Consider the following 144,179-nt stretch of genomic DNA (forward strand, 5'->3'; position numbering starts at 1 on the left):
CATCAGTTGGTGGATACTCTTCTATAATACAAAAACTTCCTCATTTTACACATTTTGGCCAAAAAACCTCCCACATCAGCTCATGTAAACCTGTGTAAAATCATCTAAAATTTCCATGAGCTACAGTAACCATGCATATATACACGGTTACTGTAACTCGTCTATACATTATTATAATAATTTCTAATTTCGCTCGTTTTTTTCTCTCTCTTCTCCATCTGCACAACCAACACCCTCATCATCATCTGCTTCTTCCTTTGATACACACACTCCCACAGTCAAAATCAAAAATCAACCACAAAAATTAAAAATCAACCACAAAATCAACAACAAAATCACCCAGAAACACCACAAAACCAAACACACCCACACACGAACACACCAACGGAGATAGAAAGAGTGAATCGAAACTTGTGACAGATCGGCGTGCTTGGATCGGAGTGCTTGGATCGGCGTTCTTCTCGCCGTGCTTGGATCGGAGACAGAAAGAGTGGATCGGCGCTTGTGGCGGATCGGCGTGCTTAGATCGGAGTGCTTGGATCGGCGTTCTTCTCGCCGTGCTTGGATCAGAGTTCTTCTCGCCGTGCTTGGATCGGAGACAGAGAGAGTGGAACAGCGCTTGTGGCGGATCGGCGTGCTTGGATCAGAGTGCTTGGATCGGCGTTCTTCTCGGCGCCGTGCTCCCTGCTTGGATCGAAAGTTCAGAATGTTTGGAATAGAGAGGAGTGAAAATCTTGGAATAGAGAAGAGTTTCAGAGAAACTCTAGAACAGAGTCTCGTGAGTGGAGAGAGAGAGAGAGGCTCGTGAGTGGAGAGTGGAGAGAGAGGGTATGGAGAGATAGACCGAGAGGGAGAGACTGGGTATGGAGAGATAGAAGAGAGAGAGAAAGAAATCAGAAAATATGATAGAGAGAGAGAGAGAGAAAGCACATATAAAAACGGGTAATGGGTTAGGTGAGAAATAATAAAATAATTAAGAAAATTGATTATTTAAATAAGAGAGGTGATAGAATAGATGAACTGATGTGGGTGTTTTGTAAAAATGATAGTGTAAAATAGAAAAAGTAGGTTTTTGGTGTAAAATAGACGGAATCTTTTAGACGAGTTGATGTGAATGCTCTTACTATGTATATCAATGTCTAACACTCATTTCAGATGTGTGAAGCAAGCATGAAAATGTTCAATTGTAACTCACAAGGCTTGTTTCTATCTGCTCTTGACTAAAATAATTTATGAACCAAGTAGTTAATTACATTGTATGATTCCCAAAAAATTATCAAACGAGATTTGATAATTGAGCTCCGTCATTGTTGTATTAGGAGATGAAAAAGAATGGAATTAGGACTTCCATAAAGAAGTGCAAAAGGCTAGCTCACTTGATATGTCCATGAGAAACATCTTAAGCACACGCGCACACACACATGAGAAAAATCATAATCCTAGTACAATAAAGTTTTTTGAAATTACTGACTTTTAGTTCTTGGCTCTGTACAATTTGCCCCACTTACCATTTGATGGAAAGTGATGCTCCTCTTTTTCTTTTTTCTTTTTTCTTTTTTTCTTTTTTCCTGAGGATGTTAGGGCATGTTTCACAAGCATGCTAAAATTTAATAACTCAACTGGTAAAGTCTCTGATAGTCGAATAAGAGATTTGGGGTTCAATCCCCCGCCTACACCAAAAACTGATTGGTGTCTTGCTCTGATAATAAAGAGCTATCATCAAGAACGTACGTCATAGGTTGAAACTCTCTCTCTCAAAAAAAAAAAAAAAAAAAAAAAAGACCTTTATTGATGACCTTAGTTAACTTCTAAAGCTTTGCATAATCCTGAGTTGTTCCCCATTCTTGTTTACTAGGGCCACTTCTCATCTCAATTCTGGCTCCAAAATTAGAAATCTGCTTCTGCCTAAAGTTATTATTTACAACTAGTCGTAAATCCGCGTGTTGCGCGTGATAATTTTTTTATGGTAATCTCATTTTTTTTTTTTTTGCAATTTAGTCTAATTTAATAAGAATAATGTATTTCATAATCATGTTTTCATTTATTATAGGAACAATAAAAAATGTAATATATAGAATTTATATCATACCAAAATGGGAACAATACAATTTTTTTGGAATTCAAAGGCAATTTAGTGAACATGTTTATTTTTTAATAAAATTCATTTATAACATTTTGTGTATCATTAAAAAGTATATAAATTTTGGAAATTATTCTTTTAGTTTTAAACAAACTTTCTCAAACCCTATTTTTTCTACCCTTTAATTCAAAATTCCGAAAAACGTATCTAAAATATTAACAAAGCTTAACTGATAATGTACAAAAATCGTCAATGAGTTGATCTTCCAAACACGCAACGATAGGGTACCTGAAGAACAAAAAGGATGAAGAACCTACAAAGAACACCGGTGGTGTGCCAGCCAAAGACCCTCCGAATGTTAAGTCAGTGATAGAAGAATCTCTCAGAACTCAAGGATGCAAGAGTTGGGAGAAATTTCGCATACCTTAAGGAAAGGGAGGTTTGGTGCTTATATAATGGTGTATAGCTTGACAAAGATCCCATGAATGCAAGAGCTTTCCTTGTAGAGAAGATCTGGAGTTTAAGGTTCCAAGATCTTAGGGCTTCTCTTCCCATATAGGGAAGATACGAACGCGTAGTAGGGTCTTTGGATGCAGTGTGCAAGTTATTTCCATGTAGGGATACATGAGTGAGAAATACGTAAATATTTGTGGGACCCAGCAAGTTCAACCGTCAATGTGCCCATCCATTTGTTAGGATGATGAATCATCCGTCGGCTATCCAAACAATGTGCAAAACACCCATTGGGCACATACAAGAGCTACCTGATGGGTCTTTGATTGTGGTCCCATTGGGAGTGAAATCTACCCGGATGGGTCCACGTGTGCTGACAACCTTGACGGACGAAAATACCCCTATCATTAACAATGATTAACTGGACCAATTAGGAAAACAATTTGTTGTTGATAATCTATTGAGGTTATTTTCTTTGTAGAAATTACAAATTCATCCACCAAAAAAGATTATCAAATAAACAATTAGAATTAAGTTTCTATATATGCATAGTTGTAAAATAATAATAATGAAATATAATTGCAAAAGCTACAATATGTCATCATCCGATTATTTTCATTTGACTAACCTTTGCTTTTCATTGAATAAATGGCATTATAAATTACTTCTAATACAACTATTAAGAATACTTTCTCTACAAAAACTACAATTTTTTTCACCCAAAAAGATTAAAAAATAAACAAAATTTAGTAAAGTCTCATAATTTAACATTTAAATGGATCACTAAAAAAAATCAAATTCTAACTTGCAAAACAACTAATTATTAACCCAAATCAAATCAAACCAATGAGGTAAAGAAAAAAAGAACTTGTGATCAAGAATTGGAATACCAAAATAACTAAATATGCATAAAAGTCTATACAAATTATCAAAAAAAGAAACAAATGTGATGTGACAATTAAGTCAACAATAACAAAAAGAACCTTTAGTAGAAAATATACAAAAAGAAACTCCACATATTTGATATATTTTTCTTTGAATGAGATCTCAATTTCAGTGACGATTTCATTATTAGATATCTTACAATTGGAATCCTTAAAATAAGTGGTTGGACAAAAAAATCCACCAATAGAGGAACAAAATTGGAGAGAGAGAGTATTGACCTATTTTGTCGTGGACAACTTGGAAGGAATAAAGGAGAGGGGTGGAAATGAAATAGTAAAAAATTTATATAAAATTTAAGATGGAAGAGGAATGGTGGAAGTAGATGAAAGGTTTCACAAAACTGTAGAGTTTAAGAAGATATAAATGAGAAAATTTAAAATCTATAGAGAGAATCAAATGAATTTTTTTTTTTTTAAATGATTAGAGGAGATGAAAGATTGAATTAATAAGACAATAGTTGAAGAAAATGAAAAGTTGAAAGAAAAAAAAAAAAAGAAAAAAAAAAGATGTTAAAGATAGTAAATAAAATACTAATCGTAAAAACCGTGACTAAAAATAAGGAGATTACATACATGAGTTTAGTTGTATATTGCATATATAGCTTAGGCCTTGGACCCTGAGGTCAACTTTAATTCTCTTCCCACATACCCTCGGCTCTGTATATTCAATTATGACTCCCATGTGCGTGTATAACTCTTTTGGTGCTAAGTTTTAGAACTAAGTTAACCACGCAACGCAACACTACCTTATTTTAAAATGAACAATTGCCAAATGTGTTTTTCGTATTAGATTCAAATTTGTTATTCTCTCACTCATTCTACACATTACAAATATTGTCTATTTTAAAAAAAAAAAAAGGATTTATACAGCTATTTTTTATCTTTTTATCTCTATAAATATATCATTCTTTTTTTTTATTAATATTTTTTTAAGGTGAACTTTATTCTTCTAACTTCTATTGTAATGTGTTATATTTGCCTAATATACAACTCAACTTTATAAATTTCAAATTTATTATTCAAATTTCTCATCTCTTAAGGAATAATGAAATTATAATCTATATATATATATATATATATATATATATAAAACCGAAGCCTCTGCCGCTCCCACAATTTTCCACGTCAGCATTTTTTTTCTAATTTTTAAATCTGATTTATTTCTTTTAATTAAATATATAATATATATACCCTCCTTTCTCAATCCAAATAGTTTTCCCGATATAATTCTGAAACCAAACACAAAACGGCAAAACCTAGAGCAACAACACAAAACGGCCAAACCTAGAGCAATAGTGCAAGGGCAGAACGGCAGAACCTCTCCTTTCGACAAAACCAAACCCAGAACCTCTCCTTTAAACATTACTCACCAAACGCAGAACATCTTCACTCCCTCAAACACACACAGATCCAAGCTATTTTGCAGAAAGCTTGCAAGGGCATGACCATGGGAGCCAACGTTTTCAATCTTTGACCCAACCTCCATATCAGCGCATTCTATCTCGGTATCTCTCAATTAATCTATGAATAATCTCTTTTCCTATTCTCTTTAATTAGGTTTTTCTGTCAATTTAAGGATTTCTTCTTTAATTAGTTTTTTTTTTTTGTCAATTTAGGGATTTCAATTCCTATCCCCTTTTTCTCTCTATTCTTTTTTGTTGAAGTCAGGGAAACACTCATAGAATTGAAATTCGTTTTTATCACATCCTCGCTGCTTTCTTCGGCATCGTCTACTTCGTAGCTCTGGTACCTTTTTTTTTTTTAATTTTAAATTTCACCGCTTAGGTTTTTATTATTTATTTAAGAAGAATATTTAATTTTCAATTGGAATTTGGTAATTACGTAAAATTAATTATTATTATTATTATTATGTGGTTTAAGGTTCAATTAATTCGGATACAATTGAGAGTACCAGAATATAGATGGACCACGCAGAAGGTTTTCCACTTTCTCAATTTCGTTGTCAATGGAGGTTTGTATCTCATAATTAATTTCCTTTTATTATCATGGATTTGGTCATGGTGCTCTAATGCTCACAACTTTCATCAGTTTTTTTTCTTTTCTATCTCATTCACAGGTAAAACTTTTTTTTACTTGATAGAGGTTTGCTGTAGCCTGTATATGTTTCGAAACTTGTAATTATATACCTGAATTTATGAGTTTTCAATATATATATATATATATATATATATACACACACACCTGAATTATGATCAATATTCATAATAATGTTATATTTGGTCATTCTGATCTAGCTATGGTTATAATTTACGTTCGAACATCTATTAAATAATCATGAATTTTGCTTTTACATTTAAAAAATGACTTCTTTAGTAACGCAACTTCTACAGGTTTTGTAAGAAAGTGCAGATAGTATTGAAGAGCCTCCCAACCTTCAAAATCTGACACAAAGGAAGAAATTCTACAGGTTCATGTCTTTTTTGTTTTGGTCTGTCTCTGATTGTAAAATGTAGGAAGAAATTTTATGTTCTCAGTTGGGTTGTAGCTGTTGTTTTGTTTTATAGTAGAATTGTAGTGAAACTCCAGCAATTATTCTTTTTAAGCTATTCTAGCAGATGTTAAGCTTATTCTTTGACATACATGATGTTAAGTCTTTTGGAAAGCAAAAAATCAAAATTTGATGATTTCTGATGCATTCATTCATCTTATGCATTTAATTGTAGGAAAAAGAAACTGGATATCTAATTATTTCAAGAAACAACAAAGGATCCTTGAAGGTTGTTTGGGTATGCTCTCTTCTAAACACACATCAAATATATGGTTAGAAACATGAGAGAGTTTGAATGTTAATGTTTTGATTAGAAATTAGTGTTTTTTTTTTCATTTATTTTTGTAGATAAGCTTTGGTGATCAAATTTGTTTAGAAATCTGTAACTGTAAACAAATTTAATTAGGAGCTTTCAATGAATACCAAACAGCAACAGATTTAATTCTTTGTACATTCGTTTGCTGTTTTAAAGCAGATTTCATTCTTAATTTTTGTTCTTCCATTCACTTTTATTTAGATTTAATATTCCTGATTAATTTCTACTTTTTTATTGCCTTTCTCTTCAGTCTTTTCCTCCATTCGAATCAAGGTTAAAGGTATGGTATTCGTTTGCCTATGTACTAAATTTCTGAATTTTTTTTTAGTATAGGGTTAACTATTTGTCTATGTACATAAATAATATATATATATATATATATAAAATCCTATTGTAATTATTTATATATAAAAAAAGATTTACATCAAAATAACCTAAAAGAGGCAGTGTAATTTCTCAAAAAGGCCTGAGCATCTAACACTGAAAGCACAGTTGGTATCAAGGCCAATTTGTGCAATTCATTGTAGCCTAATTCACTAGGGAAGCTACCTAAATAGTGTGTGCTAGGTTGGATAATTGATTGATTGGTGTTATTGTTGCTTTCATATGCCTATTATATCTATAGCTGAATTCATAGATAGCTTACCTTCTTCCATTAAGAATTTTCCAATTTTGTTATTACAACTTGAGCTATGTATTTTTTGCTTGCTTATAGAAAAGGATATAAGTGCAATTTATGAAAGTTAGAATAACATTTTGTTATCATTTGTCTTTATTAAATGAAGATAGAAGAAAATTTGTTATATATATTTTTTAGTTTTTCATAGATACGTGTTTGTATATGAGTTTGTTTAATTTTATATTTCTGTCTAATTTATTGGTCTCTGTGAGCAAGATGGTTTTCCCTTTTTGGTGACTTTCATTAGCTTTACTTACACTAAGTGTTGTTTGTATTCCTGTTAATCAAATAGTTCGATGAAAGTGATAGATATAAGTGCAATTTATAAAAGTTAGAATAACAGTTTCTTATCATTTTTCTTTATTAAATGAAGATAGAAGAAAATTTGTTATATATTTTTGAGTTTTCATAGATACATGTTGGAAATGAGTTTGTTTAATTTTATATTTCTATCTAATTTATTGGTCATTGTGATGTTTCCAGCAAAATGGTTTTCCTTTTTTGGTAATTTTTATTGGCTTTACTTACACTAAGTGATGTGTAACATTGGTTACACATTTTTGGATTGGATGTTAGTTTTAGGATGTTGATTATAATGACAGAATTTTGTATAACCTTATACACATTCTTATGCAGTGACCACATGGCACTTTTTAAAGCCTTTGAAGGATAGAAGGATGCAAACCATAATGAAAGGAGTCCTGTCACTTTGCAAATGACAAAGGATATGAGAATGCAATTTGTAGATCTATTTAGCATTGACTTTGTAAACAAATTGATGAGTGCTAATGTAAGTTCTATAAGATTTTCAAATTTTAAAGCATTTGATTTGCTAAAATCTTATAGTTACTAAAAACTTTTCCGTGCATCGCACGGGTTAGCGACTAGTAATAATTAAAACTCATGACAAAATTACAATGTTATCTTAACCAAAATTAAAATGAAATCAAAGGAATAAAAAATAGACTTAATAATAATAATTTATTACTCAAACAATTGGTAAGAATATTCAAATTCATAGCCATGTAGATTGTGTTTTGATATAATTTCAAATTCTTTAAAAAAAAAAAAAATCTAAGTATTAACCAAAACCAAAATTCAATCGAAGTTATAAGAGGGAAAGAGAAGACTTTTCTGATGGGAAATAAAATAAAAATAAAAATAAAACACACACACACGCAATACCAAAACACATATTAAAAAAAAGGGAACCATCAACCTTAATTAGAGTTATAATGAAGAACAAGAATCCACCAAAAGAAAGGAGAGAGAGAGAGAGAGAGAGAGAGAGAGAGAGAGAGAGAGAGAGAGAGCTCACATTTTTGTGTGGGAAAAATATGGTTTGAATGGAAGAAATGATATCAAATTTATACATAATAAAATAGGGAGAAGAAGAGTCAAAATATAAGAAAGATAAAAGGATGAAGGAAGTGTAACAGTAAAGCATAAAGTAGTGGAAAGATAAAGAGGCAAAAAGGGAGGAGAAAAGTTGAAAGAAGTGTAACAATAGATGTGAACTAACAAGGAGAAAAAAAAGTTTTTTTTTTTTTTTTTGAGAATTGGAAGAAGAAAAGTTTAAAAAGAGAAAAGAAAAGATAAAAAATAAGTGGATGATGTGACTCAATTGAAACATAACAACAATAAATGCTTTGTTTTAGCTTTTTTATATATATATATATATATATATATATATATATATATATATATATATATTTATATATATATATTATCCTTTTATGTGGATTTGAAAATTACAGTTATTTGTCAATATGAACACTTCAGTTACCCAAAAATAGATGATGAGAGATCGATTGATCAAATTAATTTGATAAATCTAGTCGACGCTAAATACTTGCTTTTTAATTGTTAAAGTAAATGGAAAAAATATACGAAGAGAATCAAAAATTCAAGAGAAATACATGGTGTGGGGCCAGAGAACTTACGACCCGGCCCACTTTCCACTAGGGCTCGTGCCGAGGAGGGTAGTTGCCAATGATGAGTAGGAAAAAACCAAATAGCCTAGAGACGCAGCCGAGGATAACCCTGTCATCGGCATCCCAAGATTTCGAAGGGAAGAGTGACATGCCATTAAAGGCAGTCTCCAAAAGGCCCCCAAGAGAAGAGGCGAGTAGAATGGGACCCACGTGGGGGTACGGTGTGGAGGTGGTTCAAGGTAAATACGTCCCCTCCGCATTGAATACATCCACAAACGTCCTAACCATATTAATGAGAAAAGACGCCTGAACAGTGTGGTTTCGGTTATTGCAACTAATAAAAAGTAAGGGGAGGCGGCTGATGGGACAGATACTTGAATAGGCACCTGCCTGATCAATAGGAGGAGGGCCAGGATCAGCCAAGAAGGGCTATATAATGTGAAGACTGATGCGCCAAAAAGAGGCTGGGAAAAAAAGGCCAAGAACCAGAGCCTCCTAGACCGCCTCAGGGAGAAAGACTCCTTGAGCGAACACGGTTTAATTCTGTATGAACACCACGACTAACCACCGTCTGGTGACCAAGGCCTAGCCTTTCAAACCCACGCTCTACAAATGATATTGTTTGGGCCTTTTTACGTGCGAACCCAATATCATTTTGGGTCGTTACAAATTGAGTCCTTACAATTGGCGCTGTCTGTGGGAAGGCTTGTGTGTTGGCACAGGCGGTGGGTAGAGAAAGTCTCCCCGTCACTTCCAATGGCCTATCATAGTGCTCTAGCACAGAGTTCCATTAGGGGCTATGCTTTTTCATTAGGGGCTACGCTTCGAAACGTCAGTAGAGCGGATGGTTCTAGGGGCTTGGCCGAGGGGCTAATCTCCCCAAACCAATATCCCACATCTTGGCCGAGGGGCTAATCTCTACTTAAAAATCAAGTTTTTGACAGAACCAAGGTATTGCATGGTCCTCGGACTCAAACCTATGGGGAAACCAACTACTTAAAAATCAAGTTTTGGACAGAACCAAGGTATTGCATGGTCCTCGGACTCAAACCTATGGGGAAACCAATTAATTAAAAATTGAGTTTTGGACAGAACCAAGGTATTGCATGGTCTTCGGACTCAAACCTATGGGGAAACCAACTACTTAAAAACTGAATTTTGGACAGAACCAAGGTATTGCATGGTCCTCGGACTCAAACCTATAGGAAAACCAACTACTTAAAAACTGAGTTTTGGACAGAACCAAGGTATTGCATGGTCCTCGGACTCAAACTTATGGGGAAACCAACTACTTAAAGGAAATCTGGATACTAAGTTGGACCTAACAATACACGGGACATCTCGGATGATGCCTATATCTCCATTGAAGGAGGTTCAGACACGAGTTCAATGCCCTATAGGTGCAGGTAAGCTAACGTTCCGAAACATGATTCTAAATATATCGCATGCACAACCATTCATACATGTTAAGATAATTAGTTCAAAAATCTATAAACAATAGTAAGTATCGACGAGGGCAACTAACATGTAATCAAAAGGAAAGAGGAAGAAAAGAATTTCATATATGTGTTCAACAGGTTCAAACTACAAGCAAACTACAAAGTTTTCAAAATAAAAGAGAAACTAGTTAATCATTAAACTAAAAACAAATACGGAGGCTGGCCGGGGTTTCTACTTCTTCAATTCTGTGTCGGCCACATCCTGGGAAGGCAGAACAAGACCAGCTTCGATGCCCTGGAGGACAGTCCCTTCTGGGGAAGACTGAGCAGGATCGGTGTCGGTACTCTTGGGGACCTCAGCGAGGGGAATTGCCTGCAGGAGCTGGGCAAGTATGGCTGGCTCTTCGGCATCAGGGATCTGAGCGCTGACCATAGGCTCGGCATCCTCTTTGGGCACCTCGGGATCCATACTTTCAGGTGCTTCTATCACATCATGAAACTCTCCCCCTTTAAGCGACTCGCCAAGAGGGACGCTGATTTGTGCAGCTTCTTTCTAAGTAACCCCTGCCTCGTGTTGATCGCTCACAGCCTCGAAGCTGGCGGAGGTGGCCTCACGGATGGCTGAAGGGTAAAATATGCTCTCAGCCTTCCACAAATCAGACGAAGCATCCACCCCAACTCGCTTTAAGGCCTCTTCCCAAACCTGGGAGCAGTATAGCCTGCACACCCCGGGAATTTGGGCTTTAAGGGAGGCTTGGGTTTCAGCTATCCCCGTATTGTAACCCTCATCCTCGGCCTTGTCCCTAGCAGCTTCGGCCTTGTTTCTGGCAAACTCAGCCTCCTGCTAGGCCCTCACGGTTTCGTCCCGGGCATACTCCGCCACACCTTTAGCATTCTCTGCCGTGATCAGTCTTTTCTTCAAATCACTGATCTGCTCCTTGGCTATTTGCAACTGATCCTCGGCTTCGAGTAGACGTTTTGTCTGTTCCTCGGCCTGTTTTTGGGCGCCATCTAAACCCGCCGAGGCGCTATCCCTCTCTCGGATAGCCTCCTTTAAGGCATCCTTGGCCTTTGCGAGGTCGTCCTTGGAAGCTTTGAGAGTCCGCGCGGCATCTATGCGTTTGGAGCGTTCATTCTTAACGGCCTTACTCTGCTTGTTAACTTCCTCCTCCATCCTATAGGTGGCCTGGAAAGCCTGTCAAGTGAGATAAATACATCGTGAGTGACAGACCGGGAGCAAGAGTTAATAAATTTTTAGGTTTCAAGAGCCTTACCATGCCCAAGTACCTCTTCGTACTGAGGAAAACCTTCTGCATCCTCATTTTCTTCAACTCATCCACGTCGGTGGGAAGTAGCATGGTTCTCCCTAATGCGTCGGCCACATAACCGCCCTCGCCATCTCCAAGGTCCCTCATGGACGCGGTTTCCAGCAGTGGCCCCCCGTGGAGCATTGGGGCGGGAAGCCAGGCGCTTGGCGAGGATTGGGCTTCGATCCTCTTCCCCTTGCTTTGGGCAGATTGGGCTTCAGTCTCTTTACCCATGCTTTGGTGCCCAATCTTTAATTGTTTCACACGCAGGGCTTCATCCCTCTCCTTAGAAGATTGGGATTTTCCCCCGTCCATGACTTCCTTACCCTTGGGACTCCTCTTTCTCTTTGAGTTAGTGGGCTCCGGTCGGGGAGGCAGAGTTAATTGGGGAGGAGCAGGAAGTTTGGGGCGGGGAGATTGTGACTGCAACTTGGTAGAGGATGACCTGGTCTGGATGGTCTGGGGCTGAGGTGGTGGAGAGGGAGCACTAGACTACGGTGTTCCTTGCTCACCCTTCCCCGGTTGACCCTCGAGGAGGTCGAGTAAGCTGGTCGGGGGCTTTCTCTTAATTCCCATCTCGGCTCGGGAGGATGTACCCACTGACAATAGCTCCGCTTCGGACAAGTCTAGGTCCCCTAGATCGCCAGAAGGATCCTCGGATGGGTCGGCTTGATCAAATGCCCCAAAACCCTCCTCGAACGGATCCAAATTATCTTCGTCCTCCGCTGCGCGATGAAGAGCCCACCAATGGGATGCCCTCTGGGACAGGAGATCCTTCGGAGATCAAAAACCCTTGTTCAACTACTTTAATTTTTGGAAGCCAAGGACGGTTAGCGCTAATCACGTGCTTTGGGTCGGTAAACGACTTCTGAAGGGGAGCGTACCCTAAGATTTTGTGAGCGGCTCTAACTTGACCATCATTGTCATTTACAAAAACTGCCGCCTGAAGAACAGTCTCCAAGTCCACCCGATTAACTAGGTGAAAGTGCCGATGAAAGGCGTTGGGATCTGCAAGAAAAAGACATGCACATGGTTAGTAACCGAACCACATCAAATTAAAATGGTGCAAAGGATCAGCGCTCTTCCACTCTCTATACCCCACCTGGTTCTCCCTCCACCATTGGGCATGGAACGTCATCGTGCCATTCCCCAGATACAATAAGAAAGTCTTTGTTCAACCCTTTGCTGGAGTCGGGGAGGCATTGAATTAACCGAACCCTTTCGTCTCTGGTCTTCATATAATAGATTTTGCCCTTTAATTTTTGGAGATTGTTGTACCAATTCACGTCATGATGGGTTAGTCTTAGCCCCATTTTCTCATTTAGGGCATCCACACAACCCAGAATCCTAAACATATTGGCGGCACACTGGGTGGGAGCTAACCGGAAATGCCTAAGGTAATTCTTCGTTACTGGCCCCATGGGGATTCTCATACCCCCCTCTACGAAGGCGATAACAGGAATTACCACCTCGCCCGTATTTCTCAGAATATGTCACTCCCCCATCTTACAGTGCCTCAAACTCAAGTTGGGGGGAATTCTAAAATCGGCGATGAACTTTTCCATCGCCTCTTCGGTCTCAACCAATTTCCTCAGTCTCATTTTAACCATCTCTAAGAACTACTAAACAGACTCAACCAACTACGGGAAAAGAAAGGGAACAAGAGAAAAATAAACCCAGAAAAGAAAAAGCACGAGTTAATGGAGGCAGAGAACTTACAGAAAAGAGGAAATGTGTCTCGGACAGGCTTTTTGTACTGGAGATAGACTTGAATTTGGACGAAAGTTCAGATGAGCCCAAGGTATATGCACTAGAACTCTTAAGTGCAAAATTGAAGAGACAAATCAGTTCCAAAAATCATTTATGCCTCCCATCGAAAGTAACTGCACGAATTTTCTCGCCCATAAAGGCCAGGAAATCTTCACCGTTAGATCTCCATCACGCCGTTCAACGTGGGAAGCACAGAGCCGCCCGCATTTAATGAGGACACGTTTCACCTTCCAAATGCTCTAAGAACGTGTCTCGGGCAGGCGAAAAGTCTCGGGAACCGATAGGTGACAAGCATTGACAGACGTCTGATGTCATCAAAACCCTCCTATCCGTCCGAGGAGCCGGATAGCAGGATTTTGAAGGGTTTTTGTGGGGCCAGAGAACTTACGACCCGGCCTACTTTCCACTAGGGCCCAGGGCCCGTGCCGAGGAAGGTAGTTGCCGAGGACGAGTAGGAAAAGACCAAATAGCCTAGAGACGCAGCTGAGAATGACCCTGCCCTCGGCATCCCAAGATTTCGAAGGGAAGAGTGACATACCATCAAAGACAGTCTCCAAAAGGCCTCCAGGAGAAGAGGCGAGTAGAATGGGACCCACGTGGGGGTACGGTGTGGAGGTGGTTCAAGATAAATACGTCCCCTCCGCATTGAATGCGTCCACAAACGTCCTAACCATACTAATGAGAAAAGACGTCTGAACAGTGTGGTTTCGGTTATTGCAACTAACAAAAAGCAAGGGGAGACAGCTGATGGGACAGATACTTGAATAGGCACTTGCCTGATCAACAGGTGGAGGGTCAAGATCAGCCAAGAATGGCTATATAATGTGAAGACTAATGCGCCAAAAAGAGGCTGGGAAAAAAAGGTCAAGAACCAGAGCCTCCCAGACCGCCTCAAGGAGAAAGACTTCTCGAGCGAACACGGTTTAATTCTGTATGAACACCACGACTAACCACCGTCTGGTGACCAAGACCTAGCCTTTCAAACCCACGCTCTACAAATGATATTGTTTGGGTCTTTTTACGTGCGAACCCAATATCATTTTGGGTCGTTACAAATTGAGTCCTTACACATGGAATTAACGTGATTTGGTTTAATGGACTTATTACTTGCACTGCAAAAATGGATTAGGTTTTTTAATACAAGTAACATTAGGATTCTTATTTCTTAGTAGAAAAAACCTGAATAAGGATAATACAACATACTTTGGGCTTGACTAGATCATACAATGGGCTTGTACACGTCTATTTTTAGTCCACAACTTCTCTGCAATTATCAAACTTCGGCTAGTTAGCACCCAGTACTACTCAAGTACAAGCTCGTCACAACTCCAATTGGAAAATGCAAATTACCAAATACTAGAAAATATATGTTTGACTCCAATATCATGAGTACTTAAAATGAGGAAAGAAATTTATCAACCATCTGCAATCAAAGACAAAAGTTATTATAATAAAAATAGGGCAATGACAAACTCTCAATCTTTAGAGTCTGAATTATCAAACAACATGAATCACAAAAAATAATGGAATGTAGACCTAGATAGTAAAGAATGATATTGTATTTATGATATTTTTTCAGTCAAAAATTTACATCTTGTATGGTGAGTGAAATAATTGGAGGATAAGTAATTCAGCAGAAAAAGACTGTAAAATTTGTGTCTCAAAACCTGGCTGTGGACTCTGCAACTATACATTTGGAAAGATAAATTCACCTTCTGTGCCAAAGTTTAGTTCAATTGGGATGGAGCGGTGCCCTTAATTAGAGAGCTGGATGTCTGATTGTATTCAAGCCACCTCTCTGCTTTACTTCAAAGTTTAAAATTGCATCTATCAACCCACTACAAGTGTTCTCTCTTTCCATCTAAAATGCCTCATAAACTAGCCACTAACATTATCAGGTTCCTTGGAACGAGATGATTCGACTATTTCTGGAACTCGATCAAGCAAGCGGTCCATCTCCTCTGGAAATTCAGCCTTTGCTCGATTAGTTTTTCCTCCAACGACAACCATAGTTCCATCTTGTAAGGCCCAAATCTTTTGGATGTTCAAGGAAAAAAATATGGGAAAAGATGAGTATGTATTAAATTGGAATCATGGTTTCAATTATGGCAATATCAAACCAAAAATAGAATTATTAATAAAAAGAAAAACAGAAATTTTAACACATTGCACCCTTACAGTGTAAAAGTAATGATGCAAGAAATTCAATTTATTAATTTTGTTATTACCATTCTTAAGTCCAGAACCACATTCAAATTTTGATATATATTCTTAAGTAACAACACCAATCGATTTTTGGTGTAGGCGGGGTTCGAACCCCAAATCTCTTATTCGACGATAAAAGCCTTTATCGATTGAGTTAATTGGAACCCACTCAATTTATATATATGTAAATTGTAACTATAGCTAGATCAGTATGACCAAATACAACATTATTATGAACCTTTATAATTCAGGTATATAATTACTATTTTTGAAACATATACAGCCACCTCTATCATGTAAGAAGATGTTTTACCCGTGAATGAGATAGAAAACTGATGCAAGTTGTGAGCATTAGAGCACCAAATCCAGCATAAACAATTGGCACCCCAGGATCAGTCTGAGAAAAAACCATGTTTAGTTCCAACACATATACAAATAAGTAGTCAAAGAAAATCCTATATTGTTAGTATAGCAGTTAATTTGAGTCATCACCTTCAGGTCAAGGCCACTGCTGCCTATTGCATCTACGATAACAATTCTTGAACCATCTATGTCAATCGGGAGCTTAGAGCCAGGCCGTCGAACTCCAGAAAATTTTCCTTCCAGATCATATATGACAATTGATTGTAGATCACGAGCAAGCATTGATCTGAATCCAAATGAAAAAGGGAAAAGGATATTAGAATGAAGGGAAAATACTGAAAAGACAAAATACAGGGCTATATGGACAACATACTTTTTTCCCATAACCTAAAGAGAATGAGCATATATAATTGGAATACATATATCTTATATCGAGTGTGTGTAGTGGTGGAAAAATACATACATTCCTTTTACATTAGGCGATTCGGCATCTCCAACTGGTAAGAAAGTCCCAAAAAGCTTCTTGTCTCCATTGATCTTTATGGGTGCCATTGCCAGATTAAAAGGTCCTTCATCATCCTTAAGTATTTGCAGTGCTGAAAAACTCCAATCTGTCTGGTATATAGTGATTCCACCATACCTTAAAGGATCATTTACGCTAATTGTTTTCCTCATTATCTCCTTCCCATCAAGGTCAAAGAGCGAAAGATCAGTGTAAAACTGGGACACCTATAAATCCAAAGAAAGAACACAAAAAATGTCTAGCAATGAGTAAGAAAAGTGAGAGGGACCATCACTATAGAGATTACTAAAGGAACATATTTCAAATGAGCTATAGGGATCCCAATTGATGAGCTCATGAAGACTTACTCTCATCCATTGGATTAACGACTTAAGGAAGGGTCCCATTGAAAAATACAGTCAGAGAAAAAAAATGAATTTTTTCCAATAAAAATTTGACAGGAAGTGTTCAATCAAATTAAGAATTTGATGCAAAACTAATAAACTCGTAATAAGGTTTTTCCCCTTATGGTTTTTCACTGATGTCAATACAAAATCAACATCTACCTCTCCACTGTCATAGTAATCCATGTAGAATCTGTTAATATGAACCTCAGTATTGAAAGCATCAGTGGGAGTAGAGAGAAACCCAGTCGGGCCTAATACATCTCCAACAACAAAATTCAATCCCTGTGGAACTGTGACTGAACCTCTGAAGCTCCCAGCTGCACTAAGAGTTCCACCGGCCATTATGAGAAGCATTGCTAAATGTACTCCAATAGGGGCAAACCGACCAGCAAGCCCCTTAAAGGCATATAAAGATGGTCCTTTCAGGAATACCTACAGCAACCAAACAACAGATTGCACGCAGGACATCATTAGTAAAAACCACCATCATTTCATACCTTGAGCAGGTAAAATGCAAGCCTAGCCAAAAGAACAGGCATCAAATTTTGTTTTAAGTGTAGAAGAGGGATGAATGTATGGAAACAAAAACTTACACTACTTAATTTAAGGAAAAAAGAAACATACATGTGCACACATACACAAAATGAGAATGAGAAAGAAAATAAAGCAAGCAATAATAAGATTGTATGACCTCATATCCCGCTCCCATCAGAAGAACACCTAAATCTTGAACTGATGCTCTAGGTAAAGTGTCTGAATATTCCTGCTTGCGGATAGCCTCAGAAGAGTCTAAGAAATTCCATCTGCATATATAAATATCAACCAAGTTCTGTGATTGAAAGGTTTCTCCAACTCATTCTAAGCCAAAGAGGACCCAAATGTGAGAAAGCAAAATAATAAATAATAATAACAATCATTCAATTAGACCTTCTTGCGACCTTAACCAGGGGTATCTGTGTTGTGTAAGTGCAGGCCACGAGCGATGCACCCAGGAGAACTAATGTTCCAAGAAAAACGGGAGATGAGTACATGTGGTCAAACCCAAGGGTGAGAACCCATCTCCAAGTGAAAAATCCCAATACAGGATTGTCTTCAGGGTACTTTTGAAAATAGAAGTCTGGAGCTTCACCTTGATCAATGAAAGTACCTGTAGAAGCATCACATAAATACAAGACCAATTTCTAATTATAACACATCAGGGCAAAATTACAGACAATACTTTATGAAGCTAAAGCAGTTTGACAACATGGCTATCCCTTTATGTCGTAAAATCTCATCTCCTAGGTCCTTTTGTTGGAAATTAGAATTCACTGTCCAATTATTGAAGACCAAATCAAGTTATTAATTGCCAGAGAATATAATGGGATTGGTTAATAAATGAAGAAATTGTTTGCTATAGAATATCATGAGATTTATGCAATCAATACGCAATTCAAGTTTAAATTGACATTGTCATTTGTGTATACTCTTCATTATAAATAAGGATTCCATGGTAATGTATTATCAAGAAAAATTTATGAGAAAATGTAGCGTTTTGGACTCTTGTCCCGTGGATGTAGGCCACAAGGCCAAACCACGTAAACTATCATGTTTTCTCCCTTCTCTTTTCTTCCTCAAATCACAAATTTCTACACTTTTAAGACCTAGTGTCATAAACTTTGAACTCTATCAGTGGCAATTTTGTGTACAAGTAAAGAGTATGAAAGTTAATTTTTTGGAGTACTAAACCATGCCACTAACATTACACAATTATCAATCTATGTATTTAAAAAACAAAGAAAATCGAAACAATTTCTCAGCTTCTAACTAACACACACCCCAACTGTACCCAATTCCCAAAAAGAGAAAAGAACAAACACTAACACAACATACCAAGGGCCATTAGAGCAGCAACAGCGAACATTTCTCCAATAGCCAAAGGCAGATTAGACAAAACCCCCAGAACCTTTCTGGGGAACCTCTTCACCAACCTCATCAAATTACCTCCTGACTTTGCTTTAACCTCCCCATTTCCATTGCCTTCACCACCACCACCACCATCACCACCTTTCTCCGCCAGGGACGGTGCTGCCTCTGACAACACAATCTTCTTGGATATGTCCTTGTCCTTGTTCTTGATATCTTGAGGTGACTTCAGCTTGCAAGTAACTAAGTTGAATGAGAGAAACCTCGAACTGTGGAGACTGTGAGTTTTGGTACTGTATGGATTAATGAAATGGGGTTTGAAAGTGGAGTGAAGAAGATGGGAATTGAGGAAAAGGGTTTTTGTGGGACTCAGAGTTAGAGCCACCATTGTTAGAAATTATGGAACTTGTGGTCTCTCAGTTTCGGAACTGAGGTTTGAAGTGAAGTGTAACAACCATAGCTGTCTGTTACTTTATCCAAAACCAGATATTTTGTATATCTCGTGCAAAGGGCGGCGCTACGCTTCGTTTTATCAGTTGAGGTGGCTTTAGATATGAGATAATCTAATTACACAATTACTGTGACACAACTTTAATTTCTCACTGAGACTTTTTTTTTTATTTTGAGTTTAATATATTTTTTAATTTAAATTTATTTATTTAAAACTAAATTTTGTAAGGATGTGGTGTAAAACTCATATTTTACCCTTTCAATCTTAACACACCACATCATCTTATCACATATTTAAGAATAAGCACAATCATACCCAATTAATTCTAATACTCATATATAAATCCAACCAAATTGGAAATTTATTAAGATATTATTTGGTGTGGTAGGATGAATTGAATTTTAAGTAAAAAATGCCGATGTAGCAATTACTTATTGGATGATGTAAAACATGAGTTTTACACCACATCCTTACTAAATTCAAACTCTATTTTTTAAGGAAAAAAAAATTAGGAAAAAAGTTTCTCTAGTAGTTTTTTTTTTTTAATTTTGTTAAATTACAATTTTAACCCAATTTTTTATTTTTTAAGAATAAAAATTATCTAATTAGATTAGAGGTGTTTTTGACTTTTTTTAAGTCATAACTAATTTTCTGAATCCTCTTAATATATACAAATGACTCTAATGTAACAAATTGGAAGTAGTGACAAAAAAATTATTGATTCATGTGAAAATAACAGACAACTAGTTACAATATGATATATAAATAGTTGTGAAAAATGGAATGATAAATTTTATAGTCTTACAATAAGTCTTTAGATATAGGTACTAGTTCGTGTCTTTGGGAGATGCATTTTAAAATACAAGAAACCTAAAGCAATGGGCCTAAGTTAATTAGATTTATATTCTAACAACCTCTCTCAAATTTATGTTGGGTGAACGGAGTGCGACTTAAGTTTGGAAACCAATACATGAAAGCATTTCGGTGAAAGAGGTGTGAGGAATGGTTCCACAATGAGAGCTCAAATGTAAAAATGACTACAAAAATGAAATTAGAATGCAAAAATTACAACGCAATTTTACATTATACAAACCAAACAACCCAATGGAGAATCAAATTCAATTATATTACATGTCACCGGCAAAAACCTAGTAACTAACACTTCTTAATGTTTCTAATGTCTATAGAATTTAAATTATCCTTCTTTGAAATATGAGAGAATTACTAGTTGGTCTAATTTCCTTTGGGTCAAGTTGTTCAGGTCAAACATCAATAAAAAAAATAAAAAAAAAATTTTAAAAAAAAAAAGAAGAGAGAGAAATCACCACTGTAAAAAACAAAATCCCACTTTTTATTTCACGAAAAAAAAAAATCAAATGATTATTAAAAGTCTTGTTAACGAATGCAAAATATATCTGAAATAGTATCTAGACCAATAAATGCAAGCTAACTAATACAATAATTAACTTGTTCAAATTAAACCATTTAATCTTGGAGGTCGAATCAAGTAATATTGATCAGGATAACCAGCAAAAGTTGTGACATAATATGCTTTTTCACTACTATAAGATTTATCGCTCACAAAGCTACAAATATATGTACCTGAGATTATCAAGAAAATGCAAATTAGAGTAATCAATGTCATATAGCCAAGATTATTAGGAGGTGTGGCAGTTGGGGGTCTTGGGCCAATTGGGCGATTGGGAATGGACTTTTCAGAATTTGGGTACGTAGTCCAAATCTTTTGCTTCTTTTCCCCGTGATTCAATTCCATATAGAGGAACCAATCTGTATTCCTTGATGACTGCACGACAAACTGGGCATTCCCTGTATTTAGAGTAATATCGTAGCCAACTGTATAGACAAGACCAGCAATAGAGGTGTCCACACTCAACACTGAGTGACAATAGGTTCTTCAGCTAATTGCCAACAAATTTTGCAATAAAACAAACTGCTAGCAACTTCAGTGCAATCTTTTGAACAAGAGCAGGATTCAGCGGACCCAATATCCATATCCATTTTGGAATATCAAGTTCCTAGTTCCTACACGTATGTAAAATTAAGTGCAAATATGATTTATCAAGCGTAATAATACAGCTCTGGTTAAACGAGTACATTAAACATCAATTTTAGAAAACTTTTTTATGAGAAATTGAAAAAATTGTGAAAAAAGTTGGTCTCCTTTTCATTTTCTCATTAAAAAAAAAATTTTAATGATTTATAAATGGATACTCTAAAGACATGCGTTGGTAAAACCATGACAATATATATCAATTTTGGCTTTTAAAATTATATATATCAAGGCTAGCTACACCCTCAACAGTCAACACTTTAAAGTTCAAACAAAACAAAATAAATATACTACTTGATGAATAGGAGACCAATTTTCCAAAAGAAATCCTTTCTTTTTCTTTTTTTAATGAATATTGGCACCAGAAATCTTAGCATGGATGGATTCAATATTCTATTCAAATTCTATAGTTTGCAACAAAACACAATAAATATCATCATCATCATCATTATTATTATTATAATTATTATTATTATTCAAAACATGGAACCGAAAAAACAAATATTAAACATTAAAGAAACGTTATTTATGTTCCTCAACTATCTCTAAAAGAAGGAAAAATTTTATGAATTTAAAAAATATACATATTTAACAAAAAGAACTCAAAATGAAGAAAGAAATTTGATTCATAAAAAGACATACAAACGTATATTCATGTGTGCATAATATATTCGTAAGGTTGAGAGACCCAACGAGTATGATAATACCATAATAATGCCAGAAAGTTACTATGCTCACCCCCCTTTTACCCTATTTTATTATCGAAGAATTACATCATGAGTGTGTTTTACTAGAAATTAAACATTAGGGTCTTGTCCAAAAAAAGAAAGAAATTAAACCGTAGAGACCGACTAAGAAAAAAGAAACACACTAGGGAGCAACTAAGGCCATAATCTCATAAGACTAGGGCTTTTGAAATCGATTACAAAACACATAAATAGAGAGAAAGAATTGACAAACCTTGATAATCGCTTGGTGAGTTGGATGCACGAGTCTCTTTTGCTCTTTTTACAAATGAATAAAGAAATTTGGGAATTTCATTGTAATTGACTAAATCAGTATTATAATGAAATTAGTATTCTAGTAAATTAATGTTGATGACTCCCACTCTAAATCAATCTTTTATCCAAATGGGTGTTCTAGAAGATTTTAACAAGCCTACATAGCCAGTTAATTAAGTTATAACATGTCCGAGACTTCTACGTGACATTGATACAATTACGTGATTGCATCTAAAAATTGGTAAATGTTCTTTCACATACCCTTTTTTACCCAATATTTATAATGGATGCCCTTAATTATGTACGCATTTTTAAAAAAGAAAATTGATGTAAAAAGTTTATAAATTGTGTGAGAGTATGATTATTATTTTCGGATTTAGATTTCAAGCAATTATTATACGGTGAAATTATACCTTGTGTTTGTGAGATATAAAGTTTAAAAAGAAGCATACAAAGATGGCAAATAAGAGCTCAAGGATCACACTAAAGAATTTAATCCACAAAAATAGTGCACCATACTATAATACCAATTGTGAGATAAGCTTAATCCAATCTAGGTATTGATTTAGACCCCAAGTTTTAAATTACGACTTATACAATTTTAGATTAATCTAATAATTAGCACAAATTATAAGTGATTGACAACATAAGAATGCATAGCCAAATTAAAGCAAATAAAATGGACTACCCCAACAAAAGAATACATTTTTTATTCTAGTAGTTTGACTTGGAAACCGGTTGGGTTGGGTGATGGGACAGATTGGGTTTAGGTAAAAAAAAAAAAAAAAAAAGGTAATTTTAAATGGGTTGCAGGTAGGTCAAGTCAATTAAGTTATATGTTTTTTGAGAATGAATTAAGTTATATGTTGACTCGTATTTTGTCACATGCACGGAAAAAATATTAATAATAATATGACCATATTATCTTTGTCTTCATTTTAATACCAATGGAAGAACGAACAACAAATATTCAAACATGAAATTTAGATAATATATAAATTCTTAAGTTTATGTACCCTATAATTCACTAATGATAATATCAATTTATCATTATAAACAAAAGAATAAAAGAAAAATACTAAATGTCATGGACCATAAATAGATATCATCACCATAAATAGTAAATGTCATGGACCAATACTAAAAGGTTTTTTTTTTTTTTTTTAGGAGAAGGAGACCAACACTAAAAGCTAATTCATAAATAACTACGACTATAGGAATACTTAATAGATATCATGCTATTAAAGAGAGTTCAAAAGGCCAATTGTAATTCTCTTTCTACTAAGAGAACATCCAATTTTACATTTTTTTTTTTTTTTGAGAGAGAGTTTCAACTTATGGCATCCATTCCTGATAATAACTCTTTATTATCAGACCAAGATACCAATCAGTTTTGGTATTGACGGAGATTGAACGCCAGATCTCCTATATAACCATCAAAAATTTGACCAGTTGAGTTAACTGGAACCCACCTAATTTTACATATTACTTTCAAATAAAAATATATATAAGCATGTTTTTATAAAATCCTTTCTTTAAAAATGGGCCGTGTATGGATTGATTTTTTTTTCTATGAATCGAATACCGGTTAACAAGTTTGAGTCCAATTTTGCTAGGTCTAATTCTAAGAGAATAGTCAGCCACAATTCCAACTAAGCACTACTAGCAAACTCACACACTATTCGGTAAATTAGAAAAATTGATTGAAATGAATGAGATTGAGAATTAGTCCAGACAAATGAAAATTAGAAAAATTGAATGATGAAATAGAAATATGAAATTGAGAATTAGCATAGGCAAATGATATATATATATATATATATATATATTGGCAAGTCAATCAATAAAACTGTGACACATAACCTGAGAAGTAAAAAGTGAGCCTGAATAAACTTTATTCACCTATAATTCTATTTAATATCAAACATCAACGACAACGACGACAACAACAACAAAGAGAATCAATGCTCCCCAAAAAAAAAAAAAGCAATTTCCCACTCCTTATATCATGAAAAAATAAAATCAAAAAAATATTAAAGACTCATCTATTAATGCCTCCATCACCTGAGTAAGCAGACTTCCATTTAATGATACCAACCCCGTTGTACCATTACTGATCCCTAGGATATTGAAGTACCTTTCCTTTATACGTTGCCTATCTTCACAAAAACGTTGCCCCAAAATCCTTACTTCTGGCACCTTAGCAGGATCCCAAAAACCTTTTTTTTTCCTTAAACCTTGTACCACCATAGCACCAAGTGGGAGGAAAGGTGTTTCTATCCATCTTGGAGGTCGAATTTGGTAATAAAGAGGAGGATTACAAGAAGTACTTATGGCGGGGTACACTACTGTATTAGCATAAGACTTGTTCTTCACAAAGCCAATTATGAAAAAACCAATTAGAGTAGCCAATATTATATGGCCTAGCAATTCTATAAAAAAATATATTATATAGCCTAGACTATTAAGAAGTTCTGACATAAAACTCGTACTGTTAAGGTCCTCTTCATCCTCAGAAAAATCATCCTCATCCTCAGGAAAATAGTCTTCATTATTAGGAAGTGTGGCAGTTTGGGGTCTTGGGGCCATTGGGCGATTGGGAATGGACTTTTCAGAATTTGGGTCCAAATCTTTTGCATCTTCTCTCTCTGATTCAGTTCCATATAGAGGAACCAATTTGTCTTCCTCAATGATTGCTCGACAAACTGGGCATTCCTTGCATTTACTGAAAGATTTTAGCCAACTGCATAGACAAAACCAGCAAAAAAGGTGCCCACACTGAGTGACAACAGGGTCTTCAGCTAATTGCCAACAAATTTTGCAATTAAACAAACTGCTAGCATCTTCAGTGCAATTTTTTGAACAAGAACTGGATTCAGTGGCCTCAGTATCCATTTTTAATTAGGAATACCAAGTTCCTGCATATCATCATCATGTAATTAAGTGCAAATATTGTCAATTATCAGCCATAACAAAATATATATATATATATATATATATATATATATATATATCAATTCTGGCTTGTGAAAAATTATATATATCAGGGCTAGCTACACCCTAAACAGTCAACACTTTAAACATAACAAAATAAATATACTCCTAGATGAATAGGAGAACCAATTTGCCAAAAAGTCCTTTCTTTTTCTTTTTTAGTTAATATTGCCAACGGAAATCATAGCATGGGTGGATGCAATATTCTGTTCAAATTCTATAGTTTGTAACAAAGCACAATAAATAACATCATCATCATTATTATTATTACTATTATTCAAAACATTGAACCGAAAAAACAAATCAGAAAAAATAAAGATTTTTGTATTTAAATATTATTTATGTTCCTCAACTATCTCAAAAAGTAGGAAAATAATTATGAATTTAAAAAAGTATATATTTAACAAACAAACAAAAAACTAAAAGAAATTCAATTCATGAATCAACATACAAACATATATTTATGTGTGTATAATATGTTCATGGGGTTGAGTGACCTAGCTAATGGATATGGTACTACTATGGTAATGCTGGAAAGCTACTATAGTCGCCCTCTTCCACCTTTTTTTATCATCCAAAAAATATACTATCTGTGTGTTTTACTAGAAATTAAATGGTAAGGACTAGGGTCTTGTTAAGTAAAAAAAAAAAAATACTAGGAGCAACTAAGGACATAAGACATAATCTCAGAGTTTTGGGCTATTAATTAAGTACATAAGAGAGAGAATATTGACAAACCTTGATAATTGCTTGAGAATTGAAAAACCTTGATAATCACTTGGTGAGTTGGATGCACGTACGAGACTCGATCTTTTGCTTTCTTTAATTACAATGAAAAAACAAAATTGGCCTTTGGAGGATTATATATATCGGCAATTCCACCCTAAATTAATCTGTATTTTGATGAAATTAGTATTCTAGAACATTGTTTACTCTCACTCCAAATCACCTATTTTATCCAAATAGGTGTTGTAGTAGATTTTAACTAGCCTACTTAACTAGTTAAGTTACAACATGTCCAGGACTTCTAAGAATATCTAGGAATTCTACCTGAAGTTAATGCAATTATTACGTGCTTGCATCCAAAAATCGGTAAATAATGTTCTTTCACCACCTTTGCGAAAGTATGATTACTATTTTCGAATTTAGATCAAATTGTGAGATATAAAATTTAAAAAGGTAAAAAAAAATATATAAAATATAAAATAAATAAAAAAGTAAAGAATTGAAAGTTTAAAAAGTGAATTTTTAATTTTTACAATATTGCATGATGTAATAACCCTAATTATTACATGATATAAGACCTGTTATTTTCTCCATAATAAATTTTTTTTTTTAAGTTCAAATTTGCATTGATTCATACATGTGTATATATATATATATATATATATATATATATGCCCCACCAATCATTGAATCATATATCTTCCTTATCCTCCTCAAAACAAAAGAACCAAAACCCCCCATAATACGTTCGTTACATTATTTGCCTCTAAAACCCCAAAGCCAAAACACAATGCTTCACAAACCCTAACAAATCCCCTTCCTCTCCTCTATACCTCAAGCTCCATACATCCCACCATGACAACCTTCGCAACCTCAAAACCCTTAGAATCATTCACAAACCCAACAACAAGCTTCCATCCATCAACACTGACTCTAACACCATTGTGCATTGACAACGTCCTTCCCATGGTTGATTTCTTCAAATTAATCCAAGGGCTTTACAGAGCCTGACTTCCCAAGACTTGCTTACCTTTGCCCACAACTCTTCTCTACCAATTTTGACCCAACTGACTTCACCCAGTTTTTGTTTTCTTGGCCACTGAAGAATCACTCGAGTTCTGTCTCCAGCCAACTCTGGATTATCTAAGGCAGCTGGGGATGGAGAATTTGAGCTCGCCGAGTAATCTTAATGCGTATCTTTTGAACACGCGAGCTGAGAGGCTGAGGGGGAAGATTGGGTTCTTGAAGAGTATTGGTTTTTCTGAGGAGGCTGCAAGGGCTTGTTTTAGATTGCCTGTGATGTTTGGTTCTAGCATTGATAATAACATGTGGTCAAAGATTAAGTACTTGGTGGATAAGAGGAAGATAGGAGTGTGGAAGAATTGAAGTTTCCGCTGTATTTTGGGTTTAGTTTGGAGAAGTGAATAGTGCCAAGGCTTTTGCATTTGAAGGAAATGAATGTTCAGATTAATTCCATTGAATAGAATGATGTTGTGAAGTGACCAAAATTTTCATTTTATAACACTTGCATTTGAAGGAGAGGAATGTTCAAATTCCTAAATTTTTATTTTTGGTCATGTTTTTTTGGTGTCGTAGACATAGTTTAGTCTTTTTAAAGATTTTTGAGGTATTTTGATCATTTTACTAATATTAGGGTATATATTTTTGGCTTAATTTTAAAACCCTAAGCCTTTATTCAACACTCAACATTGAGAGGATCCCAATTCCAACCACACCACATATAACACCATCAAATATGTTAGATCTCGGACAGTAGCCAAGCAAACCCTAGCAACATTATCCACATTAGCAAAGAAGACATTGAGATCACAATGACAAAGATGTTATGTGTTTGGATTACGTTTCGTTTGTTGCGTTTGCGTTTGCGTTTTCCTTTTCTTTTCTTTTTTTTGGATGAACGCGTTTCAGCCTTTTAGGAGACAATATGCACTGTTCAGTGGGTCCCGTGCATTGTTCACAGGACCCACAAGTACTTTATTTAGAAGGAAAAAAAACATTAAAAATGGGTCTCACGGAACTATTCACATATTTAAAAATTATTTTACTATAGTATTTTAAGTTTTTAGCAAAATATACGGTATCCAAACGGACCCATGATGTGGTCATCGGTTCCTTCTCAACACTTCTTCTATGTTGTCACTTGTCATAGATTATACAAAAAATGATAATGACAAGAACTATATCCTTTGCATTTCTCAAATCTCCAACAAAAGGAGTTCTGGTGCTAATGCAAAGATCTTCATAAAAATGGAGAATTTCTTTTGGAGCTACACCAATCTAATTGAAGGAATTTTTCAGAAAGAGTAGATTTAAGGTGGACAAAGTTTCTTTTGTACATTTTGCCTAAAAACAAAACAACTAGTTTTTCACTTTTATTGAAAAAATTATTAAGTACTCCTAAAATATAGTGACATTAAGCTTTTTCTTCTCATATTTATAGTAGAGTTTTTTGAATAAATTCATAATGGAATCTACAATAAATATAAAAAGAATGAGCATCATGTCACTATACTTCTAGGGTACCAAATAATTACTCCCTTTATTTGATACCAACAAAGCAAACGTGCTCTTTTGGCTTAAAGAGTATGATGAGAGACTAAAGAGTTCTGGTTTATTTCTTAATAATAATGCTAAAAGGAATCCAAACCAATACTGAAGTTTTTGGTGGATCAAATAGAAGAGGTTTGCGACGGTCTTTATTCACTATGGTCAGATTTTTTTTTTTTTTTTTTGGGCTAAAGTTTTGGGATATATTTTTGGAGAATTCCTCTATAGCCAAACAAAGAATTTTAAAAATGATGGGGATGTAAATCCCATCATTTTAAAATTCTAAGTATTTAATTAATTCTTCATCCAAGCATACACTTAAGGAGCTTGTTATCAACAATTTGAAAATCACCCATAAAATCATGTAAAACATCATCACAAGCATGAGAATAATCATAAATAGAGTCAATAGAATCACAATATGCAAAAAAGCACATAAAACTTTATCCATGACAAATAAGAGGTTAAGGATCACACGAAGGAATTTAATCCACAAAACCAAGTCCACCAGCTAATCCAGCCTAAATATTGATTTACACCCCAAATTGTAAGTTACAACTTATTCAATTTTAGACTTATCTAACAATTTGCACCAAAGTATGAGTTATTAGTAAGTTGAAGGACTACTCCAAGAAATTAAAAACACAATAATGAGGATAATATCGGATGTGTTATCAAAGAGAAAATCCAAGAACGAGTTGAAAAACGGATCTCTCTACAGCAAACCATCCAAGTCTAGTGCTATCTATATACTCAAGCCCTCCAAGCTATCGTTATCAACCAATTTCACCGAGTCCTTTCTTCAATCTAGTTGTCAAATCTGCAATTGAGCTCCAATTATCCAATTACAGTTTCCAAGTCTCCTTGGCTGAATTGTTGTGGCTCCAATGGTTCCCTTGTCTTAAACAACACAAAATCTTTGAAGTATGTTTTGTGTGTGAAGGATTCAATCTCCGCTCAAAGTGTAAGGCTTAAAAAAGAGGGAGAAAGCAGAGAAAAAATGGGTATATACACTAGGGTTTTTCTTTACTATTTCACACGTCAATTCAGAATTTTTGGGAGTCAAATTTTGAGGAAAATGAGGCTTGAATAGATGGGTAAAAGGCTGGCATAGCAGGTAACAAATTTCCCATAGGTTCTAACACTTTCACTTGACAAAGTTGAAAAGCATTCTCTTTTTAACTTCAACTTGAACCCAATACAAAAATACAACTCATTCAAGAATTAAAATACAAATCAATTGATAAAAATTACATAGAAATTTTTCATGGAACTAGCCAACAATTTAAAGATACTAGTGTCTACATTCAAAGCAATCCAAATTAAAGACGACAATGAGGCAAGGCGGGATCAAAGGATAGGGTCTTCAAATTTGTCCTTCATGGTTTTTTCTTACCCCATCTTTGCCCCTTAAGGCCCCGCAAAACCCCATCACACCCCGTAAAACTCTACTTCTTATTAATTTACCCCACAATTATTACAAATTTTTTTAATAAAAACATGTTTCATTATAAAAATTTATTTGAAATCACAATTAAATTTATCTTATCAAATCAAACTAATTTCACCAAAAACTAAATAATATTATCTAAATGTTTAACAAAACAATATCACAATAAAAACAAAAATCTTATAGTATAACGCATAAGAAAATAATTCAAACTCCTAATACATAACAAAATAAAAATTATCTAGTTCTTCAAAAATAATTTCCACAGATAAAGTAAGTTAAAATTGATATATTTTGTTTAAATAGTAGAATTTTAGGTTATGAGAAAATTACAATTATAACCCTATCAACGTGGGGTAAGTGAGTCTAAAAAGTATAAACTCATTTCACCCCATCCTATGGTGTGAATTTAAAATTTCACTACATCTCTATCTTACCACCTTTGCAGAGTAGGAAAAACCCATGTAGGATGATGCGGAGAAGTGCGAGCCAAGCGAGGTGGGGCACAATTGTTATCCATAGTCCACACGAAAATGAGAAAACACAATATAAGAACTAATTGCACAATAACTGCAAAAGCTGTTCTGAGCATGGGCCTGGGCCTAAGCCTGGGTGCAAGAGGAGACGTGGCAGTCTCGGGGGCCAGCTGGGCGTTTGGGAATGGACTTTTGAGAATTTGGGTCCAAATCTTTTGCTTCTTTTCCCTCTGATCCAATTCCATTTAGAGGAACTAACTTGTATTCCTCAATGATAGCCTCACAAACTGGGCATCCCTGGAATTTCGTGTGAAAATGTAGCCATCTGTATAGACAAGGCCAGCAATATAGGAGGCCAGTAGGCCACACTGTGTGACAATGGGGTCTTTAGCTAATTGCCAGCAAATGTTGCAATTAAACAAATTGCTAGGTTTTTCTCTTTCAGTGCTATTTTTTGAACAAGAGCTGGACTCACTCTCAATATCCATATCCAATTAAGAATACCACCAAGTTCCTGCACATCATGTTAATATCAAATTACCAATTATCAAACATAACAATATCGATCCAATATGGCTAATGCAAAATTATATAACCGAGCTATAGGCTCCACAATGTAAACATAAAGATTAGGAATATATGAATGGCAGGATATATAGATATATTGAAGAAAAAAACTCAAAATCAGGCCAGAAATACGATTCACGAACGTACATATAGTACTATAGTGTACTATATATAATTAAGTGCATTTTCAAATGAAACACTGGGCCTATTCAGCCTAAAAAATACACTGTTGAATTTAATTGAATTGAAGAATACGTAAAAAAAAATAATAATAAAAAATAAAAAATAAAAAATAAAAGAGAGAGAGAGAGAGAGAGAGAGCAATAACTCATCTTTTGGAAAAAATTGAAGTTTGGATGACCATTTGTAATGGTCTAAGGAGAAATGTTAGTCATGTTTACACCATAGCCACTAGTCTATTCATCACAATTAAGATTCTTTATAGTTGTTTATAAATTTAGTATGTGGGACTTAGAAGAAATTTTTTATGAGAAAAAAAAAAAAAGCAATTAATTGTTTTGTCGGCTTTTTATTTTCACATGAAAGTGGTATCAAATTTTTTTTTTTAATTATTTTAATAATTGTCTTAAGGGCACCCAAGACCCTATACTATTATTATTCTATAAATTGAACGAAAAAGTCAGGAAAAATATTTTAAAATAAAAAAAAAAACTCGAAATTAAAATTTTTTAAAAATTGATTGATCAAATAGAAATATGAAATTGAGAATTAGTATAGGCAAATGATTTTTTTTTTTTTTTTTGGCAGGTCAATTAATAAAACTGTGACACATAACCTGAGAAGTACGTAAAAAGTGAGCCTGAATAAACTTTATTCAACTATAATTCTATTTAATATCCAACATCGACGACAACGACGATGACAACAACAACAAAGAGAATCAATGCTCCCCAAAAAAAAAAAAAAAAACAAATTCCCACTCCTTATATCATGAAAAAATAAAATCAAAAAAATATTAAAGACTCATCTATTAATGCCTCCATCACCTGAGTAAGCAGACTTCCATTTAATGATACCAACCCCGTTGTACCATTACTGATCCCTAGGATATTGAAGTACCTTTCCTTTATACGTTGCCTATCTTCACAAAAACGTTGCCCCAAAATCCTTACTTCTGGCACCATAGCAGGATCCCAAAAACCTTTTTTTTTCCTTAAACCTTGTACCACCATAGCACCAAGTGGGAGGAAATGTGTTTCTATCCATCTTGGAGGTCGAATTTGGTAATAAAGAGGAGGATTACAAGAAGTACTTATGGCGGGGTACACTTCTGTATTAGCATAAGACTTGTTCTTCACAAAGCTAATTATGAAAAAAACAATTAGAGTAGCCAATATTATATAGCGTAGCAATTCTATAAAAAAATATATTATATAGCCTAGACTATTAAGAAGTTCTGACATAAAACTCGCACTGTTAAGGTCCTCTTCATCCTCAGAAAAATCAGCCTCACCCTCAGGAAAATAGTCTTCATTATTAGGAAGTGTGGCAGTTTGGGGTCTTGGGGCAATTGGGCGATTGGGAATGGACTTTTCAGAATTTGGGTCCAAATCTTTTGCTTCTTTTCTCTCTGATTCAGTTCCATATAGAGGAACCAATTTGTCTTCCTCAATGATTGCTCGACAAACTGGGCATTCCTTGCATTTACTGAAAGATTTTAGCCAACTGCATAGACAAAACCAGCAGAAAAGGTGTCCACACAGAGTGACAACAGGGTCTTCAGCTAATTGCCAACAAATTTTGCAATTAAACAAACTGCTAGCATCTTCAGTGCAATTTTTTGAACAAGAGCTGGATTCAGTGGCCTCAGTATCCATTTTGAATTAGGAATACCAAGTTCCTGCATATCATCATCATGTAATTAAGTGCAAATATCGTCAATTATCAACCATAACAAAATATATATATATACATATATATATCAATTCTGGCTTGTGAAAAATTATATATATCAGGGCTAGCTACACCCTGAACGGTCAACACTTTAAACATAACAAAATAAATATACTCCTAGATGAATAGGAGAACCAATTTGCCAAAAAGAAGTCCTTTCTTTTTCTTTTTTAGTTAATATTGCCAACGGAAATCATAGCATGGGTGGATGCAATATTCTGTTCAAATTCTATAGTTTGTAACAAAGCACAATAAATAACATCATCATCATTATTATTATTACTATTAATCAAAACATTGAACCGAAAAAACAAATCATAAAAAATAAAGATTTTGTATTTAAATGTTATTTATGTTCCTCAACTATCTCAAAAAGTAGGAAAATAATTATGAATTTAAAAAAGTATATATTTAACAAACAAACAAAAAACTAAAAGAAATTCAATTCATGAATCAACATACAAACATATATTTATGTGTGTATAATATGTTCATGGGGTTGAGTGACCTAGCTAATGGATATGGTACTACTATGGTAATGCTGGAAAGCTACTATAGTCGCCCTCTTCCACCTTTTTTTATCATCCAAAAAATATACTATCTGTGTGTTTTACTAGAAATTAAATGGTAAGGACTAGGGTCTTGTTAAGTAAAAAAAAAAAAAAATACTAGGAGCAACTAAGGACATAAGACATAATCTCAGAATTTTGGGCTATTAATTAAGTACATAATAGAGAGAATATTGACAAACCTTGATAATTGCTTGAGAATTGAAAAACCTTGATAATCACTTGGTGAGTTGGATGCACGTACGAGACTCGATCTTTTGCTTTCTTTAATTACAATGAAAAAACAAAATTGGCCTTTGGAGGATTATATATATCGGCAATTCCACCCTAAATTAATCTGTATTTTGATGAAATTTGTATTCTAGTACATTGTTTACTCTCACTCCAAATCACCTATCTTATCCAAATAGGTGTTGTAGTAGATTTTAACTAGCCTACTTAACTAGTTAAGTTACAACATGTCCAGGACTTCTAAGAATATCTAGGAATTCTACCTGAAGTTAATGCAATTATTACGTGCTTGCATCCAAAAATCGGTAAATAATGTTCTTTCACCACCTTTGCGAAAGTATGATTACTATTTTCGAATTTAGATCAAATTGTGAGATATAAAATTTAAAAAGGTAAAAAAAAATATATAAAATATAAAATAAATAAAAAAGTAAAGAATTGAAAGTTTAAAAAGTGAATTTTTAATTTTTACAATATTGCATGATGTAATAACCCTAATTATTACATGATATAAGACCTGTTATTTTCTCCATAATAAATTTTTTTTTTTTTAAGTTCAAATTTGCACTGATTCATACATGTGTGTGTATATATATATATATATATATATATATGTCCCACCAATCATATATCTTCCTTATCCTCCTCAAAACAAAAGAACCAAAACCCCCCATAATACGTTCGTTACATTGTTTGCCTCTAAAACCCCAAAGCCAAAACACAATGCTTCACAAACCCTAACAAATCCCCTTCCTCTCCTCTATACCTCAAGCTCCATAAATCCCACCATGATAACCTTCGCAACCTCAAAACCCTTAGAATCATTCACAAACCCAACAACAAGCTTCCATCCATCAACATTGACTCTTACACCATTGTCCATTGACAACATCCTTCCCATGGTTGATTTCTTCAAATTAATCCAAGGGCTTTACAGAGCCTAACTTCCCAAGACTTGCTTACTGTTGGGCTTTGTGGAGCCTAGTTTTGTTTGATCCGATTCGACGACCCGACTCGCCCCAAATAATATTGCGTGGTTTTTAATGGGAGATTTATTGAGGCTTAGTCCATGGAGCGGAGGCTTGGGCCAATCCCCCAAGAAAATTTTTTTGGCCCATTTTGTATAATAGAAACCGACTTTGGTGATTAGGGTTTTTATTGTAGGTTGGTTGCCGTGTTTTTTGTGTGAGAGAGAAAATTGTAGCCGCACCTTGTATTTTTTCTTCTTTCCCTAATAATAGTGAAATCCCTGCAACTTCGTGGATATAGGCAAATTACCGAACCACGTAAAGACTATCTTGTGCATGTGATTGTTTTTCTTTGGCGTTTGTTTTCTCTATTTTTGTTTCTCACAGGTTGGGAATTTAGGTTAAATTCCCTACACTTACCTTTGCCCACAACTCTTCTCTACCAATTTTGACCCAATTGACTTCACCCCAGTTTTTGTTTTCTTGGCCACTGAAGAATCACTCGAGTTCTGTCTCCAGCCAACTCTAGATTATCTAAGGCAGCTGCAGTGTCGGCTCAAGGCCTAGGCCTAAGGCCCCACAACAAATAAAAAATTTCCCTATTAAAAAAAGGTCCCATCTTCCTTAGTAAAAGGCCCAAAATTTTATAAAAATATAACATTTTTTAAATAATTGGTACTTTTTTTTTAAGAGTGATGCTAAAAATACCACAAATTTTATTATAGATTTAACTGACATATCACCAATCACATAAAAAAGTAATTCAAACACAAATAAATTAAGTTGTTGAAATTCATCAATTACAGTCATAATCACATTTATTGTGAACATTTTGTAGTATTTTTAGTATTTTTATTTTTCATTTCTAACAAGGCTTTTAAAATAGGAGACCGATAAAAATTTAACCCAATTGAAACCCTAAGATGTTTCAAATAAAACACTGCAAATGTGATAAATCACCAATGATGACTAATCTCCTACTAAGCCACACACCAAATAATATCTATCTATCTCTTTCTCTTAAAAAGAATATATAAAATTAAAATTTAGATTATAACTGTATTTAATTATGCATAATCATATATCCAAATTAAAGTAAGTTCCTTTTGATTCAACTATAATATTCAATCTTCTATTTGAAATTAACCTTAGTTTAGCTAGTATTATTCATCAATTTCTATATTTACATCAAATTAGTCTTAATTTAATTAGTATTATATAATTTTATTTAATTAATGTTTACATATAAAAAGGCCCCATATAAAATTTTTGCCTTAGGCCCCAAATTTTGTTGGGCCGGCCCTGGCCAGCTAGGGATGGAGAATTTGAGCTCGCCGAGTAATCTTAATGTGTATCTTTTGAACACGCGAGCTGAGAGGCTGAGGGGGAAGATTGGGTTCTTGAAGAGTATTGGTTTTTCTGAGGAGGCTGCAAGGGCTTGTTTTAGATTGCCTGCGATGTTTGGTTCTAGCATTGATAATAATATGTGGTCAAAGATTAAGTACTTGGTGGATAAGAGGAAGACAGAAGTGTGGAAGAATTGAAGTTTCCGCTGTATTTTGGGTTTAGTTTGGAGAAGCAAATAGTGCCAAGGCATTTGCATTTGAAGGAAATGAATGTTCAGATTAATTCCATTGAATAGAATGATGTTGTGAAGCGACCAAAATTTTCATTTTATAACACTTGCATTTGAAGGAGAGGAATGTTCAAATTCCTAAATTTTTATTTTTGGTCATGTTTTTTTGGTGTCGAAGACATATTTTAGTCTTTTTAAAGATTTTTGAGGTATTTTGATTATTTTACTAATATTAGCGTATATATTTTTGGCTTAATTTTAAAACTCTAAGCCTTTATTCAACACTCAACATTGAGAGGATCCCAATTCCAACCACACCACATATAACACCATCAAATATGTTAAATCTCGGACAATAGCCAAGCAAACCCTAGCGACATTATCCACATTAGCAAAGAAGACATTGAGATCACAATGACAAAGCTGTTGTGCGTTTGGATTGCGTTTCGTTTGTTGCGTTTGCGTTTGCATTTTCCTTTTCTTTTCTTTTTTTTGGATGAACGCGTTTCAACCTTTTAGGAGACAATATGCACTGTTCAGTAGGTCCCGTGCATTGTTCACAAGACCCACAAGTATTTTATTCAAAAGAAAAAAAAAATTAAAAATGGGTCTCACGAAACTATTCACACATTCAAAAATTATTTTGCTACAGTATTTTCAGTTTTTAGCAAAATAAACGGTATCCAAACGAACCCATAATGTGGTCATCAGTTTCTTCTCAACACTTCTTTTATGTTGTCACTTGTCATAGATTATAGAAAAAATGATAATGACAAAAACTATATCCTTTGCATTTCTCAAATCTCCAACAAAAGGAGTTCTGGTGCTAATGCAAAGATCTTCATAAAAATGGAGATTTTTTTTTGGAGCTACACCAATCTAATTGAAAGAATTTTTCAGAAAGAGTAGATTTAAGGTGGACAAAGTTTCATTTGTACATTTTGTACATTATGCTTTTTCTTCTCATATTTATAATAGAGTTTTTTGAATAAATTTATAGTGGAATCTACAATAAATATAAATTCATGTCACTATACTACTAGGGTACCAAATAATTACTCCCTTTATTTGACACCAACAAAGCAAACGTGCTCTTTTGGCTTAAAGAGTATGATGAGAGACTAAAGAGTTCTGGTTTATTTCTTAATAATAATGCTAAAAGGAATCCAAACCAATACTGAAGTTTTTGGTGGATCAAATAGAAGAGGTTTGCGACGGTCTTTATTCACTATGGTCAGATTTTTTTTTTTTTTTTTTTTTTTTTGGGCTAAAGTTTTGGGATAGATTTTTGGGGAATTCCTCTATAGCCAAACAAAGAATTTTTAAAATGATGGGGATGTAAATCCTATCATTTTAAAATTCTAAGTATTTAATTAATTCTTCATCCAAACATACACTTAAGGAGCTTGTTATCAACAATTTTAAAATCACCCATAAAATCATGTAAAACATCATCACAAGCATGAGAATAATCATAAATAGAGTCAATAGAATCACAATATGCAAAAAAACACATAAAACTTTATCCATGACAAATAAGAGGTTAAGGATCACACGAAGGAATTTAATCCACAAAACTAAGTCCACCATGATTTAATTCAAATTGTGAGATAAACCTAATCCAGCCTAGATATTGATTTACACCCCAAATTGTAAGTTACAACTTATTCAATTTTAGACTTATCTAACAATTTGCACCAAAGTATAAGTTATTGGTAAGTTGAAGAACTACTCCAAGAAATTAAAAACACAATAATGAGGATAATATCGGATGTGTTATCAAAGAGAAAATCCAAAAACGAGTTGAAAAACGGATCTCTCTACAGCAAACCATCCAAGTCTAGTGCTATCTATATACTCAAGCCCTCCAAGCTATCACTATCAACCAATTTCACCGAGTCCTTTCTTCAATCTAGTTGTCAAATCTACAATTGAGCTCCAATTATCCAATTACAATTTCCAAGTCTCCTTGGCTGAATTGTTGTGGCTCCAATGGTTCCCTTGTCTTAAGCAACACAAAATCTTTGAAGTATGTTTTGTGTGTGAAGGATTCAATCTCCGCTCAAAGTGTAAGGCTTAAAAAGAGGGAGAAAGCAGAGAAAAATTGGGTATATACACTAGGGTTTTTCTTAACTATTTAACACTTCAATTCAGAATTTTTGGGAGTCAAATTTTGAGGAAAATGAGGCTTGAATAGATGGGTAAAAGGCTGGCATAGCAGGTAACAAATTTCCCATAGGTTATAACACTTTCACTTGACAAAGTTGAAAAGCATTCTCTTTTTAACTTCAACTTGAACCCAATACAAAAATACAACTCATTCAAGAATTAAAATACAAATCAATTGATTAAAAATTACATAGAAATTTGTCATGGAACTAGCCAACAATTTAAAGATACTAGTGTCTACATTCAAAGCAATCCAAATTAAAGACGACAATGGGGCAAAGCGAGATCGAAGGATGGGGTCTTCACATCTGTCCCGCATGGTTTTTTCTTACCCCATCTTTGCCCTTTAAGGCCCCGCAAAGCCCCACCCCACCCCGTAAAACTTTGCTTCTTATTAATTTACCCTACAATTATTACAAATTTTTTTCATAAAAACCTGTTTCATTATAAAAATTTATTTGAAATCACAATTAAATTTATCTTATCAAATCAGACTAATTTCACCAAAAACTAAATAATATTATCTAAGTGTTTAACAAAACAATATCACAATAAAAACAAAAATCTCATAGTATAATACATAACAAAATAATCCAAACTCCTAATACATAACAAAATAAAAATTATCTAGTTCTTCAAAAATAATTTCCACAAATAAAGTAAGTTAAAATTGATATATTTGTTTAAATAGTAGAATTTTATATTATAAGAAAATTACAATTATAACCCTATCAACGTGGGGTGAGTGGGTCTAAAAAATATAAACTCATCCCAACCCCGTCCTGTGGTGCGAGTTTAAAATTTCATTACATCTCTACCTCACCACCTTTGCAGAGTAGAAAAAGCCCATGCAGGATGATGCGGAGAAGTGCAGGCCAAGTGGGGTGGAGCACAATTGTTATCCATAGTTCACATGAATATGAGAAAACACAATATAAGAACTAATTGCACAATAACTGCAAAAGCTACTCTGAGCATTGGCCTGGGCCTAAGCCTGGGTGCAAGAGGAGACGTGGCAGTCTCGGGTCTTGGGCCAGCTGGGCGTTTGGGAATGGATTTTTGAGAATTTGGGTCCAAATCTTTTGCTTCTTTTCCCTCTGATCCAATTCCATATAGAGGAACTAACTTGTATTCCTCAATGATAGCCTCACAAACTGGGCATCCCTGGAATTTCGTGTGAAAATTTAGCCATCTGTATAGACAAGGCCAGCAATATAGGAGGCCACACTGTGTGACAAAGGGGTCTTTAGCTAATTGCCAGCAAATGTTGCAATTAAACAAATTGCTAGCTCTTTCTCTTTCAGTGCTATTTTTTGAACAAGAGCTGGACTCACTCTCAATACCCATATCCAATTAGGAATACCACCAAGTTCCTGCACATCATGTTAATATCAAATTACCAATTATCAAACATAACAATATCGATCCAATATGGCTAATGCAAAATTATATAACCGAGCTATAGGCTCCACAATGTAAACATAAAGATCAGGAATATATGAATGGCAGGATATATGAATATATTGAAGAAAAAAACTCAAAATCAAGCCAGAAATACGATTCACGAACGTACATACGGTACTATAGTGTACTATATATATATATATATATATATATAATTAAGTGCATTTTCAAATGAAACACTAGGGTCTATTCAGCCAAAAAGAAACACTGTTGAATTTAATTGAATTGAAGAATACGAAAAAAAAAAATTAGAGAGAGAAAGCAATAACTCATCTTTGGGAAAAAATTGAAGTTTGGATGACCATTTGTAATGGTCTAAGGAGAAGTATTAATCATGTTTGCACTATAGCCACTAATCTATTCATCACAATTAAGATTCTTTATAGTTGTTTATAAATTTAGTATGTGGGACTTAGAAGTTTTTTTATGAAAAAAGAAAAAAACAATTAATTGTTTTGACAGCTTTTCATTTTTCACATAAAACTGGTATCAAATTTTTTTAAAAATTATTTTAATAATTGCCTTAAGGGTACCCAGGACCCTATATTATTATTATTCTATACATTGAACGAAAAAGTCAAGAAAAATATTCTAAAAATACAAAAACTCGAAATGAAAAATTAAAAATTAAAAAAAAAAAATCATGATTGTGTATACAAATTATATTTATGTATGTATAATATATTTGTGGGGCTAGAACCAGTACCCCCACTTGTAAGTCCACACAGCGAGTTAGATAGGGTCTAAGACTTGTAGCCAAAAAAAAGGGGGGGATCTAAGGGTGTCTAAGAACATAATCTGATAGACTTAGCTTTTTCAATCAATCAATCAATATCTACATAAAAGCAAAGACTTTATGTGGGAAAACATGAAATTCTGTCAAGTGGCACATTGTATGACATTTTTTTTCATTTAGGCTTCCATCTCATTTAAATTTAGCATTTATGTCAAACTATTAAATAATGGCAAATGCATTTATTTCAATGTATTAATAAAATTCAAAGAATTAGTATACATTTATAACTTTACATGTTTTGAATTGATAGGATTTTTTTGAGTTGATAGAATTGATAGGATAGATCTAAAAAGTCATGAGAAATGTAAAAATCACTTTTCAATTTTCTATATAAGACTAACTTCAATATAGAATTGCAAGAGTCAGATTCAATGAATTGGGTAAATACTACTTGTCTCCACATTTGTCCAATATAAATCCTCAATTCCATTGGACTTAAAAATTAAAATTCCATAATATTCTCACAATATCTTTGTGTTTCCTTCTAAGAGGTATGTTAATTTTCAAAATATTACATTTGTCTTAAATATTTTGTTTAGATTTTATGTATACGTTTTTATTTATGTAGCATTGTAATTTATTTAGTCTTATTTTTTCATATTATGTGCCAATTTATATTTTTGGTTTTCTGTATGATGCGTATACTTGATAAGGATCTATTTTTGGCTACTTTTAGTTCAATTAAAATTTGGGGGTTAAATTGTGATATTATTGCATCCCTATGACATTATTTTTTCTGTTGTTGTATCATGAAATTCTAGAAGTTTTAATAACTAATTGATATATAAAATATAAATAATACAAGAAAGACACCTAGGAACCAACAGGTTTATAGATGACAATATGAACTATGATTTGGTAACATTTCTTGGTTGCATAAATTAGAAGAATTTTCCTCCTAATGTATTTAGTTTGAATTTTTAGTTTTAGTAGAAAACCTCATAAATTAAGTGTGACTAACAATAATAGCATTCATGAAATCAACGGATCATAAATAATTTCTTACAAAATTTATCAAAATGCAATATCATCTAGTTGATTACAAAAACACAGAGAGGAGAGAATTGACAAACCTTTTGATCAATCATTTGGTGGGGTTGAATGCGCGAGACATCTTTTGCTCTCTTTATAAAAATGCTGTCTTCGGTTGAAATTAGTCAAGGAATTCCATAATTTATAGCAGCCAAGTATTTTAATCAAATTAATATTGTAGTAGTGTGTTGACTCCCACTCCAAATCAGGATACTATTTTATCCAAATCAGTATCTTATGTTAATCAAATTAGTATTTTTGTACATTGTTCACTTTCACTCCAAAGCAGTATTCTATTTTATCCAAATCAGTATTCTATTTTATTCAAATTAGTATTCTAGTAAATTGCTGATTCCGACCCCCAAATCAGTATTGTAGTGTATTTTAACTGCGATGCTTAACCAGTTAAGTTACAACATATAACTTCTGAGAATTGTATTTGTATCTACAATTTTTTTTTTTTATGAGTTGTATCTACAACTTTTTACATTCTTTTAGAACATGAAAATTTGACTTAAAAAAAGTTTATGTTGTATGAGAATATGATAACTCTTATCTCCATTAAAAAATTAAAAATAAAATAATAATAAATAAAAAAACGTATTCAAATTTGCACTGACCATTGTTTCGAGTATGGCCCCACCAATCATCTTCCTTATCCTCCTCAAAACAGAAGGACAACCACAAAACACAAGTCCTTTCCTTTCCCCATAATACGTTCATTACATTTGCCTCTAAAACCCCAAAACACACACATACATACACAAATGACAAAACACAATGCTTCACACTCTCTCACTCCCAACCCCTTCTTGCTCCTCCATTCCTACCAAAACCTCAAAACCCAACAAAACCCCTTCATCTCCTCTATACATCAAGTTCCATACATCCCACCGTGACAACCTCCGCTACCTTAAAGCCCTTGGCATCATTCACAACAAGAAGCCCCCCTCAATCAACACAGACACTAACACCATCGACCATGTCCTTGCCACAGTTGAGTTCTTCAAATCCAAGGGCTTCACAGAGCCTGACTTCCCTAGACTCGCTTACCTTTGCCCACAACTCTTCACTACAAACTGTGACCCCACTGACTTCGCTCCAGTTTTTGATTTCTTGGCCACCAAGTTACCTGCCACCACCGAAGAATCACGCAGCTTAATCCTCCACTGCCCTCGCCTTCTCTTTTCAGATGTCGAGTTCTGTCTCCAGCCCACTCTGGATTATCTAAGGCAGCTGGGGATGGAGAATTTGAGCTCGCCAAGTAGTCTTAACGCGCATCTTTTGAACACGCGAGCTAATAAGCTGAGAGAGAAGATTGGGTTCTTGAGGAGCATTGGGTTTTCTCAGGAGGAGGCTGAAAGGGCTTGTGTTAGATTGCCCGCGATGTTTGGTTATAGTATTGATAATAACTTGTGGCCAAAGTTTAAGTATTTGGTGGATAAGATGGAAAGGAGTGTGGAGGAATTGAAGAAGTTTCCGCAGTATTTTGGGTTTAGTTTGGAGAAGCGGATAGTGCCGAGGCATTTGCATTTGAAGGAGAGGAATGTTCAGATTCCATTGAATAGAATGTTGTTATGGAGTGACCAAAAGTTTTATGCCAAGTGGAAATGAAATTTTGGCATGGTTCTTTATTATTCCTTTCTTTTGGGTTTGCTAAACTTATGGTCTGTGTTTTATTAACAAGAAAGGCTTTGCATGTAAATATGTATACCACACATTTTAACAAAGATTTAGTTTGTTATCTGTTGTATTCTAAAAAATTAGAAAGAAGAAAAGTTGTTTGTGGAACTTATGTTATATGGTTGACCAATTAGACAATTAGTGTACCCTTTAGGAAAGTTAAGTTATTACTCAAACTTTGATATTTCTGAGTAATACTACAAACATAAACTATTTTACAACATTTTTACAAACTGCCGATGTGGCTTTAGTAATTTTCAAATAATTATCGGTAAACATAAATGTGATGTTAGTAGTAGATCCATATTAGAACTAATAAGAATTTGCCACATCTAGTTTGTAAAAATATTGTAAAACAGTTAGTGACTCTTTCAATACTATTAAATTCATGAACAAGTAGAAAACGTAAAACGGAGCCTCAAGTGCTCTATCCCTCCCAATAACCTAGGTGCACCTTCTGCATATCTTTTTTCTTAAAAAATTACCAATGTACTGAGCAAGTTGGTGGTAGTGTCGAACTATAAAGCCCGTGTGGACATTTTATACTGCTTCATTCACTAAACTAACTTGCATAAACTATGCAAAATAATCTGCTAATCTATTTTTAATGAAGCAAATTCAATGCAGCAAGCAAAACAGTAAGTAAACACATTTAAGCTAGTGAAAATAGCCAAATACCACATTTTGGCAAAATTTGTGGCAAACTAGCACTGTTTCGAAAATATTTAGCAATCTACCACTTTTTTAGTACTCAAATTTCACAAAATCGAGTTCTAAATAATATTCGAGTTTCGTAAACTCAAGTTCCTAGGTGAGTCGCCAGTGTAACATTGCTAACCTGGAATACAAAGGCAATATGGTACTCGATATTATAAAAAGTGAGTACCTCTTTATAGTACTCGAGCATCACAAAGTCGAATACCTTGTTTTTCTTTTTTTTCCTACTTTTTGTTTCGTACAAAAATTTTGTGAACTAAGTACCTACAAAGTTTTTCTATGCTCTATTGTGTTAAGTGTAAAAAGAAACTGCAGATTTTTAGGCTTTTAGGTTCAATTCTGCACAAGTTACCAATATGTGGATTTGGGTGAATAGGAAAGGTCAAATAAACTAGGCTTGAGGCCTAACAAGTTCTCAAATATCATATGTGGTGTTGTCCTCGTCTCAAAAGAAAATTAATGGCAGCAGGTGGCAAAAAAAAGAAAAAGAAAAAAAAAGGGGGGGGGGGGGGTGAAAGAAAAGAAAAGAAGACCGTATAGAAGAAGATAAGTCTAAGATGGATCTTCAGGAAATTCTACAACAATGCCAGCCTTAAACCTTGTTAGGAAGTCAAATGCAAAATGGCCCCTAAGCCTAGTCTATTTGACCTTTCCTATTCACCCAAATCCACATTGGTAACTTGCGCAGAACTGAACCCAAAAGCCTAAAAATTTGTAGCTTCTTTTTACACTTAACGCAATAGAGCATAGAAAAAATATGTAGATACTTAGTTCACAAAAGTTTTGTACGAAGAAAAAAAAAAAAAAGTACTCAACTTTGTGAAGCTTGAGTACTATAAAGAGGTACTCAATTTTCATAATATCGAGTACCATATTGCCTTTTTAGTTACACAAATTCCACCAGGTCAGCAATGCCACACTGACGACTCCCCTAGGAACTCGAGTTTACGAAACTCGAGTACTATTTAGAACTCAATTTTGTGAAATTCAGGTACTAAAAAAGTAGAAGATTGTTAAATATTTCTGAAACAATGCTACTTTGCCACAAATTTTGCCAGAACGTGATATTTGGCTATTTTCACCTGTTTAAGCTTATATAACCGTGCTGAAAGACAGGTTACTCTATGGTGGTCGTAATCCTTTCGTGCTTAAATTTTAACCTACTAAAGGAAACATCAACTTTCCTACTACCCGTTACATCTTCCCTATGATTACATCTACAAAGAGAGCGCAACCACACATACATAAAGAACAGGCCATAGATATCCAGAAATGCCGGCCATTCAGCTACATTTTTTTTAATGGCAATTCAGCTACATTATCTATTTGAAAAACGTTCCATCAATGGTCAACAAATATGGTACAACTGGGGCCCCGGAACACAAGAAAAAACAATTGCTGCACCATTTGGCACCATAAAGAAATTCCTTGGGCCCAACACAAATTGTTAACTAAATTTTGACTTTCAAGTCTTTTTTTCTTTTTTCTTTTTTTTTACTAGCCCAAGAAAAAAAATATCCCTGTATCTTCATCGATCGAAGGATCCTTTTTGGCATGTTAGTATTCCACGTATGCACCCAGTAGACAGAGGCCCGGTTCTTCACTGTGATTTCTGTGAACTCTAAGGTCCAATCAACCTTCCAGAATGTTCATCTTCTATTTTAGATTCACTTCAAGCTGTCATTATTTATTCCAACCTGAGGAAAGAGGAAAATTAAGAATCATCAACATATACTAAACTCAACATAATAGGCTTTTAAGTTAAATCCCAAATTAGTTGGGGTTGGCCTCAAGAATTCCTCTCCGCCATTTTGATCTATATACGACCATCTTATTCATTCAATCATAGGCATATAGACCATGTATGACTCTGCGTACATATAGAGAGTAGTGTTATCGTAGGAAGCTTCCAACAAAATCCCCCAGAAATAGTTAAACAACTTAAGGCTCTAAGTTTCTTCCATCCCCATTCTATTATTGTACATTAAGTTGTTAAACAGAATGGCTTGCCAACACAGGGTGGGGGTGTATTGCATCTTATCATGTTCAGCTGACACTTTGATCAGTTGATGCAATTGATAATACATGTCTGCGTATGACAAAATCACAAAAAGCTAGAGACCATCATAAATTGCTAAGCATCACACTATTAGAGAAGATGAAATACAAGAAACCACATGGTGGAAGCTACCTAATAGATACCCATATGGGTAGAACTCACCCTTGAAAACCAGCTTGCAAGGGAAGGGTGCCCAAGAACTACACATGGTTAAGCTTACACTTAATCAATGTGGGACACTAGGATCATAACACTATCCAATGGAACTGTGTGTGTTCAGCATTTTTTGTGTGCTTGTATATCACACACATGCACATTAATGCATCTCCCAGTCAACTTACATGTGATATGCATTTCAATTTTTTTTTTAACACTAAAATAAAATTTTCATTTATAAAAAGAAAATGGGGCGAGGCCCAAGTACACTGGGAGTACACTACACCTATAGGACACTTAACAAAAATTTATATTAAAAAATAAAAGATAAAAGATAAAATAAACATGTCAACAAAGATTAAAAATAAATAAATTAAAAAAAGAAAAAAAAATTATAGGTAATAAGACTTTTATTGAAAGAACTGAACATCATGCTCACGATGAACACTCTGAACAAGCAACAAAGATACAAAATATCCAGAGAAAATTGTTTAGTTACCAGGGACTTGAGAGATTCAACTCTGTTTAGTTAACAGTTCAATGTCAGCCCCAACTTCAGCAATTTTGGTGTCTTTAGAGGCCTTTGCTGCTTTGGCAATGTCCTCAACATCAAGGTCCAAGGCAATTTTTCTCACAAGACCATCAAGCATCTGTATTATGAAACACAGCAATTAAATTACTAATTAATCCCATTGGCCAGTTCAAAGGTAAATTATTATACAAACACATATTTGATACCAAAAATTTATTTCACTGCAGTAAGTCTATGCTTCAGTTAAGTTTGTTGAGTCTTTCTCACTAAATTCCAAACCCTTACCCAGTTCGTGCTTAACATCATATCCAGCTTAATGAACCCATGACACCATATACAATATTATATTTTGCTTTACATTTCCTCTTGCATGCATACGAAACTTTGCTCAGGGCAATGGGTTTTTGTGTTTCCAAAAAAGGGCGTTATATTACCCAGATCTCACTACATATTAGTGTGCAACACTGAGCATCCTTGTTTCAAGCATGACACCAATATTTCACCAACAAATATGAGATGAAGAAAAGAGAAAAATAAATAAATAAAAAATCTTGGCCCACTCCTTCAGTGATTACATTTTATCTAACATAATGGTTAGGCTTGGACAGAAGATTTTTATAAAGCAGTGAGTGACCATCGATGGCCTATTTTTGTTAATTTTTTCACAATTGTTTTAGCATTCACAAAAAGAATTATGAAATGCCAGCACAAAACTTTGGTTTCAATGTACAGCTCAAGCTTCACTCAAAATTACAAGTTTGACCATTTTCAAGTGAGAAATATCAAATCATTTTCCCTCTGGACCAATCAATTCATATATAAAAAATATCTGTATTCCAAAAATGAAAGTATTCTGTTAAAAGTCTAAAAATTATATGGCCAAATCTCCAGTGAATTGACCTACTATTCAGCATAAACATAAACAGATCAATCAACAGATACGAGTGAACAAGACCAAAATAAAAAGATACCAGTGATCCAATGGCAACTAAAACACGGAATTTCGAATCAACTTCTAGATTTTCCTCTTCCACAATCTGTTAAAAGAAAAAAAAAAGTACTATGATGCATGAATACAAAGATTGACATTTCTTGAGAACTTCAAGAAACAATGTAATCCATCTAAAACAAAAGGCTAAGCATTTGGCTGGTAATGTAATCAAAACATACCACAAGAGCTGCTGAAAGAACTTGAGATTGACCTTCTTGATCCTTCTTTTCAATTAAAAGCACAGCATAACTGTCAAGCTCACCAGAGAACTAAATGTTAGGCAACTTGACTAACAAGGTAGTTTAAAAATATATGCCTAACTTCTAAAATATATGCCTAACTTCTACCTTCCTTTACTCTTTGAATGACTATAATACTACAATATGCATAAAAAAGACCACCTATGCCACTCGAACCAATAGGTCAAAAATGATTTGTGACAAAGGTGTTAAATGATCTACTCTATCAAAGGTGAGGGCTGTCCCACGTGGAGAAAAAATCCTCTCCTTTTACTCATGATCACACCTGCTTGACCCAATCATGACGTGAAAGGATGGGACCTTTTCAAAGTCAGACCAAGCTGGTTGAACAGAAAGAGAATCTGTAAATGATAGTGCAGTTTGTTTCCATAATTTTTGTAAGCGGATGGAAAAACACATAAATTCTCTCAATATTGAAAACTGGACTAACAAGATAATAAGTGGTTGTAGTGAAAAGTACAACGATAAGGAGATGACAATAAATTAACTGTGAAAACATAAATTCCAGGAATCACAAAACAAATTCTAAAGAGCCTTTGACCAACTCCACTTTTCACTGTTGCTCAAGAATCCACTAAAAGAAACACTATGCTGGCAAATTTACAGTAAAACAATTACTTACTTGAGTATTAAAGTGGAGTAAGACAACTGCAAATTCTTATTTGGAGATGAATAACAACTTGAAAACGCATCAAGAATCTGCAAAATCAGTTAAATAAATAAATACGAGAAGCAATTGAATATACGAACCGAAAACATGCTCAGTGTGACTAGCTGTGCAGTTATTGCCTTAACAATCATCCAAGTAAAAGGCCTGAAAAAAGGGAAATGTTTTCTCTAACTGACTTATCAAGTACCCATTACATTTCTACCCAACAAGAGATGTGTAACAAAATACTCCGGGGATTTTTTAAACTAAGCAAGTATATCTCTTTTTTTATAATAATAATAATGAAATTATCAAAGAAAAAATATTTGGAACATCAATATACAAGCTAGTATTCTTCTAGAAACAAGAAGGCTTAGTGAAGAAAAGGTCAAAGCCAGTTATAAAACATGAGATTTCCAATGTAATCCTGAGAAAGGTTCCAAGGGAACAATAAATTAGCACATAAAGTATAAAAAGCACAGGTAAAAACTATATAATGTAGAGCACATTAAGTGCTTGTCAGCAACAATGTTAATACCATATATCCATACCATATCTAATAGACACAGACACCAACACCCACCCACTGCACATAGAGAGCACACAGTGCTCAAAACCACATTCAAACTAAGGCCATTGCTTCGCACACATTATCAAACTCAGAAAATAACATTGAAGAAGCAAGTGCCAACCTCACTACGATGCTTTTGTAACCAGTTGTAGAAACATGAATTTTTGAATAGATTAGTTACAGCACGGATACTCGTTAAAAGGTTTGCAGGAATAGCTGGGTTTGTTGTGACTTTCTTGATTATTTCCGATAGTACACCTGTGTTGAGCACACAAGGTCAACAGTCAAGATAGAATTTGGTAAAAAACTATCCATAAAGAAAGAAGCATGCTCATAACAAAAGCTTTGCCTGTAAGCCTCAACAACCAGTTCATTTAAGAATTCAGGATTATAACTCTTTTAATATATATATATATATATATATATATATATAATTTGAGGATATTTCCTCATATGATGTAAGTAAATAGGAAATTAAAAATGATCAGATATATTTTCAGAAATAAAAAATATTTAGGTCTCATCTTTAACTTCAATACCATTTTCAGCTTCAACATGCTTGAGAAGTACGGTCGCCCCATCTGGGTGCAGGACAGTCATCCTCAAAATATCAATAACTGCAAATTGACAGTATAACATTAACCAAGTGAGCGAAACTATTTTCCTGGAACCGTAATGTTACTCATTTTTTTTAAAAGAAAAAAAGCATGATACTGTAAAATCACACTCCAATACAATCCAAGAATAAGTGAAAATCAAAGCATTCAGAATTTACATAAACAGCATATTCATTTATCAATAAAACTAAATAGTACCTACAGTTAGTGTGCCACAATTGCATGCGAGTACAGAACTCAGTATAGCATTGATGCAAGGAGCACAACCAAAGTTATTTTGAAATTTAGTATTCAGATTTTCATTTGTCTAAAGGGATTGGATTATTTCAAATTTTTCATTTTTTTTTATTTTGGATTCAGATAGGGATAAGATTTCAGATTATTTTTTAGTTGAGAGTTTTATGGGATGTAAACTTTTGTAATCCTAGAAGCACTATAAAAATGATAAAGGTGGTATTTTTTATATTATTGAATAAAATTTTCTTAGTGAGAAATTTCTTTATCTGCTTGTTGGTGATTCCAAGCAACCCCAAGGATGTGAAGCCTAAGGATTTCAAGCTGCTATAGGTGGTGAAGCCTAGACTGTCCTGCATCAAGCATAGAGCTCTGTAATATACAAATAAGTTTTGGCCCCAAGGGGACCTCTTTAATTCTTATACAAAAGTAAATTCCATGGCACTTCAAAGCTTAAATCTCATAAAATTGAAAAGATCTTTTTATTGATAAGTAACAGATGTTCTAAGAACAAAACAGGAATACCCATATACATCAGATAATTCAGGCATCAAATAATTCATTAAGAGAAATGTCGTCTCTGGGAGACATTAAGATATATTGGGAAAAGACTAAAACAGATCTAAGAAAACCTTTATTGGTAGGTAAATAAGAACCAGGGAACAGCCATTAATATCATTTAGAAAGCTCCTTACTAAGTTTTAAATTACAAATATGATACTAATGGGAATCTAGAATCCTATAATTTATGCAGAAGCCTGAGAATTTTGGCATGCTAACCTGGAAATATCATTGTCAGAGGCCATGAATTTAGCAATTTCAGTAACAAAGCTATATCAACATCTGCTAATTTGCTACTATGATAGTGTGACGTGTCCTTCAGAACTTTAATAATGGCACCAAGTCTGGAAAACTCAAGCTCTGTCAAAGATAAATTTTTATTTTCCTACAACAGATTGTCAATAAATCCAAGTTAATCAGGAGTTTACTTCGTGGTAGAGTAGAAATTAATCAGGAGCTCAGTCAAAGATAAGTTCTCCTTTTCCTGACAAAGTAGAATTTACTTTGTGATTTATCCTTCAAGATGAACATACCGAGTCAGAGAGTAGAGCATTGTTAAACTCTGTAATCTTTTTGAGGATCCCATCAAACTGTGCCACATCAAAAACAAGCACTCCTTTCTGGAAACAAAATGATAGACAAAGAATGACAAGTAAATGACAGGGTGAAAAGAGACACCAAAGTACTTGAGAGATGTAAAGAAGGAGCATGCATCTTTTAAAGTCACCCAATTGACGAACCCAACCAGCAATATATCAGATACACAAACAACGACCCCTATAGAGATATAGTCCTGGAATACAGAAATAGAATATCAAAATACACAGCCCAAAATGCTCAAGGGGGTAAAACTCGCCTCAAAACAGCCATAGAGCCCAATTACATGACATATCTACCAAACAACGAACAGCGAAAAAAATGTGTGAAAAAATGAAAACACAATCAGCACAGTGAGAAACTTCTATAGACAACCAAAAAAAAAAAAACCCCTCATAATTCCCTCGTACAACTGAGGATCAATACCAAAGAGAAAAGTTTCATAAAATACCAGAGGGTATAAATACAAGCATAACATTCTAACAGAAATACAATAAAAAGAGTAATGAACATATAATTATTTAAGAGGAAAATAAAAACCTAGAAGTAATTAAAAAATCAGTCTACAACTCTAAGTGAAGAGGTGTCAATCCCAACCATAATGGAGTAGAGCCATAATAGTCAAGTAGGGAAGCCAAAGAGCCTCTTTGGGCTGGAGGATTACAGAAAACAGGTCTAAAAAATTACATTGCATTCACTAGGCAATATTTCATGTGAAACAAATAAAATATAATACATGAGCTTTTACAATCACTCAATATATACTTTTTTACTAGTTCCCTAAGAATGGACATGCAATTCCTGGAAATGCATTTTAAACCCCTTGACTGATATATCCAAACCTATTAACACTACACTGTAACAGCATACCTTAGGAATGTGCTTGAAAGTGGGTTTTGCTGAAACAGCTGTTAAATAAACAAGAATATGAAAAAAAACATTAGAGCCATAGTCTAATATTGGAGGTTGTGAAGTAAGTCAGGCATTCAATACATATTAGCATATGCAAGAGAAAGTACTATACAGTAACAGCAATTTTTAATTTTTAACTAATAAAAATACATACCAGACATACTGGAAGTTGCTCCAGGTATATAAGCACTAGCTGAAATGAAAAACAGAAAACATTAGACAAGCAAAAAGGAAGTGACTACATCAATTATCTCAGATGTTCATGTCATAGTTACATAAAAATATTGTACTTACAGCCAGTATAGGGATCACGAAATGATGAATCCAGGGTGAAGTCCTTTTGTCCAGAATTTTGGAGTATAAACTCTACAATTTGTTGTCGATAGGAAAGAGGTAGATTCTCCTTGAGAAGCCATTTGTCAGCAGTAGCATAAGAATTTTCTGAAAATATCAAATTTTATGTCATTGTTTTTTGAATTAACAATTACATTCATGATTCAATAGATGTCAATGATGTAGTAAGTTAAACAAACAACAATTAAGGCCTAATATCATCAAGGGAGATGAGTGCCTTCATTTATTTGATACTAGAGTAAGACATGAACATCATACTGAGTAGAAAGAGAATACTGAGAGAAATTGGGACCACAAAATTACAATTATAATGCAACAAGGTGGAAAGCCAGTGAACTCTTCTAGCTCAAGTGCCGTGCCCTTGTAAAACTAAACTAAGGTGGAGGGTGAAGTCATGGTTCAAGACCCATCAGGTGTGTGTGTGTGTGTATAAGGTGGAAAGGAAAATGAAGAGCAACAGATATTGCAATTATAATCAACCATAGGAAAACAGGACCAAGAAAAAAATACCTGATCGATTGTAGGGCAACTTACGAGTAGGCTCCCCATCTCCAATATCAACATCAAATACTGAGTAACAACAGAATAAAAGACTGAATCGTTACTTATTACCAAAAAAAAAATTAAATGAAATAGACAAATGGTCAACCATATTAAAGTTGTCAAAGAACATAAGATTCTGACCATAGTCATATTCAATCCCATCAAGAACAGGACGCCTCAGGTTATCATCCGGTCCATCAACAACTTCACCAATCTTTAAAAAATATATATAAAAAAAAAAATAATAAGACTAATTAAAAAAAAAAATCAAATATTAGAGAGAGAGAGAGAGAACTAAAGTGCAAACAAAAACCGCAAATGTAAAGGTACTCGGAAAACAAACTAAATGCACTGAAATATAAAATTAAATGCATAAATCTTTAATGGTCCAGCTCAAAACTCATTCCAAATGTCAATTTAAACATGTGTTAAAAGAGGGGAATTCAACATAAATAAGTAGAATAGGAATATGGACAATATTAAAGCCATTTGCATGAAAGTGCAAGACGCCTCACTCAACAAGTATAAGTCAAGACTACTAGATAGAGCACATTTTTAGAATCCCGCAATCTGAGAGATTGCATTAAAAAGACTCCCCATAAACTTCACCACCATCCATAAAATTAAGTAAATCGGTGATGAAAATACAAACACCATAACGAAGTCAGAGATAGGGGGGGAAATTTCGGTGAAGAGGGACATAGGCAGTGGCTGTAAATATCACACAGCAAACTGGACCTGTAACCTTTCTATCCACTTCTTAGTTTTTTATTCACAATTGAGGGGAAAAAAAAAATTTCCTGTCACAGTCATCTGCTATACAAGAGATTAAAATTTTTAAGAAAAATGACCAAACTTGCAGAGCATAGGATTCTAAGAAACACCACAAAAAAGAAAGGAAGAAAAGGAAAAGAGTACATCAAGCGCCAGAGAGGCAACCACTTAATGTTGCATTGCAAATAAAACCATAAATCTAACTGTTGATATAGTTGTTAGAATGGAATTGTAAATTACCTTATCCCACTTCTGTTCCCTCAAGTTCCAAGCATATGCCACACCATTGTCCCCCTCTCTGACGACTTTTGTCTGCCCATCACTCGTCCCTGATATGGAAGAAAAGAAAATACAATTCATATTAAGCAGCATACAACAGCAATCAGGTGCAACATATCAATCCTGTTTGAACATCCGAACACTGATTTTTTTAATACATATGGAGAAAAAGGAGTCAACATGGCAACCTGGCAATATTCATGGAAGCTCATTTTCTTCTTATTCTGTACATTAAATATATTTCAGAAACTCTGAAAAGAAAAAGGTGAAGGCAAAGCCCAGTCACATGCAAACTACACAAGGAATAAATGTTTCCTATTCTTTACTGACAGCATTTTATTTTTGGCTGAAGAAAATCAGACTTTGAATTAAACAATATGACTCACACTGAAAACGTATTTGAAAAGGAGAAATCTCTGATACAACAATTATAATACAAGAAAACTTGTCATCCACAACTTGAAATGGATAATAACTGAGAAACTGAACTGAAAGATATTTAGTAAATTTAACTAAGATACCATTCAGCTAAATGTACAATTAGAATCACACCTGGAACCTGTAAAGCCTCCAGCCCTGGTAAATCATCCAGTTTTAATCCTCCAACCCTCTTCCTAACAATAACAAGTCCCAACATGAAAATAAGTCAAAGTTGACAAGTAATGTTGATCCAAATGGAAATTACAGGTGATAAATCATAAAATCCATCCAAAGAATTTCTGGAAATCAGAAATATATTCATAATTAGAAATAAGTCAAGAACTTCAGAATTCAAACAAAATTTAAGATAATCGTGTAATGAGATTTCAAGTGGGAAAAAGAAGTGAAGAGGTCCATTGTATAGTACTATTTTTAAAAGAAAGGCAAAAAGAAGGATGTCCCCAAGAACCTAATATATTGAGCCTAATTGGATGATTATCTAAATTGCATTGATTCCAAATTTGCAAAAAAAAAAAAAAACCCATTCAAGTCATCATGGATGATAATACCTGCTTCGCTTGTATTGAGAAAGTTGGGAAGCATATGACTCAAGTTCCAGTGAGTCAGCCAACCTATCCTGATGAACTGTCCAAATACGAATAACTCCATCTGAACATCCTGTCACGATATCGCCATTGTCCAAGAATTTGGCATCCCAAACGCAACCAGGATGCTCTATGGTCTGAACACAAACTCCATCTGAAACATGACATGATTACCAGGTAAACATTTCAATTTAAAGCAATATAGGACATATTACATAGCAAGAACCAAAATTTAACATACCCAAATATGAAGCTTTTGTTAATCCCTTGTCCATTAGACAAGAATGTTTACAATCCACAATAGAAGTCATCACATGACATCCATGTCTTTTTTTTTTTTTTTTATAGGTAGACATCCGTGTCTTTTTATGTTAAGAAATTCCATAACCGTAAAATGTATAAATGGGCATTTAATATTGAAAGTGAAGAAAATGAACAAAAATTACTGAAGTTTCCTCTTTTCTTTTCTTACATTTTTTTTGTTTTTTTTTGGGGGGGAGGGGGGATTGAATTTGAAATGTAAGAAATAGTATGGGTCAAAACAGCCAATCTGAAAAGGTTCTCCCAAAACTCTATAAACCTTATTGAGCATGGGGCCACCGATGATCAGTCTGTGGTTGACAAATGCACAAAATAAATCTGAGCCATGCAACAACACAGATCAATTACCACTTCAGCTTGAACAAGAATCAAATGTGAGAATCCAAGCACAAATAACTTCTCCGAAAAGAGGATGAAAACCAGAAATAACTACCTTTCCATATCTTTGCAGAACAATCTTCACTACCACTGACAATAAGTCCAGAGACATGTGAATCAACTGAATAGACAATGGAAGTATGACCAACCATCTCCATTAATACTTCACCACTTAATGCCCATAATCTTATGGAACTGTAGCAATGAAAACAAATTAAAAATTAGGGACACCTATTACACAAAACAAATGTGGGCAAGATTAATTTGAATATTCAAATGAGGAATTGAAAAAAAAAAAAATTAGGAGCAAAATTAAATAAGAACAAAAAATTTTAAAGTAAAAAATTAAATAAGAACAAAATTTCCAAGAGACAACAAAGAAGCTTGCACTATCAACAAATATCTGCAACCAGTTAAAACACCAAGTCTGACATCTAGTTCAATTGACCTGGAAGACCCTTTGCTAGCATTATGCTCTAAAAATCACAGAAGCAGGTAGGGGGTAATTCTATAATCACAGAACTACTATCCAGTCAAAGAACTCAACCTTTTTTTTGCAACATGTATGATCAATCATGAAAAGAAGAAAACAATGAAGTCTGTAATTTGAAAACTTCAAGACTTGGTGGGGACCATAATCAATGTCAAAACTGCTAGCTGTTTGTTTCCCTTGCCATCAAACTAAATCCAATATGTTGGTAATGTTTTGTTCTTAATTCTGAAAGTTACTGTTTGTTTTGACCGTATTACCTTTCACTTTAACCACTTATCCCTAAGGCATGCTCTTCATGCAAATGTACATTAAAAACAAAAATCCCAGATAGAACCGATCAAATCATTATAAACAGAAAAATTATTGCAGCAACAGCTACCTGTCATGTGATGCAGAAAGGATTCCCAGATCAGACATCACTGCCAAACCTCGAACAGTATCTGCAAATCCACAAAGTGCAGAAGCACATGCTTAAGATAACAAATTAATAACTGCCCTATTTTAATACTAAAATGTTGAGCAACAAAAGTATAAAAGTGCATTAACCAATGTCATCCTTTACATTTAAAACATACAACTAAACCTACAAAAGTACCCACTTGAAAAAAACTTCCTCAGATTTGCAATTCATGGGAGAAACCAAGTATTTTCAAATTTTAATAGTGATCCTTGTAGGTCAGCTAATGTTGTCTTATCAATTGTACCAAGCTTTTGGCTGTTATCATCACCACTAATAATATACATTGTGTCAAGCATACTACACATTTCTCCCATCACTCTCAACTCAAGCCAAACCATTATTACATTTATGCCCTAAGAAAAATCAATTACTCTGTCCATATCCAATTAAAATGCCTTGTTTTCCTTTTAGGGACATCCTATTAAAATGCGTGTTTACTTTCTAAAAAAGGAAATTATTGCCTCTCTAATTTCTTCCTTACCTTTTTTAAAAGGAAATAAACAATACAAAAACAAAAACAAACAAACAATATTATTCTTCAAGGGCAAAAGTAATGTACAGTTCTTACGGTGCAGTATATTAGGTTTCCCAATCAAATTCAAACACAAGGTTGCATTGAACAATGAAGTACAAACAGTGTTATTGTTTAAACAGTGTTACCATTTAAACAGTGTTATTGTTTCCAAGGACAATTAAATTCAATGCAACCCGTGTTTGAATTTGATTGGGAAATCTAACATAATGCACCTAAGGAATTGTATCTAAATTTTACATTTTATTAAAATTCCTACCACCTCAAATATAAAGTAAAGGAAATTTTAGAAAGTCTATTTTTACCTTTTTATTAATGATTGTGCCACTCAAAACAAGAGCGGGATGGAATGAGAATAATGACATACACCAATACCACATGTAGTCCAATTAACCCTAAGAACTATTTTAAGTACCTACAGCATGAGAGGAAGAAGAGGGAACAAGGTGAAGATATAAGGTGCATAGAGCCACTTTTTTTCTTAAAATAGTTCAATTAATCGGACTACAATGTAGTCCGATTAATCCACTCTAGACTAGAGAAGATCTCAAAATTTGAGGCTCTCACTTTTTTCATTTTTCTTTTCTTTTTTTTAAATAAGGTTCTCACACTTTTTTTTAAACAAATACTCACGTAATGAGTTTAGAACCCACAATCTCATTCTTCATTCTGTTCTTATAAGGAAAGGAGGTTCCTTTTGCGCTAGAGCTCATTGGCAAGACTCTCCCATTTTTTTAAAGAAAAAATATATATTATAAAGAAAAAAAAAAAAATTTTAAGGTAATGATTACCAGGAACAACAACAATCTCATCACACGATTCACAGAGTAAAAGCAACATCATGTCTACATTTTTTTTTATTTTTTGAAAAGAAAATACTAAATACTTTTTTTATAGGTAATAGAATCTTTATTGATAAGAAAAGAACAATGAGTTTATGATAGTAAACTCACTGCAAAAAAAACAGATACAAACAAATCAATGGGAAAAGCTAAGAAAATTAAGGAAATCAGACAAAGAGGAGCAATGCGTAAAACCCCAAATACGAGACCACTCAAACAAAGTCCTAGTTAGTAGAGACTTCAATAGGTCCACAGTTCTTTCAGTGTCCTCAAATGTTCGGGCAATGCTTTTCTTCCAAGTTAACCACATAAGACACACCGGTACCATATTCCAAACATTTGAAGAATGAATGCCCATCCAATTCCACCATGCAAAAAGGAGAGAGACTTTTGTCTTCGGCATCACCCACTGAACCCCACACAAGTAAAAGACTTAACTCCACAAGGTATGGACAAACTTGCAATGGAGTAATAAATGATCCACGATTTCCACATCACACCGACATAGGCAACACCAATTAACAAGAGGCAAGTTCTTCTTAACAAGGTTATCTATTGTGAGAATCCCACCACTAGCAGCTGTCCATAAGAAAAAAAGACACTCTTCTAGGAACCTTAACACTCCAAATGCATTGCCAAGGGAAAAAAACCGACAAAGCTTTCAATAATGATTTATAAAAAGAACACACATCAAAGACACCACTACAATTCAATTGCCAAACCATGGTATCATCAACCCCCCCCCCCCCGGGGGGTATTTTGGATGAGATATGCATACAGAAAGCATAAAACCTTGCCGTCTCCCAATCCTGAAACTCACAGGCAGTGTGCTGAGGGACCAACAAAAAGCCAAATCATAAAGCAAGTTACAACTATCAAGCAAATCAGCCAAAGAAATAAAAGTAAAAACACCCAAAGCATTAGTCCGCTTAGATAAAGTCCGGAAGAGCAACTTCAAATCAAGAATCAATCTCACTTCCGTCAAAAGTGCAAGCATTCCTTTCCCACCAAATACTCCACAGGAGACAAAGAGGGATCATCATGTCTAAATTTTTTAGCAATCAAACCATGTAAAGCACTAAACATATGAGGATTACCCATGTCAACAGTTTGATCAATTAAACCATGTAGATCAGAAGTCTTATTAAATGCTTCTTCTACTTCTAACTTATAGGAAGCTCAAAGAAAATACGTTTGATGATCACCAAACAGACATGTAAGAAGAAAATTTTACAGCATCGTTAGTTTGCAAAATCTACAATTATTTTCATTCCCACATGATTTCAACACATTGCAGATAAGGATATATATATATATATATATAAAGCACAATGAAGGCAAATAAATGGAAAAAATACCTGTATGCCCAACAAAAGTATGTGTACATTTGCTTCCTCTCCAAAGTTTTAAAGTTGTATCACTTGAACCTAAAATCGTGATAGCATAAAAATGAACCCCATAAGTTCATAGTGAAAGACATAGTTGGATCTATGCATTCCAATCTGATGTAACCAGTTCCAACTACCAACAAAATCTAAAACAATATCTAGCAGAACAGTCATCTACTGAATCATATTATACCTGTAACAAGCTCGCCTGAAGGCAGCTTTATGAGTGCTTGGATTGCTGCCTTATGAGCCTCCCAGGATTCTGAAGGTTGGCCATTTCTCCAACGTCTTAATGTGCTGTAGTAAAGGAGACAAATTAGATACTAACCGAAAATTATTGAGAAAATATGCATATACCTTTGTAAGCATAGATAATAATTCAAACCCAAAAAAGGGCAATACACAAACAATAAAAGTAACATTCAAACAGTATGCAAATTTTTTAAATACACATTTATTACAGGGGAAGGGGGGATTCGAACCCTAAATGTCTCCGTCGAAAATACCAAGAAATACCATTTGACCTAAAAGTCATTAGCAAAACAGTGTGGGAAATATAGGGGAAGAAAATTGTATATGGTTTAGGGTTTGCTAAGTAAACCCTAAACCCTAAACCCTAGCTTTTTTAAAGCTCACTTTTTCTAGATACAACTTTCTCAACCAACCCCATTATAAAAAAAAATTTAAAAAAAAAAAAAAAGTGAAAAATGAGCTATACGAAATGGGCACATAGTCCCCTTATCTTCATTTTTCTGTGCTTGGGTGTGCAATACAAACCAGATTTTGAAATGCGTAGACAGCTCCATAAATGGTCTAAAAGTTTGCTTTGACATGCTCTCCATTTGTTTTTTTTTTTTTTTGATAAGTAATAAGATATATTGAAAAAAAGGAACACCCAAGTGCACTGGAAGTGAACAAGGGAAAGGAAATCAAATACAAAAATTGCAAGTCTAGGAAAACAATAAAAGAAGGGAAAGATTTATTTTGCAAAGCAAACAACCAATCCCTTAAAGTTCTAAAAAAGAGAAGCTTGAGATCCGGAATAGATCTCTCAGAATCTTCAAAACATCTACTATTCCGCTCTCTCCATTTGTGTGAACAGCATACCTGTCTGCTCTCCTTTCCATTTTATTGCTTCTTTAATTTTTTCTTTTTTCTTTTGGATTTGGTTAGTCTATGCTAATGTAGTTGGGTTGTGCTTCCTCAGCACTTGTCTAACTAATTCCAAAATAGTAATAATAAAATATCAACACTAATGAGTAATATTATGTCAATACGTAAAGATTGAACCAACTCAACTTTTAAATAGAGTAAAAAAAATTCATTTCTGATTGTTAAGTTACACATACACAGAATGAATTTATATATATAGACACGATAAGATTTAAACATATGGTTTCCTCCCCATATTCCATATTGCTTGTCCTTATCATCAAGCCAAGACACCATCCTCATCCTCCACACAGTGAACTAAATGTAACCCACTACACACACTTGAGTTTTAAACCCACAACCTCGTCCCCCCCACCTTCTTGTGGAAGGAAGAAGCGCCACATTAGCAAAAACACATTGCCTATATACTAAGTAACAAAATTCATCGAAAAGATAACAAGCTCAAAACAACCTTGAAAACAACAATTCATCAACATAATGATATCAAACACAAACAACAATAACAGCACTTAACAACCATCAAAGATTCAGCTTTAAATTACACAAAAAACACTCACCAATCAACCGAAGCCGACACAATGTCCCCGCCGTCCAACGCCACGCTAGTCACCTGCAACTGGTGACCTTTCAAGGTCTGCACTTTCTCACCAGTCCTCAAGTCCCAAACCAGAACAAGCGTGTCCATGCCGCCGGACACGACACCGCCCTCCGGAAACTCCTCGTTCGGCGAAATCCACGCCAGCGGGCCCACGAAACTCGTGTGCCCTAGCAGAATCCTCGACGCCGCGTACTTTTGCCCCTCCAGAGACCACAACCGCACCGTCCGGTCCCTGGATGACGTGGCAATGCCGGCATTTCCACACACGCAGATTCCTCGAACCTAGAAACGAATTTTGAATAATTTTTCACTCAACACTATCAAATTCAAGCTCATAGCAATTGAAATTTGAAACTATCAGAGAAATCAATATCAGCGAGAATGATCAAAAAAATCAAAGTACTGGTTTTTTTTTTTTTTTTTGACAATAATTGAAATTTTTAGCAATATTTAAGAGTTAGAGAGAGAGAGAGAGAGAGAGAGAGAGATTAGGAATCTGACATCGTCTTCGTGGCCTCGGAGTTCAGAGCTCAATTTGTATTCGTTGAAATCGATCTCCATGTTCAAGTTCAGAGAGAGAGAGACCGTGAAGCTATGCTTTGCTTTTTTTTTTTGCTTTTTTTTTGGATAGTTTTTCTTTTCTTGCAGAGTGGGTTTTCCTTTCTTCGAATAGTAGCAAGGTGACTGGAAAACATGACTACTGGTAGTAGTATCAATCGTTGACTTTGGGCCTTGAGGCCTGCTTTGCTGCTTGAAATAGAGTTTTTGGGCCCAAATGTTTCATCTCATATTCTCAGTCCTATTCTTCTCCATTTTTTATAGCTCATAAAAATCATGTTTTTAAAAACCGTCCCAATTAGGGTTCAGTACCGATCCAACTAGTCAGTCCAGTTTGGTTCGGTTTTAAAAATTATACAAAAATTTGAATGTTAGTCATGGTTTTAAAAACGCACCGGCAGGTTTAATAAAAAATTGAACATTTTCGTGGTGCACTACTGCTTTTCTCTCTCCTCTAGGGTAGGAGCTTTTCTCTCTCGTTAGGGTACGAGTCTCTTTCTCCCTTAGGTTATCACTAAGGGTTTGACTTTCCTTTTGGGTGCTGTCTTAGTTAGTCCTGGATATGGCAGATGAAGTGATACACAGCTTGGAGGGTATGAAACTGACTACAGAAGAGGAGGAAGTTATACCTATCTCCGATGAGGGTAGGAAAGAAGAGATTGAGAGATGTGTCCTAAGTTTAATAGGTAAATTCCTCACTTGCAAACCCTTTAATAAAAGAGCTGCTCTAAGCACAATGAAAAGGGCGTGGGGATTGGAAAACAAAGTACAGGTTGTGGACGTTGGAGCAAATCTTTTTCAGTTCAAATTCCCGACTGAGTTTGATTTGGAAAGGGTTCTGAAGAATGGACCGTGGACTTTCGATAACCAAGCGCTATTACTAGTTCGATGGAGAGCTGGGATGACTGCTAGCAATGTCAAGTTTGAGTCTGCGTCTTTTTGGGTGCAAATCTGGGGAGCTCCGTTTGATATGGTGTCTCCAAAAGTAGCAGAGGAAATAGGGAGTCGGTTGGGAGTTGTCGAAGAAGTGGAGAAGAGGCTGAAACAGGATACTCCAGGCATGTTTATGAGAGTTAAGGTGGCGCTGCCTATATCAAAACCGCTCCGGAGAGGGGCGTTCGTTGCTGGATCAAATGGACAGAGGACATGGGTCTCGTTTAGGTACGAAAGGCTTGCTCTGTTCTGCCATCATTGTGGTTTGCTTGGTCACGACATCAAGCATTGCGCCCAACACTTCGCGACAACAAAGGGAGGTAGAGAAGCTCCTTGCCAGTATGGGGAATGGCTGAAGGCCTCAGGAAGTCGGGGTCGGTCTCCAAATCGGCGTGACCAAGTTCGTGAGGCAAATGACACAGGGAACGCTGAGAGGAGAACAATGCAGCAACATCAGAATGAGTAATCTGCGATGGTAAACGACGGCGGAAGGGATGAGTCAGTGATCACGGATGGAGATGACATGAGCTTTATTGAGGCTAACGTGAATCAGGGGTCTGGTCCGGAAGCTTCGCTGGCGTATCCCGTGAATCAGGCAGTGCAGAGTACGGACAAGGATGTGATGGAGAAGAACACGCTGGATGGTTTAGTTGGGCCAGACTTGGATGGGCTGAAAGCATCAGATGGGCTTATAGATGAAAGTGGGAAAAATAAGGATCAAGGAGTTGAGAAGCAACGAACATGGACCAGGCGAGCCCGCATGGATTATGGGCCTATGGAGAACTTAAAGGAGAATGCAAAGTTAACTCTGGGCAAAAGAACGAATACAACACAGCAGCTGGCGGGAAGTGATAGTCCAGAAGAGCAAACAGGTAAGAAACAAAAAACTGATTTTGCTCCACATTCAACTGAAGCGGCGGGGGTGTTGGAACACCTTTGCCGAGCAAAATGAGGCTTTTAAGTTGGAACTGCCAAGGGCTTGGGAACCCTTGGACAGTTCGAAACCTTCATGATTTGGTGAGGGATCAAGCTCCCACTGTCTGCTTTCTTATGGAAACCAGACTTGACAAAGAAGGGTTTATGCATCATTGTAGAGAGTTAGCTTATCCGAATAAATTGATAGTTAAAAAGCCTAATTCTGGTGGTGGGTTAGCATTAGTTTGGAAGGAAGAGACTAAGCTAGAGGTGATAAATTACACTGATAATCATATCCTAGCAAAAGTAGTGGAGGATAATGGCTTCCAATGATTTTTAACGGGGTTTTATGGTTGGCCGGAAGCAAATCAAAAATGTAAGTCATGGACACTTTTAAAACACATTTCTTCTTTTGTTGATGGTCCGTGGTGTTGTATTGGTGATTTTAACGCGTTTTTACACGCTTCTGAAAAACTTAGTTCCCACCCACCTTCGGTTAAACAAATGGAAGAGTTTGGGGCTGCCTTGGAAGAGTGTAATTTGTTTGATTTGGGTTTTTGTGGTTACAAATTCACTTGGAATAACAAAAGGCCTGGTACAGCAAATACTAGAGAAAGGCTTGATAGGGCAGCTGCAAACAAGGAGTGGCGTGATATGTTTCCGGCTAGCTGTGTGTCTCATATTTTTTCACATGCTTCAGATCATATGCCGCTAATTTTACAGACAGGAACGGATAGTAATTTCCATGGTAGAATAGCTAGAGGCTTTAAATTTGAAGAAAGGTGGCTTTTAGAGGAGGATTGTGGAATTGTGGTTGATGAAGCTTGGGCACAGATGGGTGAGGCCGGTTCTCCTATGGCCACTGTTAGTGCTAAAATTAATCACTGTGGGGCTGCTTTAGATGCGTGGGGGTCGTCGAGGACAAAGCCTGAGGTGGCGGAAATAAAAAGATTGAAAAAAGTGCTCGAAAGGCTTCATAATGGTGTTCAAAACGAAGAGACCAGGTCTGAGTTTTTGGCAGCCAGTAAACAGCTTGATGATCTTTTGCTTAAACAAGAGCTTTATTGGGCTCAACGGTCCCGGCTAGCTTGGTTGAAGTCGGGGGACAAAAACACAAAATTTTTTCACTCCAAGGCCTCGCAACGACGCCGTAGAAATTTCATACAGGGGATAAAAAATTCTGAGGGGGTGTGGGTTGACAGGATTGAGGATGTGGCTGGGGTGGCAGTCCAATATTTTGAAAATTTGTTTTCGGCGGGGGAAAGTCACAGAGTGGAGGAATGTCTTAATGCGGTCAATCACAGAATGTCGCCTAATATGCTAAATATTTTATCAGGAGATTTTTGTGCCGAGGAGGTGAAGACGGCGCTATTTCAGATGGGCCCGACTAAAGCTCCTGGACCGGACGGTATGAATGCTCTCTTCTATCAGAAGTTTTGGCATATTGTAGGCTATGATGTAACTAATGCTGTGTTAGACTTTCTGAACTCTAGTCTTATGATGCCTGAATTAAATTATACCCATATTGTTCTCATTCCTAAAGTAAAGAACCCAGAAAAAATGTCCGATTTTAGACCTATTAGTTTGTGCAATGTTATGTATAAAATAATCTCTAAAGTGTTGGCTAATAGATTAAAGTTGATTTTGCCTCAATTAATCTCTCCCTCTCAGAGCGCTTTTGTGCCGGGGCGTTTAATAACTGATAACGTTCTTGTGGCCTATGAAACTTTGCATGCTATGCATGGCCGGAAAAAGGGAAAGAAAGGGGCTATTGCTCTAAAATTGGATATTAGCAAGGCGTACGACAGGGTCGAATGGTCGTTTTTGGAGGGAATGTTGAACAAATTGGGTTTTCCAGAAGGGTGGATTAACCGGATCATGGGTTGTGTAACTACCCCGTCCTTTTCCGTCCGCCTCAACGGTAAGGCTTATGGTAATTTCAGACCTACTAGGGGACTCCGCCAAGGAGACCCGCTTTCCCCTTATTTATTTTTGATTTGTGCTGAGGCTTTTTCATCTCTGTTGACTAGGGAAGAGGTTGTGGGCCGGCTTCATGGAGTGCCCATTTGTCGGTCTGCTCCTTCTATTTCCCACTTGCTTTTTGCTGATGATTCTCTTGTGTTTTGTCAAGCTAAACAGGAGGAAGTACAAGTGGTCTTGGATGTTTTAAATTTGTATGCTGCGGCTTCCGGTCAATGTATAAACTTGGAAAAATCCTCAGTCTTTTTCAGCAGCAATACTTCAAAGGGGCATAGGGACTGGATAAAGAGTGTGTTGAAGGTGAAGGAAGTGGAAAAATTCGAATCCTATCTAGGCTTACCCACTTTGATTGGCCGGTCAAAATATCATGCTTTTGCTTTTCTGAAGGAGAGGGTGTGGAAGAAGATCCAAGGGTGGAAGGGGAAGTTACTATCCAAAGCGGGGAAGGAAATCCTAATAAAAGCGGTGGCCCAATCAATCCCTACATACACGATGGGAGTTTTTCTACTGCCAGTGAAACTCTGTAACGAATTGAACATGATGTGTGCTAGGTTCTGGTGGGGCCAAAGCGGGGATGAAAAAAAGATACACTGGAAGAGTTGGGAGTCTCTTGTCCAGTCAAAGAAGGAGGGAGGTTTGGGTTTCAAAGACATCCGGAGTTTCAATCTAGCCATGTTGGCAAAGCAAGGGTGGAGATTGTTGACCAACCATGACTCTCTTCTTTATCGATGTTTTAAATCAAAATACTTTCCCCGGTGCACCTTCTTGGAGGCGGCTGATCATCCTAACAGCTCCTTCGTTTGGAAAAGCTTAATAGCGGCGCAATCTATTTTGAGAAAGAGGTGTTGTTAGCGTGTTGGCTCGGGCTCTTCTATCCGGGTGTTAACTGATAAGTGGCTGCCTCACCATCCAACAAATAAAATCCTGGCTCCTCAAATTGAAGTAGAGGAAGATTGGTATGTGACGGAACTAATTGATTGGAATAACTTCCAATGGGACCACTCTATCATTGACAGGGCGTTTAGCAAATTTGATGCTGAAGCTATTTATCGAATCCCCCTGAGCAGAAGATATACTTCAGATGTGTTGGTTTGGCTGCATAACAAAAATGGGCGGTACTCGGTGCGGTCTGGGTACTATACAGCAAGGTTGTTGGCTAGGGAGTCAAAAAGTATGGGGGAGGGGTCTAACCCAAGGGCTGGTAGTGACGTTTGGGCGAAGGTTTGGAGGCTTCACATCCCAACTAAGATCAAAGTTTTTGTGTGGCGAGCCTGCCACGATATTCTCCCAACCTATGATAAGCTTAGGCAGCGACGAATCATTGATTTTGACCTCTGCCCTGTCTGCAACCAAGTCCCCGAAACAATTCTTCACTCTTTGTGGGAGTGTGCAGCAGCCCAAGACGTGTGGGCTGGCTGTTCCAATCGTTTGCTGCAAAAGGGGCTGACAGTCCAAGCTTCTATGTTCAATTTGGTGGAGGATTTTCTGCATAAGCTGCCTCCGGATGTGCTGGAATTCTCGTTGGTGCTTTGCTGGCTCCTTTGGCATCGCCGTAACCGAGTTGTGCATGGAGGAACTCTGCAGGAACCTGAGGCTCTGGTTGGACGTGCTAGAAGTCTTCTAGATGAGTTTCTGGGAGCTCGAACCCAGCTGGTTCCTTCCGTGCCCCATGTGTCAAGCGGTCCATCCCAGAAGTGGCAACCTCCCTTAGGCTTGACATACAAGATGAACTATGATGCTGCAGTGTTCAATGAGCTGTCTGCTACTGGTGTTGGAGTGGTGATCCAGAATGGGGATGGTCAGGTGATGGCTGCTTTGGCGTCAAGGGGTCCTGCTGTTATGGATAGTGAAGAGGCGGAGGTTCTAGCTTGCCGGCGAGCCTTGGAGTTTGCAATTGATGCAGGCTTTGCTGATTTAGTTGTGGAAGGTGATAACTCAAACGTGTTGCGGTCAATTGTCTCTGCTCAGCCGGATTGGTCAAGACTGGGAAACATGTACGATGATGTTCGATACTTGGCTGCTGGGTTGCGCTTTGTGGAGTTCAAATGCATTCGACGTTCCGCAAATGGGGTGGCTCATTCTCTTGCCCGTTATGCTAGACAAATTATCGATGATTGTATTTGGTTGGAGGAAACCCCTCTGCCTGCTCAAAAAGCTTTGTATGAGGACTCTGTTTCTTTGTTGTTTAATTGAAGTTGAGTTCATTTTCAAAAATAAAAAATAAAAAATTGAACATTTTCAAACCTTAGACCAGTCTTTTGAAAAGGTAAAAGATGGTAATTCAACCCATAAAAACTAAAAACCAAACTTTTTTTTTGGTATTTTGAATTGATTCAGTTTTTAAAACCATGCTATTACCTTAAAAAAAAATTATTTATATATAGCTCGATTAATAATGTTTATTGTTGTTGAATAAGGATTTTGAGGTAGAATTTCACCAACACCAAAAACCAAATTGTGTTTTAGCTTGATAATAATTATCATGGAATGAATATCATGAGTTCAAAATTTATCAAATATATCTATTTATATAACTATTAAAATTACTTATGTGTCGTCTTTTATTAAAAATAATTTTTTAATAGTGTTGATATTCTTTGCCTTAACGACTAACCCATCTAACATGATAAGAAGTTAGTAATCAAATTTACTTAGATATTAATAAAAACATCTTTGCTTAATTAACTTCTAACTATATTTGATTTTTTTAAATTATGATTTTTAATTAAATAGTTTAATTTTTTTTAATAAAAAGTAATATATATGGTCAAAAGTCTTGTACTTTAGTGGCATGGCTTCCCTTTACATTATGAGAAGAATTCAGGTTCAAACTTCAAATTCTTCAACCAAAAAGTTGTTATTATTGAATTACAAAAATAAAGAAAATAAAAGTAATGCATAATAATTCCAACAATTACGTGTTTAAGACACATTCTCAACCAAAAAAAAAGACACATTCATTAAAATTTTGAATTAAATAAAAACAACATGAATATTTCCATATCAACATATATTAAATACAATTATATCTTTGTTGAGGGTCATTTTTGAGAATCCAAGTAGAAAGAAGAAAGCCCAACGACAAGGACAGCAAAGAATTGGCAAACAGATGGCAAAACCATTAGGTCTAAGTGGTAGGAATAATGGATCACAGGCCCATGAAATGAACAGATGGGCCTTAAAGAAGCAAGTGGGCTTAAAGAAGCCCGAAAAGAGAGAAATAGCATACCCATGGGAAGTATATGATGTAGAAAAATGAAAAAGGGTCATCGCATGCCCAAAGTAATGCAAACAAAGAAAGTAAGGGGTTAATGGCAGACCCATAAACCCCAAGGATGAGAATAAGGTAATTGGGTCAAAGAAGCCCAATGAAGTTAGTAAAAACTCATGGGAATAGAAAATTAGTAAAAGGGCCAAGGAAGCCCAAAGAAAGCAAGTGGGCCAAGGATGCCCAAAAGGAAGACAAAAGGGACACATGAGCCCATAAGTAGGAAAACCAATGGCCATACCAAGCCACTGGAGAAAAGAATAAACGGCTGGCCTAAAGAGGTCCAGCAGGATTGAGTCATTATAGCAGGAGTGACAGAGTAATATGGCAAGAAATGAGGGTAATCAAGAAATGGACCAAAAGAAATGTAAGGCCCAGTATCAAATAAAGCCCAGCTCTTCAGGGGAGAGGGAAATCGAAAAGCAGCTCACAATAAAGGTCAAAAGGAACGGACGATAGACTTTGGAGGCAAGCCTCCAGACCACGGCAAGCGAATGACCAGCAGGCAGATTTTGGACACACATGGAAGTGAGGCACGCGCAAAGTCCAGACACCACCAGCCTGTACCCAACCAATACAGGGCATGGTGAGGTTGTGGGTCAGAGATTTAAAGGGCATGGTTTAGTGGTGGGGAGTGGGAAAAAATCTATTTTTGAGGTTCTGACTCAGGCTCTTTTGGGGGAAGTGTCCTACTGAGATGACATACTACCCAAAAAAAGCAAGCTGAGTTGGAACCACTAGGTGCATGCCATGAGGGATAGGGAGAGAGAAAGAACCCAGACCGTAGCAGGAAAGGGTGCCACGACAGACAAACAAACAAAATACCATTCTTTGTCTGGTGATAGGGGGTGGCACACAGACGGACCAATGGTGGTCAGCCAGTACACCCAGACCAGACAAAGGAGGTTAAGGGCTAAAACAGTAAAATCCGGTCACGACAGGCACTATAAAAAGAAAACCTCGCCGTGAATAAAGGAGGGAGCAAGAACGGGAACCATAACTAAGAAATAGGAGTTCAAAAAGAGATACTAAGAAATAGAAAAGAAACAAGTGGGGAGGGAAAGAAAGAAAATAGAGGGAGAATTAGAATTGCAGACATGCACCGGTAGATTGATTCCCTCTCTCCCTCACGAAATCTTGCTCTCTATCAAAACCAAAAGGAGCCCTTGTGCATCAACCATTTAGGTCCGTTTCCCTCAGGGTAGTTAATCTCCACAGCAGGACTTTCTTGAGAGATTAATTGCGTTGAAAATGAACGTTCTTTCCTCTCTGGTTTTGCTCCTGCAGACTAGATTTAAGTTGATTTCTTCATCTTCTGATTAATCCATACATATTACTATTTGCTCCCTTTTGTTCTTTTCTTTTTGTAAAAGTGATTATTATTACTGTGATTGTGCTTGGGGATCATTTAGTCATTTCCTACTAAGTAGCCAGATATTTTATTTTTTGTTATTATGTTTGTCTACCACAATTTATCTGAAACAACTCTGCCTGCTGGAAGCACATTCCTGGCAAACCAGACATAGTTTGCGCACAAGCCGGACCAAATTGAGTTACAGTTGAATCAGTTCCAACTCCCTTATCTAGAAAAACTTGGGCCTAGTGCAGTAGGAAGCAGCCCAACACTATTAGCACAACCCACCACTTTACAATCTTAAAGTGTGTTTTTAAAAAATTATAAACTAAAAAATCTAATTCAAATCACGAATAGATCAAGTGAAAGTGTAATTGACACCCCTCCAAGTCAATTTGTAGAAATATTATTCAACCTATTACGTGATGAGTAGGTGTTCATCATATGATTTAAACAACTAATGTAAGCATTAAATATATCATGATTTTGTTTTTAGGAAACAATGTAGCATGACTATTATTTGATAGCTAATAAATTAGTAACACGAAGTTAAAAGGATAAATATATTATCACATGAATCATTGCGTAGAGCATTCACATAAGATGTAAGATAGATTGCAACGAATATGGAGTGAATTTAAGAGATGAGAGACTAAAGTACCTTCTTTTTTATTTTAATTTGATAATTTTCTTTTAATTTGATAATTGTGAGAGGGGGATTTGAAACTAAACACATTCATTGGAAACATATTAAGTTTTGAGACCCTTGGTGACTAAAGTACATATTTTGCTTTTAAAGTTTGAGATTGTTTTTATTTTAGTCATTTATATTTCAAAATTTCCATTTTAACCCTTCAAATTGACTCAATTGTTCATTTTTATTAATAGTTTGACAGTTAAGTACCAAATAAGTAGCGTCCATTAAGCCATCTCATCACCCATATATTGTCATATTTTACCAAATTATTAATAGAAATTAATTTGAAAAAATAATCAAATAAAAATTTTAAAGCGTAAAATATCAAAATGAAAAAAACATCAAACTTTAAAAAGTGAAATTGTACATTAGTGGAGGAAAAAAAAAAAAGAGTAGCTTTTGGTTTTATTGGATCTTCCATTGACAAATGCCTTGTTTGCTCCTTATCTTGCAATGAAGACTGAGATCTTGGAGACTTCTAATCAAAAAAATGGAAAGACAAACAAAAATGTTGATTTGCAGTGCGTCATCAAGCTTGACAATATAGTATCATGTTGTGCAAGCCTGATTCCTTAAGGTGACTCATTAGCCCTAAGAACAAGCCCCCAATTTATTTATATAATGTGGATAATGGGATTCCTACAATGGGAAGACCCCCTATTGCCAATCTAATGGCCCAAATGACGGAGTTTTTGGTCTAGCCCGTATCCTCCTACCCCTTTCCGTGTATCCCCTGAAGAGTCCCCCAGTCACTGATGTGCTTCTTCTCTTTTGTTGTTCCTCTTAATTCTCTCTCATGTATTTCTCTCACCCTCTGTTTTTCCAATCCCCATTTCTCACTCCTTTGGTTCCCATTTATAGACTTCCTTTAGTGGGACAATCATGATGGTGGGGAGGCTTTTCAGGGGGGGGGGGGACCCCTTTGGAATAGAACCCTGACCAGATGGGATCCACTTTCCAATTTTGTAACTCAACTAGTTAACATCTCCTTGTATTTTTAATTGTGGCATTTATGATTCACACCCCCTTCCTTCTCCCTTTGAAACTATTTGTTTGTTCATTTAGACCCTTTAAACCAGATTGTTTCACTTAATATATTAACCAAGTGATTACTTAGATTAATTATTCAGATTTAATTTAAACACAAATAAATCATATCATGCAAAGTAACGGAAAATAAATAACACCACGATATGATGACCTAGAAAAACCAATGAAACGAACCATTTCAAGGTAAAAACCTAGAGAGGATTTGACCCAGCTATCCTCAAGGTAAACGAAATCCATTATAAGAGAATTGAAGTTTTTACAAAAGATTTGACCCTAAATCTAATACTACCTCCAGTAGTAATTTACTAACACAACCATGTGCAAGTTTTGAATCCATGGACTCCTTCTCTTCTTGGATTTATAGCAACACAAGCCACCTTACTTTTGACTTTGAGATCCCACTCAAAGGTTTCAGATCACCCTCAATAATGATTTTGATGCAGCAACTATGTTCTACCAATGCTTAATTGTAGTTTTGGCTCCGGTAAATTCTTGTGTAGTTAGAAGTTACAAAACCTCTCAAATCTCACAAGTCTTCTTCAACTCTATCAAAACGTGGCTAGGGTTTGCCTTTTATATGTAGAAGTGTTTCACTTGAAACCCAAAACGTTTAACCAGAGTTTGAGCTAAAATAAAATTCTGCAGAAATTTCATGTTTGCGATTTTCAATCAGTCAGATCTAATTTTCGATCGGTCAAATTTCACTGAATTCGAATTCTTCTTTTTGCAGCTTGTATGTTCTTGTGTTCTGACTTGTAACACCTTGAGCATTATCTAATAAACTCTATAGACTCTAAGATCTATATCTAGACAAGTTTGTGCTTACGGTTTGCCAATTGTTTTAAACTTTTAGAATCTAACACTATTAATTTTTTTTTTTTTTTAAATGTGAAGATTTAGTTTTTTTTTAGTAGAAATACCCACAATAAAGGTATCCAATGTTCAAATCCTTTCTCCCCATTGTAATTATCCAATTATCAAAAACAAACAAATCCTAGCACTTCCTCTAGATTTTTCAATAATTTGTTTCAACCATATAGTTTTATCCAATTATCAAAAACAAAAAAACCTTGTGCACTTCCTTTAAATTTGTTAATAATATATTTCAACCATATAGTTTTATTGACCATTGTAGTAATAAAATAAATAATATCATTTTTTTAAGGACAATTAATTCAACAATGTAGTTCAATGCAACCACGTCATCAAACTTTTGAGATTCTAAAAAAAAAAAAAAAAAAACTTCAAACTTTTATATTTATCTCAAAATATTAATTCATTATCAATTAATTAATGTATAAAAATAAATGCATCTACCAATTAAACTCATTATAATAAATTAATACTTCGAGATAATGCAAAGGTGTGGTTTGTAAAAGGCTAAATAAAGAGGATTACCAAAAATAGATGTGCTCAATTGGCATAACCTTATATCACTATGGCTAAAGTTCATGCTTTTAACACATAATAATGAATTAGTACTTTGACAAAAATGCAAAGGATTAAGATAATTACTAAGCAATGTGCCACTTGGCATATTAACTCAAAGGTTAAATAAAGAGAACTACCAAATAAAGAATTTTAAACAGTTATGATTTTGGTTATATATTGATACAGATTTTAGGGCTATAAAAGTATAAATGAACCAAACTATTTATGAACAGCTTGAGCTCGACTTGCAAAAAAACAAAAAAAAAAAAAAAAAAAAAATTTGTTTATCTAGTTTTCTTCATTTGTTTAGGAAACAAGCCAAATATGTGTTTGTGAATATGAGACTTGATTTAATTATATATAATCTTATATTTTCGTACATATAATTGTCCAGAAATACACTTTTTTTTTTTTACCAACAGAAATATACTTATATAGACACAAAAATAGATTATATAAGTTTATAAATAGGTTCACATGTATAAATAGTCCATTTGTACTAAAAAAAAATGTAATAATAATTTACTATAGAAAAGATTAAATTGATCATATAGCATGTGAACAAACTTAAACTTGTTTGGCAAGATAACAAACATAACATACGAAATAAAATTAAATAAATAAATATAATTTTTTAATATTCAACTCGACTTGTTTACGCCACAAATATTACCACTTACCACTTGTTTACAGTTGTAAATATTACATTTTGGTGGGTTCAACCCAACAAGTTGTTCCAGTTCCAATAAAAACTTCTCCCAAAAAAAAAAAGGAAAAAGAAGCAAAAAAGGGGAAGTCCTTGTCTGCAAACAAAGAAAAAACAATCTGGCACCAAATTTGTGGCAGAACTCTTAATTTCAGGTACGTCGGTCATATTAGAGCCTCCTTTATTTTATTTGATCTATTAGTGTGTCTAGAAGCAGTAGTTGGAGTATTGTACTATTATCTCTCTCTCTCTCTGTGTTTTTTTTTTTGAGTGCAACTGTGACGCTGTCCCATGCTCTAATTCACAGCCTCATAATACATAGCTCCACAGCCTCTCAAAGTTCATTGCTGAAGCACAAAAAAAAAGTTTTTTTTTCTCCTTCACAAAATTTGATCCATCAAAAGCCCATATCTACTTTGTAAGCCATTTCTCTCTCTCTTTCTCATTCCTATTTCAAACAGTTCCATTCACTGTTTAGTTTGAAACCTTGTTTGGTTGCTGAGAATCAAAGAAACCCAATTCTTCCAATCTTCAATACATTGCACAGAACCTCCAGCTGATCCAAAAAGTTACTCTCTTTTCATCGTTTTGGGTAAGTAAAAGTGACTCAAAACTCAATGCCTCATCTGGGTTTTCCATGTTTTCTAGCACTTCACTTTTTTTTTTTCTCTGTTTTCTTAGCAACCAAACAAGGTTTTTTCTCACGTGCCATTAACATGTTTGTTATTACATCTGGTTCAGATCCGTTGTTTTCGATTGATACCACGTTGTTCTTTGGTTTGTTGTATACTTGCATTAACTGCGTTTGGTACATGAGTTTAATAATAGAAGTAATCTTTGTTATCTATTTTAGGAATGTATTTGTTGTGCGGTTTCTTGGTATTGGAGTTAATATATATTTATAGTAGTTTAAAACGTGTCTTTTATTTGATAAGATAATTGGGTATCTTTTTTATCTTTTAAATGAAGGTTTGGATACCTTGTGGTTTTGGAAACAAAGGGATTAATTAATTGACAATTGAGTGTGAAACTCTAATAGCTTTGTCTTTTAATAATTAGTTTTGGGTCCCATTAGGATTAGATATCCAATTTGATTTGCCTTTGTAGCTTATTCAAAATACTTCAATGTGTAGTAATACTAGCTTTTGTCATGGGCTTGGCCTTCTTGTTGGGAAGTGGCACTTCTCCATATATGTGTTACTCGAGGATAATTGATGGAGCACAATAGTTTTCAATTTTTTTATAGACTTGTTGCAATTCATAGGAAGAAAAATGCACCAATACACTGTCCTACTTGGAATCAAAATGTAAACCAAAACTTAATTCGACACTCCTTTACACTATATCATTTTTTTTTCTCGTGCACTTGCTTTAGTACCTCCTAGTCTCTAGTATAACCCAATCCAAAAGGGGTTACTGCCAGGTATGGGAAGTATGCACCATTTTACCATTAGAATAGTTCTAAGACCTGCTTCTTCATTTTCACTAAACTTCCTTTTCCATAAAACTGGCTATGTAGTTTTAGTAATTTATTAATTTTGCGAGTCACATTCCCTTGAGTTTATTTGTATGAAATCTATACATAAGCAAATGTTCTTGCTGCTATTTGATGCTAATGAATTTCTCAGTTTTTCTGCATATCATTGCACATGATTAGGCTCTGTTAACATTTTTTTTTCCTGACCTTACCACACATATTTATGTTAAATGACATGTGATTGCTGAGTCTCTTCCTGGCTCTCTTTCTGCAGGGTAAACTTATAGTGTTCTGATTCCTCCAGTTCCACAGATAACTTTCTTACGTGCATTTGTTGTGCTGATGCAGTAGCGAACTTTTTCAGGAATTCACCTCCTGTGAGGAATTTTACATTAGCTGTCACCACTAGGAACATCTTAAGTAGGCAAGTTATCTAAGACTCGTGGTGCACCCACATTGGACGGGGAGGTTGTAGCTAAGTTTGAGACCACATGGAATATCAAAACCATCTAGGTACAAGTGAGGGAAGAAGGCACCGTGATTTAACTCCACTAAGGATGTGTAGAGGTTTAATGTGTTTACTGGTGCTGCTCTCAACAGCATTCATGATGTTAGTGTTTTTTGGCTTTATGGGTGCTGTTATGTTGCGACTTTTTAGCATACATTACAGCAGGAAAACAACGTCCTTTTTCTTTGGTGCTTGGCTAGCTTTGTGGCCTTTTCTCTTTGAAAAGATAAACAAGACAAAAGTTTTCTTTTCTGGGGAAACTGTTCCTGCAAGGGAACGTGTTTTGCTTATTGCAAACCATAGAACTGAGGTTGATTGGATGTACTTGTGGGACCTTGCATTGCGGAAGGGACGCCAGGGATACATAAAATATATTCTTAAGAGCAGTTTGATGAAACTACCAGTGTTTGGTTGGGGATTTCACATATTGGAGTTCATCTCAGTGGAGAGGAAGTGGGAGGTTGATGAATCTACCATGCGCCAAATGCTTTCAACATTTAAAGATCCTCAAGATCCCCTCTGGCTTGCTCTTTTCCCAGAAGGCACAGATTACACGTAATACTTTGATTTCTTATTCTTTCGCCTTTTGATGTTTACATGAGAGCCAATATTATCAGTAAATGTTTACATGTTGTGTGTGTATGAAGATTTTGTGGATATTCTAGGGATGTTTAATTGTTTATGCTGTGGAACTGACTATCGATTGTGCATTCCATGTGTATATGGCAACTTCATCCTTTTTGGGCCAACAGTATAAAATGTTTCGTGATCGAAATTGTGCTTCCTGAGTCCTATCATCTTCTAATGTCTGGTTTCCTCCAACTCTTTTGTGCAGTGAACAGAAATGCATTCGAAATCAAAAATATGCTGCTGAAAAAGGCTTACCCATCCTTAAAAATGTGTTGCTTCCAAGAACAAAGGGCTTCTGTGCCTGCTTGGAAGAGTTGAGGGGCAGTTTGGATGCAGGTTGTCTTATTTGTCCATATCTATGCTGGTTGCATCCACTTTTTACTTGTTATAATTCTCCATATTTGAGCAAAAGTCATATGTTATTTTGCTGGCCTTGCATTTGGGTGATCTATCATGTTTTCATTCCTAGTCCATGAAATAATTCATAGTGTTGCTACTGGTTCCTGAAAGTTTGTTTGTTTGTTTTTTTTTAAAATTTTTTTGCTTTCAAACGTGTAATAGGCGTAAAAGTACTTACAAAATCTAGAGGTTCTAAAGCAAATGATGTGGATTTTGTTGATTACAATTGGCAGGAGTGAATAAAAAAATGCATGAAGCATAGGTTCTACATCCTGAAATTTTTTTTTGTAACATTTGAAATGATGCGCTCAGTATGCAACAATATTTGAAATTCTCAACATTACAAGATCCATGCATGCTTTGTGGTGGTTGCGCTTTATATGTGTTTTTGGGATCAATTTTCTGCAATTATTAAGCTTATTGAATGCTATCACTTTCATGGTGGTATTTTTTCCCTGTTAAAAATGAAGGATTAATGGAAATTACAATATTGAAGTGAAAATAAATGGTTTTGTATGTTATTTACTCTAATCTAAAACCAGGGTTTTATTTGGAGGTGAGGGGTTGAATACTCACTTATGTCAGCATTCCATATGAAAGGAAACTACTAACAATTTGAACTCTTACTCACTTGATTCTTAATTTAGCAATTCATCCTTGTTGACTTTCACGTAGTAACTGTTTCTTATCTTAATGTATTTGTATTTACTGCAGTTTATGATGTAACCATTGCCTACAAGCATCGCTGTCCAACTTTCATGGACAATGTCTATGGAGTAGACCCTTCTGAAGTTCATATTCATGTTAGACGCATCCGTCTTGATGATATCCCTACATCTGAAGATGAGATTTCCAGTTGGCTGATGGATACATATCGTCTCAAGGACCAGTTGCTTTCAAATTTTTATACTGAAGGCCATTTTCCTCATCAAGGAACAGAAGGGGACCTCTCCACGGTGAAGTGCCTCGTTAATTGTGTGGCAGTAATTGCCTTGATCAGCTTTTGTATGTACCTCACCTTTTTCACATCCTTCTTCTTCAAAATGTATGTATCTTTGGTGTGTGCTTATCTGGCATCTGCAACCTACTTCAATATTCGACCATTGCCAATTGTTGGCCTTTTGAAAGCTTAGTTTACTTGTAACTTACATATGTATTGAGCAGGCACTGTCAAAAAGTTCCAAATTGAGATCTGTTATTGTAATATTATGACAGGGCTTGGGCCCATAGGTTAAGGTTTTTCTTCTCAAGTATAGTTGGTGGACAGCCTTTGTTAAAGGTGATTCCATCACTAAGGGTCCACAAATTGATGTTCTTCTTCAGATGCATATGTGTAAAACTGTATGTGACCAAAGCCAGATTCACTTAATGATCATACATTTTTGTCCCTGAATTTAACTATTGGTGATTGAATTTATATTCATCACCTTGATTCCACAGTGCATGCATTATGTAATATTTTGGGCAGAAGTTTCAGCAAACACTCGCAATGGGAAATGTAAAACTTTATCTGTAATGATTTGCTGTACCTACATGTATTCTTGCTTTCACTAAAGTTTTGGTTTGACGAGTTTAGCAAATTGGGGCCCTTAAAATAATGCTAATTATTAAACAATACAATAATTACATTTGGATGTCAAGTAGAATAAAAACGTGGGAAAAGAAAGAGCACAGCCGTAGGACAAAAAATCTTCTTTTTTAATTAATTGAATGCTGGAACAATATTTTTCCTCTACTCAACCATTAATATAGTTTATAGTAGAAGAAAGTTGAGGGTTATGGTTCATGGACGGGGTCTACATGGATATTTCTCAACGATGACTTTATTGAACTGAATTTTCAATCAAATGTCAGGAGCTTTCACTGAAATTTATTTACTTATTTCTGGACTGAAACCTGAAACAATTAGCTCGAGGTCATTTAAAGACGAGAGGAATAAAGCTATAAACAAAGAACTTATAAGTTATAACTATTGCTTATAATCTTGTTCTCCACCATGGTAACAACTGAATGCAATTTGATTTGAAACTTAGTTTTTATTTCTGTTTGAATTCCTAGAAAATGAAGAAATAAAAAATGAAAGAATAGAAAAGAAAAAAGAATGTTGGCCTTTTGGGTTTTGCTTTTTCTTTTACCCTAAGGCTACTCTTTGTTTTCCAATGGTGTTCCAATATTGAGCTAGCTCCTGAGAAACCATTTTTCATCCTGTCTCCTTACGAAACCTTTTCAGGTTCAACATGATAACAAAGGATGTTCGTCGTTTTGGCCGGGTGACAAGGAAGAAATTTGTAATTTTTCAAAACACATCAATCACATTTCCTTTCATTGTCTAATTACATTTACGGATTCACCAGGACAATGAAGCCAGAAACTAAAACAATGGAACATTGGTGACATCAATAAAATTAAAAAAGAAAAAGAAAAAGAAATTCAATACCAGAAAGAAATTAATGTCTTGAACACGAATCCAATCGCATGGATTCATGATACAATCTATAAGAATGAAGGAATATATCATCATTATCATTGTCACGAAACATAAAATGTATCAAACAGTTTTCTAACATAAAAGCAATCACCAGCAGGCAGAAAGTGCACCAAGGATCATATTTAGTTGTTGGGATGTTTTATGATCCTTTGCAAAACCACAGTTCTTGCCCTCCGAATGTCCCGGCTGCAAATATCAGCTTGCACCCCCAAATCCTCAACATTTTTCATAAACGCTCCCAACTTCTTCTTAATCTCTTGTATTGCAATCTTCACAGCATCTTCTTCAATGGCAAAATCTGCACTCTGCAGAAGTGTCTCAATCTCAATTTCCAACCGGTCAATGAGAACTCGGATATTGTCCAAGTCCTTAATGGCAACATAGGTACCAACTTGCATTGAGCTAATTACATCCTTCTGTTTTCTCAAAGCATCTTCATAGTTCTTCCACAAAGAGTCAATCCACTTTCCCATTGAGCCAACTGGGATAGAAGTAGCGGCAGCCAAAGCCGCTGCAACAGGTGGAGCAGCCATAGCTGCAGCTACAACTGAGCAAATCAACACAGCAGTGAAGGTAGCAACAAATATTATACTTGAAACCTTCCTCCAAGCATGAATGGACTTAAGCTTTTTATCAAGCTTATTCTTTTGCAGTTGCAACTTCTCAAGCATTAGCATCTGCTGCTTATACACAGACTCAAAGATTTGGAAGAATTCTAGAGTGAAAGGGTCACCAGCAGCCTTGAAATTCTTCAACTCCTGCAAAGTCTTCACATACCTATTCCCTCCCAATTCAGTTTCCTCCTCAAATTGTTGAAGTGCGACAAGAATAAGCAATTGGCTATCCCGAGCTCGCTTTAGGCACTTGTCCAATGCTGTACAGAAATCTAGAGTTTTCAAGCTATTCTCAAAGTACTCCTCCACAAGCTTAAACAGTTCTGGATTCTTCCAAATATCTTTCTTGCATTCCAAGATAACTTTAACAACCTCTTGGTTCATTTCCAAGAGACATTCTGTGACTTCCTTCAAAGAATCAAAGGAAAGGGCTCGAACTTCAACCCCAACTGCAAGAGTGTTGATGACTTGGTTAGTACGTTCTTGGAGGGTGGTGTCAAAGGACTGCAAGTCTGCATCAAGCCTGCAAGCAGCTTCATAAGAATTCAATTCGGTTGTGTACTGTAAGCTGGTATTGAGATTGATAGCAGAGGATGTTTCAGGGGTCTTCTTGCTCATATGGCCTCCCATACCTTCAGCTTAAAGCTAAACAATAACAACAATCAAGTCTTAGTCTCAAAATTTTGGGGTCAGCTAACTCAGAGCTAAACAAACCAAGAAAAAGAACAAAACCAGATTCAATATAGAAACTTTGCCAATCCTTGAAGTTGTTTTCTAAAACCCCTTGTATTTAATCCTTAAAAGCAACAAGCTTTTTACCTTTCTTTCTTTGCAGGAGCGAAACTTCTATGTAAAAGACATGAACTTATCAAACAAATTCCTTGGCAAGAGAGAAAATAAAAATCCAATTTCGAGTGCAGTTCTATGAAAAGATATATGATGAGATATTTTAATCCTACCCCAGCTTTCCTTCTAATAAATACAATATGTATTCAGATTAGAACAAACCCAATTCACCAAACTATAAAAATTTGTAGACTTGATACACAGGACCTTCACAGTAGGTTGGCAACTTTATCACCACAAAAGACCTTCATAAGATTCGAAAGACTTTGAAACTGACCAGAATGGATAAGACCCAGAGAGAATTAGGAACTTGGGCAAGTAATTAAAGTAGAAAAGTCTTAGAACCAAGGAAGAAAATGATTGAAATAGATAAGTGATGGGGTTGGTTTTTTTTTTGAATGAAATATATATAAAATAAAATAAAAAAGCTAGCAAGGCGTGGAAGAACTTGAGGTGAATGAAGAATGAAGAAGCTTAAAGAGAATTAAAACTGTTAAGGACCAATGAATATGTGGGGGGTGGTGGAGTTGGAGACTCTTTAAGCATAGCTTGCACGCATGAGAAAATTGAGAGAGAAAGAGAGAGAGAGAGAGTTGGACATTGTAAAACGCGGGAAGCAATCTATGTGTCTTTCTCTCTCTAGAAGAACACCCTCTCTCTCTCTCTCTCTCTCTCTCTGCCTTCACAGTTTTAACGCGAAAAGCAACGGTTACCAAAGAGATATGGGGGAGGTGGCGCAAAGAGAGAAAAAGGTAAAGGTGGTAAAAGACTTCTGCCCCAAGACTTTGGTTAGTAACATATAGAAGAATACAAACGCGTTGATATGAGTAAAACATAGTTATTAATGAAAGGATAAATTATCATAGGCAGTGGTCATTAAAGATAACGAGCAGTATGCGTATTTTTGATGTGACGGTTATTCTACAAGTACAAGTATTTATAGAGTGGGAGATAACGAGCAGCATGCGCATTCTTGATGTGACGGTTATTCTACAAGTACAAGTATTTGTAGAGTGAGAGATAAGAATCGAGATTCAAGTTTTCAAGAGGTTGCTTCACACACATAAGCTTAAACTAGAATAAAATTTTTATTTCAGATAAATAAAAAGGTAATAAACCTCCCACATCCTAATTTTTTTTTTCATGTATAAAAAAGAATGGTGCTTTCCAAACTTCCAATTAGCTACAATGGAACTATTTGTCCACTTTAAGATGATTTCTATTCAGTATCATACAAAAATGCTAATTAGTTTCTTCTTTTGGTATAGATGTGATTGGAAGCCAATTATGTTATTTGATAAGAAATGTCGTTATAAGTTAAGTTAAAGTGGAATCCACAAAAACAATCATCATGATGTAGTCACTATTTAAATGCTATTGTATCTAAATAAAAAAAGCATAATAGTAATAAATTTATTTCACTTGAAAAGCTTAGGTGAATCAATTATTACAAAAAAGTTATGATTATTTATGATATAACTCATTAAATTTGTACTTCTCATAAATAATTATTTATGATATAACTACAAGATGTTTAAAACTGACTAAATTGGTGGTAAAAAGAGAGGACTAAATTGAAATAAAAGTTTGCCGCTTTAACATAATAATTATTCTCCTATCTACTTTTGTAGAAACGTAGTCTTTATCATAATTCCGTAAATGAATGAATTGTCAATGAAGTCACTCAGTTAGGGGCCCAGTTTGAAAGTTTAGCAAAAAAAAGTTAGGGGCCCAGTTTGAAAGGCTGTAAAAGGTTCTGTCAGATTACCAAAAAACCAATTGCATTGCTCTGTAATTTTGTAGTCTGAACACAATTAAAGATTTATTTAATTTTGCATATGGTGAGTGAAGAGGAGTTCACACAAATCAAGCTTTTTGATACTGTTTTTATGGAACACTTATTGTGAAGCTTTGAAGAAACAAATAGGTAAAGATTCAGAAGGCTTCAAGGGATTGATAAAAGATATTTGCAAGAAATACCTTAATGTTCTATAGCTTCACAAGCATTGTCTTTTTTTAAAAAAAATTACATGTTTTTAACTTTAAAATGATTCTAAGATGGTTGAAAACCAAACCCCATAATTTTTTATTTAGTTTTAAAATTTTTTTTTAAACACTACCAGAAAACCAAGTAGCTTCATGTAGCATGATTGCATGAATGTTCTAAGAAGAAATCATATGGAAAATGAAAAATGGAGATTGGAATGGTATATATACAATGGTATATGCTGGCTATTGTGCAAGAACAATGATGAGAAATTATATTACCTGATTGAGATTGTAGTTCTTGAAGTATGGTAATCAAAGTAACTCGATAGCACTCAGCAAACTCACCACCTGAAAGGAACAATTTGACTGCCAAGCTAGAGAGTTGAATATTTGTAGCTGAATTATCTGACTCTATTTATACTTATCTTGAAACTCAAATAGTTACTTGGTTGCCAAGAAATCATTTTGCACATACAGGCTATAACTGTAAGTATCTTTTTATCAAATTACAATAATACACATGATTAACGTAAGAAATACGTTTAGTTTCAAATTTGTCAAAAAAACAAAAAAAGTGTATAACATACGTATAAAAAAACTGTATTTTAGTAGAAGTTGTCGTTTCTAATACCAAATTTACCATAATAATATCTGTTTATTGGTGAGTATATGAGTGACATACGTAACAGAGAGATAAAACCAATTATATATATATATATATATATTTATATATTCATATTTATGTATGTATACATGTGTGCATATAAAGTAAATTTAACTTAATTTTTTTTTTTTTTTGAGAAGAGAGCAAATTTAATACTAGTGTTGAGATTACCTAATATTCGAGAAATTATAGAGTCCTTTGGTGGACCACGTCACCAAAAAACTTCTACTTATTTTAAATTGCTGAGTTAGTAATTAATTTCTGTTTAAAAAAATTTTCTAACCAACAATTTTAAATAGGTGGAAGTTTTTTAGTGGAATGGTAGACCACGTTACTTGTTCACCATATAGATCTTATAATTTCTCTTAATATTCATATGACAAGAAGTAAGTAATAAAGTTTTAAAATTAGCCGAAAACATATCTAAACTTCCTTTTTAAGAATTTATATAATATAGAATGAGAAGATAGTCATGTGCTCCTCCTAACTAATGAAAAAATCAAACATATTTCTTATCAATAGCTATTTTTAAGGAGTACACATAGGGTGTGTTTGGATAGAACTTATTTTGCTGAAACTGAAAATTAAAAACTGAAAACACTGTAGCAAAATAATTTTTAAATGTGTGAATAGTACTGTGGGACCCATTTTTAATGAAAAAATTGATAAAAAATGAAATTTGTGGGTCCGTGAACAGTGCATATATGCACTGTTCACGGCAGAAAGTCAACATTTGCAGTTACTGTTCAATGAACAGTAACCGCAATACTCTAAAAACGCGTGGAAAAAAAAAAAAAAAAAGAACCAAAACGCAGGAACAAAACGCAACGCAATATAAGTGAACCTAAACACACACATAGTACCTAAAACTTACAAAGATTTACTTGTATTTGTTAGAATAACCATGTATTCAACCCAATGGAAAAACTAAATAATTTTTTTTTCCTTAAATAGGTTATTATTATTATTTCCAAAAAATAAAAGATTTTTCTTCTTAGTGCATCAAGTGGCCCTATACATTAGATTTTAGACCAATTAGAAAAGTGACACGTATCCATACCCTAATAGATCCAATTCACATGGCATTAGATCCAAGCCTTACTCTTTTTCATAATTGCTTAAAACTATTTTCAATTCTATCCAAAATTATAAACAAACAAAAAAAATGTGATATTGTTTATGTTTTTGTCATTTTGGGTTTTATGAGCCATTCTCACTTTTGTTAACACCATATAATATACACAAAAAGAATAAATAAATAAAACAAATCTCTCAAAACAAAAAAGGAAATTAAAAAAAAAAAAAAAAGTTAAGCTTCAATCCAATGAATCAAATGCACTAAACTCGATATCATACAAACTGATGTCCATTTTTACATGTCTATATCGTATTGGTTCCACGCACTATTGCACTCAACCGGATTCAATATAAACACGTGTATTAAATACTTTTACAGCACTAATGCACTCAACCAAAGCCGTATCCTTATAAAATAATTGCCATTTTGTAATATAGGTTAAAGCAAGGGGTGTTTTTGGTAGTGGAGACTCCTTGGAGGACTAGGAAAAACAAAGCTGCTTGTCGTTTTCAGAAGACAGGATGAGCTCAGCTGACAGCATGCAGTACCCGCGTGGTGGTCCGACCCACTCGCGTTGCGGGGTCTCGGGACTGCTAAAATCACCAGCCTACAGCTGACACGTATTACCAAAACTATACGTGTCGGTGACTCATTGGTTTCCAGCTGAAAATGATTCCACGCTACGTCAAATGAGTTTTTCCCGTCACGTGCTTTATAACGCTCCCCGATTATGTTGCTTTCCTTAACGAGACACTCATGAATTTTTCAAACCTTTGATATGATTATCTTTCATTAATTTCCGTGAACTTTATTTACTTCTTCTTTTCTTTTTGTTTTTATTTTTTGGCCCCAATCACATTAAAAATGATCTACTCGACTTTATGGTGGGTTTTGATTGAATACGTGGCAATTATTTAGGTTTTAATGATAAGCATGGACTTTGAATTTTGAAGTTTGAACTCAAAATGAGATTTTCTCTGGTTTCAAGAAAAAAAAAAAAAAAAAAAGAAGAGATTTTCTCAATGTCAAACACTCTAGAAAATGAGGAGTAATGATATGATTACGATTTTTACCGCACTTTTTGATATACTTTACTACAAGTTGTAAGTGGCAAAGTTATGAATTCACTACTTTTATTTTATTATTTATAACTTACTACATGAATAAGTTGTGGTAAAAATTATGATTTTAACATTTTTTAGAAAATTATTCCTTACTAGTAAAAACTTTTAGCAAGTCAACCAAAAAAAAATAAAATAAAACTTTGAACTCTTTGAACTTATTTAGATGTGTTTAATGTGAAAAGAAAAAAGAAAGAAAAAAATTTTCCGACAAATTCTTTAAGGTAGTGGTTAAGATGCTTTAATTTTTTATTAAATAATGTTTTACACAATTATTTTTAAAAAGTCAAATGGTGTAAATAAAAAGACACATATAATCACGATGAATTTATGCATGTAAATCAATTAATTATTAACAATTTAACATGTGTATTTTATATTTTGAAAAGTGTGCATTACGGCTCATAAGTGAGTATTTATTAAATTTTAACCCATGCCCTTATGACACTCGTAAACAAAGACCTAATCACCCAAATAAAAATATCCCTTTTTTCTACCATACCTTCAACAAATCGCATTGAAATGCACATTTGGTGTATAATTGATATTTAAATTCCTTAAGCCTTTTTTTTCCCAAAAAAAGAAAAAGAAAAAGAAAAAAAGAAACACATAAGATATGTTTTAACCATAAAGGAAATAAATGTTTGACTTATAATAACAAAAATGGTAGTAATATCAATCTATAATTTGGTATTATAATTTGTTACATTCTCCCTTAAAAGTTATTATGACTTTTGAGTGGAGTTGTAATGTATCTTTGTATTACAATGCCTTTTCCTCTTTTTTGTGTTTGTTTGTTTCTCCAAAAAAAAAAAAAAAAAAAAAAAAAAAAAAAACTATAATTTGATATGTTAAGAAAATTCTCATTAAAAAAAAAAAAAGGATCTCCTTAGATGTAGCCATTTAAATTTTGTTCTTTAACTGGGGAACATAAAAAATGCCTCATGTCTTTTCTTTTTCATTGACGAAACAAGAAGTGGTGCACTTTTTAGAGAACGAAATCAAAAACAAAAACCTAGAGAAAAAAATTAAGGATTTTTTATGTCTTATTTATTATAGTAGACCAACTACAGGAAAATGTTGTTGTATTAGGACTTTGACTGATAACGTAATCGTTGTGTATCAAGATGATGACAGTTTACAACTTTAACAAGATAAAATATAGGATACGTCACATACAATTAAGTGGATGAGGATCATGAAAACGATTAATTTTGTCCATAAGAAAACTCTAATTATTTTCATGACATCCCAATAATTCAAAGAATTAATGACAAATTACATGTTCATAACATTTTCAAAATATTTTCACAAAAAAATACTAAGTGACATGTTGTTATCGGTGAGCAAAAAAGTAATCAAATTATAACTGGTAATAATAATTCATCACCTAATATTTGTAATAAAAATATTATAAAAATGTTGTGAATGTAATTGTTCTCGTAAATAAATATAAGCAACATCGATAATTCAACATGGAGCCCCATCAAAAACTCCAATGTCTTAACGTGGTGTGCGGGAGTTACGGACTGTCAGAGACTCAGGGGGTATCCAGTGCTATTGTGCTTCTCTATGCTTTTGTTATCCTGATATGTTGTTTTTATTAGGCTTTGCTTTGCTGTGAATTTATGAGGATTTAATCATTTGAATCAAGCTGTCCAATTTACTGAAATGGGGATGGCAACTTCGTATCACATTTTCTAAAATATTATTAAGAATCATATTTGTAATAATTCGATAGCTACAACATTTTTTTTTTTTTTTTGAATAATAGATGTTTTTGTTGAAAACACAGAAAAATATGAGTTAAGTTAGAAGAATACTCTTAACAAAATCAGGAGTTATTTTAACTTTATTCATTGTATAAATTATTGGAAGGGCCAACACAACAATTTGAATATGTTAGTTTAATAGTTAAATCTTTAACAGATTCATTAATGAACAAATTTAGACTTTTATTTTTTAATTTCAAAAAAATTAGACGAGTTAAACACAATAAAATCATATATATATTTCAGTTTTTTCATAAAAAACTGCTGCTTGTGCTGGCTGGTGTTAAAGACATGCTTAATTATTGACTTAATGAGTTAAAAACATTTATTTAAATTAAGGTTGAAGCTTAATTGATGAAACTAAAAAGCATTTCTTGTTATAAAGAAAAACAAATATTTTTCTGAGATTTTATTTTGTTTTTCCCTTGATTACATGGATAATGTGAACCTTTTAAGCATTTTGTCTACAATTTTTATTTATTTATTTTATCGAAATAATAAAAATTCTATTTCATTTCTATAAATGTAATACATCTTCGACAATATGTCTTTCAATGAAATGGGGAATTTCCTCCAACCAAATCTCTAATAATATATGTTAGGATTAGGCTCCTAAAGCTAAGACATTTGCTACTTTGTTACACCCTTAACTTGTACATATAAATTTATAACACCACCCCTCCTAAAGTATTTGGCGTCCTATTATGGATCCTTGAGCAAGTGACCTACTCTGGAGAGGTTAGGCTTTTCCGAAATGTGTGCTGAATAATAGTTGATGAATCTGGCAATCTATTTCTCTAGAAAAACCTATTGCCTTGTTGACAGCTTTTGCTTCCTCATTGTCCCTTCCCACGGGTATTTGACTTAAAGCGGCTACAAGTCTGTGTTAAAAAAATAGGTTTATGTGCAATGGCCCAAGTGTAGGCCCAAGTAAGGTTAATCCTAACCCTTATATATGTACCCTACTAGGGTTCTTTGTAACACACAACTGAGCATAGTAAAAATGTTGCAGCTAAAGACTTTCTCTTTGAACATAGCTTATCAAGCTGAACCACATGACTCTTGTATTCATTTTATCTTACTTCCGCTTTTTCTCAATCTTTACAATTCTCTCTTTATCTTATAGTATTTAACACTATGACATTGCTTGATGATCAAGCACAACTGCGAGAATACCCCAATGCCAGCAACATTGATTCCCCAAACTTAGCACTATCAAATTGTACTTTGCAATTTGAAGTTATATTATATTCGTAACTCATTCACTCTGCACATAGATTATTTAGAATCTTGAAGCAACTCATAAAATAAGGTAGGATTGCACGAGTTATAACTTTACTCAATACCTCACGCCTTTTTTGGAATAATAATTTCTCCTTCTAGTCTTGCAACTTTGTCTATGCTCTCTTTTGTTTTAGAGAAAGAGTAATGTGAGGTGGGGTATTCTTGCTTAAAAACAACACTATATCCGCTGAATATTTAGAATGCCTTGGCATTCCCCCATGTATAGCAGTCCTGCAAAAAAGAAGCTTATCAGCTACAAACGGGAGATTAATTAGTTCAAGACTTCCCCTATATATTACTACCCCAAATTATCCTTTTAGGTTTAGCCTTTCTCAGCAGTTTTATTTGTCCCTCTAGAGGGAAGAAGAAGAAAAAAAGAAAAGGAAGGTAATGGATCTTTGATGTAAGTAGTCCATCATTTGTTTAGATGGCCCCTTTCAAATTGATTATATATCTTGCTCATATTCAATTTCAGAAACATCTGGCTAGTTTTACCCTTCCTTTTATCCGATTTCGACAATCACTACCTTGTTTTTTAAGTGATTTAGGTAAGATATTATATAATTTCTTATGGATAATGATTATCACACATAGTGTGTATGTAAACACATGTTGAATTCATGTTTTGAAAACACAATTTTACAAATTGTGTGTACGGCTGTTAGTAATTAGCTATGTGCAACATTAATTAACATTTTATTAATATTATACTGCTTAATAATTTTTTATTATATGTATTTTTAACAAATTCATTATTAGATTGCATTGTGTCCAATGCAGTTGTGCTAAAAAGCTCTACCTTTACACTTAAAATAGATAAAAATAAAAATTATTAGGAGTTAATAACCATCTTATCACATATTTACATTTCCAAGTTTTTAGCAACAAAAAGGACAATTGCACGACTTAAATTTCAAGTATGGAATTCCACCTAGTTTTCCATTTCATTGGCTTGTATACGTTCTTGTTCCAAGTAACACTTCATCACCAAACTTTCCCATAAAAAAAAATCAAAGAATAAAAATGAAAAAGGCACATGCATGGGTTTTGTCGCTTTAAAGGTTCACATGCCATCATACAAAAAAACCTTCCATAAACTATAGTACTTAAACAACTAAATCCCAATATAAGTTCTCTCCAGTCTCTTTACACCACACCAAGGTATGCCCGTGACTCGGCCCCTGGTATTTGCCAATTCTTGCCAACTCCTAGAGTTCGCTGTGAGACTCTGTGATCACGAGCCTTATACTATTTTTTAGTAACAATGATAATGACAATTCAGCAAAAAGAAAATAAATCAAACAATGATAAAAGGAAAAAAAAAATTATATAAATAATTTAATGAAGTGACGAGTTATGATTAATGTAATATCACTTTTATGTAAATTAAGGATAATTATTGGGTACTTCCAGAGTACCATAAACGTGTACTTTCCCTTCTCACATGAATTATGGGTCTCGCTATATTTATGGTACTCTCGGAGTATTCAATAATTTTCCATAAATAAATCACTTTTGTTGAACCACCTCTATATTTCTTAAAAAGTGAAATATATTATTTAATGTTATTAATTAGACCTATTAATTTTGCTGCCTTAATTAGAAGCCCTCATTCACAGTTTTCCAATACTTCTTTCCACACTAATGAACATATTACGATGTATTGCTTACCGTGATTTCTCAAAAAAAAGTTGACAAGTTGTGATTTATGTAATATTATTTTTACGTAAATATAATACTTTTAGGATAAAATTTAATTACAAAATTAGTTGTAGTCTTAAACTACAACTTTATTCAATATCTTTTTATTGGAGGTGAATTTTGACAAATCCACCATTGGATTATATCTTCTTCTTAAATCCTTCATGCTTGTAAAATTTCAAGAAAATTAAAAATCAATAGCTATGTCATCAATAAATTTTTTAAATTGCAAGTTTTTGTAATTTAAAATTATGCACAAAATATAAACTTATAGATCATATAGTAAATAATATCTGATTGACACAAAATTTGACAAGTGTATTAAGAGCGTAAAGAATATGTAATTTAACGGTTAGATTTTCAAAATATGTTGTAATATTTATTTTATTGAGTGAATTTGTAGCCTTAAGTTACAACTAATTTTGTAACTAAACTTTGTCCATACTTTTATTGTATATATTACAACATGCTATCTGGTATTTGTTTAAAAAAAAAAAAAACTTTATCTAGTAGTTTCCAAAACCATTCAAATTCACAATTCCATGGGCAAAGGCAGAAATTTTGGAAACCATGTATTTAGGTTATGCTCACCAAGCCCACTATATATAGCCAACGTACCCATCACTCTCCAAACCCCAACAAATTAAGAGTCAGCAAATACTATTGAGGGAAATGGGAGCATACAAAAAGCTTGTCCTTGTGTCATTATTGTTGGCTCTTTCCATTGGGTCTGAGACAATAATGTTAGCCAATGGTGATAATCAGGGCTTATGCCATATGACCAAAGAGGGTCTTAAGGCCTGTCAGCCATCAGTGAGTGGCCAAAACCCTGTTCCTCCCTCAGCTTCATGTTGCTCAGCTCTCTCCAACGCTGACTTTCAATGCCTTTGCATTTTCAAGAACTCCAATCTGTTGAATTTCTATGGAATCAACTCCACCCTTGCCATGGAGCTCCCATCTAAATGCAATCAAGCTCAGCCCCATTGCTAAAATGTGTTACAAGTTAACACGTAATGTGTTTGCATGGATAATGTGTTTGTAGTTTTTCTTTTGGGTTTTTGTTTGTGTTTTATTTTGGTGTACTACTTATGTTGCTTTCAGCATTTTTGTTTCTCTCTTTTTGGGTTATGTGTTGCTTTTACGTTGTGATGTAATAATTGTTAATGTTAAATAAACTGTTTGCTTTCTTTGAATCTTCATATATATGGCCTCCAAACTACTGAAATGCAACTATCGAATCTCAATGTTAAATTTGAAGAAGATAATCATTTTGAGCTATCATACTCTTTCCATAAGATAGATATGTAGAGTGTGTACGATTCTATTCAATGTTCTAATTTTATATAATAGGTACTTAAATTCAAGAAATAAGTCATAAATGAAAGAAACATATTGAATTTGAATCAAAGTGAAGCTTCATAGAGTTCAATTTTAATGTGGTAAATGAATCGAACCATTTATCATCAAATTTGACTTAAACAAATTTTTATTCGTTTATTTTGAAAATGAATTCCAAATGTAGGATTGACTATTAGAATTAAGTTCAAATTAATATTATTATATGTTTTGTGAACAAACTCATTAGCTTGTGAGTATGAATCATGATTTAAAAGTTTAAATATATATAACACAAAATTTTTACAAGAATAAATATTTATAAACAAGGTGATTTATTATTCCGCTTAATCTCTCTAAAATACAGGTATTAGCATAAAAGTATATGTAGTTATAACTTAGAAGTAATTATTATAGTACAAAAAAAAAAAAGAGGAATAATGGGGTTTGTATTGTATTTTAAATTTTAAATGTGACATAAAATTTAGGTGTTTGGAATATGGTTTTTTTCCTATTTGATCCTATTAAGTAATTTGAACGTATTATGGTTAATGTGTGATTGTATTTAGGATTATTTGAAAAGTGGAACCAATGAGTTAATATTCTCTTGATAATAGTAGATTTTATGTTTATATTAAAAATATAGTTACATAAATATAAAATAGAATTGTGTAAGTTTATAAAGAAATTGTACGATGTCACATTATTATTTTTAATTTATAAATAATATAAATTGCCCATTTCATAGTAATACTAAAAATTATATAATAATTTTCAACCGTACAAGTTTGACGGCATTTGCAGTTTCATAAACGAAATGGATTATAAAAATTATAAATAAAAAAATTGCAAGTGGCGCATATATGAGACATGAGTAGCATGAATTTTAAGTAAAAATTTAAATATTAAATTAAGTGATTGACATGTGAACTTAAGAAAGAGGGAAAATTACCAAGACAACTTGCATTACCTTTTATTGCGCATCCTATTTTCGTCTGTCATATTATTATTTATATATATATATATAACAAAAAACAAAAACAAAAACTATTAAAGTCCTTGTTTTTTTTATAAAAAGGATAAGTAGATAACTGACGAAGTGGAGTTCGAACCTCAGCACATCATAAAGAATACCTTACTACTTGCTGCGTTAGCACTTGAACCCCTACTAAAATTCGATTATAAGGTGAGATGAAGAAAGCTTATGAAATGTAGTTTTCATAATATTATACTGTAGTGTGAAAAAAAAAAATGATAAAAAAGAAGAAGAAAAGAAGTTGCTGATATTTATAAAAAGATCAATCAAAATTGGACAAAGAAAGAAGGATAAACGAAATTTAAAAATTAATTTTCCAGTCTATAAACCATTGTCTTACTTTGCACATCATTATTCAATTGGTTGTGCAGGTAAGGCAGCTAGATGAGAAAGAAGAGCCGAAAGAAATCTCAACAGTTTCTCCGGTGGTTACTGGGGCCCAGCCCACAAGGATATAAACTATTGATTTTTTTTTTTTTTGAGAGAGTTTCAACATATAGCGTCCGCTCCTAATGATAGCCTTTTATCATCAGACCAAAATACCAATTAGTTTTTGGTGTAGGCGAGAATTAAACCCCAAATCTTTTATACAACCATTAAAGACTTTACCAGTTGAGCTAACTGGAACTCACGATCTTTTCTATTTACATTGTCACTAGTTGGTCGATCAGACGGACTAAATTTGCAGTGGGCTCATATTGTGATGCTACTTCAACGTAAATTACAGGAATTACTACATATTTTGTGTGAAAAACTTTATGTTACTAAATATTTCAATCTTTGTTATTGGCTTGTGACAATGGTACTTTATTCAATCCGATTATAGAGGAAAAAATTTCACATGAAATAATAGGATATCATTTCTAAACCCGAAATTTTGAAGGGTTTTATTAACGTATGCCCTTAGGGTATATGTTAGTAAACCATTTTAGAAACATTTTTATTAGAAATTAAAAAAGCTATTGAACTTCTTAATAGCTTTTTCAAATTTTGATAAAAATTTTCTTAAAATGAATTGTTAATATATACCCTAAAGGCATATATTAACCGAACCCAATATGAATATGTTTTAAGTGATAGACTTGGATTAAGTCTAGTGTCCAATTGCTCTAGACCCATCTAAATGATGACACATGTCCAACAGTAGACACATGGCATAACCCGGATAGGTCCAATGCAACTGAACACTGAATCCAATCCTTACCCATGGTACATTAAAAATTTTAAGTGATACACTAAATTATTAAAAAAAAAAAAAAAAAAAATTGTACCGCAAAACTTACTCTATAGAGACACCCAACGATCAAGGAAAGGGAGGGATCATAAAAATACTACTAAGGATTACAATTGGCCTTCCAATTTATGTCACATAATTGGACTACTATTTAACAGATTGAACTGAACATTCAGAATGGTTTGAATAAAAAATTTAAGTGAGAAATAATAGCCTCTTTTCAAGAGCTTGAAATGTATACAATCTAAAAACAAATAACAATAAATGGAAAGAGAGCTTAAAGAGATATGAAGACTTAGCCATTAAATGACCAATAATAAGAATTACAACAAATTCTAGTCTTAACTAACATTGCCATTTGAATACAACTTTGTTGCCATGACATCCTTGAATGATGGCTACATTGACATATCTGTATTTCTCCTACAATGGCTGCAACATGATGTTTCAAACCCGCCTTCATTAAATTACAGCCGTCATCTGCCTAGTCATGTATTTTTATTGTTTCAATATATACAATTTTCTCAAAAATCATGGGTTTCAAGTACACTCAGTATATGCTACAAACTGCCTTTCCAGACACAATGTCATTTCAAAATCTCGAATTTTACTAATCAATCTTGGAGTTCATAATATAATCTAAACACTGCTAGCACTAATAATGCTTTTTTCCCATTCATATACACCAGATCTCTCCACATCTAGAGGTGATAAAACCTGCAAATCTAATGGTTTCCTTCTAAGTCCATTTGCAAAAATTACTAAAAGAGTTTGACAAGCATGAAGTTCATCCATCTTCTGTAAATCGGTGAGTTCCAATGCAGGTTCCTTCCACTGCTCGTAAAAGGACCTGTACAAAGAACATGCTAGGTCAGAATAGTTAGATAAAGTAATAGAGCATACATATTACAGAGTCCCCAGCCTTGATAAGAAAATTTAATAGCATTGCTGTAATGCAAAAACAGCCAACAAGCAAGAGATTAAGGAGCATGGCTTACAAAAACAAAGCTAATAAAGATTTCAAAAAATCATGAGCTAAAATTGTAAGTTCTATTACTAGCCTTCAACCTTTTGCTAGTTAGACAAAGCTTTTTTAATTTATCACTGATGAAACTATATAAAATGTCAAAGATGCCCAATATCGGATTATCTTTCTTTTAAGAATTATCACAAACATAGCAAAGTCAGCAACAAACAGATCTATGAACTTGAATCAGAAAGAAATCATTTAAACAGGATAATCACTTTGGATCATACAGGTTAACAAGCATCAGTTAAATACCATGTTTATTCCTTTATAAGTAAATACCATGTTTACTTCCAAATTAATTATCAAATACCCTTCATTCCACAATCCACATCTTGTTCAAAGAGCAGGGAAAAAGAAAAGCTAGAAGAGATAATGTATTACCATATCCAGGCAGGATTAGCTTCAGCAGGGCAATGTATCTTCAAACACAGAGACGCCACCAGGGTCTTATGACCTTGGAAGATATCTGATATGGATTCTACAAAAATATAATATTAAGAAAGTCAGCAAATTTATATTTTCACAAAATGAAAAATAAATAAATATTTATTCATAAAAATATTTGCGTATATAACATTTAATTACATCAATTTTATCATTTGCTTTTGGAAGAGAACGTCAAAGCCTATAACTTCAGTGGACATGGACACCAACCTTAATAATTACCAAGCCTGTTAAGCCACACTAAGAGATTAAGTAATACTGGATTTTATGTATATGTCAGTGTAGTAGACATTTTATAATAACTCATCTTATTCTCATCCCAGCTATAAGGGTTTGGCTAGACCTAGGAACTTAAAAAACATTGGCAGTTACTAGAATTAGATCATCTATTATTCACTCACCTCACAGATTCAAATTCAATTTACTGTCCTCATCCTTGGAAGTGCAAAACAAAAAGATATATTTGACACAACAAAACTATCTATTACTCCCTCTTCTTTGTCCTCAAACACATATATAGGGTTAGAACTTTCTTGTTTTGTCAAGAATCCCTTGTAACATTCTCGAAATATCCATACTATTAACACACTGATTCTCAACAGCCAAGCAAATTTGCACCATATACACCATCAGTCCTGGAAACCCTCCAAAGGAATTTCTTCACTTCATCTATCCCACATTAATTAGCAACATTCTATGCAATTTTCCCTCTTCAAGGCCAATCACTTCACAAAAACAAGGTTCTTAGCATCTATCTTCAACATTTCTCAACTCCTTTTTTTTAATGGTAAGTTACATACTAGGTGAGTCTTGAACCCACAATCTCACCCTTACTCTTACAAGAAGATGTGTCATTTGAGCTTAGAGCTCATTGGCAACATTTCTCAATTTTTTATTTACATCAATATAAAAAAAAAAAATATATATATATATATATATATATTAATATAGACTAGAAAGCTCGAACACTTCATTAAGAATGCCGTACCCGTGTCAGACACGGGACATGTTTGGGACACTTCTGCACACGTGAACTAGCCACATCCTTTTTTGTTTTTGTTTGAAACATTGCGGGATACAACGGACATGGGAGGGACACTTATGTTTTATTTATTTTTAGTTTCAATCTTCAACACTTATCTAGTTATCTTTTATTTACTCTGTTGAATCTTATTCTTGATTTGTATTCTAATTTCTAAATATCATTTACTAGTCATGAATTCGCTTTATCATCCAATATTTCTCTTAAATTAATATATGTTTAATATTATATGAAAAATAAATGCTTAACAATATCTAAAAATATATTTAATAATTAATTAATATGCATATTCCCACCGTGTCATATTCTAATACTTCAAAAATGGCCATGTCGTACCCGTGTCCATGTCTGTGCTTCCTAGTCCATAGTCAACATATGCTTAAATCTCTTGATGCCAAAGTAGCTAACAAAGGTATGCCACTGCTACCAAAAACAAAGTCAACATAGAAAATAGACCATGCAACTTAGACCACAGTCCACAGTCCACAGTCCCATTCAATGGCAAATGGGCCCAACAGGTGTCTAAGGACCAAAATGAAAACTTAGACCATGCTACATGAGTTCATTCCTGACAAATTTCTAAATTAATAGTAAGAGCTAAATGCTGATCCTTGATGTTGACCTACTGTAATCTCTCCTTTGATTGTTAAATGTCCTCAATCACCACCCCAATCCCCAAATCAAGTGGCTGCCTCTCAAAATTTATTGTCACAACTTATTATGTCAGTCAGAAGTCTATGAGGATGACCACCCTATTCAGATCAACCAAGCCACATGCCTGCATTGGTTTCCACAGAAACTATGTTCTAGGATCAGTTTAACATTCCCCGCCAATTACTAAGATTCCCTGCTTGGCGAAGTATAGTGCCTAAAGTAGAATACCCAAGACCTTATTCAAAGTCTAGATTTGAATCTTTCCAGAATCCAAGTCCAAAATCCCCAACTCCAGCACTCAACACAACATGCCAAACAACTAACCGACAACTAATCAAAATAGCTTACCTGCAGGACCGGAGGCAGAGAAAAGAAGACACAGTGCAGATATAACTGAGGGGAGCACTTGACAATGAATGCCATGAAGCTGTTGAAGGTAGAAAATGACAGCAGCCAATAAATCCTCACAGCCAAATCTATTTTTGACACTTTCATCATGTTCATTTTCAATAAGATCCAATAAAGATTGCAGAGTTCCTGATTTAAATCGGTTTGAAATCTTGGGATCAACATCAGTATTTTTCCAAGAAAGCTTCCCAAGAATAATAGCAGCAGTTAGCCATCGTAAAAGTCTTGGTATCAAAGAATCCTCATGGATCTCTTCCTCTGAAGAAATGGTGAAATGCGAATGAGATTCTTGAAGCTGAAGCATTTGTGCAGAGTCTGATTTCAATGCAGTGGAAATTGCCCACATAAGAAAACCAGAAAGCTTTTCTCTATTCTGTGAAAAATACACCAAATCAAGATTTCAATATATATAGTCAAACTAAAAGGCAAAAATTGATTTGGCACCAAAAAAAAAAAAAAAAAACTGAACTAAAAAGAGAAATGAACAAGAATCACTGTAACAACTTAACACCTAAATATATTACTCAAGTCTGTCAGCAAAGAGTTTGATATACAAGGGACATTTATGCACGAGTCTAACTACGCAGCATTTTTGACCGTATGAGGAAGAAGATAGACCCTAGGATGGCTGAGCAAAAAATTTTCACTTTGAAAACCAAAGCCAACAAAGAATGCACAGGAGATATAGGGAAAGCATAATATTGATTCCCTAAGGTTAACCAGCCACACAAGGGACAAATGCAAAAGTGCAGCCAGCTTTAAAAGTCTATTTGGATGCTTCCAGCATCTTACATTGGAGATTCGGTAAAATAATAATTTCAAAAAGTAGGATGTCAAGTAATAGATGTTTCAGCATGGTAGAATTACTTAGCTTTGAAACATTTGAGAGCAAGCAGTTTACAAGCAATGAGCTTAGAAATAACTTATAGGATTTGCTTCATCATCAAGTATTTTTGATGGCACAACCATAACATGTTTAGGAAAATAATATCCTATTTAGAAGTGTTAAGGCAAAGCCCAAGAATTAGTGTCCATTGTAGTCAATTAGATTTTTATATTTCATTTGGTTATATTCTGAAGTCAAGCGTATTTTAGTAATTTTGCAATTTTGGGTATGGGCTATAGTTGTGGGTCTTGGGTTTTCTTTTATCAAAAAATCTTATTTAGTTTGTGGATTGGGCTTTGATTCAATTCAATTAGATTCTGGTCTACAAGCCAAAGTAGGAGTCCTAGTTCTACTAAGAGAAGTAAAGATTTAGTTTTGAGTACCACCCCCCCCCCCCTCCTTTACTGCTAAGTTACATATACATCTGATGGGTCTTGAACTGATGACCCCAGCCTCCACCTAGCACTTAAAAGAGAAGGAGGTACCAATTGAGCTAGAGTTAAATAGAAAAATCGTTCTAGTGAACTCATTCATTCTTGAACCCTAACTATTCTTCTTAAAGGTTTAAATCCAAAATTTACAAATCCTCTTAAACACTAAACTTCTGTTTGAATTGCGTTTTGAAGTCTGCTGTTTGTGCGTTTGCTGAAAAAATTGGGTCAGACACGACACTATTCACAGACTCACAAAAATCATCAAACACAAATTTCAATATAAATTTGGATCTCACAGTACTATTCACACATTTAAAAATTATTTTGCTACAGTGTTTTTAGTTTTTAGTTTTCAATTTTCAGCAACTAAGCGGTATCCAAACACACTTTAAAGCACACATAGACAAACTAGAGTTGATTTTAAGCAATTATATTGCAACAAATTGCTTCCCTATGAAACGAGTTTATATAAAAGCATGTATGCTCTACTGTCCCAGTGATAATAAGAATGAATCGTAGCTTGATTTTTTTTTTTTTTTTTTGGCTAGAGTTATTAGCATAAACTTCCTATGAGTCTATCTTTTGTTCTTCCCCTAATATGAATCTTTATGAATAGAGTCTATAGGATACTTTATGATTTCCCCAATCACAAAAACTTTCCCAGATTTTTTTTATTGGTGAGGTAAACATGCACCCAATTGTTTTGAACCCATGACCTCAGCTTCCACCAGAACAAGGAAAGGGGAGTCATTTAAGCTAAAACTCATTGGCAACTATGTAAGATCCTTTCTCCTCTTTCTATCAGCTACAACCTCACATCCATTTTCTCCAACTGCTCTCTCACCAGATGCTTACAACCTCTCAGCAAGACAGCCCCCTAATACTAAATATATCAGGGCTGCCCAGGATCAGGACCGCACTATGAGGTATCCGAAAACAAATAAATTAGGGAAATTGTAGCATCACTAGATCCTATTGCTTTTTTAATGATAGGTAGAGAGTGGGTAGGGAGAGGTGGGGTTCAAACCACAAACATGGGACTCAACAAAAGATGTCATTACCATTGGGTTATCACTTGAACCTCATTAGATCTTGTTGCTCTTTAATTCAAATTTTAATTTTAAGCTATTTCGGGAGACAATGTGAAGATACCAAATATCACAGAGAGAGAGAGACGGATACCATGTGGAAAAAATCAACTGGAGGTGTACCCATAAGTATAGCTTTGAGCCCAACCTCTGCACAAGGGTAAGAGCCCGCATAATTATATACACCAACAGCCTGATATATTTGATATAAACCCTCAACTGACAGAGTAAAATGTGGCTGGTATATTTCCCTTTTCTGGGATATTTTCACTGTTGATATCGTTATTTGCAAAAATAGATTAACCAATGCAACATTTCCCTTTTTGAATGTCAAACCACCAATTAACACTTGGTACAGATGCGAACAAAGTTCCATGAGCTGCTCAAGGGCATCTTTCTGCAACCACTCAGTAATGTTTTGGGATGAAATAGCATCATTGGCAACCTGATTTACAAACAAAACAAAAAGTCAATAGAATGGGAAAAAGAAGACTACTATTGAAAATTTCTACTAACATTTTATTCATTCACAGAGCACAGATTGTAGACAAGCTTAAATAAACAGGAATATTGTAGTTTGATTGAGCTATTAAGATAGAATTATGGCGTGGAGATGGATATGCAATTATTTTGTAAAACAATCATATATAAACACATTAACAGAAATGATCAAATTTATGGTTATGATAATGATAATAAAATAAAATTAACAGAGTTAGACAAAGTTCAAGTTGTCACCCTTGGAACTTCACGAGAAACCTGTTTCTACAGGTTACAGCAGAGATAGTTATTAAATTTCGTAGGCTACTTGACATATTATGCAATATCACATACAATATCTGTTAACTACTAGCTTATTAGACAGGATTTCTAAGTTAAATTGCAAGAGCATGAAATAAATGAGAACATATTATTTGCACTGATGTGTGCGTGTGTAAGAAAGGTGTACAGAAACAATCAAACTCAGCTCAACTTTGTCCCAGCTATTTAATTTGAGGTTATAAACATAGATCCTCACCAGTCTATAGCATTCAGACCAAGATATCTTTTCTAAAAAGCTCAACCTGTAATATTAATCCATTTTATCAGAATAGCCAAAAGTGGCCAAAGATTTACAAATCTAGGGAGATTGTCTCAGTAAGAAGAAACTATATTTTAGCTGTCCTCCTACTTGTCCGGTAAATGCAATGAGAAAGGATTTCCTCAGGAGCAATCATTATAACCCTCGACATTATCAAATTTAGTGGATGAACACTATGTTGCTGCATATATTTGTCACAAGGAATATCTATATGGATTCAGGAAAGTTATTGTAGCTATGATCTTATAATACAAAACATAAACTTCCCAAAGGAATATGAACATATATGACCTTTTAAAAGCAGAACAAAGTTTAATTGGAAAAAGATCTTTATTCAGTGATGTAGAACAACTAACTAGTCTATATCAAAAGAGAGCACGACCCACTAGTATTACATGTATATCAAAGAAAGAGAAACCAGACTAGGTGTCTAAGGTAAGGGGAATAGGAACTAATAAGACAAGCATCTTAATTCACGATATAGAACAAATGAAATCCTGCAGTTGTGGTACTATGAATTAAATTTTGGTATGACACTATTTTCCAACATTAAACTCGCATATAGAAGTGGTAAATGTTTAAGAGCAGATTGGAAAGTTAGAAAAGCTACAAAAAATACATGAAGATACCAGCTAACAAAAAAAAAAAAATTGTACACTTTAATGTCAGGCCTAATTGTGAACTATGCTTTAGGAAACAGAGTTACTGTAGCACTGACTTGGACTTCATAAGTCTTTTTTTCTAGTGAAAGAGTGTTGAGCATCTCTGAAGCATATACTAGTACCTACTTTGTTGACATAGGGTAATCACAACACTAGAATCTCAGTTTTTTTTTTTTTTTTGATAAATAAAAAAGATATATATTGAAGAAAACTACCTTATGCAGAAAAACATAAGGCAGAGAGAAAAATACAAAGGGAGAATCTCAGTTTTTGGATAATGCAAATCCAAATCAAACCGTTCTTTTCAACAAGTCTTGAAGATTCCTTACCAGACCTGAATTATTCCAATATAAACTACTAGTGGTCTCTTTACTAAAATGGTAACTGCACCATTAAGCTGAAGAACACAAATTATGTTTTTTATATAATAACTTAAGCAACCCCTTCCCCCCCACCCCCCAAAAACAAAAGGGAAAGAAAATAATTATTAAAAAAACCCTTCTAGCTGACAACAAAAAGAAGGGGGTGGACAAGATACCACCATTACAAAATGCTAGAATAATTATTAAATGATTAAATTCATCATTCCCTAATAGCTTAAGCTTCTGAGACAATCAGTAATTTATCATAGAATCGGATTAGGTGGTCTTGAGTTTGAACCTTGTCTCCATTATACCTCCTATTTAAAAAGTTATAAATCCCATGTGTTAGGCCCCACTTGTTAAGGGGGAGTTTGGACCCATGCATGAGGGGAATTATTAGAGTAGTTAAATGGTTAAATTTATGATATCCTAACAACTTAACCTTTAAGAAGAATTAGTAATTTTCAAAAAATAAAATATTTATACAGAATAAAGGATGACAAAAAACATAAGTTAAAAGCTCTTGAGCCAAGAGGAAATTAGCAAATTACCTCTAATACCACAAGCAATTGCTTTAAGGAAAAACCTTTTTCATCTTCAAAGAGCCTTCCACTAGAGAATGAGATAATAGACGACAACCATGAAAACAGACCACAGCGTTCAACTAGATAACGAGCCGTCTTATGCAATTTGACCGATTTCTTCACTACCTGCAGTGTAAATAAAGATAAAAAAGCAAGGTCAGAGCAACAGTGTTTTAGATCAGGTTTGCAAACTACAGCACAAGATTTAAAAATAATGCCTCAACAAAACGTTTGCTATGTATGTACATTGTCAATTGTAAAATTCCAAGGTGACACATTATTTTAAAAACTAGACCCTAAAACCGAAAATATTCAAAAACCAGTCAAAATCAGTATATAGGAGGTTCAATTTCCTTTTCTTTTCTTTTTTTTCTCTATTTTTTTTATAACTTACCATAAAACTTTTTGACCATTCCTTATTATTATTATTTTTTTAAAGTATGCTTACAGCATTACTTATTTCATTGGGAATAAATGGATCATGTAACAAATTCAACATTGAACCAAAGAATATTAGACCCACACAAAAGCTAGCCCGTCATTTAGTGTCTAGAATTCCTAATGAAGTGTGGTGTTTATAGAAGAAGTATAGCATCCCCTTTCATTTTCCAACGTGAGACTTACATTAAGTTTCTATTACAAAACAACATGTCCTACATTGAAACAATAAAAGATATTGAGGATGTTTTCAAAGATAAATGAGCCCTCTTCTCTTTACCTTTCATTCTTAAGGTATAAAAGTCCCATACTGGTAATTTACATAATAATGACTAAAAAGTCTTTATAAATCCCTCTCCTCAGTTCAAAATGGAAAAGAATCTCTAAAAATATTTGGACTCACAAACTAATAAATTGAGAAACATATATCTATTTTTTTTTTATTATCATTTATGAGATGATACAACCATTGATCAAACTCTGATCCAACCACAAAACTAGAAATCACTCTGTCTGGTTCTTTGTTCAGAATGGTTTAAAAACAATGTAACAGCCAAAACTCATACCCAATTCTTTGTAACTGCCTCAGTTATGCATCAAAACTTTAAGCTGAGACTACCAACTAAACAATTCAGAAACAAACAGAGAGCATGAGATTTTCCTCAACAAAGCCTTTGTCCCATGTATTTGATCAGTTTAATGAAATGCATTTAGTCATTCCATCTAGAAGCACCAACACAAAACATGGAACACAAGTATGATAAAGATATGGACACAGTATACGTAGTTCTTCAAAAACTAGGAGAGGATATTGTGGGGAAGTGACAATTAACTATTTTAGGTCTACTTTATGTTAATTTTAGGATTAGAAACAAACAAATATCAAAATATTTGACAATATTTCAGAAACAAAATCAAAAGCAACAATAAATATAAGACAGTCCAACTAGTGTAATTGATTTGTGCAGTTGTTTTCTTCTTCCACAGAGTTATATATCATATGATATCAAACCATCCTGCTGAGAATTCTTAAGTCAACACGTTTCTTTTTTCTTTTCTTTTTTTGGCATAATTTTGGGTTAAATTTTACCAATTGGCTTAATTCTTAAAAACTAGCCAATACCAAAGACTAATGGTCTGATTGGTTACTCCAGCCACCAACCTCTAGAAATGACACAGCAAATAAGACCATCCTTGAAAATCTAAGGGCACAAAACTGCACAAGAAATTAAAAATAGCTAGCTGCTAGAGAAAGTAACACACATATGGAAAGAAAATCATGATGAAGTAAACATAAAAATAGAAAGACATTAAATAAGCAAACTAAACTTAGGAAGACAAGGTATTCTGGAAGAATTCTTCTAAAGACAAGCAGAAAGAACTCAAAAAATGGCCACATAAATACTCCCAAAATATATATACAATATATGTAACCACTCTTTGAATAAACCTTTCCTCAGAAATATCATTTCAAAGTCTTATTTCACATCTTGAACTAATTTCAAATATTAACTCCACGTGTCTCTGTATGCTGGTCTGAATCCAACATGCCCATAGGAAATATATATATATATATATATATAATTCCAAAATATTTGGAAGAAACATCATTTTATTCATGGGGACTAAAAAGTTGATTAGCAAAAAGAAAGCAGTTTTTCTAGCATTTCAAACAAATTACACAAAATCAACAGAAGTCAAGTCACAACAAGATTGGAAATTACCTGAAGAATCAGTTCCTTTGAATCTGTATCCGAAAGAGGAGAGACATAAAAACTTAATAGAGTCTCAAAAATGGAGTTCCTCGTATATATTTGAGCATCAATGTCCAAATTCAGCCCTACATATAGCAAGCGAAGTATCCACAACCTTTCTGCTCTGAAATTCACAGAGCTACTCCAGAAACAATTGTTAAACAATGGTATACCCTGCACACGTATTTACAAAATATATATATATATATATCATTAACCAAAAAAAAAAAAAAGGAAGTAGCATAAGACAGAAGAAAGCAATATAATCTATATATAATCTAACTTATACAAATTTATAAATTAAACAATTTAAACCATTACATTTGTTTGAGTCATCATACATTTACCTTCAGATTTACCCTAGAAGACTGCATCAAAAGCTTTCTTATGGTTGCATAATGGTCATGCGAAGGATCTAACAATATCAAAGATGTTTCTGCAGCAAAAAGAGCAATAACAGAAGGGATTTTCTGCCATGGCTCTTCTATACCATTTTGCACATAAGTCAACAGAAGCCTAAGTTGCATTAGATCCTTCCTCTTTTGGCACTTCTGCACATAATAGTTTGAACTTTTATTAAAAATTAACATTACAAATGCTTAATACAGAAAGGAAAATTACAAACCAGCACAGAAGGGAGGATGAAATATAATCGGCCAATGTGAAGTAAGCCTAGCAAATAAAAAATTCAAAAATCCTGCTGCGCATCTATTATCTATGTAAATAAAGCTCTAGAACCTGAATTCCAAATAAGCATGCCATTACAAAATATTCCAGAACTTTTGAATTTCATCTACTGCACAGCAGCTAATCAAGAATAACCATCCTAAATCCAGAGGAGAATGCCAATTTTAAACAAATTAAACATAAAAACACTTTTGAACATTGATTAACATCAAAACCAAGTTTAACTACTTAATTTCATATTTACAACTGTCTTTTGTATTTCACCTAGGGGGTTGGGGGCAGACGGGCAAGCGTGGTGTTGTTCCAATGTTTCACACTGACACAAAATTAAGCTGTCAAGGTTTGCTTATGTTTGCCCTATATAAAGGTTTGCTTTTCAAGGTCATGAAAAAGGCCATATGAAAATTGCTTTAAAAACTTTGACAACATGGACACATGCATATACACAAGCTCAAGGAACTATAAATTGGAGAAGGGAAAGAAGTAAGAGACTATTCTGCTGCATGCAATGAATATGAACATAAATCATGTGCTAGAAACATGCAATTATACAGAACACAACCTCCATCGCATGCTTAAATATCGCAAGAGCCTCATAACCCAATTTTCTTATCCTCTCATCTGATGAAGAAAGACTAACAAATGCAACTGCAAGCAAGCCTAAACCAGCAAACTCCAAAGGTTCAATATAGCCCAACGACAGACTATGAATTGAAAAATGCAAGATAAAGACAGGATCATAGCGTTCTACATTTTCAACAATAGGAGAACATGCCTGCACAAAGTTCAAAGATGATATTAGTTAATAATCTTGAGAATCACATTAGAGACAACAATAAACTGAGAGTAAAAACCCAGATCACCCAAAAGCTTAACCACAATGGGATTAGTGCAAGATAATGGTTGAACCTTGTTCCAGGATAAGGGTTCATCACTTGCAGTAGCATCATAAGGAAAATACAGCACTGTTGATGCACATATTTTTGGGTCAATCAAAAGGTTTTCTCTAAATTGACTTTTCCGATGTTCTTCAACTGCTTCAGCATCTGTCATGATATCCAAAGATATATCCTGCTCAAGAGCCCGTTCTTTTTTAACTTTTAAAGCGGCACTTCCCCATAGGTAATCCATGTCAGCACTATTCACAGAGTCTGATCTATTTATAGACTCAATTTCAAGCATTAAATTGTATATCTCCAAGTCAACTTCACTGAGTGTTGCACCATAAGAAGACAGAAGTAGCAAATGCAACTCTTTTAAATTTATGCCAAAATCTTTTTCAGAATCAAAACCACGTTGAAGAGCCTTGACTGGAAAGAGTGTGTGGAATAATTTAATAACTTCCAACTGCTTTGTGTACGGTTCAGTTGTTTCTGAATCTTGCTTGCCACTAAATGCATCTTGTTTCCTAGAAGGGATAACAAGTGATCTCAGAATGCTGGACATGGGCCTTAAAAATGCACCAATAGGAGAACAACCAGATGCTTTGGAGACTGAATGAATAGTACGGGCAAATTGAGAGTGGGCAAGCAGCAGCTGAAGATATAGAGCACGTGAAAATTTTCCATCAGACAGCGACTTTAGGATACCTCGGAGTGCTGTCAGAGTTGTGGGGTCCTCAAACCTATATAAAAGAGCTGATCTCATCAATTGCTCCAGGAAGGGAACACATTGCAATTGGACTAGACCATCATGCAATTCTGTGGTTATTTCAAAAATACAATTCAATATGAAGACTTCCAAGTATTTGTACAGGGTAGAACTGTCTATGCTCTTTCCCTTTGCAGAACTATTGGTGACTAAAGGAAATTTCTTAATCACCAAATGCCAAATACTGACCAGATTGTTTATAAACTGCATTCTTGATGAGTCTAAATTTGATACCATTTCCAAAGGAACTTCCTTCAAGTTGCCATCTGCTTCCTTTCGCTTAGAATGAATCTGACTATTTTCCAGATATAATAAAATCTTACCAAAAGATATCTTTGCAACAACTCTATTTATATGGTTTAATGACTGATTAAGTGAATGAGAATCCATCTCACCAACATCACAATCTAGCAGATCATTGTGTGAAGTAGATTGTTGGAAAATTTTATCAAATAGTTTCAATCGCTTCTTCAATTTCATTGGAACTCCACTGAAGGCTAAGTGATACCGCAACATATGAATAGATTTTCCTAAGAGACTACCATCAACAAATCTGACAAATTCTGGGGTAGATGATGGCAAAAGCTCGCCATATTCTTCCTCAAATATATCTCTAGAGACAAAACTCTTCCAGTGAAGGAAACCATTTAAAAGAATCCTTGAATATAAAGAAGGTATGCTTCCAAAATGACTATGGTGTTGCTTTTCAAATTTTATAACAATTGAGTTCAGGTAAGACAAAGCAGCAGGCAGAAGCATCATAAAGTCCTCATCTGAAAGAGCATGGCCACAATTTTCTTGCATCAAATTGCCCTGGTGAGGCAAATCTTTGTTCAGAATACCCAAAAATAAGTGCCCAAAGGTTGACAAATGTATGGAGCTTGTCTCAATAAGAAGGAACAATAATTTAGCTTTCGTCTTGCTTGTCTTGTAAATGCAATGAGAAAGCACTTCCACAGGAGTAATCATTATAACCCTTGACATTAGCAAACTTAATGGATGAATACTATGCTGTTGCATATATTTCTGTCTGTAACCAACATTAACAGCCTCCAGCAAGCATGTATCTGCAAATTCTGGTTCAAAATGCAAGGCAAACGTAACTACTTTAAAATAGATCTCCTCAACTATGCTGATGTTGATATTCTCTTCTTCTATTTCCCATAACAAATTGTATGGTACTCCCTTTGTAACCCGCTGCTCTGAATAACCAGACAGAGTTTTGAAAGCACCAGCAGCAATACAAAATCCAATAGAGGGAGCAGATATCTTTGATGTTTTGCAAACTATCAATTCATCCATGCCAACCCTATTAAACATCCATTGCACTAATTCAAGAAGTTCAAAGGGGGATATAAACCGTAGGAGAGCATGTAAAGCATAAAAGGTCGGAAGGATGGGCATCATGTCTTTAGTACAAATGCACAGATCAAACTTTTCCCTGGCTTCCAGAAATAGCCTCTGTACCAGGGCATTAAAGGCCCCCACAAGTTGCTTATAAGAACTTTTATTATCTTTGGGTACAGAGTTTTGGACATTGCATAAGGTCAACAAGTACTCAGAAGTTGTTGTTAATATATTCAAGAGATGAAGATCCAACATATGAACCCTCTGCCTGGATAAACTAATCAACATATCCAAAGTGCCCACCACATCTTCAAATGCTAACTCTTCTTTACAATCCAAAGGACAGGATAATGATGCTACCACTGCAGGATGACAGAAGATGGATTGAACCACTTCTTGAATATCTGGTCCTGAGAAAGGAACCCCAGATTTTCTGGAACAAGCAGAATCAGATTTCAAAACCAATAGTTGAGCTAACAAGTGCTTTACAAGATTAAAGCAAATCTCTGCAAGTTGTTGGAGTTCAACTAATGGTTTAATTCTATAAGATGATTGTATTTGATGGATCCAGAATAGCACCAACCGCAGATAAGTAGTTCCGTGGCAATCTGTTATTGAGTCAGATAGTTTAGCCAGAAGCATGTCTTGTATCTTCAAGGGCTCCAGCAAGTAGGGACCACTGATGTTCATAATTGCAGGAAATAGCACATGGAAAGGTGCCTGCTTCAAAAATAAACTAAATGCTGCAGCAGCAGATTCACTTGCATCAAGATCTCCATTGTAAATAATTTCCTGAGAATCCAAAGAATGACAAGAAACTGCACTGGCATCATCTCCTTTGACTTCACAATGAACAATAGAAAGAGTTGTTTCCAGACCAGGGAAGAACACGTCGGGCCATAACTTAGAAATGCTGGTAAGAAGACTTTGTTCAAGAAAGAATACTGATGATAAGATTGACATAGGTACTCCAAGAAGGTTGTGTGAAATAGTCATAACTGACGGAAAATTTTTCAATATCTCATCAGGTGATGTGCAAATAATTGAGGAAGAAAATGCCTTGGTTATGCCAGATACATTGCCACTATCCCCAGCCCTTAAAAGTTGTTTAACATCATCAAGTGTACTTGCAAAAGAACTATCAATAGGACTAGCTTTTCTATCAGTAGAAAAAATGCATGAAGTTTGTTGATGTGAAATGCTCCGTGAAAAAAGCAGTAAGTTATTTAACGGCCTCCACTCACAGAAGGAATCCCCAGAATCATCTACTACAGAACGGTCACCAAGTCTCTCAGACAAGACTGATTCAACCAAAGCAGATAGCAACCCAGCATCTACCTATCAAATGCAGTCCATAGATTAGATTGTCTAGAAACTGCAAGCAGTAATGAAGCTGAAACATGAGATATTTACCTGAGTTTGCATTAGATATTTTAGTGTACTGCATACATATAATGATATGATTGACTTCTCAGGCAATGTAAAGCTTCCAGATTCAGAAGCTAGCAACCTTAGACATTTCTGCAAGACACATATTACAAGAGGGCTGAAAGTAGGTGATACATCTGCCAGAAAAAAAAGGGAAAAAATGAAAAAATAGCCATCACTAGCAAAAAGATAGGAAGCACTTGAATTAATGATAAAAATATACTTCTTTTCTTTTTTCCAGGCATAGAGAAAGGATAGAACGGCCCAGCAATTTGATGACTAGTAAAGAATCCAGCAAAAGAAAAAATTACACAGCAATTCAATGACTAAGGATAGATCTCTCAACACAACTGTTGAAAGATCTCATGTCACATTATGATTAGCCTAATTTATTTTTTGAATCGGTATGTCACATTATGATTAGCCTAAAGATAATTACATCCTTAAGCCTCTAATTTCTTACCATATGGTTTGAGTGAATGATAGATGACTACTTTTGTATTAAATTAAACCAAGGAAGCAGCATATTCGTTCATACCTAATTAGAATTTAGAATCACTCAACTAATCAACAGATAAATATAATATCAAGGTCAAACCTTTACTATGTAGTAAAAATTCTACATGATTACGAGAACCACTAACCACCAAAAGGTTTTTTTAATTTATTGATAAGTTACCCACGCACACAATGGGTCTAGAACCCATGACCTCAACCTCCACCTAGCACTTAAAAGGGGAGGACGTGTCAATTGAGCAAGAGCTCAATGGTCACTCACCACCAAAAATTTCCAAAGATAATTCTCATCATGCCATATAAAAGTTGGAGGTTCTTGAAATGAGCAAATTAATATAATATCAAGTTCAAACCTAGATTAGGTAGAAATTTTTCTTAGTTTCACAGAATAAGCATAAAATATATAGGAAGCATCAATTACCTTTAGCACCTTTCGAATGGAATGCATTATGCTTAACAAATTCCCAATACTTGAATAAATTATTCCCAATAGTTGATATGGCATCACATAAAAATGAGATAACAACTGGAGACAGGCTCTGCAACATATCCAATTCTTGGACCTCAACAGAAGATTTTCCCATGTCATACCCTGGTAAAAATAGTAACCATGCTCCAATTTCATCTATGTTTCTGTCAAATGCACCAGTACTAAACATAGCAGCTCGTGCTAGACTATATGATAGATTCTTAACATCACTGATTGGTGAAAAAATTAACAAGTTAATAAGTGGCTGTAGATGCTTGTACATCAATGGAGGGGTTCTAGTGGGAATACCACTGCTTGAAGAGAATCCAATGTATTCTATTAGCAAAGACAAGAGACAACACTGTAGATTGGTTGGTATGCCTAAAGGATTGCTGAGGAGATTTATGAAGAACTCAAATGAACCTTCCAACACAGTAGGCACTGCCCGCTGCAAAAAAGAATTAAAAACCATTGTCAGAGATAATTAGAGAATAGAGTTTTCTAATTAACAGAATAATTTAAACTAAGTAATTTCAGCCCTTGATGAATTCCCCAACACCCATTTATTTTTCTGCTGGGCTGCTCATGAATGATATAGAGAGCTAATACAGGATATTCATCTAGTGCTGCAAGGTGAGGTTTAATCTCTTCTAAAGAAAAATAAAGTTAAGATGACAATAAATTGAAAAAAGTAAATAATAATTTTTATATTTTATTTTTTCAAAGAAGTGTTCCTAACAGATAAGCTAGCAAATCACTTCAGAGGCTAAACTACGTAAAGAAGACATAACGTCAACAATCAAAAGGTAATAACTACATTGAATCAAATAAACAACCACCAAAAAGTTTTCTTTCTTGTTTAAGCAAAAGACAACAAGATTCAGAGAAATTGAACTTACAATATAAATCTTAAGAGTATCAAATAGTTTAGATTGAAAGAACATCTCTACACCCTTTGGTGTGATAAAAGGCTCAGAGCATTCGTCTAAACCCCAAATTTCTGCAATAACACTGATAAGATCCTTGCCATTGTCAGTCTCATCTATTAGAGGTGAACCAACATCTCTTTTAGTGTCTCCAAGCGGAACAAAGTCAGTATCAGAATTTATGCCACTTACAACAATATCCATGTCCTTGTTCTCATCATTCAATTTCAACTTTTTTATATTATTGTTGCTACGTTCAGGAAATTTTTCAAAATCTGCTGTTCTCTTTAAACTTGATTCACGAGTCTTGGGGTGGCGAGTCAAAGAAGAAAGAAGGGTCAGTAAAACTTGGGGATCAGGGAGCAAAGTTCGGACTTCATTCTGAATTTCTTGCTTGAGAGATGCCCAACCCTGCATCATTTGATCACTCGAATAAGAACTATGATTCAAAGCACTGATGAAGGAGTCCAGCAATTTCAATGCCTCCAAAAGAAGCCTTAGAGTTCCATGCTTCACAAGAAAATCAGAGTGAAGCAACCCCTTGTTAACTACTGACCGGCTGAACAGACGAGGACACACACATTTCATGATACTCTGCACATCCTCGCTATCAAACAAAGGGGGATCATGAGACAGAGAATCGAGGAAACCAAAGGGACCACCAGTGCCCACTGAGGAAACCAAGTTTGCTGCAAGAGAAATTGTAGCAAACCTGCAAAAGCTTCAGTCACCATGCAAATATGCAAATATAAAGGAACTAATAAACAAAGAACATATTGAACATGCAGTGGTTTGAAGAAAACTGACCAGGTTGATGATGAAAAATCTTCCAGGTTGTAGGGGAACTCCTCCATGTAGGCTGAACCAAAAAAGGGACTCCCACTAACAATAGCCAAAAGCAAGTCTCTGTGATAGCTAACCTCAGTTGCTTTTAGCCTCTTCATGAGTCCAACAAGTCGCTTCGGATTACCCCTCAGTGGACTTGGGCTTCTTTTCAAATCTGGCATCAAACCATTACAAGGATCAGTGCAAACGAGGACCAGTGTATGGTATGCCAACTCTGCAGCAGACTCATCATTCCCTCTTCCAGAAATGCTAACCAACTGTTCCAAAGTAACACTCCCAAAGAGAACACTTCGAAGACCTGGGGGCACCAAGGACTCTTCCACAAGAACCCTATCCCGTAATGTAGACAAAACATAAATAATAGTTTCATCATCATCATTCCCAAGCCCACGAAGGACACCAGAATACATTTCCTTCTGCTGCAGCACCCACCTCAACAATCCTGGCCGCCCCACCTCCAAAAACGACATTGCAAAGCCAACAAATGCCTTCCTCGTCGAATGCTTTATCACCCTCTTCTCCTTTTGGTTCTTTTTATATTCTGCTAGCCTGCAAAATGTCTTAGATTTAAAATCAAATTTCTTTGCCACCTCAGAAGCCAATCCTGACTGACGCCTAACAATTGAAGCCAGTAGCAAAAGTGCTGCATTTTGGCACTTCACCTCTTTACCATCTAGTTCCTTCTGAAGTTCTACCATGTATTCTTCAACAAGCAATCTTGCAAACTTGTTGAGAACCTTACTAATAGCTATTCTCTCCCCATCCTTGGGATCATACACCCCATCGGGATGACCAAGGATAGCAGAAATCAGTTTAATTATATAGGACAATCCAGGCTTCCCTCGTCGAAGCTTCCAAGCATCTAGAAGCTCCAAGCAATTACGCGAACTCCGTACATATAAATGAAGCAATTCACCTCCAGTATTACCCTTTAGCAACCTAATGAACTCTTTTACACCATCAGAGCATAACTTAATTTCAAGAGAACTAATCTTATGCAATAGTTCTTTAAGTTTAGCTTCATGGGTCACTCTAAATTCAAACCTTGGAACTTCCCCTCCTTTAACCTCACCACCACCATCACCATCATCATCTACAACAACTGCAATTGAAAAATAAAGCAAATTGATGCCATTTCATAAAAAACCCAATAACAAAAACCCTTTTCTTTTTCATATATATTCTTTTAAGGCAGAAAAAAAAAATTTCTTGATACCTGGCAAATTTCCCACCGTCGATCGCCCCAACTGAGTCTCTGTGTAACTCATCGCGACGGAGCTCCGCCTCCACCTTCCTGGTGGCTGTCGGTAAATCGCTCTTCCTCGCCTCGCCTAGCCTCTCCTCTCCCCTCCTCTGAATGGTGGCGATTTTTTTTTTTTTTTCCGTTGAGGGTTTAAGCACTGAGGTTTTGGTTTGAAATTTTGGAGAGAGAATAGGGTTTTGGAAGAAGGGTTTTTCAACCGCCCTTTATTTATTTATTACTTTTTGCAAAAACATTTATTTATTTATTTATTTCTGTTTTATAAACTTTTAGAAAATATCTAAAAAAAAAAAAGCGAATGACCTTAGAAAATATGTTTACACATTTTTGTATAGAAAAAGTAACTGGATATTTTTTATAATAATTTATATTTTTCATAGAAGTGAATTTTTTTTTTTAAAGTAATAATTAGTGGCTTTGTTTTTAATCTCAACAGTTTGTTAAACTAATGGGTGATGTGGTAGCTTTATATTAAAAGAAAATGAGTTGGAGTTAAATTTGTTAAATTAATGAGTCAAATTGGATGTAAGTGAATCCTATAGATTTTATTGCATGAAAGTTACAAACTGATATGGCAATGAAAGTGATTGGAAATTGAAAAGATAACAAATTAAATCTTATAATTTTAAAATAATAAATTAAATTTCATTGTGATTATGATTTCTTAATATAGGGAATGTTTAATTTGTTGATTTTTGGAATCTTTGGTTCTATTTTGTTACCTTTGAAATTATAAGGTTTAATTTTTTATGGTTTAGACATTAAGGATTTAATGTGTTACACCCTTTAAAATGTTATATTCTCTAGATTTAGTTCTCATAATTTGTTTCTCAAAAAAAAAAGTTCTCATATTTTTTTTTTTTGGAAAATCAATAGCGGTATGAATCTTAATTGTTTCATCCCTTGTACATGCTATATAGTTTAGTTTAGAGAGAGTTTATTAGGAACTAGGTCTTTAGATTAGTGAAACTACCCATACATATGATGCCATAAAAAAGGATCAATAGGGCTAGGGTAATGGCATGATGGCAAGATAAGTAAGAAACATAAAAGGTATGTTGATTTATGCGTAAAACCCCTTTGCCTCAGTAAGTGAGGTGAAAAAACCATGGTCTGAAGTAGAGAAACTCTACTTCAAGTCACTGTATATGTTACTTGAGAAGAACAATGAAAATTGATACTAGTGTAGGGCTCTCTAACCCTCAAAACATTTCCTTTACAAATTACAAGTGTGAAGTTTTCACTTGTTATGGTTACATTATAAAGTTTGTTACAACATTTTTGGAGTTATTCCACACCATCTCTGCTAGATGATGGTGTATTCCTTATACTTTAGTGCATTGGTGGAGCTTCATGCAACACCAAGGCCTCTTGACTTCTTTGTTTTTATTAGAGTCACTTGTTGCATCATGGGCGAAGGGTGCATCATGAATTGGCCTGTTCTCCCTTGCATTCTTGTTTGCATTATGCTGCTCATGCACAACATTGAATCCTTATGGTCATGCATGCCTTTGCTCTGACAGGGAGTAGTCTCGCAGTATTTCCATTACACGTGTGGCACGGGTTTGGTGATACCTTGGATACATGGATGGCCGGGATAAGCTTGGAGATTCCTAGGGGAAACTCAAAACTCAAATCGCAGCTCCAACTCCTCTCTTGAGCCCAACTCATAGTTTATACCCAAATTAAAATGACAAATTAAAGCCTATTTCAAGAGATATATCCCAATCCAGCACGTACACCAAATTCCAACCAAAAATGTTCCTCTTCCTTAAGCCAATCCACATAAGATATAAATCAATGGCTCAATATCTAGGCCTAAGTGACGCAATAGGAGAGCTCAAGGATTTTCTAAGTGTTATATTTTACAAGAAATTTGGAAATTTTCAACGGTTGAAACCATTGAAAAAACTACTAAAAACCATTGAAAATACAATACTATATATGGTTCAAATCCAAATGCAGCTACGTGACATGTAAGCTCTTTTTTTTCTTTTTCTTTTTTTTGGTAATATTAAAGGTAAGGAGCTAATAGGCCAGGCTTCAATGAGACCTACCAAGAACAAGTATTCGTTGTTTGAGACCAAGAAGAAATTGATAGAATGATTAGACCAAATGCAGCTAACGATGGGGAAGGCACAATGAAGAACTAATGCAGACTGTAATCAAGAATTTGCTGCCTATATATCATAAGCAGAAGTTTGCTAACTATATTCCAAATTACAAGGCTTTGATAGTCTCAGTACCCAAGTTGAGAGTGAACAACAATGAAAAATCAAGAATGAAGAAGTTACTAGGCCCATAAGGCCTGGCCTAGAAGTGCAGGTTCTATAACCCCTGAGTTATCCATTATTGCCTGCCAACCACAATTCTAGTTAACCATCTCACCCAAAAAAAAGAAAAAAGAAAAAAAAAAAAAAACCCAAGACACTACTATGACCTCTACATGTTATTAAGCAAAGTCTTTGAAAAACCAAAAGCCTAAGGCCTGCTAAACGTTTCAGAACCTAGACCAATCCCGAGTCCTTTACCCTGATCCTTTGACATGTACTAGAAGCCTTAATACCATCAGGGGCCGATCATTCCACAAATAACCAATATTTTTTTCTGAGGACTGCTATTTTCTCTATGAAATTAAGAGGATCATGTTCCCCTTTGATTTATCTACAAAATTCATATGTGGAAATGTCACTAACAAGTTATTGAGGTGTCATACATCCGAGAGACCGACTAAAATCCATTAGCATGAAGAGGATCTTGTTCCCCATTTTTATAGAATTGACATGTGACCTCCTTTTAAGTCTATTTAATTATTACTGATTTTAAGTGATAGGGCTCCACTTTTTGTTTTTCTACATTACGGATGTTCTGTCATTACGCAATCTTAATATGCTTATGTTAGAATAATTCCCTGTATGTCTTGTGGGGCCCCATGTTGCTAATTCCAAAGGTTAGGTATTCTCTAAATATTAAAGGCTCGTTTGGTAGAAGAGTTTGAATAATATTATTTGTATTTTTTTGAAATACGTATGGATAAAAAAGTATGTGAAAATGTGTGTAATGTTATTTAAAAACTAAAAATATATATTTAAAATGCTCTACCAAACGGGGCCTAAAGTATTCAGTTGGTTTCATCAAGTTAAAATGATTATATGATTTTCCTTGATCAAAAGAAGAATGGGAGGTTTTCGCTGGATTACTTCTATCTTTTTTATAATTTCCAGTTGTCCCAAAATCTTAAACAGTAAGGGAATGGTGAAAATAGTCACTCACTTGAACCCTTAAAATAGAAGAACATGGACATTGGGCTTAGCCTAGAGCGTGAGGCTCGTACCCTTCAGAAGGTATTCATAGGCTTGCCTCATCAAAGAAATGATGCATTATACATTCTTTCTTAACATGTCAATGTAATTACTACCTTAGTGAACCAACTTTCAACATAGCTAGTTACCAGCATTACACATGCCTGTAGCAAGACGAGTATCATGCTAAATGCTTCAAAACTTCCATTAATGTTTGTGGTGGGCCTTTTTGCATTTTGGGCTGGATTGCTCTTGCTGTACCACAACCCTATGATTCTGGGGTAGGAGAGTCGGGACTAGCCTAACTGAAACACACCTTAGGCTAACTTGTGCGCAAGTTGGGCCCTTTTTGTGTTAACGCGTCTTGGTAGGAGTCTTGAGTGTATCACGTACTCACGATAGGAAAGATTGTTATAGATGTTATAGTAGGAAATGTAATGCAGTAGGACAGCTAAAACATTTTAACTAAAGCATCTTCTACTAATAATAACAATAATACGCGAACAACTACAATGAGATTACAACAAAGGAAGATTAATAGCAAGATGTCAAGTTAGTCATTAATAAGACAAGAGGAGAGAAGATTAGTCTACTAAAAGAATGGGCTTTGCTCTTTAGCAGATTCAAGTTTAAAAAGGGAACCAATTTCCAATGTGGGTAACCTCAGAGGGAGGCTCCTACCATAGAAGTTACTTACTTTGGAAAAAAGAACCTATATGGCTTAGCATGCATCTAGTGATTCCAACTGATATTTACCACTTTTGGATAAAATGTCATTCTAGTAGGACATTTCCCCCAAAAGAGTTTGAGTGGAAATCCCAAAATAGACTCCCCCTTCTCCCCATCGTCAGACCACACCCTCTCATATCTCTGACTCGTGACCCACCTCCACTGTATTGGCTAGGTACAAGTAGGTGGTGCCTGAGTCTTGTGTGCATGCTCCACTTCCATACGAGTCCATTGCTTTTCTGGCTCTCATGCGTTTGCCATTGCCTCTAGGTTCGTCTGATTCTACTACACATTCTAGTGTTTATTTAACTCTTGCGGCGTGAATGAGTTTTTGAGTTTTCATTCTCTACATCCCATTTCTTCTTTGGGCTAGGCATTGCTTGGGTATGGGTTTTCCCTTCTTTGACTTGGCCCATGTTTCTTTTTATCCTGCATCCGTGGGCTGACTGATACTCCTGCCACGCCACTGCATTGCTCCTTCTACAATATCACTCATCTTTTTGTCCTCTAGGCTTATAGGCTGAAGAGTCTGCCATGTCAATTCCTTATATTATTTATTCTTTTGATCTTTATTGCTAGTATTTCTGCTGGGCCAACCCATTCAATACCTTGGGCTTCCTTGACTTTCATTCTTTGGGAATCCTCAGTCCATTTCATCCTTTCCTACCTCTTTCATTCGCTTTTGCTAAAATTTTTTAAACTTTCCTAGCCCAATTACCTCGTCTTTACCTTTGGGTTTATTAACCTTCAAACTAACCTTATTTACTAATTCCTTTCTTTGGGCTTCCCAGCCCATTTTTACTTTCTTTCTATCTCTTACAATTCCTCTATTACAATTCCCTTGGCCCGTTTGCTTCTTCTCAGACCACTTATTATTTTGTGGGCTCATTGACCATTATTCCTGTCTTTATTTTACTGTTTTCTTTCTTCATCTTTTTCATATTGTTGAAATCTTTTTCATATTGTTGAATTTCTTCTGCCATTAGGCCTTTTTGTCAAAAAATAGACGTCAACAATATTAAATCATGTTTCTTATGCAGGTTTTAAGCAGTTACAAGAATGACTTCATTTATCCCATTATAGAGAATAACTTAGAGTTCACAAATGTGTCGTATGCTTTGTTAATGGATCATAAAAAGTACCTTAAAAAGCATGCAACAACTATTGAAATTTGACAGGCCAATGTCGTTTGAGGCTTTTTTTTTTTTTTTTTTTTTTTTTTTTTGTTTCTAACCATATGTACTCAAAACTTAATTAAAGACTAATCATTGTCCGCAACGGGTGGACCCTAGAGGGTTAAATCGTTGGCCTAAAGAGTTTTTTCAAAATAAAGATACCCGGACTCGAACTGGGAGCACACTAGGCAAACCTGGGACAAGCGCTTGAGGCAAACTTCAAGAATCAAGAATGCATTTTAGCTCAAAATTCAAAACTTGATGCTATTAATCTATTATCATGGGACAGAAAACTATACAACACATCACATGCTTTAAGATTAACATGATGAGAGCTTATCCACACGAACAATACAATGACTTCAAAATGTAAATGCTAAAATAGTACTTGTCATAAATATATAATTTTTTAAAATCCCCTTCAAATTCATTTCAACAGAGCCTTACATCACTTGATTATCCATAATGATTTTAAATAAGCTAAGAAGTTCAATTCTTTCATTATTGGGGCTATATAATTACACTCCCACAAGTTTAAGTAGTGAATCAAGTACTATATAACTGCACAAAAAACAAATAGTAAATGTAAACATATTCTTTCAGCAAAGAAAAAAAAATGTAAACATATTATAACCATCCTTGAAACTGCAACCCTTTCATGAACAAGAACTCTCATTGATTTCTTTCCTCCTTGAGTTCTCCACTCTATTTGCTTCATCCTCAATCCTATCGTTTTTTTTTTTTTTTTTTATACCATATAAAAAGTGTTCTTGTAGGTTGCAGATAAAACTCAGAATAGACCTTCATAGGCTTGGTTATCCTCTAAGTAATACACTCCAACTAACATTGTTTCCTTGGTTTTCTCTCTCATCCACAATTTTTTCCTACCACTTTTGAAATTCATAGATCGAGTTATTAAGTCCACGATTATTCAGGAAGTATAAGTCTGGGTTTTGATCGGCAAAATCTTTTAAAGTTAGAATGATGTTAAACTTATGGTTGTTGTTGTAGAGGGCAAGATTGAAATTCTGAAACAAGTAGTATGTTTTCAGTACTTCATGTTTCAATATTTCAATCCTGCTCTTTACAACAAGAAGCATAAGTTTAACTTTATTCACGCCTTGAAAAATTTTGTCACAGACTTATATTTCGTGAATAATCATGTTCTTAATGACTATGTCTATGGATTTTAGAAATGGTGGAAAAAAATCACGGACGATATGAAGTAAACCAGAGAGACAATGTTGGATGAAGACAGTCTTTCTGGAGCTCACCTCCTTTGATGTTTTCAAACCGCGGCCGTTTTTCTCTTGTTTGAATGGGTCTCTCTTCCTTCTCTCTCATTTGTATGGGTTTGTGTTTGTGGGTTTAGTCTTCTCAAATGTTTTTGGAGTTTGGACTAAGAGAGATTACTAGGTTGAGAAGATAGGCATAGACAGATAACTCTGATAGGTGAAGTGATATTTTTATACTGGTATAAAGTTTCTATATGTGTTGGTCATGTGCATTGCACATGACCAATTCTAGCTTAAACTTGAAAAGTAACATTACTGATGATAGTCTGATATCTCTACGTTTCTCTCACCTAAAACACTTTCTCTCTCCTTCGTGCTAGACTGAAATCAGACTTTACTGTTCAAGCCCCTTTTTTCCTCTCTCTCATCTCCTCCTCCTCAGGGTTCCCAACCACATGCTCTCTTCGCCCAATTCCAACCAAATCCAAACCAAAAATAGTCACCAACAAAAGGAAGCATGCAGACAATGAACAAAAATTATTAAAAAGATGGACTTCAACTCAAGATCATTGGGGTCCGTTCAGTAAGTATATTTAAATAACAATTTTTAGTTTTTTTCAAAATACATGTGTATGAAAAAGTGTGTGAAAATACGTGTAATGTTACTTAAAAATTGAAAACATGTGTTTGAACTTGGTAAGCCTAATTTTCTACCACCAAAAAGAAAAATCTTCTGACTCCAAATTCCAAAAGGAAGAATTGATATTGTGGGGCCCAAATAGTAAAGCCTTCACATCCTTCTGAGAATGGATGGGAATTTTGAGTTCATGAGCCATTTTTAGGGCCAAGCCAAGACAAAAAAAAAAAAAAAAAAAAAAAAAGGGACACATGGCCTTTTCTGTATATATTTGGATTCAACATTTCTTTATTCGATGGTTTAAAGTTTGAATCCATGAAACTTGTGGCTATAAAATGAGATTGGTTGCTTTTGCTTTGACAGAGTACATGCCGTGGGAACTTGGTATTATTAGTCTATAGCTGCACTTTGGAGTGACTATAGAGTAGTTCACTTAAAGAGAGAGAATGATATGCGTACTGAGGAAACTTGTTGGTTGCAGACCTATGGCTTGCACCTGCAGAGCTATTAACTATTTCTTGGGCAAACTCATTCTTTGTGATATGCAATATCAGATATTTTGTTGATCTTGTATCTTCTGAGTCTGTTTCAGTAAGGTAAGACTTTGGTGCTCAAATCCTTTAGGTCAAGAGAAATGTTAACAAGTGTCTTTAAGACACTGGTAAATAATTCATTTAAAGAAAGTTTTTATGGGAAATGAAAAAGAAAAAGTCATTAATATTTTGACAGTTTTTTTCATTTCCCATAAAAGTGGTATCAAAACTTCCCTAAAATGGATTATTAACCAGTGCTTTAAGAGCACTCATTAGCATTTTGCCATTTTCTTAGATTAAAAATATAAGAATTGAAATGTGATTATCTTAAAATGTGTGTTGTGTCATTATTATATGAGATTAAATTTAATAAGGACGGGGTGTAAACCCTTTGGTGTAAACCAGCCAATAAGGATATTCCACATTAGATTTTTACTTAAACTCATTGTAAAATCAATACATCCTAACACACTTAATATCATCTAAAAAAAAAAAAAAAAACCTATTTCATGTTTTCCCTAAAAATTCACTCCCTCCTCCTAAGCTCTTGCGGCTTCAGCTGCAATTCTCGCCAGACCTCCATTTGCCACCGTACTACCTCACCGGACTTCCGTTTTTCACTGCCCTACCTCATCGAACCTCTGTCCACCGCTACGCTACCTCGCCGGACCTAGGTGATTTGTTCTTGGTCTCAATATTGATGGGTTTTGCTATATTTTGATATCTTCACAGTTTGGGTATTGCTATTTTGAAATAAGGACATATATGGGTTTTGCGGGGTAAGGACGAATTAATAATGGCCAATGCTGCATCTACAAATTTTGACTTGAAAAATGTCTAGATATTTATAAGAGTTCTATGTTCGTAGCTATGCAGACTTGCCTATTATTAATGAAAGAAGGAATTAAATGGGGATTCACATTAATAATGAAAGCATCAGAAGCCATGTCGAAGTAAAAATTGTTATAGGAAATAATGAAAACTTATATGACGTGAAGACTTTGAAAGTGCTTACAAGGTGTTTGTCAAAATGCCTGACTGAAAGATTTTTGTGACATGAAGACCTTGAAAGTGTATTTCTGGTATTAAACTTGCAATATCTTTTCTGGTTTACACGGAGGTCCAGTGAGGTATTGCGGCAGCAAATAGAAGTCCGGTGAGGATTGTGACTGGAGACGCAGGAGTTGAGGGAATAAGTGAAATTGAGTTTTTGTTTGTTTGTTTGTTGAGATGATATTAGGTGTATTAGGATGTATTGATTTTGCAATTAGTTTAAGTAAAAATCTGATGTGGCATGTTTTTATTGGCTGGTGTAAACCAAAGGGTTTACACCATGTCCTTATTAAATTTAATTTCTTATTATATAATATACTAAAACATTAAATCCAAGTCCAACCATATTCCACTAAATAAAAGAAGAAACCCAGAAGATACCAACTATTAGTTAATTAAGAATGCATTATTCTTCAAACGGCTTCTTTTCTAATTTCGTTTATTTATTTATTTTTTTTATCTTCCTGTAATATGTTTCTAATAATATCAATATGCAAGATGCCTATCAATCTTTAGATTTTTTTTTTTTTTTTTTTGAGAAAGAAATAATTTCATTAAAATAAATATCATCCACCACTTTTGTCAGATAGAACAAGATTGATAGCATCACTATGGATGCCACTTAACCAACAACATGGTGAGAGGGACTCTCTAGCCAGCTTAGCTAACTTATCAGCTACCCTATTGCCCAAACGTTTTACATGGCTAAATGCATAGGCACTGAAGCTTGCTCTCAAGTGTCTAGATTCCTCTATGATATGACCACAAGGTGCCAAGCAGTCCTCCTCTGAGTTGAGGAAGTCTATAATTCTTGCTGCATCCCCTTCAAAGATTACTTTTGGGAGACCAAGTTCTTTTGCAAAAGAAATTGCCCTTCTAGCCGCCATAGCTTCAACTTCTTCTACAGTAGGAGGTAGAGCAATTCTTTCAGACATAGCTCCAACCACAGTACCTTCATGATCCCTTACAACCACCCCCAAACCTGCTTCTCCTAGTTCTTGAAAGACAGCCCCATCAAAATTAGCTTTACACCAAGGATTAGAGGGGGGGTACCAACGGATTGGTTCAGCAACTTGGCTAGGAGCCGTGGGTGTTTCTTGGACCCTTCTGAATTCCTGTAGACGTTCCAAGGCCTCGGTATGGATCATTGAATAGGGTAGAGAGGGAGAGCCAGTTCTGACTGCATTTCTTTTATACCAGATACTCCAGGAAATGGAAGCAAATCTTTCCGCTAGATGAGGGTCGTGAGCCTTAAGTATTCCCAAGAAAAGATCCTGAAAATTCACAAATCGCTCCATTAGAAATGGTTTACAAACCTCTTCCTTCCACCAAATTTCTTTGACCCCATAGCAATCCCACAGTGCGTGAATGGCATCTTCCGGTTGGTCCCGGCAAAGGTCACAGGTTGCATTAGTAAGAATTCTCCTCTGCACTAAGTTCCTTTTCGTTGGTAATGATTCGGAACATGCTCTCCATAGGAAATGCTTCACCTTGTTTGGAATATTAAGCTTCCAAATGTTGTTCCAGAAGCTATTCAACACCGTCGGATTCGAAGTGCCTGGCTGGTTGCTGTTTGCTGTCTTGGCCAGTAACCTATAGGCTGACTTCGTGGAGTACACCCCATTTTTAGTCTCCTTCCATATTCTGCGGTCAACCGGCCTTCTTGAGCTTAGCGGTATGCTAAGGATTTCATTAGCCTCAAAAGGTAGAAATTCTCCCCTAACTCGGTCAGCATCCCAACTAGTACCATTTTCATTCATCAAAGCACAAACCTTCGTATTCATAGGGAAGTGATTTTGGGGCGAGAGAACTTTGCTGTGATGTAAACCTGGCAGCCACTTATCCCCTCTGATTAGTACACTACGGCCATCTCCAATCCTCCAATAAGATCCCATGTCCACTACTTGGCGGGCCTTAAGTATACTCTGCCATGCATAAGATCCCTTGGTCTTGACCCCTTTATCCATGATTGAGCAGGTTGGGAAGAACTTGGCTTTAAAAACCTTGTAGAACAGAGAATCCTGATCTTTAGATTACAGTACATTGTCCTTGGCCTTTCGGTACTCGTTTGGACAGTGTTATTGCTTTAATGACTGATTACTGATATATCTCAAAAAAAGAAAAATACTAATATATCTAATCCAATCATAGCCTTTCTCACAAAGCTTTTCTTATATACAATTAATTCCATGTTTTTCCTGTTTCTTAAAAAAAAAAATTCCATGTTTTCCTCAAAACAAGTTTAGGTATAAAACATTTTCACATTAAATACTAATGATACGTTATAGTTGTTACTAATAAAATTAGCATTGTTAAGAGATTTTTACTAATATTGTTTAAAAAGAAATGATATGTCCACAACATTTTCACAACATTTTTAAAACAAATCCTAAGTGGTAGATTGTTACTGATTGTTATTGTTAGGGTAAAAAAGTAAGGAAAATTATTAGGTACTCCCGGAGTACCATAAATGCGTACTCCCTCCTCTCACATGAATGGTGGGTCCCACTATAAATTTAATTAGTGGGACCTATTATTCATGTGAGAGGAGAGAGTACGTATTTATGGTACTCCGGGAGTATACAATAATTTCCCAAAAAGTAATCTTAGTGTTAGATTCAAATTTGAACCAATAACAACTAACCATCTGTGATTTGTTGTGAAAATGTTGTAAAAATGTTGTGAACATAACATCTCTCTTATTTAAATATTGTGAAAATATGCATAAATGAAAAAATTGTGAAAAGTGTTGTGTTGTTTAAATAACATTACCAAATAGCTTCTATAATATTAATATCACAATTTATCTAGTTTTCAAAATAACCACAACTTGTCAAAACAAAAATTATAAAAAAAAAATTAAAAAAAAAAAAAGTATCTTTGGATTAGCTTTTTGAAATTGTATTATCCAAAAAAGACTTTATTTGAATTTTTTTTTTTTTTTGAGAGTCGAAAATGTTTTTATTTAGGTGTGCAGACTTGACGAGAAAGAGAGTAATGGACTTTAGTGAGGAAGTCTCATGGATTGGTCTTCCAAGCTAGGTGGGCAGTGTTTTACTGGGGAATTGATGAATTCCATAAATGGAAATATCCATCATAAAATTCTTTTTTATGATTGATCCTCTTTCTTCTTCTTTTTTTGCTGAATAATCCTCTTTCTTTTTTGCACTTTGCATTTGCTCCCCAACAAAAGGAAGCATGCAGACAGTAGTCAAAGATTTAACAAAAATTATAAAGATGGGCTTCAACTCAAGATCAGATCATTGAGATCTTCTGGCTCCACTTCCCAAAAGAAAGAATTGATATTGTGGGGCCTAAATGGTAAAGCCCTCACATGCCTTCTGATGATGGATGAGAAATTCAAGTCCATGAAACTTAAAGCCTGTGGCTATAAAATGAGATTGGTTGCTTTTGCTCTTGACAGAGTATGCCTCTTGGCCCTGGAAATTGGTATTTTGTTTGCTTTTCTAATGAAAACTCTAATTTCATGTTTTTTTTTTTGGTACTATTGGAAGTTAGCCAATTAGTCTATAGCTGCACTTGGAGTGAATATAGGGTAGGCCTCTTTTAAAGAGAGAGGAGATGTGTACTGATGAGGAAACTTGGTTGTAGACCTATTAACTATTTCTTGGGCAAATTCATATTTGCCTGATATGTTAGATATTTTGTTGAGTTCTGGTAGCGATATATAGTGAAATATTTTAATCAAAGTTGATGGAAATTTATGCACTTTTCCATATTTCATATTTCATATTTCCTTTCACCTAAGCCAAGGTTTCCAACAAGTAAACGGCCAAAAAAAAAAAAAAGGTTTCCAACAAGTAGGAAAAAGTTCATAATAAAAAATAAAAATAAAAAGTAGGAAAATGGGTTACTTTTAAGAAATTGATATTAATTAACATATTCCTACCCAAAAAATATATGTGTATATATATATATATATATTGATTTACATGTCAATTTAATTTAAGAGTCAATTCAGGCTATATATCCAGCACCAATTTCTACCAACTCTTTTTTGTTTATTTATTGGTAAAAATATATTTATATATCACAATTAGGATGCGTTTAGATACCGCTTATTTTGCTGACAACTGAAAACGATAAAAAAAATAATTCCCGGTTACTGTTTACACTAAAAAATATTGTTTATATGCCTTGATGCACTGTTCATGTCTCATGAACAGTGCACTAGGCGCTGATCAAAAAAAAAAAGGGCTAAAACGCAAAACATCCAAACGTGGACGTGATCCAAACGAGATTAGGGTTTTGGTTGACTTTACATTCAGTCGTGATTTAAAATACCAAATTCTTTAGCCACACATTAGCCTCCAAGGTCCCCTGATACGCTATAGTCCAAAAGAGCTAGACTTTATAGTCAGTCGTGATTTAAAATACCAAACTCTTTAGCCACATATTAGCCTCCAAGGCTCCTAATAAGCTATAGTCCAAAAGATATTAGGGTTTTGGTTGACTTTACAGTTAGCCGTGATTTAAAATACCAAACTCTTTAGCCACATATTAGCCTCCAAGGCCCCTGATATGCTGTAGTCCAAAAGAGATTAGGGTTTTAGTTGACTTTATAGTCAGTCGTGATTTAAAATACCAAACTCTTTAGCCACATATTAGCCTCCAAGGCCCCCTGATACGCTATAGTCAAAAAGAGCTAGGCTTTCCAATGTTGGTATTTTTCTTTTAATTTTTAGGTAAAACTAGTGATTAACTTGTGGGAAATAATTTAACAAAAGTTATATATTTTCGCTTTGCTTAGAGGTACACACATGCTAAAAGTGAATGAAAATTAGTAAATCCAAGTGAAAATAAAGGTTGAAAACAAAAATAAAGAGCTTGATCAAATTCATTTCAAAATGTCATTTAAATAAATTCTAACCATCATAACAATGAAAATAAAATCTTCAAACAATACTATAATTATTCTTTTTTAATGTTAAGATCCTATATATAGCTTAGAAAAATGTATATGACAAATAAAGATACATTACTTTTGCACCTACCATTTATCCCCAAAGAAGCAATATCCATGTTGGCCTGCACAACAAATGAGTCATGACAATAGTCAATCAAGTGGAAACTTGTCGATGTATATATAACCCTAGTCATAATTAGGAAGATATTTATCATGAATTAGCTCTAGACTATCCTACAATAATAATTTTTTTCTTAAACTTAAAAGTAGTCTCTTGTTGAAGATCTTCAACAAATAGACAATTAGAACTCTCATCAAAATATATATATATATATATATATAAAGTACACAACAAAAAACTTAAGATTTTTTTGTCTATTCCAGTTTTAAAAGAAATGAAACCTCCTAGTTTTCTATTTTTTATTTTCATTTCTATATTTTTTATCTTATGACGAGTTCAACACTAATTTTAAAGTTTTATGTTAGTCTAGAGTCTAGACCTTCTTTCTTTTTTGTATCTGAATTATAACCTTTTACTCTTATGTAAAATTTTCCTTTAATCTTAAAATATTCCTTTTAACCTTTTAACTCTTATCTTCACAATTTCTAATGTTTACCAAATGAAGTTAATAGTGCATGCAACATAATACAAATCAACTTATGCTGAATAGGGCCGGATCAACAACTTTGGGAGCTTTAGGCGAAAATTTTAAGTGGGATTTTTTTTTTTTATATTTAAATATTAATCAAATAATATATATTGAATTTTTTTTATTTAAAATCTATTTTTCTTGCTTTTTGAGATGCAAAATTACTAATTAAGTTTTGGTATTTAAGTTCCTCTAACATTTCATTTTCAATTGATAATATAGCTAATCCACTTAATCTTTCTTATGATATAGTAGACCTTAAATAAGATTTTATTAATTTTAATTTTGAAAAACGTATTTCTATAGATACAACCGTCCCAGGTATTGTTAGTAATATTCTATAAGCAATATATGCATTTGGAAAAGAACCTAGTCTTTTTAAATAATTAAGTACATTAATTGGAGTATTTTCATCTATTTGCATAACTTCTTTGAAAACTATTAGTTTTGAAAGTAAAACTATTTTCTAGTAGACATTTATTATGAGAAAATATTTATTGATAAATAAAACACAATTTATAATTAAAAATGATAATTTAATTAAAAATAAAATTTAAAGTATAGAATAATAGAACCTGGTTATTGCAATTTTTCTAAAGCCGTTACCACTTTAAAGTCTGAACTTGCACAAATAAAAATTAATTTATTACATGGTTCAATAAATTAGTGTCACTATAATACAAATGAGTTGATATGATACATATCAAATTGTTAATTGGTATGATAATTTATAATAATTGATAAAGTAAGAAAATGTGTTGTCCTATGACTGTGGGCTATGCAGCCTATGCAACCTATGCAACTGTGCAGTGTGCTGCTGTGCAGTGCAAAATTGTGCATCCTGTGTTGTTGTGCAGTGTGCAACTGTGCAGATGTCCAGCCTGTCCTATGGCTATGTGCAAAAAACTTGATGTCCTATGACTCCTATTAATCAATCAAGCAGTGAAATAGACTAAATATATATATATATATATATATATATATATATATATATATATATATATTAAATTGAATAAATAACAGATTCCTCATCTTAATTTTCAAAAAGATAGAGATAGGGAGAAGATTACCTCTAGTATGCCCACGGCCCACGCTACCTCTTTTCAATTTTGAATTTATTGTGAATTGAAGGGAATCAACAAAGAAAGGTTTCAAGCTAGATTGAGTTTATAGAAAAATATCAAGAATCAAGATGAAGAAAAAAAAGGTAAGAATATATTTTTTTTTATTTGAAACTAAAAGGGTAAGAATATAGATGGAGAGGCAGAGAGATAGAGAGATGAGAGTTTTTTCTTTTATTTTTGAAATTTATAATCTCTATTTTAGCATATTTCAAGACAATTACGTTGTATTATTAATGAATTTTTCTAGTATCAATTTTGATTTTAATTGTAGGGTCACGATTTGTGGCCCAAGCCCAAAACGTATGGGTTCTTAACTCAATGAGCCCAACTCAATGAGCCCAACACAATGAATTTGTAGTAAATGACTCAAAGAAATAGGTCAGAATGAGTTTGGACAATGGCTAGCCTTGAATTACATGACAATTAGACACAAATAAAGGATGCTGATATCGCCGTACTTTCAATCCAAGGAGGCCAGACCGGTGTATGATGATCCCTCCTGGATACTGGGATGGTTTAGATTGTTATAGTCCTTTTTCTCTTTCTCTTTCCGATCCCCCTTTCGTGAGGAGTCTTTCACCTTATATATCCTCTTTTGAATCATCTTCACCCTCCACTTGTTGATCATCCGAACCTCTACTTGAGTACTTGTCCCATCAGACACCCTCTTTAGCTCTCAATGAGTTGCGGTTGCCAAGGTAGCACTATTCAGAGATCTTCTCCACATAAATACAGTCAGAAAAGTGGCTACAGTGCATTTAATGCGGTGGTATTGCCTTCCCTTAGATATTTTTGGGTTTTCTTCCTCCCCATATGCCTATGAAGCACATCCATGTCATTGAAGCTTCCTAGAAGGTCACTTTAATTGCTGGATTATAGGTTTTGAACTGTATATATTAGGTCCGAGGAGGATGTACTCCTCGGATAACCTTTCATTTGCTCTCTGCTTACGAGACCTTGTCTAGGAATATCTAATAATTATTTGTTTCTCCTCGGACCAATTTATATCCCTGGATAAAACCCAAGGCCCAATATACGATCTTGGGCCCTTGCCCCTACATTAACATATTTCAATAATGAGTTAATAAATTTGTCTTCTAAAATTTAATTTTGTTAGCTGATGTTTGACTATTTTTGTTTTTTTCCCTTTTTAATCTTCTGCATTTTAGGATACAATGGGGTCTTTTTAATGCATTTTATTGACTAATAAAAGTACTTAAAATTTTTTTAATTAAATTATATAAATAAATATATTATATATATAATTTTTTTTTACAAGTGGGGGCTTTCTTTTATTTGGGGCCTTAGGCAATTGCATCACCTATTGAGCCAGCCTTGATCCTGAACACTCTCACACTCCATCAAATTAGTGTTATATATATATTTATGTATGTATGTATGTATAACCATATGGGCTAAGGTTCAAGAACCAAAGAGAAGACAAATACAAATATGTAGTCTAGGACTAATTAAAATATGTATAAACATATTTGGCATTGATTTGAATTAATTTCGAAGCAAGTACAAATCCATATGGGCTAAGGTTCAAGAAAAAATTTTGTAATCTTAGCCATGCCTGCAAATAAGTCATTACATGGAATCAATTGTACTTAGTCTTAAAGAGGAGTACAACAACGTACAGTTTTAAAGTAATAGCTATTGAACCGCTCAAAGACTAATTAAAGTATCTTTCTTTCACTTTGCCATGATCCTTTCCAATAACCAAAGAGAAGACAAATATATATATACATAACATGGAGACGTTTTTTAACTTATAAAAAAATATGAAGCATTTCTAGGAAGATAAACCAGCATATCTTGTCAAGTAGGGAAATTGAATAGAAATAGATGTCTTTGGTGTTTGGTAATTATTATGAGTATAAACATAACTGCTAAAGACAATTAGAGCACTCTCATCAGGTGTGTCAAATGCCAAATATTTGGCATTTGGCACACCAAACACCAAAAACCATCCCTCATCAGCTCTTCCAAATCTCAAAAAATTTGAGACATGGCTACAATACTGTCTCAAATATGAGACGATACGGAGATAAATGCTAAACACTGTTTGGCTTATTTAATTCATTTTTTCTCTCTCCTCCTATCAAATGTCTCTCATGTCTCTCTGTCTACATCTCTCGCTCTCTCTGTTTTGGCATGTCTCTCCGTCTACATCTCTCACTCTCTCTGTTCTGGCCCTCTCGCCTCGCCCTCTCGCCATCGCCGATCTCACCAAGCCGATCTCGCCATCGCCGATCTCGCCATCGCCGATCTCGCCACGCCGATCTTGCCACACCGAGAGACAGAGACCGCCTGGCTCGCCACTGATCACGACCCACTTTGCGATGAAGAGGAACTCCAGTGTGAAGGACACTGTGGCCGGAAGTGAAAACTTCCATCAGCGACGGCGACGGAGGCGGTTTGGGATGTGGGTTTGTTTGATTTGGTGGACGGGATGCGGTTTGTTGAATTTTATAATTGATTCGGTGGATTTGGGATGTGGGTTTGTTTGATTTGGTGGATGTGGGTTTGTGCTGGTGAAGGATGTGGGTTTGTTTGGTTTGGTCTCTCTGGTTGTGTTTTTTTTTTTTTTTTTTTGAGGTGGCGTTGGTGGATGTGGGTTTGTGCCGGTGGTGGTGTGGGTTTGTGCCGGTGATGGATGTGGGTTTATGCCGGTGGTGGGGTTGGGATGTGGGTTTGTGCCGATTTGGTCTCTCTAGTTGTGTTTTTTTTTTTTTTTTTTTTTTTTTTTTTTTTTTTTTAGGTGGCGTTGGTGACCGTCGGTGTTGTTGCCGATGGTGGCCGTCGGCGTTGTTGCCGGTGGTGGCCGTCGGTGTTTGTGCCGGTGGTGGCTGTTGGTGATGATGATGAAGATAGGGATAGGGATAGGGAGGAGGCAATATATTATTTTAATGTATAGTAAATATTATATTAATGTATAGAATTGAAGTATAGAACATCTGATAAATGGTATGTTGTAAAATAATGTGCTAAAATGATAAAGTTGATTTTTGGTGTGTCAAAATGACTTTTTTTTTAAGAGAGCTGATGGGAATGCTCTTTAATGTGGCAGATGCTAAATATGCTTGGTTAACCATGACTCATCAAATGATTCAAATCCAACGCGACACCAACACCATAGGAGAAGAGGAAAAATAAAAGCTAATCCTTTGTTTTTAAATCTCCCACTTGAATAGCCATTGGAAGGTAATGGTTAGGAAAATTAAGAGGCAAATAACAAATTAAGAATTAGTGCTCATAAATAAAATTTAAAACATGAACATAAATACCATATTAAAGAAATACATTTATTTTATTCAAATTTGTAAATTATTATTGACACTTGGCAAACATATTGACATGTACAAATAATTATTTGACACACGGCATTATCTGTCCATATAATACAAATATATATATATATATATTTTTTTTTTTTTTTTGAGAAAAATCCCCAGCGGGGTAAAGAGCATATTATTGCAGCCTTAAAAGATCAAGTTGGTAAACATCAAGAACATCTTGAGGAACAGACTCCATCCAGACAAGAAAAGGACTTCTGGCACCTTTCTAGCAAGTCTATGGGCAACACAGTTCCCTTCTCTGTGAATGTGCTTAATTGAAATAAAGGAAAAGCTAGAAAACATAAACTTAATATCTTGCAGTACATGACCCATATAAGAGTAGTCCATGTAGTCACCAAGAATAGCAGTAATAACTATTTCAGAGGCACCTTCCACAACCACCTTGTCAAACCCGAGTTCCTTAGAAAACACCAAAGCCTGGCGAGTAGCTAACACTTCCACCATTTCCCCGAAGCAAGTGATGGAATTTTTGTTGTGAGAGAGCAGCCATAACTCATCCCTGTTCATTCCGGATTATCACATCGATGCCAGCTAGTCCGTCTTGTGAGAAAATTGCGCCGTCAAAGTTCGCCTTCACACATGGCGCACTAGGAGGCCTCCATTTTACTCCACGAGCTGTCCTTGGAATTTTAGTATGAGTGGGGTGTAGTTGCTGAAATTCTTGGAGAGCACGATACGCCTTAGGAGGAATCTGATTGAGTGGCAACGCAGGCTCACCTACTCGGACCTTGTTTCGACGTTGCCAAACTTCAGAGATCATCATAGCAAAAAGATCAGATGAGGACTTTTCTTCCAAAGCACGTTCAAGAATCTCGAAGAAACTGGAGCAGGTACCTGTTTCTGTTAACAGCTTGCTAAAGTGCACTTACCACATATCCTTTAGATTCGGGCAAGACCAAAGGGCATGCAACGTGTCCTCTGGCTGTACCTTGCAATCTGAACACACAGCTTTGGTCAAGATTTGTCTTCGAACCAAGTTAACTCTTGTAGTCAAGATTTGTCTTCGAACCAGGCAGAGATTTAACCTAGTTTGGAACATGCAGATGCCACATAGCTTTCCAAACATTTGAGTTTACCCCACCATTAGATGTGTCTAGCTGCTTCGGATGGTCTTGTTCCATCAAAAGACGATAACCCGACTTGACCGAGAAAACTCCATCATGGGTGTAAGGCCAGAAAGGAAGGTCATCCCGATCAAACAAGCAAAGGGGAATGGCCTTAATGGTTGCTGCCACTTTGGGTAGAAATAAGCTATCAATCTCTGCCACCTTCCAGCACCTATCTACATGGTTTATTAAGCTAGAGACAATGGCATTTGCATGGCTTTCTGTGGTAGGGGAGAGAACTTTGCCTTGCCAGGACCCAGGCAGCTAGGCATCTTGGAAAATATGCACCTGAGAACCATTCCCAATCCTCCATTTCAATCCACGTTTAATGAGTTCTATTCCCTTCAACATACTCTTCAAAAGACCCTTTATTTTCTTTGGCATCAAAAATTGACCCATGTGGGAAGAATTATGATTTAAAAACCTGAAAAATAGAGTCATGATTTTGTAATAGGCGCCAAACTTTAGCTAACATGGCGTCGTTAAATTTTTGGAGCTCCCTAAAACCCATGCCTCCAATAGCTTTTGGCCTACACAAAGTACGCCATTTTACCCAATGAATACGCCTCCTAGTACCACGTTGGCCCCACCCAAATTTTCTAATCATAATCTCTATCTCGTGACAAAGTGTAGTGGGAAGTTTAAAACAGCTCATAGAGTAAGCGGGGATTGCTTGTACCACTGCCTTTAAAAGAACTTCCCTACCAGCTTGGGATAGAAGCTTCTCTTTCCACCCTTGGAGCTTAGACCATATCCGATCTGTAATGTAGGCCAAGCTTGCTTTCTTACACCTATCCACAAAAGATGATAAGCCTAAGTATTTTTCATACTGTTTGATCTCAGGTACCCCAAGTAGATCTTTAATGGAGTCTTGGACCTCACTGTCCGTGTTTTTACTGAAAAACAATGTGGTTTTCTCTCTATTCAGCTTTTGTCTAGAAGCTTCTTCATAAGTAGCAAGAAGGTTTTGGATGTGTGTACATTCCTAGACTGATGTTCTACAGAAAAGCAAGCTATCATCTGCAAAAAATAAATGGATTAATCTAGGGCCATTCCTACAGATAGATATGCCTCTAATATCACCAGAAGTAGCTGCTTTAGAAATTAAACCATGTAAACCCTCAGTGCAGAGAAGGAAGAGGTAAGGAGATAGAAGGTCCCCTTGTCTTAATCCTCTACTAAGGTGGATGGTTTGTGAAGGCTCCCCTTAATCAAAATGGAGTAAGAGACAGTAGTAATACACTCCATCATAAGATCAACCCATCTACTATAAAAACCCATTTTTCTCAACAAGCATTCCAAGAAAGACCATTCGACTCGATCATAAGCCTTGCTCATGTCAAGCTTAAGAGCCATAAAACCTGTAGAACCATTTTGCTTAGTTTTCATGTAATGTAAAGTTTCGAATGCCATAAGGATATTATCTGTGATCACCTGCCCAGCTTGGAAAGCACTTTGATTTTTAGAAACAATAAATGGCAGCAAAGGTTTCAAACGATTAGCTAGAACCTTTGAAATCAATTTATAAATTACATTGCAAAAACTTATTGGTCTAAACTCAGAAAAAAAATTTAGGATTCTTCACTTTGGGAATAAGAGTAACATAAGTGTAATTAAACTCTTTTGCAATGTGACAGAAATTTAAACAATCCAGGACAGCTTTAGAGACATCATCACCAATCAAGGGCCAAAAAGATTGAAAGAAAAGAGGAGGCATACCATCGGGTCCTGGAGCCTTAAGTGGGGCCATCTCCTTCAAGGCAAGATCAACATCTTGTTTAGTAAGTCTCTAGTCAGGTTGGTATTCATATCCTCAGTGACTAAGGGTTGTATCACTTCCAAAATACCATGGGCGTTGGCTGGCCTTTCGGATGTGAACAACCTTGTATAAAAACCAACTATGATGTCTGCCACTTGAGCATTATTTGTGCATCAAGAGTTTGTATCATCAAGCAATCCCACTATCCTATTGCGTCAAAATCTCTTAGAGGCTTTATTATGGAAAAAACGTGTATTACTATCACCACACTTAAGGTGCAAAGCTCTTGCCCTTTTAACAAATAAATATAGGAAGTCAACATAGGTCATTGTAGTATAGATTAAGAAAGAAACATGTCACTACTATATGTATCCAATAGTTGTGGGATCCAACTTTTATTATATATTATAGATAGATTGATGTTTTCCCATCTCTTTGTACAAGAGTTTTCAGTTACCTATTTGGAGTTACTAGCAGAAAGGCGTGCTGCCATTTTTGTCCACAAAGTAGGTCTCCATGAGTCCATTTTAGAAGGAGACTCGGAAACTGTCATCAAATCTCTTCAAAAAGATGATATGCTTCAATCTGCTTATGGTCATCTCTTTAAAGACACTATGTTCTATGTCAATTCCTTGAAGAGCTCTAGTTTCTCTCATACCTATAGGAAAAGAAATTCTGTATTTGATGCTTTAGCAAAAAAAGTTAGATTTAGTTCTAATTTAACTGTCTGGATGGAGTCTATTCCACCAGATATCAACACTTTTGTATTGGCAAATATGCCTTCTTCTTGATTTAATAAGACATTACAGATTGGATTCTCAAAAAAAAAAAAAAAAAAAAAAAAAAGAGTTTTCAACGGTACTCAAATGTGTGTTATAAGAGCTTCCAGTGTTTTTAACGCCTTTTATTTTCTAAACACTAGGTGTTTTCTCAGTAACTCAACATACATATAACATATATTTTGATTTTCTTTCTTTATTTTCGGGTTATTTTTTATTTTCCATTTTGTATAGGGTATTAAAAAAATAAAAAATAAAACTTTAAAGTGTGTAAATTGTTTTTTTGTTTGTTTCTTTTATGAAGACCCACTCTTTTCTGCATGGGTATAATGATTTTCAAATTCCTCATTTTTTTCAATGTTTTGGTTAAAGCCTTATATGTGTCTGGTATATAGGTCTCATAGGTGTGAATACCAAATGATAGATACATATTTTGGAATGCATAAAATAATTATTAGTTGCAAATGATGCATCGAAAGGAGACATTATTTTAAAGTTCATGTTAATGGATGCTCTTAGAACAATTGTTAATAAACTATTTTAGAAAAAAATTAACACAACTTTTATTAGAAATAGAAAAAACTGTCAAAACATTAATTTTTTTTTTTTTCATAAAACATTTCCTAAAATGGCTCATTAGCAAATGTCCTTAGAGCATTCATTACTATTTCCTAATTTTAAATGAATTTAACTAGTAAATGGTGAATTTTATGACATTAAGGCATCGAGGGGAAAGAAAATGACCATGAGAAATCGATCATTATAATTAAAGACCCAAAAAATCAGTTTTAATGGGCTTGCTTAATTTTTAAAGATATAAAGTATGCTTGCTCAACCAAGTATGCTTGCTCAACCATCTTTGATTTATGTCACAACAAAATTCTCTGATTTGCCAGAACTCCACGATCACATAAGTCATAACTATTTTTTATTGTGAGTTTGTGAGATATGGCAATTCACTTAAATCATATACAAATAAAGTTGGTAAATTCACTGATTTACTTTAATAGCCTATCACTAATATACATACCATCCCCCCCCCCCCCCCCCCCAAAAAAAAATACATACTTTCTGTACTGATGGATGATTGTTACTTTTTGCCAAAGTAACGTAATCTTATTTTCCTCAAAAGTAACGTTAATCATTTTCCTTTCATAAAATCAATTCATGTAACATTTTAAATCCATAAATAAAAGGAATAAATCAAACCAACCTAAATCCTTGCTGAGGTCCAAAATATCACAATATTGTATCAAGGTCCAAACAATACAAAATTGAAATTTTAGAACCATTTGGGCTTTCAAGGACGGGATAAGGCCCAAACTCGCCAATTAAGGACTACTTAAAATAAGTAGGAAGGGAATGGATAAGCTTTGGACCTTATGAAACAATGAAAAAAGGAAGCTCAACCCAGCCCTTATAAGAGAAAATTGCTTGGAAACTCAGAAAGAAAACTGAACTAGAATACCTGAAGATTCCCAAAAACTTGGGATCCTCAAGATATGGGGCAGGAGACCAGCTAGGATTGAGACAGCTCAAGGGAGCATGCCCATGAACACAAAGAACGGGGGTGGATATGTCCCATTAGCCGCCTCACGATGCAGAAAAAGGCAGATGACTTAAGAATCAATACTTCATGAAAAGAAATCTAGTACCTCGGGGAACACAAAGAGATGGACCATGAAGGAAGGTGGCTGAGGATCTTTCAGCTTAACAGAAAGGAATCCGCCCATTTAGAGAAAATGACAAAAGGTAAAAGCAGCCAAAAGTGGGTCTGAAAAGTAACATCTAGAAGCTTTGGAAAAAAAAAGAATTAAAAGTCAGCCCTTAGGACCTTCCAAAAAAGGAAGGTCAGCTAGGGACTTTCGGGGGGGAAACCTCAAAAGGGGAAAATAATGAGAAAATAAGGAAGGGACCAGCTACTAATGTTGCTGACGCAACATTAGTTTTGATACCCAGGGCAACAAATGGAGGGAGGCAGTGGTATACCAAAAACCCTAGGAGAGCACTATAAAAGGAGAGTGAGTCAATAGTAAAAAATCATTCAGCAATAGTGAATCAGAGAGAAAAGATCCTTTGAAAAACTCCTTTAAAATTCAAAAGGGGAGAAAAGAGGGAAAACTCCGTGAGAGATCCTGAGACAGACACTAGAGGATACACTTGGATTCAAAGGAATTCAAACCTCACAAGTCTTAGAAGCCTAAAAGAACTATCTAAGTCTGTGACTTTTGAACTTATTTTGACTTTGTAATATATCCCAGTGGAGAAAGGACCTAATGTACTAAAAAGAACAAGAAATAATGAAATATTATTCATCATTCTGAGGATCTCTAACGCTTTTTATTTGCCTTTACTATCCCTTTGCTGTTCTTTACTATACAATACACACACACACACACACACACACACATATATATATATATATATATATATTTTTTTTTTTGTATGTATGAATGTGTATGTGTTTTAGAGCCCATGTCTTTGTGCACAACTTGGTTCTTAATCAACCCAACATAGGTGCGGTGAACCAAGCCTAGTCCACCAAAAACAAGTATAAGACTCAGGATCCTTATTTTATTTGGAGCCTAGGTACTGTAAAAAAAAAAAAAAAAAAAAAAAAAAAAAAAAAAAAAAAAAGAAAGAACCCACAATCCTTCAACCAAAAAAAAAAAAAAAAAAAAAGAAGAAGGGATTATTGTTGCCTCAAGATGGTTCTCAAGGCACTATTTTCAGTTCGTTATGCTTATCTTAGAAAATGCCTAACTTAAACTGGTTAAAATATGTACAAGTTAAGAACTAAAGGGAATGATAAATCCTAAGATAATATGACTAAGTTAAACAACCCACTTTGAATTAACTAAGTTAAATTGTATGATCTCAAAGTAAGTCATCTCAATTGAAATTAAACCAAGGCAAATCATCACAAACAGAGTCATATCGCAAGAATTCAATCGATCCAATCCTAATAATACTAATTTACATTGAAATAAAAGTTCATACAGATCAAATTATCACAAACATGTACATAATCAAATCAAACTACAAACATTCACAATTATAGATACTAAGGCATAAACTTAACATGATGAGAACTGTGGGGGGGAAAAGACCAATAGGCCCATTTCAATATCTATACTGGGCCAGGGGCTCAGTCCATGGAAAAACCCCTCCTCGGCAATGGAAAAATCCTCCTCGGATGGATATGTTCGAGGGTAAAAGAGGTAACAGACCATCAAGGACGAGACTCCAGACCGCTCCACAGGGTAGGGAAAGCACGAAAGTGGAGAAAGACAACAGATAGAACGAAAGCGTGTAAGGGAAGGCAGCCTTTATTGTATTCAGTGCCCTGTGCCTGACACGGCCATACTTCTCTGCTCTTACAACCACTCCCAACAGTTGGAGGTAGGGGCAGATGGGACAAGTACCTATCATGGGGACCCCAGTCAAGAGGAGGAAAACGACTATTAAAGGGGAGTAAAGAGAAACAAAAGGGAGGGTGGAACCCCCAACACACCGGAAGCATCAGGAAAACTCCTCGGATTCTGCCGAGGACAAATTCTCTCTGTTAAACTTGGCCCACGGTGAATACCTTGACGGTCGTCATTAACACACCAAAGCTCAGCTCTTTGGCCTACTCTCTATAAATTCATTATATTGGGCTCACCAAGGCCTAAAAATAAAATGTGACCCTACAAGAACTTATCCATTCACAACGCAGTGGTTCGATTCATCGTACGTAAAATTCACACGCTTGCTTAAGTAATACAGTTATTGATTCAAGGGTGCCCCAAAACATGGAAGAAAACTCTAACTGGGGGAAAATAAGGTGAACAGATAGTTATTCATAAACAATACAATATGACTTCAAAATGTAAATGTTGAAATAGTACTTGCCAAAAAAATAAAAACCATTGAAAACGTAATTAAACTACTAAATAAAGATAGCTTCGAATTCATTTCAATGTAGCCTTACATCACTTGATATCCATAATGATTTTAAATAAGCCAAGAAGTTCAATTCCTTCATTAGGGGCTATATAATTACACAACCACAAGTTTAAGTACTTAATCAAGGACTATCTAATTGCACAAAATACAGAATACAAACAGCAAAAGCAAAGCGTTTATACCACATACATATAACATATAATAACCATCTTTGAAATTAATTGCAACCCTTTCTTGAACAAGAACACTCATCCCTTTAAACAAAAAACATTTTTAAAAAATACTACATAAATCAAATGCATGAAAAATCAATTATAATGAATATTTAAACACATACCAGGATAATCAAACAACTCATGTCATCAAAAAATAACATTTCAGTTAATCCAATGCATCAATGGTGGTAATTAGTTTGTAATTATTATAAGAAACTTAAACTACAATCATTACAAGGTTTAATATTTGTGACTGCATCAATACAACTGTAAGATTAGTTTTGGTATAGCAAAAAATAAGTACGATGGGAAATACTTTACACCAAAATGTTCTAACTAAATTAAGAATTTAAAATAAGAAAGCAATATTTCATATTTAACTAAATAACCACGTAAAACATGGGGCAAAAATCACGGAGGAGCATCTAAGCCAGAGAAAAAAATTCCTACCAGTCCAGCGTCCATTTTGTTCATCCTAAAACCTTTTTTTTCTAAATATTTAATATAGGAAACTTTCTAAAGAAAAGCCCTTTGGCCTCGCCTCGATTTTTTTTTTTTTTTTTTTTTTTTAAGCTCATGCCACATGCCCCATGCCCAAGAGCATACCTGCTATAAGACTAGGGTTTTAGTTGTCAATGTTATGCTTTGTTTATTGTTACGTCTTTTGCATTTTATAGTCATGGGACTTAAATGTGACTTTCAACATAGTTAGATGGTCAAGATTTTACTTTTATATAACAGATGAAGGATTAGGATTCCAAAGGTTACTAAATGCTATTAAAAATAACCTCTTTTGGGGTAATTGTAGGCAACCTAAACAAAGAAATTGATCTACTATTATTTTAACATTAACCCAAATTATATCTAGCCAAAAAATTTAAATTAAACAAATAAAAAGCGCTACTTCAGCATCTCAATGCTTTTTAGACACATCCAACCTGCTCTGAGTCTGGACCAGAGGCTTCTGAACAAGCTAGGGCCAAAAACCGATTGCCATTTTAAATTCCAATTGATAATTTGGTTTCTAACAATCAATATCCATAGATTTTATGAAGAAAATTTGAGTAGTCTAGTCACACAGGATTTTCATAAAACAGAACAACTAGCAAGGTGGCAAGTTCAAAAGCAGGAAAAATACATAATTACACAACACTAAGAAAGCCTTTAATCAAAACGATTATATAACATATAACATAGAGTTGAGTCCTTCATCTATGTTCCAATACTGCAGGATTGAATAAAGAATACCTTTTTTTAGTACTCTGAGCAAGCCCTTATCTTAATAATCTTCGGTTCCTCTGATGTCTTTGGTTTCTTCTTCTTTGGTGGTTGAGTTCCATGATTGCTGCAAGTTTTACAGGCACACATAAATGATTAGCAATTCCTACATTAAAGGGCAAAAGATGATAGCTAGCTAGAACTAATTGAGTGTGCGTGTGAGAGAGTAGGAAACCTACGTAATCATGCAGTCCAACAAATCTATTTTGGCATCCAGTGAGTACTTCTGAATGGATAGAACATATAGAGGAGGCTCGTCTGCGTACTGATCATTGGTGTGAAAAAATGCAGAGAGGTCAAGTACGAAACAATAAAGAAAATTAGAAGTCTTTTTGGCTCGCTTGTTGGAGCTCAACAGAAGGCAGAATTTGTGATCGGATAAGTGGAGAAGACCAGGCATAATCCAACAGAAATATTCAGAATCCCCCAAAAATGGTGTAAGGTTGAGCCTTTGACAAGCCCACGATTTCGATTCTAAATCAAATCCATAGATAGAGCATGCATTCATATTCGTCATAGATTCGATGGAAGCCCAATAGGCCTTAGTATGATCAACAACTACAGCCCTTCCAAATAGAATATCTGAGCTAGCTACCGCCCAATGCTGCTGAAGCCAAGTTTCCCATCTAGAAGACACAACATTGTATTTTAAAAAATCAGCTCGCATGTTGTTTTCTCTGCTATTGCTCAGATCAACCACCATAATCTCGTGTTTGTCTTTCTCCGACTCCAAATGAGCGTAAACAATTTCATCGAATTTGCTTCTGATATCAGAGCAGGGTGGGTTTGGTAGGCTTTCCCAGGTTTCCAAAATGGGGTCATAAACCTCCATCCATCCACGGCCGGAGGAACGATCTTCGAGTATGGGTTCGAAACCATATAAACCGCCAAAAACATAGAGCTTGCCGTCTACAACAATGGTCTGAGGGTCTTTTCTGCGGTTTTTCATGGGCTCACCGAGCTGCTTCCATCCCAGATCAGGACATGTAAGGTCAAGGGTCCAGACAAACCTACTGGGCATATAGATATCATTCAGAGGGCAGTAGTCTTCGGGGCCTATAACATCTCCAAGTTCAGACGTAGGGGTCTTTAGATAGCCACCAGCAGCATACAGATGGTTGTTTAACAGTGCGAAGTATCTAGAGCTGCAAGGTTCCTTGGGAGTGGCCACTGAAAACGGAGTGAGATTCTTTGGGGTGAAGTTGCTGATATCCTTTACCTTTACTCCGTGAATTAACGAGTTGAGTGGAGCAGCTGGACGTGTGAGAAAGTATAAAAGAGGAGGACGGGCTTCACGGTCTGGGACCTTAATGGTATAACACCTCACTTCATCGATCAATTTTTGCGCACAGATACAGATCTCATATTCACCGTCAAGATCATCTAAACTCCCCCAACCTATATTCTCCTCCACCTCCTCCTCCATAGGATCCATAGCGTTTTCCTTTTTTTTTTCTTTGAGATTAGGTTGGATGCGAGAGATAGAGATATTGAAAGGTTTGGGAATTAGGGTTAGGGTTGGGAATGGGTGACGATAGAGACTCACACGGACTAGCGAGTATTTACACGGATCCGAGTATTTATAGTATTTACAAGGTTGTTGAGAGATTTTTATATTTTTTATAAAAGTTGTATCAAATTTTTTTTTTTTTTTTAATTATGGTTTATTAACAATTATTCTAAGGGCATCTGTTAACATGATCGAAAATAAAATGCCCTAAGTCCCGTTTGTTGTTTACTGTTTGCTGTTCTTTTTTTTTAGGACAA

The 144,179-nt window shown here is 34.7% G+C and overlaps 10 protein-coding genes, 1 long non-coding RNA gene and 2 pseudogenes across 17 annotated transcripts; 6 read left to right on the forward strand and 7 right to left on the reverse strand.

The window, feature by feature from the left end:
* Window positions 1–5,151: 5,151 nt before the first annotated feature.
* On the forward strand, window positions 5,152–7,701 carry LOC115968538. 2 transcript variants are annotated; one of them, XR_004086765.1, is made up of 6 exons: window positions 5,152–5,223; window positions 5,359–5,449; window positions 5,829–5,905; window positions 6,162–6,224; window positions 6,553–6,582; window positions 7,618–7,701. It is a non-coding gene; the product is annotated as an uncharacterized LOC115968538 (long non-coding RNA). The 2 variants fall into 2 exon arrangements; XR_004086764.1 differs by having other exon boundaries at window positions 5,829–6,224.
* A 2,881-nt stretch (window positions 7,702–10,582) lies between these two features.
* On the reverse strand, window positions 10,583–12,357 carry LOC115968537. Its single transcript, XM_031087950.1, has 2 exons — window positions 11,629–12,357; window positions 10,583–11,549 (listed from the first exon to the last, which is right to left on the reverse strand). The coding sequence occupies exons 1-2, from the start codon at window positions 11,974–11,976 to the stop codon at window positions 11,199–11,201; spliced, it is 699 nt and encodes a 232-aa protein (XP_030943810.1). The 5' UTR covers window positions 11,977–12,357; the 3' UTR covers window positions 10,583–11,198.
* A 2,158-nt stretch (window positions 12,358–14,515) lies between these two features.
* On the reverse strand, window positions 14,516–19,316 carry LOC115968535 (cytochrome c biogenesis protein CCS1, chloroplastic-like). Of its 4 annotated transcripts, XR_004086762.1 has the most exons (10): window positions 18,781–19,316; window positions 17,836–18,055; window positions 17,600–17,711; window positions 17,068–17,340; window positions 16,463–16,728; window positions 16,129–16,285; window positions 15,950–16,033; window positions 15,144–15,465; window positions 14,782–14,854; window positions 14,516–14,695 (listed from the first exon to the last, which is right to left on the reverse strand). XR_004086762.1 is itself a non-coding variant. In XM_031087947.1 (8 exons), the coding sequence occupies exons 1-8, from the start codon at window positions 19,199–19,201 to the stop codon at window positions 15,310–15,312; spliced, it is 1,689 nt and encodes a 562-aa protein (XP_030943807.1). In that variant the 5' UTR covers window positions 19,202–19,316; the 3' UTR covers window positions 14,969–15,309. The 4 variants fall into 4 exon arrangements, 2 of the variants coding, with proteins under 2 accessions (XP_030943807.1, XP_030943808.1); XR_004086763.1 differs by lacking the exon at window positions 14,782–14,854 and having other exon boundaries at window positions 14,641–14,695; XM_031087947.1 differs by lacking the exons at window positions 14,516–14,695; window positions 14,782–14,854 and having other exon boundaries at window positions 14,969–15,465.
* Window positions 19,317–20,735: 1,419 nt separating this feature from the next.
* On the reverse strand, window positions 20,736–25,231 carry LOC115966918. The gene is made up of 2 exons (XM_031086048.1): window positions 24,829–25,231; window positions 20,736–21,160 (listed from the first exon to the last, which is right to left on the reverse strand). Exons 1-2 carry the CDS (start codon window positions 25,229–25,231, stop codon window positions 20,736–20,738), a joined length of 828 nt encoding a protein of 275 aa, XP_030941908.1.
* A 581-nt stretch (window positions 25,232–25,812) lies between these two features.
* Window positions 25,813–27,616, forward strand: LOC115966919 (annotated as a pseudogene).
* A 7,606-nt stretch (window positions 27,617–35,222) lies between these two features.
* LOC115966920 lies at window positions 35,223–36,517 on the forward strand (annotated as a pseudogene).
* Window positions 36,518–42,454: 5,937 nt separating this feature from the next.
* LOC115967270 (transcription termination factor MTEF1, chloroplastic) lies at window positions 42,455–43,581 on the forward strand. The gene has a single exon (XM_031086347.1). The coding sequence runs from the start codon at window positions 42,617–42,619 to the stop codon at window positions 43,448–43,450; it is 834 nt and encodes a 277-aa protein (XP_030942207.1). The 5' UTR covers window positions 42,455–42,616; the 3' UTR covers window positions 43,451–43,581.
* Window positions 43,582–45,481: 1,900 nt separating this feature from the next.
* LOC115968207 (phospholipase A-2-activating protein) lies at window positions 45,482–62,218 on the reverse strand. Of its 2 annotated transcripts, none has more exons than XM_031087522.1 (23): window positions 62,037–62,218; window positions 61,495–61,817; window positions 59,958–60,061; window positions 59,735–59,803; window positions 56,922–56,982; window positions 56,105–56,244; window positions 55,315–55,504; window positions 54,878–54,939; window positions 54,287–54,375; window positions 53,414–53,486; window positions 53,240–53,299; window positions 52,670–52,816; window positions 52,530–52,568; window positions 52,334–52,371; window positions 51,400–51,486; window positions 51,086–51,251; window positions 49,994–50,071; window positions 49,576–49,712; window positions 48,857–48,933; window positions 48,154–48,223; window positions 47,955–48,020; window positions 46,951–47,101; window positions 45,482–45,933 (listed from the first exon to the last, which is right to left on the reverse strand). In XM_031087522.1, exons 1-22 carry the CDS (start codon window positions 62,094–62,096, stop codon window positions 46,967–46,969), a joined length of 2,271 nt encoding a protein of 756 aa, XP_030943382.1. In that variant the 5' UTR covers window positions 62,097–62,218; the 3' UTR covers window positions 45,482–45,933; window positions 46,951–46,966. The 2 variants fall into 2 exon arrangements, with proteins under 2 accessions (XP_030943382.1, XP_030943381.1); XM_031087521.1 differs by having other exon boundaries at window positions 52,334–52,374.
* Window positions 62,219–62,655: 437 nt separating this feature from the next.
* On the forward strand, window positions 62,656–63,492 carry LOC115966921. Its single transcript, XM_031086049.1, has one exon. The coding sequence runs from the start codon at window positions 62,656–62,658 to the stop codon at window positions 63,490–63,492; it is 837 nt and encodes a 278-aa protein (XP_030941909.1).
* An 11,140-nt stretch (window positions 63,493–74,632) lies between these two features.
* Window positions 74,633–78,834, forward strand: LOC115969374 (probable 1-acyl-sn-glycerol-3-phosphate acyltransferase 5). Its single transcript, XM_031089005.1, has 4 exons — window positions 74,633–75,019; window positions 76,179–76,967; window positions 77,248–77,378; window positions 78,156–78,834. Exons 2-4 carry the CDS (start codon window positions 76,396–76,398, stop codon window positions 78,572–78,574), a joined length of 1,122 nt encoding a protein of 373 aa, XP_030944865.1. The 5' UTR covers window positions 74,633–75,019; window positions 76,179–76,395; the 3' UTR covers window positions 78,575–78,834.
* A 1,012-nt stretch (window positions 78,835–79,846) lies between these two features.
* LOC115967480 (UPF0496 protein At4g34320-like) lies at window positions 79,847–83,776 on the reverse strand. Of its 2 annotated transcripts, none has more exons than XM_031086579.1 (2): window positions 83,658–83,776; window positions 79,847–81,188 (listed from the first exon to the last, which is right to left on the reverse strand). In XM_031086579.1, the coding sequence occupies exon 2, from the start codon at window positions 81,171–81,173 to the stop codon at window positions 80,052–80,054; it is 1,122 nt and encodes a 373-aa protein (XP_030942439.1). In that variant the 5' UTR covers window positions 81,174–81,188; window positions 83,658–83,776; the 3' UTR covers window positions 79,847–80,051. The 2 variants fall into 2 exon arrangements, with proteins under 2 accessions (XP_030942439.1, XP_030942438.1); XM_031086578.1 differs by lacking the exon at window positions 83,658–83,776 and adding an exon at window positions 81,363–82,052.
* Window positions 83,777–94,870: 11,094 nt separating this feature from the next.
* On the reverse strand, window positions 94,871–114,784 carry LOC115969475. The gene is made up of 14 exons (XM_031089136.1): window positions 114,556–114,784; window positions 113,301–114,441; window positions 112,467–113,205; window positions 111,520–112,015; window positions 110,568–110,719; window positions 107,067–110,492; window positions 106,720–106,932; window positions 105,818–106,021; window positions 105,441–105,644; window positions 103,246–103,404; window positions 100,684–101,034; window positions 98,122–98,554; window positions 96,015–96,111; window positions 94,871–95,453 (listed from the first exon to the last, which is right to left on the reverse strand). The coding sequence occupies exons 1-14, from the start codon at window positions 114,605–114,607 to the stop codon at window positions 95,243–95,245; spliced, it is 7,878 nt and encodes a 2,625-aa protein (XP_030944996.1). The 5' UTR covers window positions 114,608–114,784; the 3' UTR covers window positions 94,871–95,242.
* Window positions 114,785–142,129: 27,345 nt separating this feature from the next.
* On the reverse strand, window positions 142,130–143,946 carry LOC115969581. The gene is made up of 2 exons (XM_031089256.1): window positions 142,592–143,946; window positions 142,130–142,479 (listed from the first exon to the last, which is right to left on the reverse strand). Exons 1-2 carry the CDS (start codon window positions 143,845–143,847, stop codon window positions 142,389–142,391), a joined length of 1,347 nt encoding a protein of 448 aa, XP_030945116.1. The 5' UTR covers window positions 143,848–143,946; the 3' UTR covers window positions 142,130–142,388.
* Between the last annotated feature and the right edge of the window lie 233 nt (window positions 143,947–144,179).

Source organism: Quercus lobata, chromosome 11, assembly GCF_001633185.2.
Source record: "Quercus lobata isolate SW786 chromosome 11, ValleyOak3.0 Primary Assembly, whole genome shotgun sequence".
In the NCBI taxonomy this organism is placed as follows: Eukaryota; Viridiplantae; Streptophyta; class Magnoliopsida; order Fagales; family Fagaceae; genus Quercus; species Quercus lobata.

Excerpts from the sequence above, each read along its gene's own strand:
- LOC115968537 (XM_031087950.1), bottom strand. The coding sequence starts at position 11,976 with ATGGACGGGGGAAAATCCCAATCTTCTAAGGAGAGGGATGAAGCCCTG. Across the intron at positions 11,550-11,628 it reads CGAAGAGGTACTTGGGCATG|GCTTTCCAGGCCACCTATAG; the intron begins GTAAGGCTCTTG and ends CTCACTTGACAG.
- LOC115968535 (XM_031087947.1), bottom strand. The coding sequence starts at position 19,201 with ATGGTGGCTCTAACTCTGAGTCCCACAAAAACCCTTTTCCTCAATTCC. Across the intron at positions 18,056-18,780 it reads TGCTGCTCTAATGGCCCTTG|GTACTTTCATTGATCAAGGT; the intron begins GTATGTTGTGTT and ends ATGCTTCTACAG. Across the intron at positions 17,341-17,599 it reads TGATGGGAGCGGGATATGAG|GTATTCCTGAAAGGACCATC; the intron begins GTCATACAATCT and ends TGGTTGCTGTAG.
- LOC115966918 (XM_031086048.1), bottom strand. The coding sequence starts at position 25,231 with ATGGATACTGAGGCCACTGAATCCAGTTCTTGTTCAAAAAATTGCACT. Across the intron at positions 21,161-24,828 it reads GGATGAAGAGGACCTTAACA|TGTTGAGTGTGGACACCTCT; the intron begins GTACGAGTTTTA and ends ATTGTCACTCAG.
- LOC115967270 (XM_031086347.1), top strand. The coding sequence starts at position 42,617 with ATGCTTCACACTCTCTCACTCCCAACCCCTTCTTGCTCCTCCATTCCT.
- LOC115968207 (XM_031087521.1), bottom strand. The coding sequence starts at position 62,096 with ATGGAGATCGATTTCAACGAATACAAATTGAGCTCTGAACTCCGAGGC. Across the intron at positions 56,983-59,734 it reads TACTTTTGTTGGGCATACAG|ATACTGTTCGAGGTTTGGCA; the intron begins GTATTTTTTCCA and ends GTGGATTTGCAG. Across the intron at positions 52,817-53,239 it reads GTTGCCCTACAATCGATCAG|AAAATTCTTATGCTACTGCT; the intron begins GTATTTTTTTCT and ends TGATATTTTCAG.
- LOC115966921 (XM_031086049.1), top strand. The coding sequence starts at position 62,656 with ATGGCAGATGAAGTGATACACAGCTTGGAGGGTATGAAACTGACTACA.
- LOC115969374 (XM_031089005.1), top strand. The coding sequence starts at position 76,396 with ATGGAATATCAAAACCATCTAGGTACAAGTGAGGGAAGAAGGCACCGT. Across the intron at positions 76,968-77,247 it reads CCAGAAGGCACAGATTACAC|TGAACAGAAATGCATTCGAA; the intron begins GTAATACTTTGA and ends TCTTTTGTGCAG. Across the intron at positions 77,379-78,155 it reads GAGGGGCAGTTTGGATGCAG|TTTATGATGTAACCATTGCC; the intron begins GTTGTCTTATTT and ends TATTTACTGCAG.
- LOC115967480 (XM_031086579.1), bottom strand. The coding sequence starts at position 81,173 with ATGGGAGGCCATATGAGCAAGAAGACCCCTGAAACATCCTCTGCTATC.
- LOC115969475 (XM_031089136.1), bottom strand. The coding sequence starts at position 114,607 with ATGAGTTACACAGAGACTCAGTTGGGGCGATCGACGGTGGGAAATTTG. Across the intron at positions 110,493-110,567 it reads AATATCTAATGCAAACTCAG|GTAGATGCTGGGTTGCTATC; the intron begins GTAAATATCTCA and ends TGCATTTGATAG. Across the intron at positions 105,645-105,817 it reads CTTCTAGGGTAAATCTGAAG|GGTATACCATTGTTTAACAA; the intron begins GTAAATGTATGA and ends ATACGTGTGCAG.
- LOC115969581 (XM_031089256.1), bottom strand. The coding sequence starts at position 143,847 with ATGGATCCTATGGAGGAGGAGGTGGAGGAGAATATAGGTTGGGGGAGT. Across the intron at positions 142,480-142,591 it reads TTGTTGGACTGCATGATTAC|CAATCATGGAACTCAACCAC; the intron begins GTAGGTTTCCTA and ends TAAAACTTGCAG.